Source organism: Cucurbita pepo, chromosome 19 (assembly GCF_057944985.1).
Source record: "Cucurbita pepo subsp. pepo isolate OVF chromosome 19, ASM5794498v1, whole genome shotgun sequence".
NCBI lineage: Eukaryota > Viridiplantae > Streptophyta > Magnoliopsida > Cucurbitales > Cucurbitaceae > Cucurbita > Cucurbita pepo.
Window position 1 is genome coordinate 8,341,996 of NC_141816.1, and position 141,785 is coordinate 8,483,780.

General features: G+C 36.6%; 14 protein-coding genes and 3 long non-coding RNA genes across 25 annotated transcripts; 8 read left to right on the forward strand and 9 right to left on the reverse strand.

Moving 5' to 3' along the window:
- The first annotated feature begins 270 nt into the window (after positions 1 to 270).
- Positions 271 to 6,430, forward strand: LOC111781047 (uncharacterized). The gene is made up of 9 exons (XM_023661444.2): positions 271 to 424; positions 2,291 to 2,505; positions 2,604 to 2,799; positions 3,538 to 3,708; positions 3,793 to 3,909; positions 5,223 to 5,420; positions 5,511 to 5,570; positions 5,657 to 5,755; positions 6,083 to 6,430. The coding sequence occupies exons 2-9, from the start codon at positions 2,363 to 2,365 to the stop codon at positions 6,146 to 6,148; spliced, it is 1,050 nt and encodes a 349-aa protein (XP_023517212.1). The 5' UTR covers positions 271 to 424; positions 2,291 to 2,362; the 3' UTR covers positions 6,149 to 6,430.
- A 41-nt stretch (positions 6,431 to 6,471) lies between these two features.
- Positions 6,472 to 7,908, reverse strand: LOC111781048 (aquaporin PIP2-1). The gene is made up of 4 exons (XM_023661446.2): positions 7,535 to 7,908; positions 7,157 to 7,452; positions 6,938 to 7,078; positions 6,472 to 6,848 (listed from the first exon to the last, which is right to left on the reverse strand). Exons 1-4 carry the CDS (start codon positions 7,830 to 7,832, stop codon positions 6,729 to 6,731), a joined length of 855 nt encoding a protein of 284 aa, XP_023517214.2. The 5' UTR covers positions 7,833 to 7,908; the 3' UTR covers positions 6,472 to 6,728.
- Positions 7,909 to 11,752: 3,844 nt separating this feature from the next.
- LOC111781049 (aquaporin PIP2-2) lies at positions 11,753 to 14,918 on the forward strand. 3 transcript variants are annotated; one of them, XM_023661451.2, is made up of 5 exons: positions 11,753 to 12,040; positions 13,693 to 13,959; positions 14,039 to 14,334; positions 14,417 to 14,557; positions 14,651 to 14,918. In XM_023661451.2, exons 2-5 carry the CDS (start codon positions 13,695 to 13,697, stop codon positions 14,768 to 14,770), a joined length of 822 nt encoding a protein of 273 aa, XP_023517219.2. In that variant the 5' UTR covers positions 11,753 to 12,040; positions 13,693 to 13,694; the 3' UTR covers positions 14,771 to 14,918. The 3 variants fall into 3 exon arrangements, with proteins under 3 accessions (XP_023517219.2, XP_086976029.1, XP_023517217.2); XM_087119903.1 differs by lacking the exon at positions 11,753 to 12,040 and adding an exon at positions 13,027 to 13,138; XM_023661449.2 differs by lacking the exon at positions 11,753 to 12,040 and having other exon boundaries at positions 13,321 to 13,959.
- Positions 14,919 to 23,636: 8,718 nt separating this feature from the next.
- Positions 23,637 to 24,422, reverse strand: LOC111782290 (large ribosomal subunit protein uL11z). The gene has a single exon (XM_023663142.2). The coding sequence runs from the start codon at positions 24,348 to 24,350 to the stop codon at positions 23,850 to 23,852; it is 501 nt and encodes a 166-aa protein (XP_023518910.1). The 5' UTR covers positions 24,351 to 24,422; the 3' UTR covers positions 23,637 to 23,849.
- Positions 24,423 to 27,739: 3,317 nt separating this feature from the next.
- On the reverse strand, positions 27,740 to 28,455 carry LOC111782160 (uncharacterized). The gene is made up of 3 exons (XR_015414593.1): positions 28,297 to 28,455; positions 28,134 to 28,208; positions 27,740 to 27,983 (listed from the first exon to the last, which is right to left on the reverse strand). It is a non-coding gene; the product is annotated as an uncharacterized LOC111782160 (long non-coding RNA).
- A 1,839-nt stretch (positions 28,456 to 30,294) lies between these two features.
- Positions 30,295 to 33,783, reverse strand: LOC111781308 (CASP-like protein 5A2). 3 transcript variants are annotated; one of them, XM_087119838.1, is made up of 4 exons: positions 33,352 to 33,783; positions 32,757 to 32,889; positions 32,136 to 32,272; positions 30,295 to 30,818 (listed from the first exon to the last, which is right to left on the reverse strand). In XM_087119838.1, the coding sequence occupies exons 1-4, from the start codon at positions 33,564 to 33,566 to the stop codon at positions 30,803 to 30,805; spliced, it is 501 nt and encodes a 166-aa protein (XP_086975964.1). In that variant the 5' UTR covers positions 33,567 to 33,783; the 3' UTR covers positions 30,295 to 30,802. The 3 variants fall into 3 exon arrangements, with proteins under 3 accessions (XP_086975964.1, XP_086975962.1, XP_086975963.1); XM_087119836.1 differs by having other exon boundaries at positions 32,085 to 32,272; positions 33,352 to 33,782; XM_087119837.1 differs by having other exon boundaries at positions 30,295 to 32,272.
- A 3,569-nt stretch (positions 33,784 to 37,352) lies between these two features.
- Positions 37,353 to 40,823, reverse strand: LOC111781306 (auxin response factor 18). The gene is made up of 3 exons (XM_023661820.2): positions 38,943 to 40,823; positions 37,863 to 38,752; positions 37,353 to 37,786 (listed from the first exon to the last, which is right to left on the reverse strand). Exons 1-3 carry the CDS (start codon positions 40,020 to 40,022, stop codon positions 37,717 to 37,719), a joined length of 2,040 nt encoding a protein of 679 aa, XP_023517588.2. The 5' UTR covers positions 40,023 to 40,823; the 3' UTR covers positions 37,353 to 37,716.
- Positions 40,824 to 49,133: 8,310 nt separating this feature from the next.
- On the reverse strand, positions 49,134 to 52,220 carry LOC111781307 (cytokinin riboside 5'-monophosphate phosphoribohydrolase LOG3). Its single transcript, XM_023661821.2, has 7 exons — positions 51,854 to 52,220; positions 51,294 to 51,391; positions 51,161 to 51,191; positions 50,303 to 50,402; positions 49,737 to 49,807; positions 49,498 to 49,641; positions 49,134 to 49,419 (listed from the first exon to the last, which is right to left on the reverse strand). The coding sequence occupies exons 1-7, from the start codon at positions 51,977 to 51,979 to the stop codon at positions 49,348 to 49,350; spliced, it is 642 nt and encodes a 213-aa protein (XP_023517589.1). The 5' UTR covers positions 51,980 to 52,220; the 3' UTR covers positions 49,134 to 49,347.
- A 12,695-nt stretch (positions 52,221 to 64,915) lies between these two features.
- Positions 64,916 to 72,228, forward strand: LOC111780965 (ethylene-insensitive protein 2.1). 4 transcript variants are annotated; one of them, XM_087120102.1, is made up of 9 exons: positions 64,917 to 65,205; positions 65,760 to 66,060; positions 66,178 to 66,556; positions 67,088 to 67,174; positions 67,338 to 67,448; positions 67,530 to 67,742; positions 68,267 to 68,455; positions 68,572 to 71,223; positions 71,423 to 72,228. In XM_087120102.1, the coding sequence occupies exons 3-9, from the start codon at positions 66,308 to 66,310 to the stop codon at positions 71,801 to 71,803; spliced, it is 3,882 nt and encodes a 1,293-aa protein (XP_086976228.1). In that variant the 5' UTR covers positions 64,917 to 65,205; positions 65,760 to 66,060; positions 66,178 to 66,307; the 3' UTR covers positions 71,804 to 72,228. The 4 variants fall into 4 exon arrangements, with proteins under 4 accessions (XP_023517112.2, XP_086976228.1, XP_023517108.2 ...); XM_023661340.2 differs by having other exon boundaries at positions 66,225 to 66,556; XM_023661341.2 differs by having other exon boundaries at positions 65,760 to 65,798; positions 65,920 to 66,556.
- Positions 72,229 to 76,458: 4,230 nt separating this feature from the next.
- LOC111781011 (phenylalanine ammonia-lyase-like) lies at positions 76,459 to 78,843 on the forward strand. Its single transcript, XM_023661405.2, has one exon. It carries the CDS (start codon positions 76,518 to 76,520, stop codon positions 78,651 to 78,653), a length of 2,136 nt encoding a protein of 711 aa, XP_023517173.2. The 5' UTR covers positions 76,459 to 76,517; the 3' UTR covers positions 78,654 to 78,843.
- A 3,151-nt stretch (positions 78,844 to 81,994) lies between these two features.
- On the forward strand, positions 81,995 to 84,520 carry LOC111781012 (phenylalanine ammonia-lyase). Its single transcript, XM_023661406.2, has one exon. The coding sequence runs from the start codon at positions 82,273 to 82,275 to the stop codon at positions 84,397 to 84,399; it is 2,127 nt and encodes a 708-aa protein (XP_023517174.1). The 5' UTR covers positions 81,995 to 82,272; the 3' UTR covers positions 84,400 to 84,520.
- A 16,871-nt stretch (positions 84,521 to 101,391) lies between these two features.
- LOC111781009 (phenylalanine ammonia-lyase-like) lies at positions 101,392 to 104,027 on the forward strand. Its single transcript, XM_087120128.1, has one exon. It carries the CDS (start codon positions 101,631 to 101,633, stop codon positions 103,779 to 103,781), a length of 2,151 nt encoding a protein of 716 aa, XP_086976254.1. The 5' UTR covers positions 101,392 to 101,630; the 3' UTR covers positions 103,782 to 104,027.
- Positions 104,028 to 110,190: 6,163 nt separating this feature from the next.
- On the reverse strand, positions 110,191 to 112,591 carry LOC111780982 (phenylalanine ammonia-lyase-like). Its single transcript, XM_023661364.2, has one exon. The coding sequence runs from the start codon at positions 112,492 to 112,494 to the stop codon at positions 110,344 to 110,346; it is 2,151 nt and encodes a 716-aa protein (XP_023517132.1). The 5' UTR covers positions 112,495 to 112,591; the 3' UTR covers positions 110,191 to 110,343.
- An 11,666-nt stretch (positions 112,592 to 124,257) lies between these two features.
- On the reverse strand, positions 124,258 to 126,604 carry LOC147786694 (phenylalanine ammonia-lyase-like). The gene has a single exon (XM_087119964.1). The coding sequence runs from the start codon at positions 126,532 to 126,534 to the stop codon at positions 124,384 to 124,386; it is 2,151 nt and encodes a 716-aa protein (XP_086976090.1). The 5' UTR covers positions 126,535 to 126,604; the 3' UTR covers positions 124,258 to 124,383.
- A 1,417-nt stretch (positions 126,605 to 128,021) lies between these two features.
- LOC111782235 (uncharacterized) lies at positions 128,022 to 130,276 on the forward strand. Of its 2 annotated transcripts, XR_002813074.2 has the most exons (3): positions 128,153 to 128,300; positions 128,377 to 128,880; positions 128,957 to 130,276. It is a non-coding gene; the product is annotated as an uncharacterized LOC111782235 (long non-coding RNA). The 2 variants fall into 2 exon arrangements; XR_015414355.1 differs by having other exon boundaries at positions 128,022 to 128,300; positions 128,377 to 130,276.
- A 1,718-nt stretch (positions 130,277 to 131,994) lies between these two features.
- Positions 131,995 to 138,458, forward strand: LOC111782236 (uncharacterized). The gene is made up of 2 exons (XR_002813075.2): positions 131,995 to 132,904; positions 137,899 to 138,458. It is a non-coding gene; the product is annotated as an uncharacterized LOC111782236 (long non-coding RNA).
- On the reverse strand, positions 134,907 to 137,817 carry LOC111782232 (phenylalanine ammonia-lyase-like). The gene has a single exon (XM_087119956.1). The coding sequence runs from the start codon at positions 137,179 to 137,181 to the stop codon at positions 135,031 to 135,033; it is 2,151 nt and encodes a 716-aa protein (XP_086976082.1). The 5' UTR covers positions 137,182 to 137,817; the 3' UTR covers positions 134,907 to 135,030.
- Positions 138,459 to 141,785: the final 3,327 nt, after the last annotated feature.

Sequence of the window (141,785 nt, forward strand, 5' to 3'; positions counted from 1 at the left end):
TGAAGAAAAAATAATAATTATTTTTATTAAAAAATTAATGGTAAAGAATAAATATCTTATTAATTTTTCATAAGAATAATTAAAACTCCAAATAATAATTAAAAAAAATTATTTGTGTATATATTTTCTCAACCTATTTTTATCTATAAAACTATTTAAGGAAAATAAAGTTCATATATTTCTTTCAATAATATTAACGATTTTTATAATAAGATTTTAATTTTGATTTACTTATTTTTATCAAAAAAAAAAAAAAAAAAAAAATAGATTTCTTAATTCTAAAATAGAAATTCAAATATTTCCGTTCCACCCTTCTTCTTCAGGGGACGGGATTTGTGTTCTTCGCAGGACCTGTCGCTTCGTGTTCCAAATTCTCTCTGATTCTCATCTTCGTAATCGAACTGTCTCTCATCGTTTACTTCGGGTACGTTTCTCCATCGTTTCTAGTTGATTGAACAAGTTTCGATTGGCATCTGTATTTGTTTCACATTTGATTTGATCTTTATTTGTGGCTGTTAATTTGTTTTTGACCAACTTTTGATTAAAATTTCTCTGCGTAGTTGAATTTAGGGGATTGAATTGTAGTCTCGTCGGATCAGGAAAAAAACTTAAGATCCTTTTTCGTTTTGTGAACATTTTGCAGAAATTTGATAAACTTTCTCTATTTTGTATTTTCGATCCTGCATTCCCTCTTTTCATTCCAGCCAAAACAGAATGTTTACTTTCTAGAACTGCGCCTGGTCTAACCTTTCTGTATTTTGCTATAGACGTTTGATTCCCGTCGCAAATTTCAAGTTCGTCCCTCTACTTAGTGTAGATAAATTAAGCAAGTGGATAATTCAATGCCATCCAAGAGATATTAAGGCCGGGGAGGAATATGCTAAACTTCTCGTTTTTTTGAGAGAGAGATATGTTTTTCAGGTAGTATTTAAACACTACTTCATTCACTAATTTAGCTTTTCAAAAACCAAGTCAAGTTTTGGAAATTCAAAATCACTAGTTTTTTTGTCATTAAAATTTTGTTAAAAATTCAAATCTTATCTTGAAAATATGAAATCCATTATAGAGAAAGAATTAAAATACAAGCACAGTTTTAAAAAAAAAAAAAACAAAAACAAAAACCAGAAACCAAATGTTTATCAAACAGGCTTAATTTGCAAACTAACATAAAATCCTGTTTGTATGTGATGTTTGAAAAAAGAAGAACCTGATTGAATATTTACATCAGAATGCAAGGATGACCATATAAGGATTTTGCATCTTGTTTCTGATGGATGGTAATCATTGAATTTGGCTCAGTGTTAAACTTCTCGATGTTGTTCGCTTTTGGTTTAAATCATTTGCCATTCTTGTCAGACAAGTTCTTACACAATGTACATTCAGTAGTAGTACCTTTTTGTTTCTTAAGATGAGCATAGGAAAAGGAAAACTACTGGCTTTATATTTATTTCTCTTTCTCCAAAAATCTTGTTCACGAAATCAGTGTAATTTAATAACTAAAGATTAAAACCAGAGCTAACTATTCTGCCATAAAAATTGGTGAAATATGGTTTGTTTTCTTATTTGTTTCACCGTCAACAAAAAAAAATTAGTATGGGGTTGTGCATTCAGTTGTTGCTGCTCCATCTGCCTTGTTTAAATTTGATTTCTCTCTAGTTAATTTTTGAATTTAAGTAGCTTGAGATGATGATTTTATCTAATTCTTTTGTTATAATACTAGATTTTTGGGTTTCCTCGAATGGAATAATATTGTCAACTTCTATGTCATTGTAAATGGCCATGTCTGTAGTAGTAGTGTAGGTTTGAAATATCCCTCCATGGTCTTAGTAGTTTACTCACCATTTTTCATCTTTTGAAATTTAAGCCTCTTGTTGCCAGAACTTGTTGGTTTTCTTAATCTTGTAGTATTGGAACACAGTTATTATTGGGAACTTGTGGGTATTTTGAAATGGATGAAAGCTTACGATGTGGTATGCTGTGATTATAATTATCATCAAACAACTCATAACTAGTTTGTCGTTTTTGCATTTTTATGAATAGTAGTTCTCACAAAATGTTTGGATTGTTTTCAGATATACTTTCTGGAAAAATCTTTTAAAAAATGCAACCCATAGTGATGTGAAGTTTGGTCTTATTTTGAACTCTATATTAACTAGACTATTTTTGTACTCCCTGAAGTTCTAGTGAAGTTGTTATTTACTGCATTTTATATGTATGCCTGCTCTTAAAAGTGGCTTGCCTTTTACCTACTATATTTACTTGTTGGTTCTTGTTTGCCTATATTTTGTAGGCAGTAAAATGTCTATCATGTTAAAGAACGCAGAGGAACATTATCTGCTGGGAGCCTAAATATAATGGTGGAATGGAAAGGAAAAGGATAGATGACTTAGAACCAGGTCCACTTCCTTCGCCCAAACAAGTAGACAGATTTGGATTCTTAAAGCAGGAACATAATAGTTCTCCAGATGTTACAACCAAGAACCGGTCCACCAACGTTAATGAGAGGTATGCTTTTATTGATAGCTCAATAATTTCTTTGACATTCTGCTTTTCTTTATCAAGGATTGTGCTGATTATGCGTTGTGGATATCCTACCATTTCAGGGAGGAAAGGAGAGTTAGAAAATGGAGGAAGATGATTGGAGTTGGAGGGAGTGACTGGAAGCATTATGTTAGGAGAAAACCTAACGTTGTTAAAAGGCGTATAAGGAAAGGTATTCCTGATTGTTTAAGAGGTCTTGTTTGGCAGTTGATTTCTGGAAGTCGAGACTTATTGTTGATGAATCCTGGAGTTTATGAGGTATTGAGATTTTTTGGAATTTGGTTGAGGTTATGGTCTTAACATGAGTTTTTCCACATATTTTTGTTGTAAACTTCCTAAAAATCTAAAAAGTAGTTAGTTTCTGTATCCTAAATAGTTTTTGAAGTGTCAAGTTTTAAAAGTATACATGGCTCTTTTAAAAGCTTTAGATATTTAATGTACCGGGGTTATAATTTTTCATTCTTATTAATGAATGTGTTTTCTTGTAAAATTTGATTGACATCTCAAATGAAAAAATGAAGCAAATGTATGATCGACATTGATCACAAAATATGTGGTAGGACTTAACCACTTCATGTTTCATTTTGTGAGGTGTCCTATGATATGATTAGTCTGACTGACTATAGATGCTACTATATATTGATTGACATGTATCGCAGCTACTATTGGGTGTGTTTATGTGTAGTGAGAATGCAATGTCATCAGTAAAGTAGAAACCTTTAGGCTTATCTTATACAACAAGGTCAATACATTATTATTTTTGTGGCCTTCTTTAGTAGTTCTATAAATACATAGTTCTAAGGATTATGGTATTAGATGGCATATTTTTTCCGCAATCGGTTCCTTGGAATTGTATATACATTTAGATATTTCTCATACTTCCCTCACATGTTTTTCTTTCAGTTCATGAACATGTTACTTTATGCCATTTTTCAGACTCTTATAAATCAAGTCCCAAGGATGATGGTAATCAAGTAGTAATATTTTTGTTTACAGCAATTGGTAATATATGAGACATCAGCCTCTGAATTGGATATCATTCGAGATATCTCCCGTACCTTTCCTTCACATGTCTTCTTCCAACAGAGACATGGGCCTGGTCAAAGATCTCTCTACAATGTTTTAAAGGCGTATTCAGTTTTTGATCGGAATGTTGGATATGTTCAGGTTCTGGATCTTCTATATTTTATCATTAGTCATGTTTAAACAACTGTATTGGGTGAACGATATGCAATGTTTTTGAGCTTGTAGGGGATGGGATTTTTAGCTGGTTTGTTGCTTCTCTATATGAGTGAAGAGGATGCGTTCTGGTTGTTGGTCGCATTACTTAAAGGTGCAGTTCATGCTCCTATGGAAGGATTATATCTGGTAACTCTATTCTTCGAGATCTCTCCTTTATTTTGAGTTCAACTTTATAATAGTTAGCAATCCTGAAATTTTGAGAATCAGGACAAATGAATGGACATCATCTCCCTTCTGGTGCTGTGTTCCTGGGTTAAATATTGGCTGAAATTTGTTCGGTAGGTTCATATTCTGATAGGTCTGCCACATTGCATGTAGTCGAAATGCTAAACTCTTTGAACAAGCAAACAACATAAGCTTCAGGGCCAATTTTTTGTAGGTGAAATGTTTGACCTTTGATTATTATTCATCGTTAATAGTGATAAGAAAGGAAAGTTTTTTATTTTTTATTTTTTATCCTTCTTTACCCCCATAATGATATTGAATAGCGGGAATTATTTGTTTTTTCACTGTATTTTTTAAAATAAAGGTTTAAATGTCCCTCAAAAGTAAGTAGATACGAAACATATAAAATGCTGTTAATCCTACTGTGGAACAGGCTATTATTGCGAAAATCGGTGAATACAACCAACTACCATTAAGAATTTCATCTTTGGACCAAAAGCAGACAAGGGGTGGAATACCACAGAGAGAAAGGGTATCTAATAAAAAAGCATTTTTTGAACTCTTTGAATAAGCCCACACCATATTCTCCAATGCCAATTTTTTCTAGTACCCTGCACAGTCCTACCTAAACCAGGAAATTCGAAAGAGATGTTCAGTGTCATCTGCTTCTTCACAAATACTTCACACCTTTGTTTTTCTCTTACTGGTGTTATACGCTTAAGAGCAAGATATCAACAAAGAATTGAGTTTTTCCCTTGCACTTCTCTTGATCAAGTTAATGAACTATGTAGAAGTTAGGGTACTCTATTCTAGCACTAACTTTAAGAACGATTTGCTAGTGAACATAATTAATCGATCCAACTTCCCTCAATTCTGACCTCGACTATGTCTAAATTTACTCAAAAAGTTCCAGGAGATTTCCCCAATCTGCTACCTTTCTATCGTTGAATAACCAGATTACAACTCTTCATGACAGATTTTTGTTCTAAATTTTATTTTGTTTCTGATATGCTTTTCATTTGTTATTATTCATCCAACGATGGTTTCTGAATGACCAGGTGCTTATAACTAATGAATGGTTATAGACTTGCATAAACTACTTTAGAGTAGTCTGCTAAATATACGTTGGTGCATAATTTACAAATTGGTCTGAAGTCTTGCCGTCAATTACGTTTCTGTGTGTTGTATCAGATGTTAAGTACTTCAATTGAACTATGTTGAGTTACATTTGAAGAACTTTTTTTTTCTTTCTTTTTTTTTTTTTTTTTTGATAGGCGGGGCTTCCTCTAGTGCAGCAGTACCTATTTCAATTTGATAACCTTGTGAGAGAGCAGCTGCCGAAGCTTGGTGAGCATTTTACACGAGAGATGATAAATCCTAGCATGTACGCTAGCCAATGGTTTATTACCGTTTTCTCTTACTCCGTCCCCTTCCATTTGGCTCTACGAATTTGGGATGTCTTTCTTTATGAGGTTGGTTACTTCAAACCATATACATCCTTTTCTGCAACAGAATTCTTCTTTAAAGAAGTTCACACTTGCTAGTAATGTTTCCTACGACAGGGTGTTAGGATTGTTTTTAAAGCTGGTTTGGCTCTTCTCAAATACTGCCACGATGACTTGGTGAGTCATGAATTGCTTCACATGGATTCTGCAGCCATATGTCCATGGCTGCAAGGTGCCAATATAACTTTTTATTTCTCACACAGGTAAAGTTGCCTTTTGAAAACCTCATACATGCTTTGCGAAACTTCCCAGAGGATGCAATGGATCCAGATACCTTATTGCCCATGGCTTACTCAATTAAAGTACGTCTCTTTTCTATGTACCCCCTCTCCCAAGGCCCGAACTTAGCAACAATGAAAACTAACATTATGTGAATCGAGCATAAATATTTGGTGGGAATTCATGATTGAATTTGATAAACACGCTATTATAGAATCTAAATCAAATAAAGGAAAACCTGTTATTCAATGGATCGTAAGTCATTGCATCAGGTTTGGCAGTTTCACACGAAGGAACCCGATTCATCATGTTCATCTCTACATTGTGTTCTTTGATTCTGGAAATATCCTTTGTTTCTTGGAGATTTGGTGGGGTTTGAATTTTGTTATTGGTTTTTGCTTAATGATTAGGTTTCCAAGCAGCTGGAGGAATCAAGACTTCTGTATGAGAAGCAGCTGCATGGAAAGGACATTTAGGACGCTGATATTAGTGGGAATCAGGAACGGCTGAGTTGAAGGTTGTCTTTTTTCCCCTATCTCATTGAAGCTAAGTGGTGTAGCCAATTGGAAACCATAGAAAAGTTATTCTTTTATGAGTCTTCTGTCGCATCTGAATTGTCTAGAATGTAAGCTAAATGATGCATACACTCATCATTCTATCATTTTATTATTTGGTTTGAGTTTTGTACAAATGCTTTGTAAATCCCTAGTCCTCCTACCTTTTTTATGAACAACAAGAAGTTCATAAAATTTTCACAACTTGTATCGAATGATCAATATATAAAATATGGATTATCCCATTTCTCAAAGCAAACCTACTTTGTTTTGCAATTTTATAACAGGAACCTTCAAATTGGTGGCTAAAACAAGAGCAAATTTACACAAATTAGAGAGAATTGAAGTACTACAGCAACACAAAATATAGCAGAAGAAGAAACAGATAAAGAGCAGTGAAGAAGGGCACAGATAAAAGAAGTGCCCCTTAACTAAAAGCAAACTCAGATTTCATCCATGGCGATGAACATTTAGATCTAAAACCTTGCTTGTTCTTCCATCATTAGACGCTGTGGGTACTCCTGAAGGATCCCAGAGCTTTAACTGCTCCAGCTCTCAATATGAACTGGTGATAAAACGCAGCAATGAGAGCTCCAATGAAGGGTCCAACCCAGAAAATCCACTGTTTCAGATGAACACAAAAGGAACAAAAACATTCAGATTTGAAGTTCAGAAAATCAAGGGTTGTTAAGGGTTAAGGAAGAGAATTACATGGTCATTCCAGGGCTTGCTGTGGTTGAACACCACCGCAGCGCCGAAGCTTCGAGCTGGGTTAATACCGGTGCCGGTGATCGGAATGGTGGCCAGGTGAACCATGAACACGGCGAACCCAATTGGGAGTGGTGCTAGTACCTTTAATTTCAATGGCAAACAAGATCATTAGGCTATGGAATTAGAAGCTTTTCTTGGAGATTTAAGTATTAAACTTACAGGAATGTGAGAATCTCTTGCGCTTCTCTTGGGATCTGTAGCAGAGAAGACAGTGTAGACAAGAACGAAGGTTCCGATAATCTCAGCGGCCAAGCCGGTGCCGGTGCTGTAACCTTCAGCTAGCGAATTGGCTCCACCGCCGTAGCGATTGTAGAGACCCTTCTGAAACGATTTGACCAACGCACATCCACAAATGGCTCCAACACACTGAGCCACCATATACAAAACGGCCCTCACCAACGACACTTTCCGTGCCAAAAACAACCCAAATGTCACCGCCGGATTGATATGCCCACCTGCAAAAACGGGATGAACACATATTACTAAAACCCACCAAAACCCACAAGCTGATTTCGACAGAAATCTCATAAAACTCACCGGAAATCCCAGCGGTGCAGTAAACAAGAACGAAGATCATTCCACCAAAGGCCCAAGCGATGCCGAGAATGCCGACCCCGCCGCAGATATGGCCCCCGTGGTCGACGTCGGACTGGCTGCTGTAGCCAATGACAGTGAGAACAGTAACGTACAAGAACAGAAGCGTGGCGATGAACTCGGCAATGATGGCTCTGTAGAATGACCACTGAGTGAACTCCTCGACGTCGATCAACGGCGCCGGAGGTGGGTCGTGGTAGTCCTTGGCGGCGAATCCACCAGCTTCAGAATCCTTGGCCATGGTGCAGGGTGAAGAAATTGAAGAGAGAAAACAGAGGAAGAATTGCAGAGAGGGGGAGATGAGCGAAGGGGTAGTGGTGGAAAGAAGAAGTTTATAGGAGAATGAGAGAGCAGAGATTCCATTAACGAAGTGGAAATTTCTTGCCGCCCCATTTTGAAAAAGTTTCCATTTTCTGTCGCTTTCAGAGACCCCACAGTGTCCGTTGAGAGTGAAAGAGGATCCATTGATGCGCGCACTGTCGTCTTCTCTTCTCTTCTGGTACCTTCTCGCCTCACATGGATTTTTTTTTTTTTTTTTTTTTTTAATAATTATTCCTTTCTCAATTTTAGCCTAATTTACTTTAATTTTGTACAAAAACTTCATTTTTGTAAAAATTAACCACAAACCCATTAAAAAATAGTTTAGATAGATCGTTACATTCTCCTTTAAATAAGGAATCGAGATAAGATTTTCTCTTAGCTCAACAGAGTCAGGGACGGTGATTATATACGTGTCTCCATCACACCCAGTTCACTTTATCCAGAGAATCTCACCAAAATAAATAAATAGAGAATTTCATGAGAAATTTTTTTTTGTTCGTGATTCGGGACATCTATGTATAATTTCCTAATTTGTTGAATTCTACTCTAATGGTTTATTATAAATATAAAATTAAATATTCTAAATTTGTTGGAAACAAATAAATAAATAATCTAATTTATTTTAGTAGCTTCACGATCCTTGATATTGTAATTAAACCAAAAATTTAATTATAAAAAAATAAACATATAAGTAATATAATATTATATTAAATTAGAACAACGTGATGAGATTCTCACTTTTGTGTACTTTATAAAATTAAAAAATTAGGTATTAACCATTTTCAATTATTTTTTATTGGGGAAGTTTGGTTCTTAATTTTAAATAATTTATATTTTGTTTTCTAATAATATTATAATAAGTCATAATAAGCATAGCCCGTGAAACTAGCCTAGAATCTAACTGACACGTGGACAAATTTCAGCCACTAGTTTTTTTTTTTCCTCTTTTTTAATCACGCTGCACATGAATATTTATCACGGGAAAACTCTCTCTTTTTATTTTATTTTATTTTTTAATTGTGTAATTACTTTAATAAATTATTTTAACTTTAAAATGTTATTTTATTAAAAAAAAAACCATAAATATATCCATATTCACAAAAATAGAATATCCAGCCTTTATGATTGCAAGCCTACAAAATATATTGTTTCTATCTTGAGAAGATTGAGTTCATGTGCCAAAGATACTCAAAAATAAATAAATAAATAAATAATAAACTCAGATGGTATAAGAGCTAGACACGGGACAATGAATCAGTGAGAACGAAACATTTTTTATAAAGGTGTGAAAACCGTAGACTTGAGAGTCGTCCAAACAGTGAGACTTTTATTCGTCATAATAAACATTTGTCTACATGTTTCGACTCGGTTGCATACTCCAATTGAATTAGGTATATAGTTCATATCGAACCCAATTGAAATAATAATATTTTATTTATAAATAATTTGGAAAATGTTATGTTTTAATATTAAAATTGAACAAATACCATGTTTTTTTCATAGAAAAATTTGATGGGAGGAGAAATTGAAGGAGAAGATGTGGGACCCAGGACGGTGGAATTATTGAGATTTGATTGGTCGGTTGCGTGACGCCGAAACCCACTGTGGGCCCACCGGTGGTAAATGGTTGGATACATTTGTCAACACTGTACCCCCTCCCTACCCCTCCCTTTTACTACCTAAACTATTTATTTATTTATTTATTTATTTATTTATTATTAATTACTAAATTATTAAAAAATAATTATTCTAATTTTTTAGTTTGGTGTTTAATATGGTCCTCACCTACGAAATTAAAAAGGTTTAAAATATTTTATTAAAAATAAATTTTAATTTTAATATGATTTTGACTAAAAAAGAAACGAAACATTTTTTTTTTAATAAACGTATTTTAAAATCGTGAGGCTGACGGTGATATGTAATAGGTCAAAACGGACAATATTGTTTAATGGTGGGTTTTGACTATTGCATTTATGGTAAAATATTTTTAATAATTATATATTTTTATTATTATGGTAAAAATATGTATTGAATTACTAAATGTCTTTCAAAATACAAATTTTACATTAAAAAAAAATCCCCAAATATTTATGTGTAGCTATTGGGAAAATGAAACTATTATTAAAAAAAATATAATTATGATTTTTTTTCAATATTTATGGTATGAAGATTTAATTTATTGCCAACAATTTATATTGTCTTCCAATACCAATAATTAGGGTTTTGATGATGTTTTATTTCCAACTTATAGCCTTGCCAAACCCTAATCATAATTGAGTAATTTAATTAATTAAAATATTTGTTTACTTAAACCTCCATGCTAAAATTCCATAAAAAAAATGTTTAATTTAGATTAAATATATTTATCGTCTTAAATTTTAAATTTTAAAAATGTTTAATATTCAAGAATCCAACACAAAAATGCAACTAATTTATGAGCGTTTTTTATTATTTAGAAATAAAAAAAAATATTATTCAAATAAATCAATATTAAAATGAAATTTACCCGACATAAAAGTGCCTAAAAGTCAAAAGATAAATAATAATAGAATATTAAATCTTAAAGGATAGCCCTTAGACATAATAAATAATGAACATTCAATACATCAATTCATAGTTATGCTATAAATAAATAATAAAAAAAAAATCACTTTTCATTTTATTGAAAATTTTCAATAATGGGAATTCATGAATTTTGAATATTATTGTTATTCTAACACGTGGAAAATCAGTAGCCACAAATTTTTTTATTTACTATATGTTATTATTATTTTGTAAAAAAGAGTGACAGCTATTTTCTTAAATATGACAATTTTTTTTTTTTTTTTTTTATCGAGGGGAAAGGAAAAATGAAAAATGAAAATTGGATTCCAAAATTCGGGTTTTTGTCTTTTAGGGAAAAGGGGGAAACATAACGAGTGGCGTAGAGGTACCAAATTTTGAATTAAAAAAACATGTGGCGTAGAGTGATTGGTGGAAAGTAGAGGATGAGTGGGCCCCAGTTCGAGATGGACGGTGGTGGTTGATTTAATCATGAATGGTGATTGGTCGGTTCAATCATGCCTCACCGCCATGTCGTTCACTCATGCGCACGTGACCGTAAACTCAGCCGCAATTCATCACCTACCGTTGCAACGGTAAAATGTAGAATTATTTGATTGTAAATTTCAAATATCAAATATTAAATATTAAATATTTTTATTCGGTGTAATAATCCTAAAAATAAAATAGGATTACAATCATATTTTCGAGTTGGTCGGGTCAAAATGTCAACCTTTCGATATATTTTTATTTTGATTTTTTCAAAAATTCAAATCTCAATATTTATAATTTAGGTGGGATAATTTAAATTGAACAGATTATTAGATAATATAATTACCTTTTCATACAAAAAAATAATTATTATTAATCTTTTTTTGTTGAAAGATACAACGAACTGGATCAGAGAAAAAAATCGACAGATAAGGTAGTCAAGCTACTTACACCTATCGGGTCCCCACGTTTTTTTTATGGGTTTGTTTTGTATTTACAATATTTATGTAAATTGTTTGATATGAATAGATATTATCATAATTTTATTAATACAATTCTAATAATTCCGTTTTAAATAAATATTATTTGGTTAAAAAAAAAAAAAAAAAAAATTAGGACATCCAACAGCCACCGCCTATCAAAGGACGAACACAAGATGCACCGACGCATCCCAATAATTTCCTTTTTTTAATTTTATTTTTCTACGAGCAATAAATTAGCGACACGTGGATGATTCACAGCCGTGAATAATCGATTAGCGGGTCTCATCCGGAGAAGAAGCTTCTAGAGGATTAATGCCATGGAAGCGCGGCATGATCCTTCCTCCTCCTCCTCCTTTACTGCACCGCCGATTTCCGGTGAGTTTATTGCTGTGTTTGGGCGGCATTTGCGGGTGTGCATTGGTGAAATGGTTCCAGAAGGGTGATTCCGATGAGTACGGCGGCGGAGCTAATTCCCTCGCCGATGGTTACAGCGCCGGCACAAAATGTCATCTCCGCCATTGAGGGAGGGAGAGACGGTCGGTTTGTGAAGGAATCACCGCCGGAATTAAGGGCTCCGCCACCAAATAGGAGGAATTGAGTTCGAGTTTGGCAGGTGAGTTATTGACAAATATATTTATGTTGTTAATCTGATGATTAGGTTTGTTAGCTAATCTTAATTATGAACTATTAGAGATTTGTCAGCTAATTTCTCGAACAATTTTTAGTGATTGAGCAAGAACTTTTAATTCTATAAGCATTTCTTAGTCATCTTAGTTTTGAGGTCATTTTCATTTGAATATGCTAATGGTTCACTTACCTACACTTTCTTTATTCGGGTATCACATGTCTATCAGTTTCCGCCTTAGTTCATCCCTAAATCACATCTTATAAGGAGAGGTACCGCTCTAATACCATTTGTGACAACCCATGTGTAACGACCCAGATCCACCGCTAGCAGATATTGTCCTCTTTGGGGAATATCCTCTTTGGGCTTCCCCTCAAGGCTATAAAACGCGTTTACTAGGAGAAGGTTTCCACACCCTTATAAGTGGTGGTTTGTTTTCCTCATCACAATCCACCCCCCCCCCCCCCTCGGGACCCAGCATCCTTACTGGCACACCACCTCGTGTCTACCCCCCTTCGAGGAACAGCGAGAAGGCTGGCACATCGTTTGGTGTCGGGCTCTGATACCATTTTAACGACCTAGATCCACCGCTAGCAGATATTGTCCTCTTTGGGCTTTCCCTTTCGGGCTTCCCCTCAAGGCTATAAAACGCGTCTACTAGGAGAAGAAGGTTTCCACACCCTTATAAGTAGTGGTTTGTTCTCCTCCCCAACCAATGTGGGTCATCACACCATGCCCCTATATTCGTCGCTTATAAGAGAATATTATTCTCACCGACTAACAGAGTGTTTTCAACATGTTTTGTCTTCACTCGCATGTTCTTTAAGAAAATTCCCAAGAGGTCACCAACATAAATTAGGAAGTTCTTATGATCGAATGGCCAAAAAGAAAGATACACAATAACTTTTAATTCTTTTAAGTCTTTCTTTAGTTATAATATCTTCATAATTGCTCTTATTTGAATATGGTATCAGTTCACTTTCTTCACGTGAAGCTCGAAGGCAAGCCCAAGACACAGAGCAAGCTCATTGTGAAGCTTGTGGGCAAGCCCAAGACGCCAAGCAACCTCATGCTAAAGGCCATAAAGTAAGGACGTAGCTTAAAAACTTATAGTTATAGCAAATTGTAGAGTCAGGCAAACACCATAGCAGCATCCTACATCCTCTGTTTTTCAACACAAATCTGCTACCCTTTTAGCTAAATAACGAGTATGCAAATCAGCTAACTCATTACTCATTCAAACTTACCATATCTAAAAGTAGGTGAGGAGGCAGAAGAATTGCTATGAACAATTTAATGTGTGGGATCCAACATGCCTCTACTTTAAATGCCTAGAAATGGGTAGCCACGCATTTATTAGCTTCAACTAAACTCTCTGAATTCTGCTTCCATGCCTACCTCTTTCTTGGTCGATCCACTCTGTTTCGAGTAAAGCGCTTACAGAGCTTGAAGAAGATGAACTTAGCGTACTGAGCTGGTCATTGACAATGGCATTAAATACCCAAACAGAGTACAGAGGAAATAAATTACAAACCATGACAGCTTTCTACCATCTCCTTTAAATATATCTCTGCTTCAATCTCTGCCCTCCATTGTTGCTCCTCTGTTTTCAAGCTCTAATTGCTCGATCATTTTCGTAGCAATGTCGGCTGCCAAGGACTACCAAGACCCGCCTCCGACCCCATTGATCGACGTTGAGGAGTTTACTCAGTGGTCATTTTACAGAGCCATTATCGCTGAGTTCGTCGCCACGCTTCTGTTCTTGTACATTCTTGTTCTCACTGTGATTGGATCTTCCAAGTTGTCGGATACTGAAAGCCACTGCGGTGGGGTTGGCGTTTTGGGTATTGCCTGGGCTGTCGGTGGCATGATCTTCGTCCTTGTTTACTGTACGGCTGGAATTTCTGGTGAGTTTATTGCTCTGTTTTTCTCTGTTTCTCTCTGTTTTTTGAAAAAGGATTACCCTGTTTTTGTTGAACTGTGTAGGAGGGCATATTAACCCGGCGGTCACGTTCGGGCTGTTATTGGCTCGAAAAATCTCTCTAATCAGAGCTGTTCTTTACATTATGGCTCAATGTTTGGGGGCCATTTGTGGTTGTGGGTTAGCTAAATCGTTTCAGAAGGGTTATTACGTTCGGTACAAAGGTGGAGCCAATATGCTCTCCCATGAGTACAGCATCGGCACCGGCTTAGCCGCAGAAATCATCGGAACTTTTGTTCTTGTTTACACTGTCTTCTCCGCCACTGACCCCAAGAGAAACGCTAGAGATTCTCACGTCCCTGTAAGTTTATTGAATGCCCCAAATTGCGTTCAGCTTTGAGGCTCATTTTAGAATTAATCTTTGTTTAAACTCAAAATCGAAGGTTTTGGCGCCACTCCCAATTGGGTTCGCAGTGTTTATGGTTCATTTAGCCACCATTCCGATCACCGGCACCGGCATAAACCCAGCTCGAAGCTTAGGAGCTGCAGTGATCTATAACGAAGCTGAAGCCTGGGATCACCATGTAACTTCTTCCTCCATTTTCTTTTAAGCTTTTGGATCATTGTTTCACAGATCAAGAAATTAAAGCCTTTTTCTTTTTTCGACTTTTGAACAGTGGATCTTTTGGGTTGGGCCGTTCATTGGAGCTGCCATTGCTGCCATTTATCATCAAGTCATAATAAGAGCAGGGGCAGTCAAAGCACTGGGCTCGTTCAGAAGTTCCTCCGCCGTATAAATCTTATCCAGATCGCCATTATATGAGCTCTCTTCCCAATTGCTCTGTTTATTGTTCTTTTCCTCTGTTTTCCTCTGCCATTTATGTAATTCTGACTTCGCTTTCGTTTTCATGCTAAATTAATCAAGTGGGTCAAGTTTATGCTTAATGATCATTATGCCGTTAGAATTTACATACGTCTTTTCATACATAGCTTAAGACATTCATACTCGATCAAGATGCCAGAAAAAACAGGGCAAAAAACAGGGCAAAAACAGAGCAAAAAAGAAAAGAGTTTCATAGTTATGGCTGTTTAGCTTCATTTGTTTCTTCAATTTCTTCGTCTTCTTTAATGGTGTCCAAGCGAGGAGAGTGAGGAGGCTTGATGGGAAAAGCAAAGAAAGGCGGTGCCTTTTCAACCCATTTTTGCAGAGCTCTAAGCTTGGTTGCCATGAAGCCTAGTGATGTCTGATTTGCAGGGCGAAGTTGCAGAGATGGAGGAGGAAGATGAGTGATTTGGAGTTGAGATGGGAAATGATTAGTGGGTTCGGTTTTTATAAGGCTGATACTGACACCGAGTGAGTGATCCTACGAAGAAAGCACCAAAAAGAGTCATTATTTATGTGGTTAATTGAATTAGAGCATGTGAAGCATACCCATGATTCTGTTCCTTTTTCGTCCTCTAATGGCCTTAATTTCCATTAAAACATTGTATCATGGCTGTGTGTAGTATATAGTATTTGGAGTGGTTGCATATAGTTCTTTATGTGGAATGAACATGTCCCGTCTTAAGTAAAGACGTCGACTTAAAAAAAAAAATTCAATTTTTATCGACTTAACCTTTAATTTGAAAAGGTGCTATACTTGAAATTTTACTATGAAATTTTCATATTAAATGGACGATAAATAGAAAGTAGTGAGAGATTTCTGAGAGATTTCTCCATATTAACTAAACGGGAGAGATGCCATAAGAGACGAAGATTATATTCTCTCCCACCTTGATATGAATGCAGCAAAATTTACTTCTTAATCTAATTCCTTCCACAAGTTCACTTTGATCCCACAAAAATAAATGAAAAATTTTGCAAGAATAGAAAATAGTGGAAATTGAAATTAGTAGATTTAAAAACGGGCTTGGTGGCTTAGGTTGTTGTGGCTTGGGCTATTACAAATTATATTAGAGCCAACACTCGGCCCCAGGCCTTGAAGGGGTGGAGTGTGAGATCCTACATAGTTGGAGCGAGAATGATTGGAGATTGTGAGATCCCACATAGATGGAGATGAGAACGATTGGAGATTGTGAGATCCCACATAGTTGGAGACAAAAACGATTGGGGATTGTGAGATCCCACATAGTTGGAGACAAAAACGATTGGAGATTGTGAGATCCCACATAGTTGGAGACAAAAACGATTGGGGATTGTGAGATCCCACATAGTTGGAGACAAAAACGATTGGGAATTGTGAGATCCCACATAGTTGGAGACAAGAACGAAACATTTTTTTTATAAAGTGTGAAAACCTTTCTCCAATAAAGGTGTCATAAAACTTTGAAGGAAAGTCTGAGAAGGAAACAAACAAAGACAATATTTATAAAGCTGTGGACTTAGAACAATATTTATTTTGTATCATATCTAAGGGATTCCTGGGTTCGGGTTGAAGGAGCAATGTCACTCTCATTATCAAATCGACTAGTATCCTTTTCTGTCCATGAGGATTCCAATCACAACAGAGCACCTTCTACTTCTAATAGACCGAGAAGTTGAAAGAGAACAATATTTGTTAGTAGTGTACTTAACGGTTGATATTTCTAAATGTGATGAACGTAGGGTGGATTTAAATTCAATCTCTAATGTCAAAAAATGCTTCAATCCCAATCTTTTTGGTGGTTGAATAAAATGGATGCAAATGAAAATGAAAAGAAATCTATAATTTGTAGATTAAGATAGTGATCATCTCCATTACATAAACAATGGAGGTAGTTTTGAGGAACAAATTAGCTCCCAACATCTGTCCGACCCTTCAAACAAAACAACCAATTCTCCGACAAGAAACATTGTTACAAACCGGAATCATTGGCATCCACAAAACGAAGAAGATTCAAGTTTGTTCTTTGGAGCCATTGATGTGGGGTGAGGATGATCTTCGACGACGACGATGACGATGATGGCGACGACGACAACCTGGTTGGTTGGTTGGTTGGTTGGTTTCATTCATGAATCTTCATCGTAGTCCTCGGGAGTTTCTTCTGTGATGGGGTCCAATGAAGGAACTGTGGAAGGTTTGTTCGGAGAAATGATGGGAGATGGAGCAACCTCCATCCAATGCCTCAAGTTTCTCACTTGCTTCCCCATTTTGATGAACAATGATCAAATTTATTTGCAAGTTTTGGTTTTTTGATCGATTTTGATCGATTTTGGTTTGTTTTGTTTTGTTTTTGTGTATTAGAAAGAGATGTAAAGAGGTTTATATAGTGATATACCCATAAATGAAAGGGAAAGAGAAGTGGAAGAACGATTGGATGGGAGTGAAAGTCTCAAATCTTTCAAATTGGAACAACAACCTTAAATTGGGTTTTACTATTTTTTAGGTTTTGGATGCTCTTTTTGAACCTCCATCTTAAAATCAATTTAAACCAATCATCTCTTATAGGATGTCACACAAGATTACTTGGTTTAGTGTACACGCAAGTCTGCTGTGTGGCAGACTATTGAACATGCACTCGAAGGCATGTGTGTGACAAACCTAGCTTAAGGTTCGACAAAGCTACAAAGCTGGGCAAAAAAACATATGAGAGTTGAGTTTTCCTTAAGGCTAGTTGTGAGTATGTCAAGATCACGACGCTGTACGATTGAAAAAGTACGACCGTGACACTCAACATGCCCTTTGAGATGGTACCATGGGTCAAATCCCAAATTTTTTTATTTTGAATTGAATATCTTTTTGGACCCTCATGGGCTCCGATACGCGAGGTTTCATCTTACAGCCAATCGACAAAGAAAAAGTAACCCAATGTATCTTTTAAAGATTGGGAGGTTTTTTTCATCTTTGAACACGAGATACTTGACATTAACTAGATATCCCATCAAATTCTCGGAGTATTTTGTGAGATAACTTTTAGAGCCAAACATCAAATAACTCCAAAAACAAAGCTAAAATGGGATGAAAACAAAACTAGAAAACTTGAAGAACAAGTAAAGGGATATGGAAGAACTCAACCAATATATATTATGGGATATGGAAAGTGGATGCTTTGCTCACTTGTATTGATCAAAGTGTTATCAATTAGTGGAGGATCTTACTCGGAGAGCACCAAAATGAATGCCCCTTTCGGCCTAAAACTCCTTTTGGCTTATTACGAACACTAATGATATCGTAAACAAATCAAACTTCAAACAAAATTTTTGAAAAGAATCGATAGTCACTATCTATACTAACAAAATACAATGTTGGGCGATCTCTATGAGACGTTTGAGTTTTTGTTAGCTATAGGTATCATCCGATCAATATGGGTATCAATTTCAAATTGAAATCAGCCAAAAATTAAGACTTTGGAAATGGAGGCTTGTTCTTAATTAAGAAAGCATGTGAAAAACACAGAAGATGTTGTAATGAATGAAATGACCTTCCAACCAATGGGCACCACCACCACGTCCTCATGTTTTGATCTTTATTTATTGTATTGGAGGAAGAAAAATACCATCTTTTTTGTGTGGGAAGTGACATATTTGCTTTCGAGTTTGACCTAATTTGGGGGTTTGTTGGGTTGAATTCCGAGCTTTTGTGTTGGTTGAGTTGGCTACCTGAATCGAATAGTGTATAATCTAACCATCGACAAGTTGTTCAAATTTTCTTTTTTTAAAAAAAACTTATCGTATCTACTGTACGTGTCATATTAATAACTAAAATCTCATAAAACTCAAAATATCAAACGTTCATAAGTTTGAATTATTCAAATTATTGAGTCATTTGAATGTCGGTAAACAAAGGCAGAGAAATAAATTCTCATAAAATGCAAAATTAAACGCGTTCATGATTTTGAATATAAAACAATTTATAATTATTCTCAGAGAAAATGATAGGAATCATAATAATCTCTTTCTCGATTCAAATAAATCAAAAGATGGTTTTGAAAAGTATTTATTCAATGGAACATGCACTACAAGAAATAATAGATGTGACAGCTCACGAAAAACATTATGTAGATTATTAATAGCATTTTTCTTGAGTTTTGACGGTCGATATTATTAAAGGTCGGAAACTTTTTAATGACGTCCATTTTATAACGTCTTTTTATTAACTTTATAATATATTAATAGACTTTGTGGGTTCATGTCAATTTTTTAAGGGTCAACAAAAACAATTGAGATGAAATTCTTATTGAACACAACTGGACACAAATATGAACACGAACACGAAAACAATGACAAATAATTTTAGAATGAAGATTAAAGATTTAGATTAGTAGAGACGGTTAAAGATATTTAGCATTACATTACAGTTTAGTTTATCATAAGTATCATATTTGAACTTTTATTACAGATAAATATTTTGGGTATATTTCCATTTCACCTTATTTACGTGCTTGTAAAAGCTTAAAGCTAAGACAAAGAAGATAATTGTGCACTAAAACTTCAACCCAACAAAAAAGGAAGGTCTAGGATGTCTTGAAGTGGCTCCTAGATCTTCACGAACATGTTCTTGATCTTCTGAAATGGTGTCCAAACGAGGAAAAGAAGAAGCCTTCGACGGATAAACAATCAAGTGCGGAGCTTTCTCGATACAGTTCCGAAAAGCTTTGACTTTCTTAGCTGTCGGCATCGTCATCGAACAAATCGACCAAAGCTCAGAAGGAGGAGAGAAAGAAGAAGAAGAAGAGCTGAAAAGAGAGGGTTGTGTGATGGTGAAGAAGATGAAGGGAAGGCATCAAATATTTATAGACACAAAATTGGTTGTTGTTTTTGAATATTATGGTCTTAGTTTAATAATAATGTCAGCACGTTGAAATTTCTCACAAATCCGTTGACTATTCCCACGACCAGAGAGAGTTAAAAGACATGTATTTTGACTTTTATTTTACATTTTAAATACTCGAACGTACATATGTCTAGAAGCACGAGCGGGTCGAATAGGGAAGTTTTCTCAGTTCCGACCTCCTATTTCGTTCACCGTTTATTTTTGTGAGGATTGGAGTAACAATTCTGAGCCGGGATTCCCAACGTTAATTTTTTTTTTTTCTATATAAATGATTTCTATTTTTCAATATAATTTTTATTAAAAATGTAATCTAAGAACAAAAATATAATATAATATATTCAAAATTTGATATTAAAACATATTTTGTTTTAGTAAATTAGTTTTGTACTTTATACGGTGGGACTAAATACAGCCTTATTACGACCCTATTTAGCCAACAGGAAGAAATCTCTCTCCTATCTCTCCTCCTTTCTATGTTTGACTAAGACTCTTCACCCCATTTAGAGTCGGTTCCTATAAAGTTAGTAGAAATCTCTAGTCAGAAGATTTGAAACTTTAACCGAGAGATCATATTTTATGTCTGATAAAGTTAGTAACCACTGAATAGTAAACTTTGACTTAGATTAGTATTACTTGTTTCTGGTCAACTTTCACCTATCATATTATATTGGTTATTTATAGTTATTTATTGTTCTTTTTTTTTTTTTTTTTCTTTTTCAATAGGTTGGAAATAAATGGTATGTTCCATTGAAAATGGTGTTTCTACCGCATTATATTTTTATTAATCTCTTTTGACTTTATATGATTCATTAATTTTGACTTTTGACCCAACATTGAAATAATTGTATTAAAAAAAATATTTGATGAACCTATGAATATATTTAATGGTAAAATGTCATACTTTCATATACCTTTTCAAACATCTTCTTATATTTTTTTTATTTACGTCGAACTAATAAATTATCTCATAAATATTCAAAATAAAGAATGGTCTTAGTTGAATTCCCAAAAATTAATTTATCCAAATTAAAGAGTTGAACCCGTCAAAACTAATTGGTTTGGAAGTTTCTAGGACGGGATGACTATGATCTCTTAGAAGTTGAACTTCTTGGATTACAAAATTAACTTATATTAGGTAGATATAACTTTTTACCACTACGCTTAGTTATAGAATATGGATATTCCCCCGGGTCGAATTCGACACCTACCTTTTCTGTCGAACCCTCTAACACAGAGGACCATGTGGTTATTGGTGATGACGGTGCTATCTTAATTGATGAATTGGGTAGATCTTCCTATTTTTGCAAATCTTCTTTCTCTACATAGAAAGAGAAAGGATTACCCGTCTCAACTATGATAACGACCACGAAAGCTTTTTCATCTCCGTCTTCACCATCTCTTCACGAGCTATACAAAGGTTGACCATGTCAAGAATGTCTCGAGAGATTTAGCAATTGATTTCCATTTCTCATTAAAAAAAAAAAAAATGGTGAAAGAAACAGAGAGGATCAAAGGAGGGAAGATTCATGGAGTATATTGAAATCTTTTGAACTATATTGCTTATTCTTATTGTAGTACCTCCAAATACACTTCAATAAGAAACAACATCGAAAGGATTAATTAAACAGAAACAAGAATGAAGCTCGCCGGACAAAGAAAACCCATTAACGAGGCTCAAATTTTACACTGAACAGTCCTTTCACTTCTGCAAATTAGAATTCTAAGAAGGGATGGAAGAGAGTTAGTGGGAGAGATGGTTAGGAGGCTTCTGCCATTGCAATCCTCTGTTTCTTCCTCCTCTGTAATGGTCTCCAAAGCAGGGGAGAGAGATGGTCTGTTTGGAAGAACAAACAGAGTTGGTGACCTTTCCAAAATTTGAAGCTTTTCTGCCATTGTTTCACAGTTGATCAGCCAAAGGGAGGTTTGTTCTGAGAGTAAGTGAAGAGATGGATGAAGATGAGGAGGATGAGGGGAGGGGAGTGGAGTTGTTCCTTATAAAAGGATTCAAACCGTGTTGGTCAACAAACCAAGCCACGTAGAAAGTGAATGAATACTTACGCCATCGCTTTCGTTGCATGTGAAAACGATTAAGTTAATTTCCACATACACACGTGAAAAAGCATAATAAAAAAAGGGACCTTTTTCCAATCATCTTTGGACTTCTTTTGTTCTATTGTGCTTCCTTCTCTTTAGACTATGGAGTCAAATCAGCGTTTTAGAACAACAGAGATGCAAAGGGATTCATGCGAGAAAAGTAGCTAACGAAAGAAAAGTAGCTAACGAAAGAAAAGTAGCTCGCTCATGTTCTAAGCCATTAGAGTTTATAGGAAATGAAGAGAAATTGGAAGGTTGGAAAGTTTTCTATTTTATTTGAATTTCATCCCATGATTGTAACACCTAATTCAAATAAGGATTTGATAGCTTCAACATTCTATTAATCTTCTATGATATAGTTACCGTACTTAATCATTCAACATAGAATTCAAGCAAAACACGCTTAATTTAAAGACATTTTAATCATTTGAACTATTTCATGATCATTCTCGCTTCCAAGTTTTTGATTAGATTTCAAAAGCTTTAAATAGTATCAAGAAGAAAGAAATACTAAATTGGTTAAGAGAGTTAATGGAAGAAGTGTTCTAACTAGTTGATTGTTCATACTTGCAACAAAAAATTGAAAGAAGTGTTCTCCAAAGGCTGAAAGCGCCATACAGCTATAACGCAGAACCTTGAAATTCAGATATGGACAGGTATACTACAGATATTTGAACAACTACATATTAAGGAAAACACTAAAAGAAATAGTGGCAGCAAACAGACATACTGATAACCATTGATATTCACCTAATATAATTGAGATAACCATTGATATTTATAAGACTCAATTGTCCAGAATGCAGCAAATCAATAGTTCCTAAAGAACAAGATGTTTTCTGAAAATGATTCTCGGCAAACCGATACAAATCATCAGATCACGACGTAATTCGGCGAATACCAAATTATGAAATGTGTACCCCTGGGAGCGGCTATACATTCAAGACCAACGGGCAAACAAACAACACAAACACAATGAACATCGTCTATTGAGAAAAGAACTAATCTCACCCAAACATACATAAACAGTAAATCAGTGTTTCACATATTCATCATAGCAAGCAGCCCCAGTTTCAATACAAGGACTGAGTAATTAGAAGTTCACCAACTCTACAACAGCGCAAAAAGTAAGACAGAAAAGTGAGTTTTTTTTTATAATAAGCTTCTCAAATGAGTAAACACATAAGCACTTCAAAAAATTTACCTCGTTCAAGAAAAGAGCTACTGAACGAGCCTGCAATGAGTATATATGACAAAAGAAAGGGATGAACGCGAAACATACATGCAACACACGTACAAATCAGACCACACAAGTACAAATCAGACGACTAAGCAGCTGTTGCGAGTCTACAGATCCTTACCATAAAATTATCTTTTAGTAAACAAATAAACTTTCTACATTTTGCCCCATTTAGGAGAGCCTATACAGCAATGAACACGCTCACCAGCACAATTCAACACGACTTTATAGACATCTATAAAAATAATCAAATGGGGTGCGATAATCCAGGACCAAACTTAGGAAGATATAGCTAAATGAATCAAAAAGAATAAGGGCTCACGGATGTTACTGTCTACACTCGCCTGCGTATTTAAGAACAAACAGATCACCGAACACAATATACCTGGAAGCTATTGAAGAAATATTATGCTCAGAAGCATAACAAACAATCCATATAATGCTCAATTATAACCAGAACACTTATAAAAGATCAATGAACAACCATATAATGAAAAAATGGCAACTCTTCCAGGCTGAAAATTAATGCCCTGCGCTTATAGATTAAAGAAGTAAAAAAAGGCTATTCTCAAAAAGTACAACCGGAAATGCAACGATTTGAATAAAAAACAGTCTAAAACTTCAGTTCAAAACAGAACCACAATGCTTCCATCCCCGAAACAAAGCACTATTTCCCACATTAAATAAATCATTGTATCCAGAGATAGTCATTTGAAGGCAATAAAAAGAAACACGTTTCAAATCCCAAAACTGAAACTACAAAGTAAGTTCCAATACGAAAAGTTACTCTCAATTCTGGGGAATTTCTACATCCCCATCAGTAATTTCCTGCTGCAAGTCCTTCGGGTCCTTACCATCGACCGTACAGCCAACAGAAACGCAAGTACCGAGGATCTCCTTGACGGTTCCACTGAGATCTTTAGCCATAGACCTGGGACTCATAACCCTAGCGATCTCAATCACATCATCAAGCGAGATGTTACCATTGTGCTTGATGTTCTTAGTCTTCTTGCGGTCCCGCTCAGGCTCCTTGAGGGCCTTGATGACCAAAGCAGCAGCAGAGGGAACCACCGAGACCTTGGCTTGACGGTTCTGGACAGTAAGCTTAACAGTAACCCTAAGACCCTTCCATTCCTTAGCCGTCTCCTTAGCAATGTCCTCTCCGATCTTCTTTGGTGAGAGACCTAGAGGACCGATTTTAGGAGCGAGAGAACTGGCCGCTCCGACCTCACCTCCGGTGACTCGGACAAAAACATCGACAACCTGAGAAGGATCGAACTTGGGAGGCATAATTGAATAAGGGAAAGAGGCAGATTGGTTGCCTGAGTTCAGAGAGGGGACGGGCGGAGGCGGAGGCGAAGATACAAGATCGAAGGCAGAGTAAGGGTTTCAAAGAGCCTATAAAATCTAGGGTTTTACAGAGTGCGTGGGAGTTGTGAAATTACTCATTTCTCCTCCCTTCTCACGGACTTTTTCTTGCCTTTTGGGCTTTTGGGCTTTTGGGCTTTTCGGCCCATTGGTCTTTCTCCCGACTTTCACATTCTATTCTGAAATTTATTTAAATATTTGAGGAAAAAAAAAAAACAATTTCTTATATTGACTTTTACTTCAAAATTTTGAATTTTAGTTAAAAAAAAAATAGTTTTTAAAAATGTTTTCATAGGCATTTAATAAATTATAAAGCTTAGATATGATATAAATTTATAGTATTTAAATAAAAAAAACATTACAGTAAATATAACAAAATTATTTAATAGAGGATTTGTGAATTAGTTGATATATATATATTTCTTTTTTTAACTGATGGTAAAAATTGCCATATTTAAACTAGGGTTCAGTTGGAAAAAATTGAATTTCTTTTATAAAAACGGGTATAATTTTCATGCTATAAAGACATTCAATTTAATTTAGCTTATTAAGATATTGTTGACGTCGATATTGTCGATGTTGACCTATCTTGGACAGTTGACGGTAAACGTTGCATCGTTCACTCTAGTTTGGTTGATGTTGTAACATTAAGCGTAATGAGATTGCACCTTTTTTGACATTTTTTTTTTGTGTACTTTTTGTGTAATAGTCCAATCTCACCGCTAGTAAATATTCCAATGAGATTGGGTTTCGCGTTTCCCCTCAATGGTTTCAAACACATCTATTAGAGAGATATTTCCACATCCTTACAACGAATGTTTCGTTTCCCTCTCCAAATGATGTGGCATCTCACATTTTGGCATAAGAAAAACTCAAAATTCATTTCATCCAAAAATATAACATTAGGTTATTGGACATCTAGGGGTGGTGCCTAGTTGGTTAACGCGTAGGCCTCATAGCTTTGAGATATCTTGAGGTCGAGAGTTCGAGCCTCTCTCACCCTAGGTTTTCTTTTTCTGCCGTTTCTACATTAAATTTAAAATGGAGAACCTTTAAAATGGAAGGTCTCCTTTTGGGCCTATAATGGGCTTTGCTCAACATGAGAAATAAGGCCCATCAAGAGCTTTTTTTTTTTTTTTTTTTTTTTTTTTTTTTTGTCACTTTTTCTATTATTATTCATTTCTTCCAAAAATATAACATTTTGCTATTGGGCATCCAGGGGTGGTGGCGTAGTTGGCTAGCGCGTAGGTCTCATAGCTTTGAGTTATCCTGAGGTCTAGAGTTTGAGTCTTTGTCACCCCAATTCTACTTCTTTTTATCTAGGGGTGGTGGTGCAATTGGTTAGCGCGTAGGTCTCATAGCTTTGAGTTATCCTGAGGTCGAGAGTTTGAGCCTCTCTCGCACCAATTTTACTTCTTTTAGATATTTTTTTCATTAAATTTAAAATGTGAGGTCTCATTTTGGGCCTTTAATGGGCTTTTCTCATTTTTTCTATTAATTTTTATTTATTCCAAAAACATGACATTAGGTCTTGAGGTCTCATTTTGGGCCTTTAATGGGCTTTTCTCATTTTTTCTATTAATTTTTATTTATTCCAAAAACATGACATTAGATCTTTGGACATCTAGGGGTGGTGGCGCAATTGGCTAGTGTGTAGGTCTCATAGCTTTGAGTTATCTTGAGGTCGAGAATTTGAGCCTCTCTCACCCCAATTTTCTTCTTTTCGATGTTTTTTTCATTCAATTTAAAATGCGAGGTCTCCTTTTGGGCCTTTAACGGGCTTTCCTCATTTTTTCTATTAATTTTTATTTATTCAAAAAATATAACATTAGATCATTGGATATTGAAGGGTGGTGGTGCAGTTGGCTAGCGCATATGTTTCAAGGTTGAGAGTTCAAGCCTCTCTCTCACCCCAATTTTCTTCTTTTCCATGTGTTTTTTTTAATTAAATTTAAAACGTGAGGTCTCCAAAATTGTTCTTTATTCCATAAACATAACATTAGGTCTTTCGACATCTCGGGGTTGTGGCGCAGTTGGCTAGCGCGTAGGTCTCATTGCTTCGAGTTATCCTGAGGTCGAGAGTTCGAGCCTCTCTCACCCCAGTTTTCTTTTTCTGTTTGTACATTAAATTTAAAATGTAAGGTCTCCTTTTGGGCCTTTAATGGGCTTTGCTCGACACGAGGAATAAGGCCCATCAAAAGCCTTTTGTCACTTTTTCTATTATTTTTCATTTCTTCTAAAAATATAACATTTTGCTATTGGACATCCAGGGGTGGTGGCGCAGTTGGCTAGCGCGTAGGTGTCATAGCTTTGATTCTAAGGTCGAGATATTGAGCCTCTCTCACCCCAATTTTCTTCTTTTCGATGTTTTTTTTCATTAATTTTTAAATGTGAGGTCTCCTTTTGGGCCTTTAATGGGATTTGCTCGAAATGAGGAATAAGGCCCACCGAAACCCTTTTCTCATTTTTTCTATTAGTTTTTATTTATTCCGAAAACATATCATCGGGTCATTAGACATCCAGGGGTGGTGGCACAGTTGGTTTGCGTGTAGGTCTCATAGCTTTAAGTTATCCTGAGGTTGAGAGTTCGAGCTGCCTCTCTCACCCCAATTTTTCTTTTTTCGTTGTTTGTTCATTAAATTTAAAATGTGAGGTCTCCTTTTGGGCCTTTAATGGGCTTTGATCGACATGGGTAATAAGGCCCATCGAAAGCCTTTTGTCACTTTTTCTATTATTTTTCATGCTTTGATCGACATGGGTAATAAGGCCCATCGAAAGCCTTTTGTCACTTTTTCTATTATTTTTCATTTCTTCCAGAAATACAACATTTTGTTGTTGGAACATCCACGGGTGGTGGCGTAGTTGTCTAGCGCGTAGGTCTCATAGTTTTGAGTTATCTTGAGGTCGAGAGTTCGAGCCTCTCTCACCCTAGTTTTTCTTTTTTTCAAAGGGCTTTGCGAGGAATAAGGCCCATCAAAACCCTTTTGTCACTTTTTCTATTATCTTTTATTTCTTCCAAAAATATAACATTATGCCATTGGACATCCAAGGGCAGTGACGCAGTTGGCTAGTGCGTAGGTCTCATAGCTTCGAATTATCCTGAGCTAAAAATTTTGAGCCTCTCTCAACCTAGTTTTTCTTTTATAAATATTAGTTTAAAATTTTAATTGAAACTACAAAAATTTTATATATTCATATTTTCGATAAAAGATCTTTTTTTTTTCTTTGAGTTCAGGAAAAAAAAAAAAACATTGATTCACATCGTTTTGGTTGTGTTACATGATTTCATATCAACTAGTAAGAGGGTAAGGTACCATAAACAACATAGGTTTGAATTTCTCAATTCCTTGTTGGAGTTGGACTTATAAAAGAAAGAAAAATAACCTGAAAGTATTAGTTTAGGGTACGGGTCGAGTTATCCAGTTCAGTCGTATCAGTCTTGAGTTCATGTAGGAATCTTGTGAGGGTTTGCACAAATGCTTCATCATCGTTACAATTTTGTTGAGAATCTGAAGTTGGCTGAGTCACGGTGGTCGACAAATTATTGTCCGAGTTCTGTAACAATTCAAAAAAACATTTTTTAAAAAAATTAACTAAGAATTCAAAATTTTCCTTAAGAAAAGTGATACCAAAGTGGCGAAGAAACTAAAACAAAATCATTATCAGATAAAACCTAAATAAATTAAGGTCGAAGAAAGCTCTTACAGAGAACATTCGTCGTCGTTTTGACAGTCTCATTGCCTTCTTCTTGTTGTCCATCATCTCAACCAATTGATCGAACTGAATCAGATAGATACACGAACGTAAAGATTATTGAAGGCTTTATACGAAAACAAGAACAAGTGAGGATGGTTTTATTTGTTGGTACCTGTTTCACAATTATTTGGTATTTCCTTGTACATTCATATAGTCTTCTTTCATCATCAACACTCGACATTTTCAAACTTCTCTAAATCTCTATCTCTGTCTCTGAAACTTTGATAAATTTAAGGTAATTTTATAGGTATAGATGCAGGGGTGGCAAGAAAATTGCATGATGTTAATCTCGAGATAGAGAAATGAAGAACTAACCGTTACTCACCGACCTTTAGCAGAAACATGGAGAAAAGAACAATATCACTCGTTTTTTCTGATCCAAATTCTTCTTTCTCACGCAAAGGTGAGTTCGTAGAGGATAGATATCTCGTGAAGAAAGTCGTACCAATTCAAAAGAAATCATTCAATGAAACTTTCACGTGAATGTTTCTTAATAACGGTTAGATGTAAATTTGGAAACCTGGAATTCGAGGAACGTTCATTGCTTTTCTCTTATACTTTGACGGTCAACAACATTAAATAATGGCTCCACCAACCTCTTCAAAACCCTAATTTATTAGAGAGATATAGAGATTGGTAATCACTAACTACTTGCCATATTACGTAACTTTTACTTTATGGGAAAATGAAACGATGAATGGTCGTCTGTAACTGAAAGTGTAATTTGATTTTGATTGGTTTGTTCGATGTTTTTGTTATTTTCTTCAATTTAAATGATTGGTTTTTATTTGCTGCTAAAGTCGATTGGTAAACTCGAACCGAGCTATGTGTTGGTGTCGTTTTTATTTAAAGAGCAATTATTCTTAGTCAATGGCCGATCCATAGTTTTTGTTCATGGAGGTTTATTGAATAACCCGTGCCCAAAATTCGGAATTGGCATTCCCTATGCCCCTCATTTCATGGAGTTTTTGTTCATGGATGTGGTCTCCGTTTGTTCATATGCTCCTCATTTACTTGGGTGTCACATTGAATTAAATTTCACTAAAGTTTGGGATCTTCATCAGGTACCTTTTGAGTTAATCCTCATCCACATGACAATTTACCATTGTTAGGTTTAGAGCGAGTGAAACTCATCACTACCTCGTAAGGGCGTTGAGACCATAGCATGTTACATGAAATGCCACCGTTCTTAACCGAGACTTATGTTAAGCTCCGTCTCGAAACCTTGTGGGTTTATGAGTGAAGCATCTCGAGGTTGACATTGGAACACTTTTCAAAGTTTTCAAGAACCTTGTGGGTCTACTACAATACAATTCATATATAATGTTTTTTTGGTTCTCGAGGTAGAGAATTCGAGTTTTCAAGAACACTTTTTGAAGCGACGCCTTCAATGTCATTATAGTTGGATAACTATCATAAGAGTTCAAGAAAGTTTTTCCTTTTCTCGTACTCTTTTAGTTAATGGAGAAAAGTTCTCTCTCTCGTTGTATTCTTTGACTAAATGAAGATTTCTCGCTTCTTTAGAGGCGAGTCTTTGCCGGCAAGGAAAAATGAACCAAACAAAAAAGAAGAAGAAAGAAGTAGATTTTGAAAATATCTCACGAGCACACTACTTTTATACACTCTCATGCCTCTTCAATGAAAAATTTGTTCTATTGGCCCAAAAGGAAACTTTGAATCAAGCCATAAAAGAGCTTGACTGCAAGAACCACCCGTCGAGCAGAGATGAAATGACCCGAAGATTCGAATCAAATCCCCTAATATATGAAAGAGTGAAAAAGCACTTTTAATAAAGTAGCACGATCGACAAGGAGGGAATCGATCTTTCTTTTCTTATCCAGGGTGTTTCATCTGTTGCTAAAAGAAAGAACCAACAAAGAACCCGCGTACATCGATGAACATTCTTCAATGGAGATGTTTAAAAATAAAATCCTATTGTTACTTTGTTTGTTGGACAATTACAGATATATAATCATATATAATAAACAAACAAGCAATCGATATCAATCAAAAGCATCAATTAAATCAATACTAAAGAAGAAAGAATACTTGGATAAAGAAGATCGCACTATGGTCCTAAGCACCAGTCTTACAATCAAACTCGAACCGATTCTTAAATCAGTAACACTAACTTTGGTCATTCACCATGTAATATAGCGAAAATTCGACATGGTTTGATTGTTACAAAAGTTCATGGAATAGTTCAAAGGAAAATTCTCAAAAGTATCTAAGAATCTAAATATAAAACATGAGATTTATTTGCCCTAGAGAAAGCTAGAAATTTGTATGGATCATGCTAGCATCAAAACGTTGCCCTTATAAATTATATATAAACAAAAAAATAACTAGTAAGCTAGGCAAGGTAGTGTCATGCCGTTGTTATGAAAGGGGGAGCATGCACGTGTTTAGAGCGTCTAGACGCTGAGAGCGTTGAGCAAGAGAGTCAAGGAAAATACTTCAGTGTCGAGACGGTACCTACACAGATGATTTGGCTTGAAAGCTTTCAGCACGAGCATTGAGACGCTATCAACTCGAGAATTTGAGTTTGATCTTCATCTTCTACTAAGTCGATTGCTTAATTCAAGTCGAATTGGCTCCTTAATCTCGATTCTTTTGCTTCAGATTACTCGATTCCTGCAAAAACAGACGCATGGAAGTATTGGGATTAGCATCAATTGTGGTCTATAAATAGCACAGTTTAGGAGCTATCATATATCTCGGCATTGAAGTAAACAAGTTGGATGACAAAAGTTCATCTCTCAAAACGATATGCCTATCTTCAATTCTAAACCTGCCACAAGTCCATTTGAAATTGGGACAAAATTGTCAAAATATGAAGGATACCTGGTGAGTCAGAATGGATATCTCTTGAGAGATGAAATGATTACTTATAAGGGGAGAAAATGAACCTCACGGACCAGTTTTTCAATAATCTTGGTCTATCTAAAACATTCGATCAAGAACTGGCCCCTTGCTCGTGTAAGAACATTGGTGGCCTTTCAAATATTTGGAAATACCAATGGAGTTGAGAATTCTAAAGAGAAATGACGGTTTGACGATCCAAGTATCATTTAATAGACAACCATTACCATCTCAAAAGTCGATGCTTTGGAAAACCAAACCAGAAATTGACGTAGCATACAAGACTGACACTATTCACCTCCTAATACTCCAAACTTGAGAAGTACATCTCTGGTTTTCTCATGTATAGAACCTCCATATGAGAACGTAAGTGTAACGGCCAAAGCCCCACCACTAGCAGATATCATTCTCTTTGGGCTTCCTCCCCAATCGATGTGGGATCTTATAATCCACCCACCTTTGGGCCCAACGTTCTCGCTGGCACTCGTTCCCTTCTCCAATCGATGTGGGACCCTCCAATCCACCCCCTTCAGTGCCCAGCGTCCTTGCTGGCACACTACCTCGTGTCCACCCCCCTTCGGGACTCAACCTCCTCGCTGACATATCATTCGGTGTCTGACTCTGATACCATTTATAACCACCCAAGCTCACCGCTAGCAGATATTGTCCTCTTTGGATTTTCCCTTCCAGGCTTCCCCTCAAAGTTTTAAAACGCATCGGCTAGGGAGAGGTTTCCACACCCTTATAAAGGATGTTTCGTTCTCCTCTCAAGCCGACGTGGGATCTCACAGTAAGCAATAGATTGAAAAATCTCAGCATGTCACCGCCACGAACATATAACAAGTACATATACATATTTCTTGTTAAAACGAAGTGGTTTTATTCACTAATTACTATCTCAATTCTCAATCAAACAGCAAAAATCTACATATGTGCATCAAAATTTCCAAATTCGTGCAGTATAATTTAGAAACAAAAAAAAAGTAGTTGTTGAAAGAAAAACTAAAAAGAAGAAACTATCTCGCTATGGAACCTCACCGAGAAGCCAATGACCAAAAGTTCAAAAGAAATGAAGGTGAAACAGCAAACCAGCTAATGAAGGCCATTGCAGTGGCGGACTCGAACTGTGCACAGTGGTTCAGGCCACACTTGTCAAGATCATTGCTTATGAGAACAGTAATCCCAGCTGATGAACATGCAGCAGAAAATGTAAGGGTGGATGTCACCTGCAGGGGACACAGTTCCCTATTTCTATTAACAATTACAAATACCAACAAAAGAAGTTTAATAAAATAAAGATATATTAGTTTTTATGATAAAAACACCAATTGAAATAAACATAATTATATTATGTTATGTTATGGTTACCAAAAAGTATTTATCAGAATAAGGTATCAATATCAGGCTCATTCCTTCCAAATGGTAGACTCATGATTCCAATGGGACGCTCATTCTATTACAAATCACAAATAGGAACATCAAACAATGAAACAAGAAGTTTCACCTGGATTCTCATTCTTCCAAACCATACATAATCTTAGTTTCAAATCAAACTAAACATCAATCTCAGACTCTGCAACCTATTCAATGAGAATTATGCGACTTTAACAAGCTCCTGGATTGCACATGACTTATCAGACTACAAATAGAAGATGCATACAGTTCGACTAAGTGTCGTTGGAAGTATGACATGCAAAATATTATTCTTACCGCATCACCGACGATGAACAAACCAACCATTGTGCACTTCTGCAAGCTTCGCCTAACTAATAAGGCATATGCATCAACTATTGCCAATGAAAAGCTCCACAAACATTGTAATCCAACAGCAACAACAAGATATCTGACAGGAAATGAGAGGATCAAACATATAGGACATCTTAACATCACAAATTTTAACAAGGAATAATATTATCCAACAAAACAAACTTCTTTTATTGCTATCGCCATCAACAGAGTTTAAGGTTCATCGGCAAATATAATGGACAAAGCACACAATAACAAAACAATTGTATTGGAGCAAAATCTTCAGCAAGAAAAGACGAAGAAACGCATTTTCAGGTTCAACAATAGCTTCTCTTTTTCCCACTAGAAACGTGAAAGGTTTTTTGATTCTTCACGGATAAAATATTCCGAACGACGTCCAAATCACGCTAAATCCGTCTTAATTTAATCAACATTCTTATTTCAGTTCATTGACTCATAAACGCCGCGAAGCGAATATTTGAAGATAATCACAATCGCAACGTCAAACAAAATTACACAGAACCAAATACAATGAAACAAAAATTCAAGAATTACGTACCGAAACGCAGTGACGGAGGGAAAATCACTGGTAGTGGACATAACACAAAGAGAAACTGCAGCAAATATGAACTGAAGAAGACGGAGAGCAAGTCCACCAAGTGTACCAGGCATGCCCTGCACATCTTTCATCCTCCCTCTCGGCGCATTGTGTACCTCTCCTTCCGTTACCGGTGGCGCCTCCACTGGATGCACCGCCGGCCGGCTCACGTTCATCTCGCTCTACAAAAGCTCGTTTACATTCACACCATAATCCAGAACCCTAATCAGTCATAGCTGAGCCAGTACAGCAAATTTAGCTTCTCAGTTGAAGGCCGAAGGTTCCTGAGCAAAAGGAAGATCCAAAGTCCATGAATTCATCATCTTCTCCATCTCAAACAGACACAGCTCGCCACCACTTCAGTAACAGAGCAGCGAGTAGCTCCGAAAAGGTAAAGCTGCAAATACAAGAAGGAAGGACATTCGAATATGGGCCGACCCATTTCTAATTTGTCAAAGCCCATTGGGCTTTTTAATTTGAATGGCCCATTTATCTCATTATGGGCCATTCTTAAATTTCCATTTATTGATTTAACTTTTAAATTTTGTTATCTATTTTGAAATTAATTAAAAATGAATCCCTTATTTATTTATTTTTTGTTAAATTTTAAAATAAAAAATTACGTGGAAATATATTAAAATTTTAAAAGTAATCAATATTTGGCAATAATATATATATATATATATATATATATATATATATATATATTTTTTTTTTTTTAAAATACAAGTGTAATTTAACAAATTAAACAAAAATCCAAAAGAAAAAAAGAAAAGTAAATGCGACATGTCGCTTTACGAGTAACGAAGGAGGTAAGTGTCGGGATAGTTATATGTTGGGATGTCGGTCGAGACTCGTGAGTTGGCAGCAAAATGTGGGGCCTACCGCACGGGTGATGTTTCAGAATACCATTAAAAATAATATAACAATGTCGTTTTCCATCACCATCTTTTATTATTATTTTTAAATAATAATAATAATAAATTTTAACATTATTTTGTCTAACGTCAATTTCACCAAAACCATACAAAACAGCTCATAAATATGGTTGTTGGTTGTTTTTTTTTTCCCTCCAAAAAAAAAAAAAAAAAAAAAAAATTAAAACTTTTAATTCCAATGACTTCTTTCCATTTTAACGGTCCACAAATAGAATCTTAATACGTAACAGCTCAAACCCACCGCTAACAGCTCAAAACGCGTCTATTAGGGAGAGTTTCCCACACCCATATAAAAAAATGTTTCGTTCCCCTCTCCAACCGATGTGAGATCTCACATAATCTAGCTAAGAAAGGTTGAGTGTCGTATGAGAACTCGTGAACCTTTCAATTTCTCACCGTCAATGGACAAAAATGAAACATACGTGGGATCATCATTCATAATTCCGACTACGAAGGAATTGTCGGATTTTTTTTTTTTTTTTTTAAAGGAATCGACAATAAAACATGAAATTATTAATAAAATAATTAATGTAGTAGACAACATCATGTAGTAATTAAAGGGTGAAAATGACATAAAGAAAAGAGCCCTAAAGGGAGAGGGTATGGTGACATTAGGTGGCCCTTGGAATAGGACATGTCCAACTTTGTACTTTGGCGTTACATTAATATAGACCAAGAATTACACATTAAAGGAAAATTAAAACTTTTATTTTCCCTTCCCATTTTTTTTTTTTTTTTCTTTTCAAACAAATTAATTATTCTAACTTTATAAATATATTTTATATTAAATAAAATGAGAAGGAGATATGTAAGCCATGTGCTTTAACAAATCATGTGAATTTTTAGTACAAAAAGAATACACTCATTGATTAGCTTATTATATCCACTATCAATTATTTATAGAATATAATGGTTCGTTTATTGATTTTTTTTTTTAAATTTTAATTTAATATTTGAGTTTATGAAATTTTAATTATTAATGTGTTTGGAGAACTACGATTTTCTTAAATAATTTTTAAAAAAATAACTTTCAAAAGTTCACCTTGATGTTGTTTGCTTTGGCTCAAATCACACAATTCATTCCCCTTAAGAGCACATTGCCTGGTGTCTAGTTCTATACCATTTCTAACAGCCCCAAACTTACCCCTAGAAGGTATTGTCTGCTTTAGCTCAGATCTCACACTCCACTCCCTTGGCGCCCTAGCGTCCTCACCGGCATACCACTCGGTGTCTGGTTCGATGTCATTTGTAACAGCCCAAGTCCACCGCTAGCAGATATTGTCCATTTTGGTCTATTGCATATCGTCGTTAGCCACACGATTTTAAAATGCGTAATGTCAGGGAGGTTTCCACACCTTAAATGTTTCGTTCCTCTCCAACCGATGTAAGATCTCACATTGGTGGGAGAAAAGAACATAGCATTCCTTTATAAAAATATGGAAATATCTCTTGAATAGACGTGCATAAAACTTGAGGGGAAGTCCGAAAGGAAAATATCAAAGAAGATAATATATGTTAGCGGTGAGCTTGGACTATTACATCTTGTATACGCTTCTAATTGAGATTGAAAGAAAAACCCTATATTGAAAGTGCATTAATTAATTGTAGGGTTATCCATGGAGTTTGCCTGGTTTGGGGGACTTGGATCTCTCAAAAACCCTAAAAACTAAGAGAAGATGAGACATTTATTAAGACGTAAGGCTAAAGCAAAGTAAACCCTAATGAGACACATGTTTTCGTTGCTGTCTTTGTGTTTAATGCTATTCCCCGAAACGCCGCCGTATTTGGTGGAATAAATATGTGAAAACAAAGGGAAGGAAAAATATTTATTATATCCCATGTTTGAGTGACAATATATATTTTATTTTATTAAATTATTTTTATTATATATTTAAAAAAATATATAAGAATCGTCTCAAACCGAACCAATGAGGAATAGAAGGAAGTGGAGAAGATTTATTCCGCTATTAATTGAATGAAGATTATATTGTCTGTCCTCATCCCCAGTGCCTAAGACTGAAAGAGGCTTTCCTATTTCCACTCTATTTCGGAGACATCTCTAATCGAGAGGGTTCGACGACTACCCGCTACCTGCCTGCCCGCCTGCCCGCCTGCCCGCGTATTAGTTACGGTCAAAGGCAAGCCATGATAACGTAAAACCAAAGCCAAACAGTCCGCTCAACGAAACGCCGCGACACAAGCAGCGAGACATCCCCCCTTGTAAGAGATGACGTCATCCACACGTGAATTTTAATGAATCCTCGCCACGTAAGCTTTCCAATGGTCCCACATTCTCACGTGTGCCATTTACTCCTTTCCGCTTCTAACTTCGCCACGTCAGCAAAATATATGTTTTTTTTTTTTTTTAAATTTGTTTGTTTATTCGAACTTAAAACCAAATATTAGTTTTGACTTTTATGTTTCCCTTACAAAATTGATGACGATCCTCAATCCCTAGACCCCACAAATTATATTTTAATCTTTAATTATTACAAATAATTAATCCCCACACGTGCCACACGTGACCAACACCTTTCTCTACAAACTTTATAAGTTCTAAATTCAAATTCATTGGTACTAAACATCACACTGTAGCGGCCTGCTCGTGTCTCGAGATACTTCTTTAAACTACATAAACTCAACGATCCAAAACTGTAGACAAGCTCAACATTGTTTTGAGGGAAGAGAAGCATGGTTGACAAGCCACTTCAAAGAGGCGTGCTTATTGACAAGCCACTTCAAAGAGGCGACTAGACGACGGTGCTTGTTGAGCCATTTCCACCCCAAGTGTTGACACAATTGGACCGGTGCATCCCGCCTCATCTTTCTTTGGCTATACTTGTATGTAGCAAGCCATGTTAGTACAGTGAACCAGGGTCCTGCCAAAACCACACATGTAACTTTTCCTTCATATGGCTCGTTTGTGCTTTTCGAGACGCTGCTTATGACTCAACATGGGAGAAGGGGGCACTTTCGCGTTCAGAGCATTGTCCGCTCTGTCCGAGTGAACCGACATACCAAAAATCGTTAAACTTATTATATCACATTTCATGATAATGCTTCTCTTACAAACACAGTTCATATACTTCGAAACCACTTCCATTAACATTAAGAACTAAAATCACCTAAAAAAAAGGAACCCAAAAAGAAAAAACCCCACAAAGTTCATCAAAGAACAAGAGGATGTAAGAAACTTCCAAAATTCAAACATCCCTTCTTTCCTTCCATAAGTTGGATTGGGAAAAGAACATAAAAATTAAAGCTTTTCAATTTCAAAGGAAAACGACATTATGATCTTTAGCAGCTCCCAGGTTTGCAACAGACAAAGGTCAGCAGGGAAAACGAAGAACCTGATATTCACCAGCTATACACTTCAAAATCACTTCCTCTAACCTCCTACATTGTTACTTCCTGAATCTGTTAGAATTGTCAATCTTCTTGCTGTCTTGATGAACTCGCTGTAATTCGAAACCGACGTGTTAATCACCGAGAGACAGTAGTGATTCAATGTTGCAGAAGGAAGCAGAATCATACCTGAATTGTTCGTCGCCGACGTGCTTGACAGCACCGGAGATATCCCGGTACAAGACATGGTTCAACATCTCTGAGTTATCGATGCCAAACATGTTTCCGAGTTTTCTGTACAATTCTTCATAGGACCCAAGTGAAGAAAGATCGAGGGTGCGACCGACGTCTTCTGATTCCATGAAGACTTTACAGTGGCCAGTATCCAAGTTAGGCTCGACATCTTGGCGATTGTCCTTGTACCATTGGAAATTTTCGCAAGACGAGCGTTCTGGTAGACCTTGTTGATGTAGTGCAGATCCAGAACCGTTTCCATCCGACGAACTGTTTCCAGTACCAACTGGAGAAACGGTATCACCAGAACAGCTTTGAGACATCTGCAATTCGGTTAGTATGGGTCTGCCGAAAAGTATTAGCTGTGGAGTCTTTACGTTGTTGAATTTCTTCGACGTTTGAGTAGAATGCGCCATGGTTAGCAAGCAAGATACATTTTCACTCATACTTGGCTTTTCAGTCATTGCATTACCAGAAAGTCTAGTTGATCCAGCAGCTGGATCCAATGATCGATAACGAATCGGAAACAGACCCGACTGCAGTTTACTGAGATGAAAATCCGACAAGGATAGACCAAAATGAGCATGCCTGGCTCCCTGCATGCCAGCAGGGTTGTTGTCCGGAGGACAACCGAAGGGGCTGCCTGGACCATGGAGATAACTCGCGAACGGCGACATAGAAGGCTGGTTATCGAGGGGGAAATCAGGGTGTTGTGGATATCTGAACTTTTTCCTTGGAGGTGAGAACGGGGCAAGATGAATTGGAGATATGTTCGATACCAATTCGACCAACCACGGGCTAACACGTTTCACATTCTGAAGTAAATCGGGCTCGTCCCAAGTAACCTGGACAGTATATGGTATAAGCAAACAAGACCGAAACGATTCGTGGAAGATCACCAACTAAATGAACTATTTTGGTAAGTTACAAACATTGAACGATCCTAACAAGCAATGAGCTTATAAACAACAATGTTTCATATACATTTGATGATTTGTAATGGATGCATATAAGATAAAAAGAACAGTGAGTTACCTGTAGAAGCCTCCATGGTGATTCAGGCCAGCGCAGTGGGTCGGCGGCCTGAATGGTGTTTATGGTACCCATGAACCAGCTTATCCGCAAAGAGTCCTCGGTTTCGAACGCCATCTTGAACCGCATACCCGAGCACCACCGGATCTGCAATGCTGCTTTCACCAGCCCTGCCTTGACACAGAACTCAGGCGTACTAGCTCTTGGATAGTATACTATTTCAAAGGGCTGCCCATTTGCAGCAAGTGTAGCAGCTTCAATGACTGATTCAGCCTTCACTTTCCCTTTTCCATTAGTCCTGTTCACTCTGTTTTCATCTTCCCTCAAGAACGTTGAGAAAGCTCCATAAGGCACAGCACAGTTCCCACCTGCTGGATTCCATCCACACGGCGGTTCCGGTCCATCTCCAATTCCTCTCTTCGCTCGTCTAATCCCGACGCAGAGATCTCCATTTTCAGCCCTCAAGAACACAATGGAATCACCAGCCACAAGCTTCTTATGGTTAACAAACGTACTCCATCCCGTTGTTAAAAGATGTCGCCGAGGCGTCCCACGGTAAATGTGTCTGAATTTCCATGTCTCCCCATGAACATCCTTAGCAAGAATTGTCTGAACCGGCGGATCGGCCGAGTAATCCAACCGAGGGAAGATCGTTTCAGCACAATACCTCGGAACAGAGAAACCCCCACCATTGTTAGCATCAGATTGAGTCAATGTCTTTGCAAACGAAGTTGGCTTATCCTGTTCAGACCCATTAAGCCTTCCAATTCCATCATCTTCAAACTCTAGTTCACTTCCATTAATGGGAATCAACCTGAGTTTAGCAAAGACCTCATCCGTGTCAGGATCGGCAAGGAACTTGATAGCAGAAACTCTACAAAGCGTATATGGAGGAACCTTAGAACAGTTCCTGAAATCAACTGGCGCACAAGCATGCTCGGCATGACCTTGAGGAAAATAGAAAACCCTGGCGTTCACCGGCGGCATTTGAACCATTCCTCCAGCACAAGCATGCCATAGCTGAGGATCTAAGCATTTCTCCATCTCTTTCACTTTCTCTTTCGAATCCATAAACGTAATCATCTCAATTCAAGGAACCCACAAATTGAATTCCAAAATCCTCAGAAACAGAACATTACAGAACGAAAAACAGAGGAATGGGTCTCCAAAATCTCCATTATCATATCAAAAATTTCCCAATTTCCACCAAATTCAAAGGGACTCACCAGCAGATTCTTCGTCATGTTTTGACCACTCCAAACCCATAAACTCAAATTGGGTCAATCAAACAAAAAAAAAAAAAAAAAACCCAGAATCCGTCTCGAAACTCGAACAGAATCACAAGATCACACACACCCTGATCGACAGCGGCTAGGAAACCCAAAACCCAAGTGGGAATTGATGGAAAGAGGAGAGAAGTGAAATGAAAACCCTACAAAGACGAAAGAGGGAAGAAGGGGAATTGGGAAATTGGGAAATTAGAGAAAGTAGAAGGCAAGGGCGTCGTATTGTTCGTCTGATTCTTCGTCTGTGTTGTTGTTCAGAGATTGAATGAGTGAGTGGATGGCCGACATAGAAGCAGATAAAAAGCCGTAGACACTCACAGACAGAGCACAGAGAAGAGGAGAGAGAGAGAAAGAGAGAGAAAGGGACAGGTTTTGGATCATCAGATCATGCAAGCGTCCAAAAGCAGAGAGCAGGAGTAAAAAAAACATATAAATTTGTAGAAAAAGAAGATAATATAAAGGGATTTCTTACCTTTTCTTTGGATCTGAAGAAAACAGTGAAGAGTGTATCTCCAGGAGCCACCAACACAACAAAGATCTTTATCCTCCCTTTTCTTTTTTCCCTCTTTATTATTTTATTAATTTCCCAAATTCTCTTCTCCCTCTTTTTAATTTTTTAGGGTTTAATGTTAACCGAAGATACGAAATCGACTTGACCCACTGTAGATGTGGGTTCGACGTAGTTTGAATGACATTTTATCTAAAACAAGGTTTTCGAGTTAGTTTAAGGTTACTAAGTGACTAGCTGGTTGTTGTCACGTGTCACCACGCACACAATTTTACTAACGAACCATGGACCACTACCATGTACAATTCAATAACATACACGACGAAGTACAATTTAGTTTTTATCTCTATATTAAGGGAAGGAGCATGAACGTAAGCAAGTTTTAAATCATAGAGTGGGTATCTAACAAGTTTTTATTTTGCACGTATTTCCACTACTTTTTTCGTGATTGACTTTGATGGCTGACACTTTACCTTCAACTAAATTGATGACCATTCGATCAACTATTGATTGTTTGTTCATAATTAGGCAACCACGACCGTTTTTTGAATGAATTGGAACTCTTATTAAATTTGTAAGTGGGTATGAATTAGATTCATATTTTTAGTGACATATAACTAGAAAGATGTACTAATAATGGATTGAGTGAGAAGGGTAAGCATAAAGTTTAGGGTTTTGACCGGTCAAAAGTTAATTTTGATGGAGTAATTTTAAATAATTCGAGGGAATTGAGTAATATAATTAACCTTCACGTGACAACAATGGTAAATTTTATTTGAGCGATAAAATATGCCCTGCAAAACAAGAAAAACCTACGTAATGATTGGTGCCTATCACACCATTTTCGATACTTAAAGGTGGTTTAAGAGAAGATTCGTGTAGCGAGAACCTATTAGGGTTTCATTGTTTCCTTCTAGATTTTGAACATAAATGAACTGGGTTAGGCTAGACCATGATCAATCGAATTAGGGTCATGTTGGACCCTTGTCCTATATGAGGCCGAGTAGGGAGCTTGAGCCATGACTCGAGTTTCTCTTATTTCTCTGGTTTTGTGGCTCGATTTCCTCTGTATTTTAGTCCGTTTTATTTCATGTCATGTTGTTTTAGCCTTATTTGTAATTAAAGAAAATAAATAAAATCATGAAAAACAAACATGAATTAGAATTTGATTCCTTTCCAAATTTTGTAGCAAGGAATAATTCTTTGTCTCATAATAAATAAATTACGTATTGTATTTAAAATAACGGATGGCGCGTACCACAACGACAAATATATTGAGTTGACGCGCGTCGGCCTTGTCTTGGAAGCCCTAGAATCTACGTGTTTTTTTTTATAAATAAATTCGCCTTTAATTGAAATTGAGATTCCAGTTATTTTTATTATCTTTTATTTTTTATGATTTAAAAAAAAAAAAGTTTGAAAAATATGAACGCTCTCAATTGAGCGCGTGGGAGAAAGTGGTAGTGTGGTGACGTGTTGCATGGATGATTCAGTGCACGGTAAAAGTAAGTGACGTCATTTACCTTTTTCAATGGTCAAAAGTTACTCTATTTTATTTACCCCTTCCCCTCTCCTCCTTATTCTTTTACTCCTAATTTATTTGATTAAAAATAATATTTTAGTTAACAAAGTAAACATAAGGAATATTGTAAGAATAAAAGCAATTAGAAATATAATATATTTTTTGAAAAAAATAATTTATACTCATAAATTTTAGAATTATATAAATAAAATGTAGGTTTCGACATCAATAAAATATCTTGGACAAGTTGTTTTCATATAAAAAAAAACAATTGGAAAAATTCAGGTAAACTCTCACGAGGAGGTTAATCTAAAGCTGATGGCAAGAAAAGGATGACCTAAAGTCAAACTCGAAGAAGAGGCTAAGTTGAAGTTGACCTCGGAGGGTGAGTTATGATTGACCCTCAAGAGCCTTGGTGATTGACCTAATCAAAGGGTCGAGCAACAACTCAACGTTGAAATACGTACTCTCGACTCTGAATATGATATATCCTACAATATCATATTCAAGAGTGAGGATCATTGTTATGGATGAAATTAATGATTAGGAGTAAAAGCCTAAATGCATAGAAACAAATTCAAAGGACACTCAAGCCCAAGAGACCAATCACCACGAGCTTTGACCAAGGTTGATGCCTTCGAGTTTGATCCCATAAGGACGATATGACTGAACCCACAAGATTCGACCCATAATTGAAAAAACTAACATTTGAGTCTTAATCAAGGTTAATCAAGATCAATTCAAGAAGCAATTTGACCTACAATAGTCAAACCTTGCAATTGTTTCTCATACTTCATGCCAAAATAACGACGAGATTATAACATGGTGACAATTTCTAAACTACCTTAGCAGATAAAAAAAAAAAAATACGTCCAAAACATTCACATATTGCTCTATACAACATGAGCAACCAGATTATTGACTCCAACGTCGGAGTGACGTGGTTTAGCACACACGAATGTAAATCTCTTTTATCCTATAAACACATTCGATCATTCAACAATACAAACCCACTTACCAAAATCCAATACCAACAATTATAACACCTTTTCAATCTTTAATACCAGTTACTTAATGAGCTCGTTATTGAAGATCGAACATTGAACTAAGATAACTATCGATCATAATTACAAAATAATCAATTGATCTAAAATTATTTTTTAATTATACCAAATTTTAAGTCATCACAAATATTTATTACACATGTGATGGCGAAGTGTAAACTAAAAGAATATGTCTAAGTCTAACTTTAAAATTTCGATCACTTATTTTGTAACGCTCCGTTATTGTTTTTGGACTATTTAATTTTTTTTTAAAGGGGGCGGGCCCTATTACATTTATTATCCTCTTAATATTTGGTCACAAGCTTTTTAAAAAATATATATATTAAACTCTCCTAGCTTTTTAATCTCTATATTTATAAAATTTATACACAAATTTATGTTAAATTATTAGTTCAAATAAATTATTTCAAATTAGATATTGAAATTAACATTTTAATTCGATTAAAAACAAAACAAAAAAAAATTAAATAAATAAACCAAACAATTTATCTCGGGAACCTAACCCAAACAAGGCGTACATCATTATAAATCATATAAATCTTATATTTGAAATTCTTGACTGACGGTCGAACAGAATCTAATTCAATTGATTATAACATATTATTATCCATTAAAATGTTAGAAATTCGAACATTGTCACGACCTTCGCCCTCTTGCTGCCCTTTTGATTGAGACTTCCTAACCATAAAACATCTTCCCCATGCCCCTACTTACACACTTTTGTCCTATTTCTTTTTATTATTATTATTATTATTTAATTTTCTACTATATATATCATCTTAGCATATGCTGGAAATTCTGCATTATTAAAAAACACAGCTCCTACCATGTCCATTTAATTTTAATTTTTTTTCTTATATTTATTTTCACATATTTTTGTGTAATTATTAAAAAAAAAAAAAAAACACTAAATTATTCAAAATTTGAAAAAGGTGGGTCTCGTCCTTCTTGACTTCAATTAAACGACAACGCATTAGCAACTCAAACCCCTTTGCCCTTTAACCCACCAGCAGTTCTGGTCCCAGCCATGAATGTTCCAATTAATAACTTTTTTCTTCCTTTTTTTTTTTTTTTTTTGGGTTAAATTAACTAAATTGTAATTTTAAAAAAAATTATTTAATTAATATTTCTCTCCCGACAGTTACAAACTTGTTCGATATTTAAGGTGGTTGTGATTTCTAATATGTTATTTAAGAAATTACACCATTATTAATATTTTTAATTTAATTTATATATATATATATATATATGTGTGTGTGACGTAAGCCCTAATAAAAACTTTGAGAGCTTGAATTAATTTTTATTTTTAGAGAAAAATCCAAGTGGACAGTTGTTGAGACAATGAAAAGTATTATTGGTTTGGAAAATAATACGTGGAAATAAAAATAATCAGTGGGAATCCTCTTGTCCGCACCTGTTGGAGTGACGGTGATGTGTCTGACATCAGATTCTTCCACGTATTAATGAGACCAAACATTGGCGTCAATTTTTTTTTTTTTTTTTTTTTTTGTTTTTGGAATTTAATCTCACCGTCAAATCGACGGTCCTTAGTTATCCATGGTGGGTCCCACTTGTTGGTTTTTACTGGCCACGTGTTGACGGGTCCCACGTCAGCTTTCGTTTTCTATTTGTTTTTCCCGGAATCTGTTGGGTTGTTATGTCGATGGCGCGTTTTCCGTTTTTGTTGGTCCTTGCCGACTTGTCGTTCCTTCCTTTTTTTTTTGTTTCTCTCTCCTACACTTTTCCCACCAATCATAGTGCGCCAATTCCACCATCTCTCTCCACATATATTTTCCATTGGGTCCCACACCATTTGCTATGCTTACTCACATGCCTTATTAAAATTTGTTATTTATATTTTTCAAACTATTAATTAATATATTCTTGTACTATATAATGTAATTTAAAAAATATATATATATATATTATTCAACGTCATTATCCTCAATTATTAAGTTATTTTGTCAACACCAGCAATTTACCTAAAACATTTATTCTCGATTAAGTTCAAATCTTATATTCCACTTATTGTTTAAAAAAAAAAAAAATGTCATGCTATTTCAATTAGTTTATTTTGATTAAATAAAGATAATAAAATCTTAATTTTGGTATAATTTTATTGTTTAGATGAAATCCCACATCGATTGAAGAGTGAAACGAAACATTTCTACTAAGCGTGTAGAAACCGGGTAGACGTGTTTTAAAACCTTAAGGGGAAACCCAGAAGAGAAAATTTAAAAAGTACAATATTTGCTAGCGGTGGACTTGAGAGGTTACAAATGGTATTAGAGTGTCTCGATCTGCCAATAAGGACAAATCTAGCTATTACAAATGGTATTAGAGTCAGACACGGAACAGTGTGCGTGCGAGGATGAACCCAGCTGTTACAAATGGTATTAGAACCAGATACCAAACTATGTGCCAGCAGGACACTAGACTCTCAAATGGGTGGATTGTGAGATCCTACCTCGGTTGAAGAGGAGAATGAAACATTCTTATAAATGTCTAGAAGCATCTCCGTAGTAGACATGTTTTAAAACCTTAAGCGATGGTCGAAAAGGGAAAGTCCAAAAGGGATAATATCAGCTAACAGTGAACTTGGACGGTTACTCTCAAGTCTAGAAATTATCCTGATTTATGTTTCTTTCGGTGTTATGAACGTTGCTGTGAAAAATTTAGACATTAAATCTAGGCGTAAATGTTTTAACGAATTAAATTTGTTTAATTTTTCTTAAAAAAAAAAACACAAAATTTAGATAAAAATTAGAAATTTAAAGATGAAAATGAAGAAGAAGTAGGGGAGGATAAGGGAGCATGAGGGGTTATGATTTATGAATGAGATTAAAAAGCCAAAATGAAAGGAGTAGTTATAGTGTAGCACATGGGGGGGTAAGGACACGCTTTAGGGGGGGAAGCGGCAGTGTAGGCGGTTGGGCTGGCGATGCCGGCGCAGGCATTTGATTAGTTTCTTAAAACAGACACGCCCACGCTTGCTGCTAAGCCCTACGTCCCCTCTCTTTTAATTAATCCCACCAACTGCAAGTGGGCATCGCGATTATCAACGTCTTTTTTACTTGGGGACCCGACAAAGCCCTCGCACAGAAACTTCTATTTTCTCCTTTCAAGGTATTTCGGTCTCCCTTTCTCTTGAGAACCCTCCGTTTTTTCATTTTTTTTTTTTTTCTTTTTTCTTCATTATTGTCATTGTAATTCGCGATTTCAACCAGTCAAGGAGTCATTATCGAGACGACTTGGGCCTTTCCCTTCCTTGAATTTCAAACCCCACAATTCTTTCCTCCCCTTCCCCACTTGACTTTTCTTTTTCTTGGAATGCCCACAACATGTTCGACGAAATGCCTCAAAGATGACCTCACTTTCTTTTTGGGCCGTTGGTTGTTGTTTTGTTGTTTTTGACACCACCAAATCAAAATGTTTGAAATTTTAGTTTGTTGGTTGGGTCAAACAAATGGGTTAATTCTTAAAAAGTAGTCTTGGTTAATTAATTAGCTTTCAACACACGCCTGCTATGTTGTGTTTGAATGAATGCCTAGAAATTGGCTTAGCCTTCTTTTGAGACCTTCAAGGATTTGTAAAGCTGGAAATCTAAGTTAGTGATCATAAACAAGTTATTGAAACTTCAAATTCAAATAACATGGATTTAGATCTTTGAGACGTATAATTTGAGATGCAAACTTCTATTTAAGATAGACAACTTGAGATATTCCTCTCGAGATAACTTGTTTTTCTAAGTCATTTTGAACGATCATCAAATACTACAAAATTTATTCGAAAGTTAAACCATTGTTTAACTTTGATGACAAGCCTTCTTCAAAAGCTTATAAAGTCTTTTTGATCAACCTTTTCCCCTGTTTCTTCCACTCCCATCTCTCTCATGTGTGACTTTTGTTATTTCTGGGGGTGAAAAGAACAACTTTCCTGGTTTTGTCGGTTAGTAGTTGGAAGTTTTATGCTAGAAGACTTGCTTTTGATGTGCCACTTGTATTGAATGAGAAATACCAACAAATATCATTAAAAATCAAACTAAGATCCAAATTATATCCTATTGGAACGAAGGGATGGAAATGATCACTTGAAAAAACGTCTTTTTTTTATAATTGTAAGTTCCAAATGTGTCTATGATAACCGATAGTTTTGCACTATTAAATTAAATTATCTTGATTTTGTATCTTGTAGTTTTTAGGGACATAAAATGTTGTTGTTACAATGTATGATTTGTAGGAATTATTGTAGCTTTATCAATTACCCTCCTAAACTTTAGATTGTATCGATAAGAACACTAAACAAATAATTTTCTTATTTTAACCTTCAAAAAACTTTAACTCACACATGTGCAAACTTATAATTTTATCAATTAAACTCTTAAACGGTCGTTAGTTAATCATTTTGATTCCTTCATTTGAGAATCATTCTTCAGACTTCTTAAACAATTTAGATTCTCAATTTGAAAATCGTCATAGATGGGGTCAATAGTTGAAATTAGTTTATAATTTTTTGTTTTTATTGATTGGAATTCAAGTTAGGATCGTGAGAATTTAATGCCAAATTTTTAATTTTATTTTTTTAAGTTCGATAACATTAATGTTAAATATGTAACTTTAGTTTATGATAACATTGGGAAAGTGGAGCAGTTGGAAGATACTAATGATTAAAGTTAGTTAGCAGCATGCATAGCGCAAAAATTTTAACGACCCTATTAAGTAGACATGCTTTCCAATCTATAAAACCTATGGGCTCTAGGCCTCTTAATGGGCTCGGACTAGACTGAATCCACTAGTTTCTTTCTTTTATTTTTCTTATTGTTTTTTTGTTTTGTTTTTTATAAATTGAATGGTTTTCTAAGAGTGTTCAAATACTCTGGATAATCTGAAAAATTCGATAACCTAACCCGATAGTTTGGATTGAATTACGAACTTATTTAAGTTGGATTGGATTAAATTGGTTCATAGATGCTCCTAAAACTGCTTATCGATTTTGATCGAGACATTGGCTGGAAATAGAGGGGTGTTCGTAAAGGGGCGAGCAGCCATGAAGTATCGCCTGTGGGCTTGATCGGCCTTAACCAAAACATTGGTGGTTTGGCCAGGAGCTATGAGAATGGCGGAGGTTGTGAAGGGATTTGTGTAGACTCATTCAGAGCGGCATTGTTGTGGTTCCTCTCTCTTCAGTTAGCTAGCTTGTAACAGCCCAAACCCATTAGTAGTAGATATTGTTCATTTGACCTGTTACGTATTGTCGTCAACCTCATGGTATTAAAACGTGTCTACTAAAGAGAGATTTCCACACCCTTATAAGGAATGCTTCGTTCTCCTCTCCAACCGATGTGAGATCTCATAATCCACTTCCTTGGAAGCCCATCGTTCACCGTCTGGTGTCTGGCTCTAATATCATTTGTAACAACTCTAGCCCACTGTTGATAAATATTGCCCGCTTCGACCCATTACATATCACCGTCAGCCTCATAATTTTAAAACGCGTCTGTTAGGGAGAGGATTCCACACCCTTATAAAGAAAGTTTCGTTCCCCTCTCCTCACAATCTACCCTCTTTCGGCCAAGTTAGGATCTCACAATTTATATGACCATTTAAACACCACAATGATGTGTTGCTGTCATAATTCTGGTTCACAATACCCACTTGGAAGTAGGAACTCACATGTTCATGTTCATGTTCCAAATAAAGAAACTATCTGAATTCAGAACACCAGAAACATTTGTTACCAATACCCAGATGGATATCCAAAATGATAATGGAGGTTTCCAGTTAGTTCACACTAAAAAGTTAGCAGAGCAGCCCATTTTCAGAGGGGAAACCTTCATGATCAACCTCATTTACTTACAATTTCAAAAGGAAACTTAGTGTTTGATGGAGAAGCAAATATATAAAACTTCATTTACCGAGGTCAATTTGCAGTAATTTACAAAAAAAAAATCCCCCAACATACAAATTTAGAGCTTCAAAATTCAGATTCCTTCTTCCTTCCTCCATATCCCATTCTATATCCTTTCTTTCTACAGATACCCAAGCTGCTCTATTTCCCAGTTCAACTTTGAAGCAACTCTTTCATGACAAGGAGCATACTCCTACAATAATCATCACCTACTTTTAGACATGAAACAAACATAAACCCTTCCTTGAATCCAACAAACACAGTAGAATACCTCCAATTTCATCATCAACTCCTTTGCGGTCGGAGCAGATAAGATTATTTCACGAGCGCTCGGACTGATGAATCCCTCTTCCACAGCTTTGTCTATAAATGAGAGCAAAGAATTGTAGTATCCATCAACATTCAGCAAACCCACCTGCAAAATTTGATATTTGTTGCACTGAGTCAATTCCTCAGCAGCCAGTAAAAGTGTTCATTTAAGAGATGAAAAACTGCAGAAGGGTAGTTTACAGGTTTATCATGAATTCCAAGCTGAGCCCAAGTTATTACTTCAAGCAACTCCTCTAGAGTTCCATATCCACCTGCAGGAATCATTTGAATACTTCATTATCTATAACCAAGTCATAGTTTGAAGTTAATCCAATCTTTAAAGCAGGTGAAGAGTATTCAATCACAGAGATTGCTCTATTTTTCAGTGTAAGATGTTGATGGGTCATTACTCAAGGCTATACCATAATCATTGTGTCTTGGGGTTCGTGCGGAGTTGGTGATGAGTAATTATGACAGGCAACCAAAAGAGAAAAAGCAAAAAAAAAAATATAGAAGGCCTAAACAAATGTCTTCTAAAATCTTGAGCAAAAATCCGAAAGTAAAAGCTTAAAGAGGATAATATCGGTTAGCGGTGAGCTTGGACTAGAGCTGTTACATAAGTTCACATGTTCGTTATGGAAAGTAAAAGATTTGGTCAAGTCTTAAAAGCTCCTGATAAGCAGAAAGAGCAGAGGAACATTATGTTTTACAAGTATGCTTCAATGTTGCAGTGCAAGAGAGGGAGTGGTGTGGGGCTTGGTACTAACCAGGCAAGGCAATAAAAGCATCTGAATGCTTAGCCATCTCCGCCTTCCTTTGGTGCATATCTGCCACTGCCTTCACTTCCCCTACTGTTTCACCAGTTAGCTGCAAAAGGAAAAAAACATGGAACAAAAAAAAGTTGAAATTTTTTGAATGGAGACAGAGAGAGATAGAGAGATTTGCAGTAAAGTAATGATGAGTAATGCAGAGATATTCCCTAGCCACATTATTTCAAGCTTACAAGGAAACAAAACAAAAGAAAATGTTCAGTAGTAGGAAAAGGCCAAGGAATAAAAAACAATGCAAACAAGTACTTTATAGTTCAACTGATCGGTGGGAGTTGACATGGAATCATTCAAAATAGTAAGCAGAAGATCCCCAAATATTTATGTCTCTAACTGTAGCCAACCATTTGATTGGTGCCTAACACCCCCAAATGAAGTGCTGCGTAGATAAGCCCAACTGCCCACAATAGAGACAACCCCTCTTGACAACCACTTGGAAGATAGCAACACAAAACGGATCGACACTAGTAAATATTGTCCGTTTTGACGGTTTTAAAATGCAATTGTTAGAGAGATTTTTTCATGTCCTTATAAAGAATGTTTTGTTCCCTCATCTGCTAAGAAGATGTTTCTATACTCTTATAAGGAATGTTTTGTTCCCTGTACCACCGACGAAAGATTGAGTAAAAATAAGGAAGAGAAGAAGAATCTGAAAGTGGGTCTGATGCAAAAAAGATAAAAAGGAAATTGGTGAATATTTCCAAATTGCAGCAGCTCAGAGAAAAGAACAGTGAGGTAATAAAGGCTATATATTCAATCTATGAGGTTAAGCGTGTTTTCTAGGAGTAGCAGACATACCTCTCGAGGCATGAGCGTCTTGGGAATGACTCTACAGAGAAAAACAACAAGAAGACAAAAGTTATTTTTTTCTATTTACATGGAAATCAATGCCTAAAAACAGAGCCGACTCAATAATATCAGTGGTGTTTACCCAATGACATGCCCTCCACCATCATGAACAGCTTGTGAAACCAAGCCCATTAGCCCTATGCTTCCTCCTCCATACACCAGATTTATGCTCCTCGAAACCTTCAACAACAAAAGGATAGCAAAATTCCAAAAGGCAAGGGATGGGCAGATGGGTTAGTTTATTAGTTTGTAGCCAAAAAGAAAGTTCAAGTTCAAGGCATTTAAATGGCAGAGAGAAAAAGAAAACTAAAAGGGATTTTGATTGACAGCTTATGACACAAAACAGAGGAATCAGAATGGACATAAAAAGATAGAGGAGGAGGAGACGAATATGGCAAAAATAAGAACAACCATTTATGGATAAACATAAAGCGAGTGATTCTTGATAAGGCAGAAACAAAAGCAGGCAGAGAAAGAAACCCCAGAAAAGATTAAACACTCACTTTCAAGAAAACCCAACTTGGAAAAAGCGATTGAAAACAAAGATTGGTGGAGATTTCTTGAACCCCAAGAAGAGTAAAAGAACAGTTGATGAAATCCCAAAAAGAGAGAGAAGGAAGAAAGGAAGGAATGAATGAGTACCAATTCCTTGCCGAGCTCAATGGCAGCTTCCTGATAGCTACTTTTCCTGCCCTGACTACTCCCACAAAACACACAAACCCTTCTGAACTTGGAGGATTGGCGCCTCATTTCATTCTCAACCTCCATCGCTTTTGGGTATCTCTAGAAAACCTCTATTGGTTTGTTGGTCACAAATCAAAAGGGGTTTCTTCTGAAAAAACTAGTAAAGAATCTATTTATTCTTGTTCTCTGTCTGTATGCTCCCCTAATCTGTACCAAATGTCACAGAACAATACAAAAAATATGAAAGGCTATACCCTTTTCTCCTTAGCCCACTCCCCCTCTTTCCTTCCTCTTTCTCAGTGCGTCCTCATGCGTATATATAAACCTCCTCGCACGTGAGTGCTAGTACCTCAGCACGCTCGTACGCCCACCTTCACTCACTCCTTCGGCACGCGTGGACCACCATTTCTCTCTCTCTTTTTCTATGCAAAAACCCCTTTCATTTCCACCACCATCACCACCACCACCACCATCAAGATGATTTTTTTTTTTTTTTTTTTTTTTTTTTACACAGTTTCTGGAAAAACCCATCTTTTATTTTACCAAAACTTTGAACCCCAATTGCTGTTCTGTGATGATAATAATCCTCCCTCTGTTTTGTCAGTACAGTACATGTAAGAATGTGCCATATTTGACCCATTTTAATGAGCAAATGTTTAGTGTTTTCTTCTTTTTCTTGAGATTTTCTTATCAATTTGAGACTTTTTTTTAACTGTGAGACAAGAAAATGAAAAGGGGTTTTTGTTTGTTTGTTCACATGAGAGTATCATTACATCATATGGATGATGTTGGTGAGTTTCTCAAATTTAATTTATTAACAAACATATTGAAAATAATACTTTCATATTACTTAATTTGTGGACTCCAGAATCTTTCTTTTTGGAAAAACAAATTTTATGCCTCACTGACTCGTTGCCTCAAAAAGATGATCAGCCTTTTTAATTAAGAGGATGATGTACTTGTTTTCCTCCCACCATGTTAAAATTCATTTACTAGTGAAAAGTTTCTAGTTTCTACCTCTTATAAGAAATATTTCGTTCTCGGATCGATATGGGATCTCACAATCTACCCCTATTAAGGACCAGTGTTCTCGTTGGCATATTGTCCGATATCTGGCTTTAATATAGTTTGTAACAGCCCAAGTTTACCGCTAGCAGATATTATCTGCTTTGGCCCCTTACGTATCATCATCAACCTCATGGTTTTAAAACACGTTTTCTAAGAAGAGGTTTCCAAATCCTTATAAGTAATGTTTTTATCTTTTATCTTGAATAGTTGGAACAAATTCTTAGTTACGTCATGGTCAGCTAAAAAGTTCGTTCTAATCTTTGATGCAGTACATTAGAATATTATATCCCGTAACATCCTTCCTTTACTATCTCCTAGAGCTTACGATTATGAGAACCAACTTTTGGGTGATGATCAATCTATTAATTAAAAGAAAAATCGTCACATATTATAAATGATACAATACAAAATTCTTAATGACCCACAGAAACTTCTAGAGCTCGAGCATTTTACTTTTCTAGTTAGAGACCCATCTTCTATTTTTTTTTTTAATGCAATAATTCTATGCTGAGAGAGAGAAAACTACTACCCACTTAACACAACATTCTGTGAAGACAAACAAAACTAAGGTAAGCATGAATGTCTTCTCCTCTAAGATCAGATCAGCATAAAGGCATTATTCATTGGCAAAAAGGTTTACAACTTTTAGGTAGTGATGTGTTGTTTTTAAAATCCAAAATGAGATTATGGGTTTTGTTTGTTTGTCCTAAAGATGCAAACCTTACGAAGAAGGAAGAGAGAGGAGTAATGGTAGACATATTAAGTTAATTAAAAGGGTTTAAAGATCTCACGTCGGTTGGACAGGAGAACGAAATCTTCGTTATAAGGCTATAAAAACCTCTTCCTAACATACGTGTTTTAAAAATCTTGAGGAAAAGTATGAAAAGAAAAGCCCGATGTGTTTAGCCTGATACATATCTTGAGCTCCGTGCAAGTGCAAGAGAGAGATATATAGAGATGATGATTGAATTAAAAAGAAATTATGGAGAGAAGGACATGTGGGGTTATGGGTTATGAAAGTGTGTCCTAATAGACAGAGTTGGTGCATTCAAAGGAAACATTTGATTTGAACTTCACACGCTCCTTCCCCCTTCCCCATATCCTCCATTTTCACCTCACCTTCTCCAACCATCCTGTCCCAATTCCCCATCCCATGCCTTCTTCTTCCACTTATTGTTTATTGCTCTCTCTCTCTCTCTCTCTCTCTCTCTCTACTTAAATTTAATCTTTTTATGTTTAGTTTTGCCAAGTTTTTGGGTATGTGTGTCCACGTTCGACGATCGTTGCGAATGGTTGAAAGGGAGAAATATTGCAGGATGACCGCTCAAAAGTTTTATTTTAAAAATGAGTTTTTTTTGGTCGTGTGACGATTTGGTGGAATGTTTTAGAGTATGATTCTCGTAACACCTCATACCCAGAATTCATATCGAGATTTAGATTTTCAATTTTACACATAATAACCCTAACATTCATCCGCAACATAACCACGTTAACTCTCTAACTTCACCTATTTCTAAGAGGGAAAGATATTCCCACAAAACAACCTCACTAGCATGCTTATTGAAAAATATCCGTAAGACATCATGTAACACACAATTGCTAAGAACCAACATATTTAACTTTAAATATTCTAATAATCAAAAAAATAAACGTACACTTTGTTAGTATAAATAGATACGGTGAGATCTCAAACATTTCTTTTCTATCTAACAGATGCATTCATGAAACTAAAGACGATAAGTAAAAGAATAAAGTGCACAAATATCTACTAACAATGTGCTCGAGCTGGTGTAGTAACTCTCCATTATTTTTATATATTATATGCTCTTAGAGAGAGAGAGAAATGTCTTATATATAAAATGAGGCATTTGGAAGCATTATTTTGACCAAAGCACCAGGGTTTGTGTCAGATTGAATGATTAGTTTAACATAATGTTGTGTGTTGTGTTGTGTTGTGTTGTGTTGTGTGGTATTTTATTGTTGGTTCCATTGCCTGTAATGTACCAACAAACACACAAAAAAGAACATTAAAAAAACATGAATTTTAAAAGGGTTTTAGTTCCCCAATCCCCAATCCCCAAAATTTGGCCTTTCTGAGTGGCCATCCCCTTTTACAGCCCCCTCTGTCTTGGGATATTATAAAACCTCATAATTACCTTTAATTCATTAATTAATTAAATAATAATAATAATAATAATATTGAACTATATTATATTAATATTATATTAGAATTGGTTTAGTTATGGCTTTGTCCCTCATGCAATGGTTTTGCATGCGCATCCAACACTACATCTTACACTTACACATGGTTTTGTGTCTGTTTTTTTATTTATTAGTTGGTCACAGCTTCATTTAAACCAATTTATTACAAAATTCCATAATATATAAATCATAAATTATAAATCATGTTGTATAAATTGTTTTAATTGAAACCCAAAAAAGAAAAAGAAAAAGAAAAATGTTTATTCATTAGAAGTAAGAAAGATTTGAAATGAATATTCCAATTTATCATTCTAGATATTTAAAGAATGTTCTTTTATATATATATATATATATATATATATATAAATGTCACTTTTGGAATTTTTTTTTTAATTTTAATATTGTTGTTGTTATTAAACCCGTGTTTGCAACTTTTGTTCAGTTTCTTCAAAATCATCCTTCTCAATTCGAAAGGTTAGAACATGAGCTGCTACAATTGCTTTCATGTAAGGAGGAGGACCCACTGTCAAAATTGCATTTCGGGAGTATGACAATCATGTCAAACTCAACTAAGGATTCATTCTTTTTTTCTGAAACACTACATCGAAGGAAGACGATACCCAACATCAATGATCAAGGTTCAAAGCAACCCGACAAAGGAGACGCAACAAAATTATACTTTTGCAAATGTGAAGTTTTTAAAAATGGGTTTTATATGCCTCTTTAGATATTTTTACGAGATAAACGACTATTAGTGATAGATGTCTTTGACTGTAAACTAAAAATGATATGTCGGGTCTAAAAAAAAATCCTTTTTTTGTTGTTGATAATAATGTTGTCATAGTTTTTGGGGTAATTAAAACTAATTAGTTTTTTAATTTGTTGAAATCGTAGTTAATGGGTGTCAAAAGAAAAAGGTAATAATCTAATAATCAAAGTTATATGAGATTAATCCACATTATTGGAGTGGTTAATTTGGGTATGATTTTGTTGTTGACTTAGATAGTTAGCAAGTGGATGGTGGGTAGCTGCAAAATGGTACGAGTGTTGGAGAAGAAGTAAAGTAGGGCAACAAACAACTTACCCATTGCACACCATTCATCATATGCACTTTCATTTTGTGGATAAAAAACCCTATCCATTGTCTCTCCTAAATCATTGGTGTTTCTTCATTCATACCACAACTTTTCGTTGCTTTTAAGATTCTAAATTACCTCCAACAAAACTATTTCAATACAAATGACCATTTTCTAGGTGTACACGCGTTGGGTTAGAGAAATCTTTTGGACCAACTCAAAATTTCGGGTTGGTTGAAATAGTGATTCGAGACCCGAATAAAGTTCTAGGTTGGGTTGGGTTGGGTTGGATTGGGCTGGGTGAATTGTCGAGAATCTTATATATAATACATATTATATTAGTAACTAAAATCTCATAACCCTCAAATATCAAACATTCCCAAGTTCAAATACTTTTAATCTTCCTAATAATCTTTTAAAATAGGGTCAGGTTGTGTTTTAACCTTATTTTCTGGCCGATTAGATTGACCCTAATTTTCGATTTTTCTAAAATTCAACTTAACTCAACCCAACTTTTATGGTTTGGATTGGGTAGTACGAGTCAGTCAGGTTCTCGAGTCATATGAACACTCCTACCTTAAAAATGTTTTTGTGTCAAAAAGAAGGTCGTAAGTTAAAAATTCAGAGACTCGTTGGATACAAAACTAAACTTTTTCGGTTCAAAAACGTAATCATGCACATATTTGAAAGTTCAAGAACTACCCAATACACGTTTCAAAAAAATACACGATACCCATTTTGGAATACAATACAAACATTGAAAAACCTTAAAAAAGATTGAAACTTGAGTAGAAATAAAGCTCCAAAGTTGACAAAAAGTTGGGGAGAAAGAGTGGGTAATAAGAGCAACCGACATGGGAGAGGCAAAGAAAGGTTTGGAAGATGATATGATTAGCATAAGCTTGCATTGGCCTAAACATGAAGGACCCAAAAGACAACAAAATGGACAAAATAATGTAATGCCAATTCAATTACAAGAGCAGTGGGAGGTTAATGAGAGATAAAGGCATGTTTGGGCATCACATAGAAGCTGCATATTGGGTTCCAAATAAGAAAAAGACTTTGTAGGGTTTCTATATTATGTAATGAAAAGTAAAGGCTTTGGGTTTTGTTTATCAATAATTATTTGGTCTGTGAAGCATGAGGCATTGTAACCCACCCTTTGTCTCTCCAAAACTCACCCAAACATCTTTCATTGCTATTCAACATTATATACTTTCCCCCCTCTCTCTCTCTCTCTTACTCATTATTACCGACCCTAAACCCTAAACTCGATACGTAATAGGTCAAAGTGAACAATATTTGTTAGGAGTAGGCTTGAACTGTTACAAATGGTATCAGAGTTAGTCACCGGGCGGTGTGCCAACGAAGACGTTGGATCCGTAAGGAGGGTGGATTGTGAGATTCCATATTGGTTGGAGAGGAAAGTGAAACATTCGTTGTAAGGGTGCGGAAACTTCTCCCTAGTAGACACTACGATGCGTAACGGGCCAAAGCGAGAAATATTTGCCAGCAGTGAGCTTGAACGGTTACAAATAATATTAAAGTCAGTCATTGGGCGGTGTGCCAACAAGGACGTTGGATCCCCAAAGAGGATGGATTGTGAGATTCCACATTGGTTGGAGAGGGGAGCGAAACATTCGTTGTAAGGGCGTAGAAACCTCTCCCTAGTAGACACGTTTTAAAACCGTGAAACTGACTGCGATGCGTAACGGGCCAAAGCGAACAATATTTGCTAGCAATGGGCTTGACCTGTTACAAATGGTATCAAAGTCAATCATTAGACGGTGTGCTAACGAGGACGTTAGATCCCCAAAGAGGGTGGATTGTAAGATTCCACATTGGTTGGAGAGGGGAGCGAAATATTCGTTGTAAGGGTCTGAAAACCTCTCCTTAGTAGACACGTTTTAAAACCGTGAGATTAACTGCTATGCATAAAGGGTCAAAGCGGACAATATTTGCTAGCAGTGGGCTTGAACTATTACAAATGATATTAGAGTCAGTTATCAGGCGGTGTGCCAATAAGGACGTTGGATCTCCAAAGAGGGTGGATTGTGAGATTCCATATTGGTTGGAGAGGGGAGCAAAACATTCGTTGTAAGGGCATGGGAAAACCTCTCCCTAATAGACACGTTTTAAAATCGTGAGGCTGATTGCGATGCGTAATGGACCAAAGCGGACAATATTTGTCAGCTGTGGACTTGGGTGGTTACCCTCAACGAAGATATCCGAGCTGATTAAGCATATAACATCATTAAAAAATCAGAGTTTCGAATCGCCACTCCTTATGTTTGTTGAACTCAAAACTCATTGAGTAGTTAGCACGTTTCAAGTTAGATTAGTAATATGTTTGGTTTAATATATCTCACTAGATAAGGTAAGTAATCTAGGAGAATGTTGAATGGTTTAGCGACTAAAACGTCTCTAACTCTTTTAAAAATATCATAGATTAGATTTATACCCCACGAGTGATCGTTAGATTAGGGTTTGCTTTGTCTTTAGGTAAGGAGAATAGCCCAACTTTCGACTGGCAAGCACGCTAACTACAAAACTCAACCCAACTCTATTCTACTTTAAGATTAAGAATATTTTGCGTTTGTAAGCAATGTTAGTGATGTGATGTGATTAAGGTTGTGCCGGTCACCAACCCAATCGATCTAAAATTTCGTGTTGGTCCAAAAGATTTTTCAAATCCACCCAACCCAACCGTGTACGTACTGTGATGATATTAATATTGTAAAATAAATAGAAGACGATAGTTGATAGATAGCAAAATTATTATACTAACAAGAAAGTGATATTATAAGTAAGGATTAAGATGAAATGGAGAGAATGAGTGCGTACAATTCAATCAAAACAAAACATCAAATTATTATACGTACATAAGCATGAAGAATGATAATCATAAAAGAAGCTAATATCATAACATTTCTCATTAATCCTTCCTATAATACAATACGTTAATTTGACTTATCAATACGAAAATTCAAACTCTATGATTCTAACGAGTCGTATCAAAAAAAAAATTTATGTGTCGAACATACAAGTTGTTACGAGTAGATTGCTTATAATCGAAGATGAGATGAGACGAGACACGATAAGGGAAGTGGGATTGAATCCAATAGCATTTTTATATCAGTTCAAGCTCACCGCTAGTAGATGTTGTCCTCTTTGGGCTTTCCTTTTCGAACTTCCCCTCAAGGTTTTTTTAACACGCTTCTGCTAGGTGGAGGTTTCCACACCCTTATAAAGAATGTTTCGTTCTCTTCCCAACGGATGTGGGATCTCAAAATGTCCTCACTGGCACTCGTTCCTCTCTCCAGTTAATGTAGAGTCTCACTCCCCCTAGCAGACCCGTTTTAAAAGTAGGGAAGCCTGAAAGGAAAAGCCCAAAGAGGACACTATCGGCTAGTAAGTAAGGAACAATATCTCTATTGACACGAGGTCTTCTGGAGAAACTAAAAGTAGAGAAGAGCTTACACTCAAAGTAAACGATATCAATACTATTGTGGAGGTCCGTGATTCCTGAGTGGAAAAACGTGTGGACAAGTAGGATGAAATGGCACATTTTCTTTCTTTTTCCCCCAAAATTTGGGCCATGCATGGTTTGGTTTGTGGGGTGTGGCCCCTTTGTCATTGGGCACATGCCTTCATTCCACACACACTCTTGTAAAAGTATTTGCTAATCTACTTGGAAAGCACTCAAAATGACACATGAGAGAGACAACACAAATTAAAGTATTTACAAATATTCTTATTAAATTTGTTAGTAAGGGAGTTCATACGACCCGAAAATCAGATCAATCTAGATTATCCAACTCAAATCATAAACGTTGAGCTGTGTTAGCTTTTTTTGGAGAGATGGAATTGGGTTGAATTTTTTAAAAGCCGAAAATTCAGGTCAGTTCACGTGTTCACATTTTTTAAGTTAGGTTGACGAAAAATAAATTATAACTCAACCATACTTTTAAAGATTATTATAAAGATTAACAATATTTAATATTTATAACTAATGTTAGTGATATGTCGTGATAATTTTTTTTAAATAATTAAAACCTAACATGAAATTTTGAATGGTTCAAAATATTTCTTTGAATCGACTCAACCCAACACGTGTTTATTAGAACTTTTATATTTTTAATGTTTACAAATTATAATATGATAAAACTCCATTAGGCTAAATTCACACGGCTTGTATTGTGAGGACATGTCAGAAAATGGGCTTGCCTTAATCAAGTTAGTTACTTATCGTCGTCAGCCTCACGATTTTAAAATACATTTATAGGGAAAGATTTTCACACTTTTATAAGGAACCTTCGTACCTTCTCCAATTGAGGTGGAATCTCACGTCTAACTAATTATTAAAATTAAAACGGATCAATAATTTAATTAGTGAAAAATAATCCAATGGGTACATTCTTGTTTTTTTTTTTTTTATCAATAATAAAATATTAATGACATTTTAAAATTAAATTGCACGTATAAAAAATTGACCCATTACAAAATGGGCTACTACTGGACAGTCTAGCAACAGTCCGTTATGGGCTTTCGGCCCATAACATGATTGGGAGCGTTTGGGGGAAAAGATATTTCTATTCCGGAATAGTTAATTCCCGTTTTTTCGCATCCCTGACACAGACATTGATTTAACAGCACCTGTGTACGGAGAAAGAGATTTATATTCCCGAATTTTAATATCCGTAAATTTACTTTCATTAATGTTTTATGATTTTTTTTTTTCCAAAAAATTTTATTACTATTTTTTTTGGGAAGAAAAAAAAATTAATATTTATTTTTTATTATCAAAAAGTCAAAAATTCAATTTTTTTTTTTTTTTTTTTTTTTGTGATTAATAGCCATATATAATTTTTAATATAGTAAAAAATTAAAAATTTAATAATAAGTTACAAAATATGAGGTAATAAACGGAAAATCTTTACAAAAATAATAAAAAATTAATTTTTATTTCGCCCGATCTTTATTTTTTTGGTCGAAAATATATCTCAATTACAATTTAATTGTTTATATAAAAATTGAGATTAAAAAAAGAATACAATTACGTCAACTAAAATATTTGAGATTCAAATATTTACTTAATTTGTTAAAATAATAATAGTAAAAAAAATATTTTTTTCTTAATTGCATTTTTATTAAAACAAAAAAAAACAATTATAGCATTTTATTTATTTATATTACAAGTTTGTTTTAAAATAAATATTTTTACTTTTTTTATAGTAAAAAGTATTTTAATTGATATTTTCCAATTTATTTAGGTCAAGATGACAAAAACCCTAAATTTGAATTTGAAAAGCTACTTAATTTGTCCAAAGTTGCACATGTTCGTTGGCACTGTTCCAATTAAATAATCAAATCCCAGATATATTAAATCAAAGGACCCACAAATTGAAATAATAATAATAATAATAATAATAATAATAATCATAGGACAAACACAAATGGAGAAAAATCATATTAATTGAATAATGGCCACATGGTTAAATTAATAAAAAAAATATATATATATTCAATACTTTATTTTAAAAATATATGTAATTTTCTTTAAATTTTTTTAATAATATCCTTAAATTTTTAATTTTACGTTTCGTACCACATTTAAAAGATAAATAGATTTTGCCTACCTACTAACTCTAAAAACGTTTATAAATTTTTTTTAAGGATATTTCAAAAGGTTTTTACATGGTATTAACGAACATCTAATATCAATGGGAGAGGGAAACAAAATATTCGGACAATAAAACCTCTCTAGTGGACACGTTTTAAAACCTTGAGAAGAAAAATAATGACCAAATTTTTTAAAGATTAAAGGCATTTTTTGAAACCGTATATTTTTGGGATTTTTTATAAAAAAAAATATAGATATATTATGAATGTTTTTTTTTTTTTTTGGTTAATTTAACCTAAAAATTAGATATAATACAAAATAAAAAATAAAAAAAGGATGGTTTGTTAATCATAATATTAATAATTAAAAATGATGCTGAGCAAGATCATGTGTCATCTGAGTCAGAAACACATATTTTTTGGAGTTAATATGAAGATAAAGATGCAATGAACCAACAATCCCATCTATGAAATCAACCAAACTTTGCTACAAAACCCCATAAATCTGAATCTCCAATCAACTATGAGAAAATTATATAAATTTCAAACATAATTTGACGAAAATAAAACATATATTTATACATAATTTTGAGAAACAAATGATTAATAATGAAGGGCACATGATATGATTTACAGAAATGTTAATAAAATAAAGTTGACGAGATTTAAATAAATATTTGTATGGCTAATGTTCAATGAACGTGTTCCAATTTGTTTAATGTTTTTGTTTGCTTCTTTTGGGGTTACACCTCAATTCTTTAATCAAAATAATGTCTTCCTTCTTTTCCTCCAACCAATTCAAGCGATCGATGATCATTGTTTGTCGAATGAATCAAGCGAGAGTTTTTAGTTTCTTTGAAGTTTGCAATGAAGAACAAGCGGATCGTCACGTCATTTGACCTTAATTGCTTAAAATGATATGAACGATTCTTAAGCTTATATGTTATATTTAAAAAGGTGTCCGTTTTTTAAGTTTTTAGTCTTGTTATGTGAGATCCCACGTCGGATGATGAGAGGTGGATTGTGAGACCCCATATTAATTAAAGAGAAGAACGAGTGGCAATGAGAATGCTAGGTCATGGTGAGACCCCACATCGATTGAAGTGAGGAAGAAGTGGTAGCGATAACGGTGTGCTCCAAGAGAGTGAATTGTGAGATCTCTCATTGGTTGGGGAGAGAACCAAACATTATTTATAAAGGTATGAAAAAGGCTTGGAATTGGAAGGGTTCGATGGAATTTCCACATTTTCCATGGGACCCACCGGCTTCTCATGGCTTCAAAATCCTCATTAAACGAACTTTTGTCCGCTATCAATTAATGGGAAGAAGATGATATTTGTGAAGTTCGGCTCTCATAAACTTGCCAAACCTGATCAAGTGAGTTTCTTCCGATTATGAATACTTGATGTTTCTTTTTGACTTTCTTTCTCGAAAAATTATTGAGAATTTTTTTTATGTCTTTTGATGTGGACCCATTTCGAATCAAACTAAAATTGAATTTGGGTCATCTTCAAGTTGGTCAAGTGGGTTTTTTTGACGTGGCGTGTGCTTTGACTCCTCTGTATCTCAACTTCTTCAGTTGCTACCAGTCGTGTGTTGGATGAAATGCCACAACCAAAAATAAAGAGCTCCTTGCCTTGCCCACCCTACGACCCAAATCTCAAATATAATGTCTTGACGGTGATATCAAGTTATGGCAACAAGGTCTATTGGTCTTTAAGGCACGAGTCTTTATAATATGTCATGATTATGTTTGTTTAGAATGTGTTGTCCATAATTACATGTCATATCAAATTGTAAATCCCAAATATGTGATATCAGCTGTGCAAGTCTTTATCAATATGATAGTAAGTTTTGTTGGTCGTTAGGGCACGAGTTTTTGTATAATGTCATAATTATGTTTGTTTAGAACACGTTGTCCATAATTACATGTCTAAATCCCAAATATAATATTTTGATGGTGATATCAACTATGCAAGTCTTTATATTAGGGATATGGCAAAAAGTTTTGTTGGTTTTTGGATACGAGTCTCTGTACAATATCACTATCAAACAAACATAATAGTTTTTTTTTTTTAAAAATTTTTTATTTAGCATAGTTATTTATTTGTATTGATTTTTTTTTTTTTGGTTGGGCACGGGATAAAGATAATTTTCCTCCTAATGTATTATAGAACATACGACTAGTTTTCAAATGTTTTTACTCGGTTTGTCCCTTTAGTGTTTGTGAGTATTTAAGATTCGTGGGAACCTGAAGTAAGACCCGCCAAATTGGTTAGAAATTATAAATTTTTTTGTTAGATAATGATATATAAAAATGTCTATTTAACTTGCGGGATCCCTAATCTAAAGGGAGCGAGAAAATCCCCATCTAAACGATAAATGGGTAGGGAACAAAAATATTTCAAGGGCATAGGACGAATTATTTCCCTATCTCACTCGACCCATTATAAAGAGTAATTTGGAGGGATGACTATTTAAAAGAAGACTGAGATGATATTTTGTTCAACGAGAGAATTATTACCGATAATATTATTCAATTATATAAATATTAGAAAGATAATCGGTCCCGACCATTGTTAACCATTATTAAGGAATTTACCTTTTTGACATGAGACAAGCACGTTATCATGAGCCATGATAGAGTCTACCTAGCTAGATTCTATAGACTATCTTCAATTTCACAATAATTCATAAATCTTACCTATAAAGTGCAATTAGTTTGATAAAAAAAATAAATATTATTATTATTATTATTTTATCAAATTGAAGAAAATTAACTTAATAATTAAAATAAATATTTAATTTTAATGTTTATAAGGGCAATAGAAAAATAATAAAATAGTAAAATGAATAATGGTTAAAAAGAAAAATTTAATTGTTGTGCCGACACGTCGTTTGGGTTCAATTGACCGTACAGTTTAAGCAGCATGCGTGAGCTGTCTGCATAAATCCATTAGAAAAAAATTAAATAAAAAAGAAAAAAGAAAAAAGAAAAAAAGATAAGTACTCTTTCACTCTCATCAGCTATAAATGAAAAAGGTGAAATTTTGATGGGAGTTGCGCTCTTTCTCTCTCACACGAACTCTCTCGTCAAGCTAGCTTCAAAGCCCACAGTGCCTTTTATCTCCAAATTTCCTTTTCTCTCTCTCTCTTTAAGCTCACTCACTCTCTCTCTCTCTCTCTCTCTCTCACTATATATATATATATATTTATATATACAAGCATATGCAATTAACTCTGTAGCGTTTCTGAAGCATCTGTGAGATCTACTGCCCAGATTAAGTACATGGATTGAATGAGATTTGCGAGAAACGGAAACCAGAAGAACAGCAGCCCAAGGTGAATAACAAAAGCAACATCAACAACATGATTTTCTAACCCTACTTTTCAATTTTGATTTCCCCTTTTCATATCTCGTTTTCGGCTTTGCATCGGATCCGTGGTTTTTGATTCTGATCTTTCTTGTTCCTGCCTAATTTGTTGTGGAATAGTGGATTTTGGGTTCTGGGTTGGGGTGTATATCAAGTAATTTTTATTTCTTTGCTGTAATTTTGTGATACCCGCGTGGTGTTTGATGAAAGTCCTTGTTGGTTCTTCAGCTTCTTTTCTGCGTTTTGACTGTTTAGGGTTTGAATTGTAATGGGGTTGTGTTAATTGAGCTGCTACGACTGCTTTACTTGCTATGATTGTTGACTTTCCATAAAAGGGAGGCAGGGGGAGGGGTTAGGGGTTAGGCTGGCATATTTATACCTTTAAATCGAGTGTTTTAAAGGTTGCCGAACTTAGTTTGTTGAGAATTACTCTTTCTTGTCTTGATTCCAAAATCTTCTTCTCATTATGGTTCTCTCATAATTTTCTTTTGATGCTAATGGATAGCGTTTTGTTTGATTTAGGTCATAGTGGACATTGGTGGCAGTGGCTGTTATATTGGGGTCTGTTCCATCTGTGAAATCCGAATATTCTTTCTGGAGCAGGGTAGTATATAACAGATTGAAATTTTGCTTTTCTGGGTTGAGCTTGGTTAATTTTTTGGGTTGGTCACTAAATTAACAGGGTGTCAACATCACTCTTGACTGACATTCAAGTGGATTTCATTCTACGAATGCTAAGCAAAATAATCACAGCTACGGTTTGAGGATTTCAATGCTACTGAGACTTCTGGAATTGATGACAAAAGTTGAGACAATCATGGATGTACGTGTTAAATTTGCAAAATATGAGAGAACAGGGATTATTTACAATGAATGAATATTTCTTATTGTAGAAATTGTTGCTTTCCAGTAAAAGAGTAATGAAACGTTGTAATTTTAGGAAACGCGAACAGCTGTGATGTAAATTAATTATTTGGTGCTTATCAGGAAGTCTGTAGTTTCCTGGATTCGTTAGCCAAGCTTTAACACTGCCCTATTGGAGTATTTTGTGGGAAATCCCCATTTATACCATGGAATCTACGACATCGCATACAAATCATCTGTCGGGTGCATTTCATCGGTTTATGCCTTTCATTGCACCTGCACTTCTGGTTTCAATAAGTTATGTTGACCCTGGAAAGTGGGCTGCGACTGTTGAAGGAGGTGCTCGGTTTGGGTTTGATCTGTTTGTGTTAGTGCTTCTTTTCAACCTTGCTGCCATTTTGTGCCAGTATCTCTCGGCTAGCATTGGGGTAGTCACTGGAAGAGGTCTTGCCCAGGTACAAATTATTTGTCCTCGAGGCTTTAGCATTTTTACTTATAAAGTGAAATTATTGTCATTTTCTTCTATTCAAATCCGTGGTCCATGAGATCTGAGGGATGTATCTCTCGTTTCTTTGTGCACATGTTAATGTTTCAGGTGTCTATCAAGCAGCTTTTATCTGAAAATCAGTCAGTCGACAGATGCTGATTTTTTTCCGTGTTATATTAGTTTTGATACCTTTTTTACAGGGTAATTTCATGTGTAATTCACATTTTTATTTTCCTCAGTTTTACATATGTGCATAGAAGCATTTCCAGTTACTGTTATTCGTCTACGTTTTCAGTTTTAGGTTACCCTCAAGAACAGTTCTTCTTTGTGATGTTTGATACGTTAGGTTGTATGCTTCGCTTTAGGCCTCTTCCATTTTGGTCTGTGCCTTGTACAGGTTCATTTATTAATTTTCATATTACTCGACTGCTGGTTGCTAAATTTTGCTAGAGCTTGACCTTTTTTTTCTCCCTATTTTCTTCTGTTGATAATACCAAAGATTTGCAGCGAGGAGTATGATAAGTGTACATGCCTCTTCCTGGGAATTCAAGCAGAGGTTTCTGTGATTCTGTTAGATCTTACCATGGTAATTTTTTTTTCTGCTCACTTATTCCAGCCAAACTTGTTATTCAATTTTGTTAAGAAAAATTTCGAGTGAAGTATGGTCTAATTTGATCATATTTTAACTCTTAAAATTTTGAATTCCAACTTCATTATAAAGCTAAAATGTTATTTAAACAACGTACTAGATCTTGGGCATTTCACATGGACTCAATCTTCTACTTGGGTGGGACCTCTTCACGTGTGTCCTTTTGACGGGTGTTGTGGCTGCTTTATTTCCTCTTTTTGCTAATCTTCTGGTAAGTTCGAAACTTTTAATCATAATTTGTTTTTTTTTTCTTTGATGTAATTCATTATCTTAATGGGTTTGCATTTTCTAGGAAGATGGTAGGGCAAAGTTCATGTATATATGCATGGCTGGGTTTGTATTGCTCTCTTTGGTTCTTGGAGTACTCATCAGCCAACCTGAAATCCCACTTTCCATGAATCTCATGCTGACAAGGTTAAATGGGGAAAGTGCATTTACTCTTATGAGTCTTCTTGGAGCAAGTGTCATGCCTCACAATTTTTATGTGCATTCTTCTATTGTGCAGGTGCTCCTCATTTCTTCTCTCGCTATCTGTCTTTGCTTGAGCATAGAACTGCGAATGTTTTACTTTTCCCAGTCAAAGTCAAAAGAGATTATTTTCGTCTACCAATATCTTAAGATTCGGATGTCATGCTGGGCAGTTCATTTAGACAAAAACTTATGGGATTGGATACTCCATGCTTGAAAATGTTAATATGCACATAGATTTTCCTCCTTGCTAAATTCATATTTTTCATGCAAGAATCACAGGAGTTTCTATGTAAAGTAGCATATGTGACGTTTGTGAACGACTTATTTTTACATCCCTCAGTTCCTAATTTTTCAGCATCTAGATTCCTCTAAAAGTTTGCTGGTGTAACTTCATAATGTCTTGAATTTGATAAATTTGTGCTCGACATCCCCCCGTTCCTAATTTGAAGTATCGAGTTTTATTTTTTTCCTCTGCAAAGGAAAAACTTCTATTTCTTCATAATATAAATTTAGATATCCTTACTTGCTTTATAATGCCATTTCATTATTTTCTTGCAGCAGCAGCAGCAGAGTCCGCCAAATATTTCCAAAGAAGTATTGTGTAATAATCATTTGTTTGCTATCGTCTGCATATTCAGTGGAATTTATGTGGTGAATAATGTTCTCATGAACTCAGCTGCAAATGTATTCTATAGCAGTGGCCTTGCTTTGCACACCTTTCCAGATGCATTGTCTCTAATGGAGCAGGTGTTCTACAGCCACCCTTCCCCCTTTAAAATATAATTTGCTTGTCTTGCTACATTTGCTTAGTAATACTGTGGTGCATATTGATCTTATTCCCCCATTTCTCCCAAATTATGCAGGTATTTAGGAGCCCAATGGTTTATGTTCTCTTCTTGCTTGTTCTGTTTCTATCAAATCAAATTACAGCTCTCACATGGAGCCTTGGTGGTCAACTGGTCTTGACTAATTTTTTGAAATTAGATATTCCTGGTTGGCTCCATTGTGCTACGATTAGGCTTATTGCGATTATTCCAGCACTCTATTGTGTCTGGAGTTCAGGAGCTGAAGGGATGTATCAACTTCTTATATTTTCTCAGGTTATGGTAGCTCTATTGCTTCCATCTTCTGTGATTCCCCTCTTTCGTGTTGCTTCGTCAAGACCAATCATGGGTGCCTTCAAAATATCGCAGCTTGTTGAATTCATAGCAATTGTCATCTTTGTTGGAATATTAGGACTGAAAATTGTATTTGTTGTAGAGATGTTTTTCGGTAACAGTGATTGGGTGGTTAATTTGAGGTGGAACATGGGGAGTGGTTTGTCAATCCCGTACGTGGTTCTCCTTATTACTGCTTGTTCAGCGTTCTGTCTGATGCTATGGTTGGCAGCTACCCCATTAAAATCGGCCACTGCTATTGCCCAATTAGATGCACAAGTATTGAACTGGGATGTGCCGGAGGTTAAACCTGATTCAGCTGTTGAGAGAGAAGGCATTGATTTGGGGAAAGGCTCATACAGTGCAGAGCCTATAGCAAGTCATTCAGACTTGTCTGTTCCAGAGTTTGATTTTGATTTGCCTGAAAATATTATGGAGCCTGTTCAGGTGCTTGATTCAATTAATCAAGGTGAGACTCAATCTAGTAGTGTAGTTCCAAGCTCCCCTAAATACGTTTCAGAGAATCTCATATCCACTGAGTTAGTCTCATCCTCAACTGTTGTTACTCATGATGTTCCTGACTCGACACTGGCTGACAAAAAGGTCTTAAAAATTGATTCAGTGGAGCCAGTTGAAAAGACTGTTGGATTCGATGGCGACTTGCGTTCTGAAAAGGATAGTTACGAGGTTGATAACTGGGAGGCTGAAGAGCCACTGAAAGAGATTTCTGGGTGTTTACCGTCTTCAACATCTGAGGGCCCTGGATCTTTCAGAAGTCTTAGTGGGAAAAGTGAAGAAGGTGGGAACGGTACTGGTAGTCTTTCAAGGTTAGCTGGACTTGGACGTGCTGCAAGGCGCCAACTAACTGCAATTCTTGATGAATTTTGGGGGCAGTTGTATGATTTCCATGGAGTGGCCACTCAAGATGCTAAGGATAAGAAACTAGATTTATTGCTCGGAATTGATTCGAAACTTGTAACTTCCTCTCTGAAATCAGACGCGGTTGGAAAAGATTCTCCTTACTCATCACCTCTTGGAAGCAAAGCATCTAATCCAATTTCTTCAGGTTTATACGACTCCCCGAAGAGTTTGAGGGTACAAAGTGGCTTAGATTCACCCTATGGGGTACAAAAGGGACATCAACCAATGTGGTCTAACCACGTGCAGCTTTTTGATCAATATGTCAATAATTCTAGCCATAATGGTCTTGACTCCGGAGTGAAGCGCTATTCTAGTTTGCGCAGTTTGCCTTCTTCTGAGAGTTGGGATCATCAGCCTGCCACGGTCCATGGTTCTCAGTTAACTTATCTTAGTAGAATGGCCAAGGACAAAAGTTCTGGTCACTTGAATGGTCAATTGGATCCATCAGCCTCTAAATATCATACCTTGGGTGGTGCTGGTGGTGCAAGCTTGCGGGACTCGGTTGCTTTTGCAATGGGGCAAAAGTTGCAAAATGGCTTGGGTGCTTGTCAGGCCCCTGCCCCTGGATTCCCTAACTTTGCTGTATCCAGGAATCCTGCTTCTGAGTCTGACCGGCAATATTACGATCTTTCCCCTTCTGGAACCGGTGAGAATTTATCGAGTGTATCTAATACCAAGAAATACCACAGTTTGCCTGATATTCATCGCGATCAGCATGTATCAGAAAAGAGTTCTCAATGGGATAACGTGACTGGTTATGGATCATCTATCAGTCGGATACCAGTTCGTGGGTTGTCGTACTCAAATTCTGGATCAAGATCAGTGGCTCCTTTAGCATTTAATGAACTTTCTTCGTCAAGTGTCTACGGTGGCGCTTTGTCTTCACAAATGAATCCTCCTTTGGATTCTGGATCCTTCTGGTATAGACAGCCTTCTGAGCAATTTGGCTTGGATAAAAATAGCAATTCTGAGAGTAAAGGAATTGGAAGGCTGCATACAATTAGTCAAGAAGCTTCTTTTGTTGTGAATTCAGAGGCTAGGCTTCTCCAATCCTTCAGATACTGCATTGTCAAACTTCTGAAATTGGAAGGATCAGACTGGTTGTTCGGGCAAAGTGATGGTGCCGACGAGGAACTAATTGATTGCGTAGCTGCCAGGGAGAGATTTCTTTATGAAGCTGAGACACGTGTGGTCCGTATGAAAGAACCTCCTCCATTTTCTCCTGATAGGAGATCAGGATCTGGAATGAAGAACGACTCGAACTTTGCAAATGTTTCTGTATCCTCAGTACCTCATTGTGGGGAAGGCTGTATTTGGAGATCAGATTTGATTGTAAGTTTTGGTGTATGGTGCATTCACCGAATTCTGGATCTCTCGCTTATGGAAAGTCGGCCAGAACTATGGGGAAAATATACTTACGTACTAAATCGTCTTCAGGTAAACGTCGACTATTTTTCTCCGTATCAATCACATAAGCACTTTTTCTATGTTGTCCAAAAGCAATATGCAAATACATCTCGTATCTATGCTAGTAGGAATCGTCATCAAAACTTCGGTTTAAACCGTCATGGCAGATCGCAAAATGGTGCATTTTTGTCAAAAATTGTGTCCGACTCTAATGAATACATCCTTTCAGGGTATAATTGATCCAGCATTTTCAAAGCCTCGCATACCAATGCCGCCATGCTTCTGCCTTCAAATTCCCCAAGCATTCCAGCAGAAGAGGTCAAGCCCACAAATTGCAAACGGAATGTTGCCTCCTGCTGCAAAACCTGGCAAGGGAAAATCCACCACTGCTGCAATGCTTCTGGATATGGTTAAGGATGTGGAAATGGCAATCTCTTCCCGAAAGGGCCGAACCGGTACAGCTGCAGGCGATGTAGCCTTCCCAAAGGGGAAGGAGAACTTGGCATCGGTCCTCAAACGCTACAAGCGACGGTTATCCAATAAGCCTGTTGCCAGTCTCGAAGTATCACGCAAGCTTCCAGCAGCAGCATCTGTTCCTTACAGCTCATAGCATTTACACCCAAACATGGTGATGAGAAGAACTAGCAGCTGTTTAATTTTGGAAAGCAGCTCATGGTCTGGAAAGAGATGCCCCCCCATCTTGGTCTTTCACTCTTTCACTCTCAAAACATGTATCAATCATCAAAAGCCCTTTGCTACGAATTTTCATCCCACATGTTAGAATATGAATAGGATGTGACTCATTGGACTTGGTGCAAACTTGCATGGAGATTGATTGGTACGATGGTTGCACCGGTTACTCGTGTCAACGTAATCGCTGGAGAGACCACGAGGTGACCTGAAAAAGTTGAAAAATGTTCGTATATAGCAGACAGAGCTCTAATGTGCTGTGTATATATATTGTCTGTGCAAAACTTTCTGAACATTTCAAAACCTTTTTCCACAAAGGTATTCTAGTCTGGCTGTTTGTTACAAGATGATGGATGGGGCTACTTTCTTTTGTTGCCGCTTTGGGTTATCAATTCAGATAATCTGAATTGGTTTATATCAAGGCAGTTTAGTCAGTTTCTGAGGTTATCCGGGAACAAAGCCGTTCTTTATAAGGGTGTGGAAACCTCTCTTGGGTAGACGTCTTTTAAAAACTTTGAGAGAAAGTTTGAAATGAAAAGCCCAAATAGGATAGTATCTGTTAGGGGTAGATTTGGGCTGTTATAAATGGTATAAAAGCTAGACACCGGCCAGTGGGCTAACGAGGACTTTTGAGCCTTGAAGGATGTTGAGCATCGAAGGGGGTGGACATTGGGCGACGTGCCTGCCAGTGAGGTTGTTGGGTCCTGAAGAGGGTGGATTGTGAGATCCCACACGTCGGTTGGAGTCTGTTGGAGAGGAAAATGAAACATTTTTTATAAGTGTGGAAACATCTTCTTAATAAACACGTTTTAAAAATCTTGATCCAAAAGGGTAAGAAACAATTACAATTGAAAACCGGGGCCTCATAGAAGGAGACATTGGTTTCAATAATGTAATTGTAACCTTGGGGCCTCGTATTACTCAAAGCACATGGAAGGTTTCTAATAGTTCGATTTGCTCTAGAGGCATGACTTGAGTTTAATGTGAGGTTCAAATGATTTTTGGAATAAAAATGTCGGTTTTGGTCTTCACTTAAGTATTTGTCTATTTTCATTAGTAGGTTCGGTTCTCCTTTGATAGAAACTTAGAGATTTGAACCCCATCGCTTATGAGTCCGCTAGCTCATTCTTCAATGGACATGCAAACATCTCGCTTCCACCAATCAGCTCATGGAAATAAATCCGATTTAATATTAAGTTAAACAATATTTTCCAAAGGTTAAATTGCTAATAATTATTTTAAAAAGTAATATATCCATGCGTTTAAAAATATAACCATGGTACGAAACAATTATACAATATCTGATAAAAAAAAACTTATTTACCGTTATTTAGAATAAATTTGTTTTTTTTTTCTCTTCGGAATTTTAGTCACTATACATGCTCTTAATTTTCTCGATGAGGTTAATGAACAGATTCATGTCCTTATCATTCTTGACCTCTTCGTAGCTTTAAAAGCGAAGTCGTAACTTATACATTCAAAATATATTCTAGCCATTACAATTATGGATAAGGATAAATAACCACGGCAAGACTCCACTCCCTCGAGGACTGAATGCTAATCTATTGATCCGAAAGAAATTGAAATTGAGTTGGTTTACACATCTGTTTAGCTCACGTATGTTTATAAGAGAAGAAATAGTTCGAAAGTTGAAATGAATTAAATAAGGTTTAAATTCGTTTATAGGATTAATAAATATTTAATTTATAAATTCAATTAAATAAGATTTAAACTCCTTTGTTATATTAACTTTTTTTCATTATAAAGAAAAAAGAATTAAATGAGTATTTATTTATTTATTTTCCATTTTTTGCCCAAATAAACACGAAAAACCAAGGGAGAATATAAAATTTTATAATTGAATAATATTTTCCTTTTATGTTCTTAAATTGACAATATTAGAAAATTTCCCATCTCAACCTCATAAATAAATAAATTCATTTCAATTTTTATTATTATTAAACTATTTAAGGTTTTCCATTATTGCAATTCTAATTTTAAAAAACCATACATTAATTAATTTGAAATTTTATTTTTCAATTATATATAAATGCCCTCAAAATCAAATATTTTAATATATTTGTTGTAAGAAACCTTTCGGAAAAAAAACCCACAAATATATGTTTCTCAGGTCGTAATTAATTAAAAACATATATTATCGACTAAAAAATTTAAAGGTGTTCGTACTTTGTAGGTTGAATTTAGACATTTTTTAGACTCTACCTAATTGTTGGAGTTCGTAAAATTTTATACTTATTAAATATTTGCTGGTCAAGTGTTGATACACTTGAAGATCCAAGTGACATTGATGTTGAGCAAGGAGTGACTCAACCAAGTGAACTAGGTGAAAAGTAAACGACGCTTCAACAACGTAGATGATAAAAAAAGAATCCATAAGCCAAATACTAAATATGCCAAAGCAGCAACTATGATAGAAGACAGATGGCCAAGTGGATGACTTGTTTACAACATGACTTAATAAAAGCATGCTTCGAAAAGCCATAAATACATATACATTAGCTAATTAAGGGAAGATCATGTATTTATACGTACGAGACATTTTGGAGAAACCAAAAGCAAAACCATCATAGTTTATGCTCAAAATGGATAATATCATACTATTGTAGAGAGTCGTTGTTCCTAACATGGTATCAGAGTAGCCATGTCAATTCTCTCAAGTCTCGAATAAAGGGTGGCTCCAAAGAAAGAAGAGCTCATAGTTTATACGTAAGAAACACCATCTCGATTGTTCCTAACACATATGTCATGACCGACGGTATGTTTTGCTTGTTTTATTTTGATACAATCACGTAAGTTCGAAGATTAGTAAGATTCAAATTTGAAAGGGTTTTATTATTTACCAATCATTCGATTATTTCTTTCTATACGTGATCCAATCAAATAAACAACATTTATTACATCAACCTAAGGTAAGAATTATCAAACTTTGGTTTGATCTCTAAAATTTAAGAACAATAATTTTCTATAGCCTCATCATCGAATTAGGATTGTCGACTGTCGTGGATAGACACTTAATCAACCTTAGTACAAAATTTTTCAATTGACAACACTAACCTAACATAACTCTAAATGAGTCTTAAAAAATTATCAACAAACAGTCAATTAAACTCATGCAATTTTAGTCAAGGTGCGTGTAAATTGGTCATTTTTATTGTTCAACTCTTTGACAACAAGAAAAAACCATTGTTCAACTCCTTGACAACATGAAAAAACCAAAAAAAAGCTCAGGCGAGGCCTTTGGTGTCCCCTCCAGTCAAGAATTGGGGCCTCACAATCACTAGCCGAACTTGGTGGTTAAACTCTACTGCAGTGACGATACTTAGGGGAGGTCCTGCGGAAAAATAGCTCGACTATCGATTATGCAATTTTAGGCGAGATGTACGTAACCGGTCTATCATTATATCTATATATCTATATATATATTTATATACCAATCCTCCAAGGAAAAAAGAGCTCCACCAACTCTCTATCAATAATTGAAAATTGTAAATTGTAAAAGGCTTCAATTATTCTCACCAACTCCTTTTTTTTTTTCTCTATTTAAAATCCTTTTTGGAGGCTGAATTGGAAAATGACGAGTTTTTTTAAGGTCAAATTCACATAAAATTAAAAGAATTGATAATATTATAAAATGTTTGCTAATTAAATAAATACCCACCCGTTTGAATTTCTCACCCATAATCTTAAAATAAAATAAAATAAAATAAAATAATTCAATAAAAAATTCAACAACCCCCTCTCATCTACTTTTATTCAAAAATCAACAAAAAAAAAAAAAAGAAAAAAAAATTATAATTATTTTTTAAAAATGAGTACTTTAATATTCACGTGCGATTATTATTATTATTATTTAATTTAAAAAAAACACATAAATAAAAAATGTATTAAATAAGATTGGCTCCAAATTTAGAAGAAAAAAAAAAAAAAACAGCGAAAATGATAAATTGCAAATATAGAAAAACCAGCCAAATAATAGCAAAAAAATAATCCACTCTACAAGAAATTAAATCCAACTTAAATGAAAAAATTAAAAACGTTTCCATCTTTAATAAAAATATGGCACTACGGAAATAAATCTACAAAAATAAATATCAATCACTACAATTTCTGATCTTTCACGGATATAAATCGGCTCATTTCACTCAACCACTTATACAGGTGTGAGAATGCTTCTTGCTCTAGTTTTCAGGTTCGTTCGTACAAACAAATAACAATAATCACGAAAATGAGAACGGAAATTTGAGTTATTTTTAGCTTTTAATAAAAAAAAAAAAAATGGCCATATTTGCAAATTTTTTTAAAAAGTTACTCTATTTGTAAATTGTCAAAAGAAGAGAGAATTGATGATAATTTTAAAAAAAGTCAGCAATTTTGACCTTTGAAAATCAGGGAAGGCAGGCAGCGTTGATCCTCATACTCTTTCCAACTACCACTTCTTCTGTTGTTCTGCTTCCACCATGCTTCCTTACTTCCCTCACCCACCACCCACCATTTTTGCCTTTCTATTTAACCCTCCTTCCTATCCTCTCTTTACACAAATTCATTTTAACTCAATTCATTTCTTCTATTCTTTCCTTCATTTTTCCATTTTCTTTTCTTCTTTTCATCTCACAATGCCAGCCATCCACCAAACCAATCACACTCTCTGCCCCATTACTACTCTTCCCGACCCACTCAACTGGGGTGCGGCTGCCGAGTCTCTCAAGGGAAGCCATCTCGATGAGGTCAAGCGCATGGTGGAGGAGTACCGGAGGCCCCTTGTCAAGCTCGGTGGTGAAACTCTCACCATTTCCCAAGTGGCTGCCATTGCCACTCGTGATAATGATGTGATGGTCGAATTGGCCGAGTCTGCTAGAGCTGGCGTTAAAGCAAGCAGTGATTGGGTTATGGAGAGCATGAACAAAGGCACTGATAGTTACGGTGTTACTACTGGCTTTGGTGCTACCTCTCATAGAAGGACCAATCAAGGTGGAGCTCTTCAGAAGGAGCTGATTCGATTCTTGAATGCTGGGATCTTTGGAAGTGGAGCTGAGTCCACCCATACTCTGCCCCACTCTGCTACCAGGGCGGCTATGTTGGTGAGAATCAACACTCTTCTTCAAGGCTATTCGGGTATTAGATTTGAGATTTTGGAAGCCATAACCAAACTCTTGAACCATAACATCACTCCCTGCTTGCCTCTTCGTGGAACCATTACTGCTTCTGGTGATCTTGTTCCACTTTCTTATATTGCTGGATTGCTCACTGGCCGACCAAACTCTAAGGCTGTTGGACCAAATGGAGAAAGCCTTGATGCAATGGAGGCCTTTCAACAAGCTGGCATTCCTTCGGGGTTCTTTGAGTTGCAGCCTAAAGAAGGCCTTGCTCTTGTCAATGGAACTGCTGTTGGCTCGGGTCTAGCTTCGATTGTTCTGTTTGAGGCCAATATTTTGGCTGTTTTATCAGAGATTTTGTCGGCAATTTTTGCAGAGGTTATGCAAGGAAAGCCTGAATTCACCGATCATTTGACTCACAAGTTGAAGCATCATCCTGGTCAGATCGAGGCTGCTGCCATTATGGAACACATCTTGGATGGAAGTTCTTACATGAAAGCTGCAAAGAAATTGCATGAAACCGATCCTCTCCAGAAGCCAAAGCAAGATCGTTATGCTCTTAGAACTTCTCCTCAATGGCTTGGTCCATTGATTGAAGTAATTCGATTCTCAACAAAATCTATCGAAAGAGAGATTAACTCAGTCAACGACAACCCTTTGGTTGATGTTTCAAGGAACAAGGCGATCCATGGAGGCAACTTCCAAGGAACCCCCATTGGAGTCTCAATGGACAACACTCGTTTGGCCGTTGCTTCAATTGGAAAGCTCATGTTTGCTCAATTCTCAGAGCTTGTCAATGATTTCTACAACAATGGATTGCCTTCAAATCTCTCTGCAAGCAGAAACCCAAGTTTAGATTATGGATTTAAAGGTGCTGAGATTGCCATGGCTTCTTATTGCTCTGAGCTTCAATATCTTGCAAATCCAGTGACTAGCCATGTACAGAGCGCCGAGCAACACAACCAAGATGTTAACTCTCTTGGTTTAATCTCTTCAAGGAAAACAGCCGAAGCCCTTGATATTTTAAAACTCATGTCATCAACCTTTTTGGTTGCCCTCTGCCAAGCAATCGACTTGAGGCATTTGGAAGAAAACTTGAAGAACGTAGTAAAGAGCACCGTGAGTGTAGTGGCCAAGAAAGTTCTCACCACAGGTGCCAACGGTGCACTTCTTCACCCATCAAGATTCTGCGAGAAAGATCTACTGCAAGTAGTGGACAGAGAATACACCTTTGCATACGTAGATGATGCCTGCAGTATGAGTTACCCATTGATGCAAAAGTTGAGAGAAGTTCTTGTGGATCATGCTCTGGGAAATGGTGAAGAGGAAAAGAACGCAAGCACTTCAATCTTCCAAAAGATTGGAGCTTTTGAGGAGGAATTGAAAGCCATGTTGCCCAAGGAAGTAGAGAATGCAAGATTGTGGTATGAAAATGGAACATCAAGCATTGAAAACCAAATTAAGGAGTGCAGATCTTACCCATTGTACAAATTTGTAAGGGAAGAGTTGGGAACTGGGCTGGTAACTGGGGAGAAGGTGATATCTCCTGGAGAAGAATGTGAGAAGGTATTCAGGGCTCTTTGTGAAGGGAAGATGATCGACTCAATTCTGGAATGCTTGAAGGAATGGAATGGTGCTCCTATCCCCATTTGCTAGTCATGTTCTTGCTCAACCAGAGGATCCAAAATTCAATTGACAGTCCATTTAAAAAATAAAAAAGGACTCATTTTTATTTATTTTGTTTCGTTTTGTTTTCTTTTTCTTCCATTTGCCCTTACAAGTATATGTTCATGTGTAATATTTGGGAAAATTTACCCTAATTAATATTCAACATAAATTTCTTATATTTTTTTGGGTTTTTATTTTTGGTTTAAAATGTTTATAAGTCCACTCAGACAAGTCTAACTTAAAAGAGAAATCACGAAAGATGTTGAACACAACTCTTTGTGGGAAACACTAGCACACTTTATTAAAAACAATCGAGAAAGATTTACAAAACACTCGTTAGAAACTACTACTTTGTATTGCTGGTATTTCTTGAGATGATGAACTAGGTAGGGTGGAGGAGTATTTATGGCGATCTATCCCAAACATTTTTTACTGAATCATTTTCTTAAATTTATTCCTAAAAACCCCTAAATCATTTTCCTAAATTTATTCATAAAATCCTTAAATCATTCTCTTAACGTCAATATAATCACTCATACAATAGTTGGGCTTAACCCGGTTGGGCTAGTAATGATTGGGCTTAACCCTATTGGGCTAGTAATGATATTTAACAGAAGAAACCTAATACGGGACAAATTTGGGTTTAACACAGAATTATCGGACCGAAAGGAGAAAAGTAAAATTTAGATTGAAGATCTATATGAGACCGGATCGACATCTCAAGGAAGCACACACCATGCATGCCTTTGACTTGTGACATCCTAGTTCAATCTGATTCGAACACCTTTAATCTAATTTATCACGAAAATGTAAGGAACTCTAAAATGGTTCTCATCCAAGTTTTCTCTAAAACTTCATGACAAGCACCACATTGATGTGCAACGTTTTCAGTTGAAGGATACAAACTCTACTTTAAAATTCACCAAAGCTAAAGTTAGAAACATGGAAGCTCATCGTTTGAAGCTATGAAGTTAGATACAAAACTATGTTTAACGACCTTAAATTTTTACATACTCAGAGTCGCTACTAACGTCTCATGCTCAACTCTTATGCGGAAATATAACTCTTAAAAGAAAATATCATCTATAGTATAAATGTCGAAAACATTTTAAACATCCTATTTTTTTGAAAAACACTGTCATGGTCTTATGTGTTTAAATATGAAATATTGAAATTTAGAGAAAATAAAAATAAATACAAAATAATTTAAAACAATAAAATGCAAACAACGTGTTCTAACGAAGATTAGAAATTTAAATATGAGCCTACCCTATACACGTGTTACAATCTTGTTGAAAATTATTGGGAGTGAGTTGCACATTGGTTGGTTTAGTGGAAGATCATGAGTTTATAAGTGAGAAATACTATCTCCATTGGTATGAGACTTTTTGGGAAGCCTAAAACAAAGCCACGAGAGCTTATGTTCAAAGTGGACAATATCATACCATAGTGGAGAGTTGTGATTCCTAACAAGTCTTTGCTCACAATGTTGCCGTCCTCCATACATGATGCTCTTGGGACCTATCTCTATCTTTGCCTTTACCTAAAAAATACATGCAATTATGCTCTTGGGACCTATCTCTATCTCATCTAGGGGTGGTATTCGGTATTCCCAGCTGGTATGTTAAATTTCATCATTTGGTCCATCTTATAGTAGGCCACTTACCTAATTAGCTTAGGTTGATATGTTAGATTTTATTCGAGTATTAAATTTTCAATTCTCTAAATTTTACAATGATCCATGTATTAGATTTCATTCGAGTATTAAAGACTTTGCATGGATAGAGTCACGAAATTTTACAAAGCTTTCCTTTTTATGTATTCGTTGACTTGTCAACAAAAAGGTTGATGGCCAAATAACCTTCAAAACCTCTCCCCCACCTTCCATTCACTTTCCTTTCTAACTCCCTTTTGGTCCTAACAATCCCATTTCCAATATATTTCCTCACATATTTACACAAATTTCTTAAAAATACTCGTGTTTATACATGATTGAAAGTAAGGGTGTACATTGTCCGAGTTCGGTTGGGTTGAGGAATTTTTTTTTGACCCAACCCAAAATTCGTGTTGATTAGATTAGAAACTAAACCCAACCCAATCCAATCCTTTCTCCTCGCATAAGGTTGTGGGATTGTTAACTTATTAAAAAAAAATTAAAATTTTTATTTATTTATGCGCAAAAGAATTATAGATAAAATATATTAAAAGTTCACAAATAAACACAAATCAATTTAAAAAGTAAAAACAAATTCATCCATAAGAACATAAGAACAAAATGCAGACACTTTTATAGAACTAGTAACAACTAAATACTGACATTTATTGAGAATTGATTATTCTACAAGGAAAAATATAAGGATAGATTATGAAAAAAAAAACAATAAAAATGATTAATTTAAAAAAACTATACATGTCAAAAATGAAAAATAAATATTTTCTTATATCGAAATAGATTTACTTCAATTATAAAATAAAAAAATAAAAAAAACTATATGCTTTTATTTCAAAATAACCTAAATGTAGGTATAAATCATATTCAATAACCTATCCTAAAATATATGGTATAAATCATATTCAATAACTTATGATAAACTATATTCTTGAAATGATTGGATACTTGTTTGGTAGTTTATTTATGTTATAAACAATTTGTTTAAAAATAGTATAAAATATTAAGACATTTTTTTTATAATTAAGAGAGAAATTTAAAAAATACAAAAGAAATTAAATAAAAATTAAAATAAAAAAACTAAAAATAATAAAGTAATAAAAAAAAAATAATAAAAACATGAATTTGACCTGAATAAGGCCCAGTTACCACTATGCCAGACTCGTTAATATCCTGACTTCTTAGTGTATGAGTTTTATAACTTTTGTTTGGTTCGGGTTAATTCGAGATTTTTGTCCTATGAACTTGAAATCGAACCGAGTCAATTCGGGTTCAGTAGAAATAACTCAACCCAACTCGAACTACTAATCCAATCCAATCTAACCTCTGTCATTCGGATTGGATTGGTCCGGGATGTCGGGTTGGATGTATACCCCTAATTAGAGGGTTCATCTTTTTCTTAATTCAACAAAAAAATTTAATCGCATTGTGAATTCGTTTACTTAAATGATCAAGGTTAGGTATGACTAACCAAGCTTAGAGTTTGGTGAAAAGTAACAAATATAAAGTTTGGTGAAAAGTAACCATTACAAAGTTTGGTGATAATAATATTTATATTTTTTTTATTCCACTTTACTTTTCCTTATTTTCTCAAAAAAAAAAGAAAAAAAGAAAAAAAGAAAAAAAGAAAAAAAAAACGACAAATGAAAGTCTACAATCGCCCAAATTTGACCGAGGAAATTTAAATAACAAATACACTTGTAGTTTCTCTGCACCAACCATTGTAGTTTCTCGCCCACCACACCGCACCAGCGACCAAATTGAACACACCTATTCTATGTCATTGCCTCTCTTCCTTCTATCTTCACCAACCCCACCTATTCTATTTAACCCTCTTCCTTTTCTTCTTCTCCTTCAACCCTCTCCCACCAACTCTCACATCTCTCGCATTCCCCATTTCATTTCTTTTCCAATTTCTTTTTCTTTTTCTTTTTCACAATGGCAGCTATTCACAAGATTCAACATAGCTTGTGCCATACCCGTAATGATCCACTCAACTGGGGTGTGGCTGCCGAGTCTCTCAAGGGAAGCCATCTCGATGAGGTCAAGCGCATGGTGGAGGAGTACCGGAGGCCCCTTGTCAAGCTTGGTGGTGAGACTCTCACCATTTCCCAAGTGGCCGCCATTGCCACTCGTGACAATGATGTGCTGGTCGAGTTGGCTGAGTCTGCTAGAGCTGGCGTTAAAGCTAGCAGTGATTGGGTTATGGAGAGCATGAACAAAGGCACTGATAGTTACGGTGTTACTACTGGCTTTGGTGCTACCTCTCATAGAAGGACCAATCAAGGTGGAGCTCTTCAGAAGGAGCTGATTCGATTCTTGAATGCTGGGATCTTTGGAAGTGGAGCTGAGTCCACCCATACTCTGCCCCACTCTGCTACCAGGGCGGCTATGTTGGTGAGAATCAACACTCTTCTTCAAGGCTATTCGGGTATTAGATTTGAGATTTTGGAAGCCATAACCAAACTCTTGAACCATAACATCACTCCCTGCTTGCCTCTTCGTGGAACCATTACTGCTTCTGGTGATCTTGTTCCACTTTCTTATATTGCTGGATTGCTCACTGGCCGACCAAACTCTAAGGCGGTTGGACCAAATGGAGAAAGCCTTGATGCAAAGGAGGCTTTTCAACAAGCTGACATCCCTTCTGGGTTCTTTGAATTGCAGCCAAAAGAAGGTCTTGCTCTTGTCAATGGCACTGCCGTTGGTTCTGGATTGGCATCGATTGTTCTGTTTGAGGCCAATATCTTGGCTGTTTTGTCTGAGATTTTGTCAGCCATTTTTGCTGAAGTAATGCAAGGAAAGCCTGAATTCACCGATCATTTGACTCACAAATTGAAGCATCATCCTGGTCAGATCGAGGCTGCTGCAATTATGGAACACATCTTGGATGGAAGCTCTTACATGAAAGCTGCAAAGAAATTGCATGAAACCGATCCTCTTCAAAAGCCAAAGCAAGATCGTTATGCTCTTAGAACTTCTCCTCAATGGCTTGGTCCATTGATTGAAGTGATTCGATTCTCAACAAAGTCTATCGAGCGAGAGATTAATTCAGTCAACGACAACCCTTTGATTGATGTTTCAAGGAACAAGGCGATCCATGGAGGCAACTTCCAAGGAACTCCAATTGGTGTCTCCATGGACAACACTCGTTTGGCCGTTGCTTCAATTGGAAAGCTTATGTTTGCTCAATTTTCAGAGCTTGTCAATGATTTCTACAACAATGGATTACCTTCAAACCTCTCTGCAAGCAGAAACCCAAGTTTAGATTATGGATTTAAAGGTGCTGAGATTGCCATGGCTTCTTATTGCTCTGAGCTTCAATATCTTGCAAATCCAGTGACTAGCCATGTACAGAGCGCCGAGCAACACAACCAAGATGTTAACTCTCTTGGTTTAATCTCTTCAAGGAAAACAGCCGAAGCCCTTGATATTTTAAAACTCATGTCATCAACCTTTTTGGTTGCCCTCTGCCAAGCAATCGACTTGAGGCATTTGGAAGAAAACTTGAAGAACACTGTAAAAAACTGTGTTAGCCAAACAGCCAAGAAAGTGTTGACAACATCCTCTAATGGAGCACTTCACCCATCAAGGTTTTGTGAGAAAGATCTTCTAAAAGTTGTGGACAGAGAGCACACCTTCGCTTATATCGATGATCCATGCAGTGCCACTTACCCATTGAGCCAAAAGTTGAGGCAAGTCCTTGTTGAGCACGCACTTGGCAATGGTGATTGTGAAAAGGATGCAGACACTTCAATCTTCCAAAAGATTGGTGCTTTCGAGGAGGAACTAAAGGCAGTGTTACCAAAAGAAGTGGAAAATGCAAGGTTGTCGTATGAGAGTGGAAATTCTAAAATTGAGAATCAGATAAAGGACTGCAGATCTTATCCGTTGTATAGGTTTGTGAGAGAAGAATTAAGAACAAATCTGTTGACAGGAGAAAAAGTAATATCTCCAGGAGAAGAGTGCGAGAAGGTGTTCACAGCTCTGTGTGAAGGGAAGATGATCGACTCTATCTTAGAGTGCTTGAAAGAGTGGAACGGTGCTCCAATTCCCATCTGCTAAGGATTCAACGTTGATGAAGATATTTATTGGATGAATTTTTACTTTACTATTTTTTTTTTCTCCCTCCTATCATATATTTCCTTTTGGCAAAAAGAATGAAGGAATAAAATTCTTTGATGAATTCTTCCTTGTTGGGTTACTATTTTTAAAATGTTTTTTTTACGAAAATGTTTGGATAATCCACCCCTAAAAATTATTTTATCTATAATCAAATAAATTACAAGATATGGGAAGGGTAATAAATGAAAAGAACAATATATGGAAAGACACTATGCTAAGAAAGCAAATATCTAGATATTTGCGTATAATAAAATATCAAATATGATATATGATATGAACCAAAAGAAATTAATTATACAATATACTTCAAGGAATAGGTGAAGAAAAGATTGTCAAAATTATCAAAAGATGTTTCAATTCATGCCACATTGAAGAAGAATGAAGTTTGATTGTTATTAATTTTTGGTGGGTTACAATTTAGAGTAATTTAGAGTTATTGTATTTTAAAACTTTTTATTTACTTTAGGTTACATTTACATAATGACTAATTATGACCATTAAGTATTACGTATGAATATTAACTCTTAGAATGTCTTTGATAGTTTCATTTTTTAGGCTATATAAAGCCATGTATGTTGGATTTGTAAGTAAATTGGACAATTCTGATTACCTTGAGGATAATCTACATGCGGTTGGTCATGGCTTGATGCGAGGGAGAGACCATGGAAGAAGGTATCATAATTTACAACAACGAGTTCCTTATGATGATAGAATTGATCGTAACGTGGGGAGCATCAAATTAAAACTTCTCAAGTTTTATGGCAAAACCGAACCAGAGGAGTACCTTGAATGGGAGAAAACGGTGGAGTCGGTGTTCAACTGTTATAATTTTAGTGATGAAAAGAAGGTACTGTTATGCATTACTCAATTCAAACAATATGCTCAAATTTGGTGGGATAAATTGATGTAAGTAGGAGAAGAAACCTTGAAGCACCAATTGATTCATGGTACGAGTTCAAAGAGTCTATGAGGAAGCGTTTTGTTCCACAATATTTTCAACGGGACATGGCGCAAAAGCTTCAAGCATTGAAACAAGGACGCAAATCTGTGAAAGATTATTACAAGGAGATGGATACATTGATGGATCGACTTGATCTCGATGAGGACATGGAGGCTCTCATGGCGCAGTTTCTTAATGGGTTAAACACAGAGATTGCTGACAAGACTGATTTACAGCCTTATTCTAATATTGAGGAGTTGTTGCACATTGCAATTAAGATCGAGAGGCAAATCCAACGAAGGTCAAAACGGTATTCTTCTAAAACTTTTCCCAATTCTACTTCTACATGGAAAAAAGGATAGTAAGAACATTGATTATAAGCATGAAAATCAAGAGATTAATGAGAAGCCTCAAGCTAAATTTGAGAAAGGGGAGAGTTCTAGAACAGAGAAAGAAAAAGTAGAAAAGTCTAATGTTCGAAATAGAGATTTAAAGATGTCAAGGGGTAGTTCACTATAGTAGAGATTGCCCAAATGCAAGAATTATGACCATCAAGGAGGGAGAAATTGTTACGGATGACGAGGCACATGACGACATAAATGAGGAAACTGATGAGAGTGAGAAGTTTAGTGAAGAGGACCCTACACATATATCTTTGGTTACTCGACGAGCTCTAAACACCCACATTAAGGAGGACGGCGTAGACCAACGGGAGAACTTATTTCAAACTCGGTGTCTTATTCAATCTGTACCTTGTAGTGTTGTCAATGATAGCAGTAATTGCACCAATGTTGTGAGTTCCATTCTGGTCAAAAGACTTAATTTAAAGACACAACTACATCCACGACCCTACAAGCTTCAATGGTTGAATGATCATGGGGAAGTACGGGTAACTCAACAAGCTCTTGTTTCTTTTACTATTGGAAAATATGTTGATGATGTTTTATGTGATGTTGTATCCATGCATGTTGGAGCTTTACTACTGGGGAGGCCTTGGCAATTTGATCGTCGGGTAATGTATGATGGGTATGCAAATCGATACTCTTTTACTCACAACGGTAGAAAAACTACTTTTATTCCATTATCTCCAAAAGATGTATTTATTGATCATAGCAAACTTGAAAAGAAAAGACAAGAGGCGGATGCAAAAGCAGAGATTGAAAAAGAATCAAGTGAAAAAAAGAGCTTGAGTGAAAAGCAAGAGAGTAACACTCAGCCTAGAGGAAAAAAAGAGAGAAAAGCCAAATCAATAAGCTTGTATGTTAGATCAAGTGAGGCTAGGAATGTTTTGCTCTCTAACCAGACTATTCCTGTACTTATGTGCTAGGGGTCTTGTTACGTTACTAACATGCTTAACCCTTCTTTGCCTAGTGATTTTGTTGTGCTTTTGCAAGAGTTTGAAGATTTATTTTCCGAGGAGATGCCTAGTAGTTTGCCACCACTTAGAGGGATTGAACACAAGATTGACTTCATTTCTGGCGCGCCCATTCCAAACCGACCAGCTTATAGGTCTAATCCAAAGGAGGCTGAAGAGATACAAAGGCAAGTACGTGAACTCCTTGCTAAAGGGTATGTACGTGAAAGTTTGAGTCCTTGTTCTGTTCCAGTTATTCTTGTACCTAAGAAAGATGGTTCTTGGCGTATGTGTGTTGATTGTAGGGCTATAAACAAGATAACTATAAAGTATAGGCATCCAATTCCCAGATTAGATGATATGCTTGATGAATTGCATGGATGTAGTCTTTTTACTTAGATTGATTTAAAATCGGGTTATCATCAAATTCACATGCATATTGGGGATGAGTGGAAAAAAGCTTTTAAAACCAAGTATAGTCTTTATGAATGGTTGGTTATGCCTTTTGGATTAACTAATGCACCTAGTACATTCATGAGACTAATGAACCATGTCTTACGAGAATACTTAGGTAAGTTTGTGGTTGTTTATTTTGATGACATCCTTGTTTACTCTAAATCTTTAGATGATCATATTACCCATGTACGCAATATTTTGACTACTTTAAGAAACAAATGTTTGTACGTAAATTTAAAGAAATGTAGCTTTTGCATGGAAAAAGTTAACTTTCTTGGGTTTGTAGTTTCATCTAATGGTGTTGAGGTTGATGAGGAGAAAGTGAAGGCTATAAAAGATTGGCCTACACCTAAAAATGTAAGTGAGGTAAGAAGTTTTCATGGTCTTGCAAGTTTCTACTGTAGGTTCATTAAGAATTTTAGTACAATTGCTTCACCCTTGAATGAACTTGTTAAGAAAAATGTATCCTTTATATGGGAAAAAGATCAAGAACTTGCTTTTAATACTTTGAAAGAAAAATTGAGTTCTACTCCCTTGCTTGCCTTACCTAATTTTGAGTCTACTTTTCAAATTGAATGTGATGCTAGTGGAGTAGGGATATGTGTTGTATTAATGCAAAATCAAAGACCTTTAATGTTCTTTAGTGAGAAGTTGACTGGTGCATCTTTGAGGCATCCAACTTATGACAAAGAGCTTTATGCTTTGGTTCGTGCATTGCAAACCTGACAACATTATCTTTGGCCTAAGGAGATCATTATTCATATGGATCATGAAAGTTTAAAGCATTTGAGAGTACAAAATAAACTCAACAGACGACATGCTAAGTGGTTAGATTTATTGAAACATTCCCTTATGTCATAAAATATAAACAAGGTAAGGAGAACATTGTTGCAGATGCTTTATCACGAAGGTATGTCCTCCTCAATACTTTGAATGCTAGGTGGTTGGGTTTTGAACACATAAAGGATTTGTATCAACATGACATGTTCCTTGCTCCTTTTGTTGAATCTTGTGAAAAAGGACTCATTGTGGATAATTACTTGTTGTTAGATGGATTTTTGTTCCGAAAAGGCAAACTTTGCATACCATCTTGTTCCATCCGTGAGCTACTTGTGAGGGAAGCTCATGGAGGTGGTTTAATGGCACACCATTGAGTTTCTAAAACTTATGATATGCTCTCTGAACATTTTTGGCCTAAAATGAGACATGATGTTCATAAAGTTTGTGCTTGTTGCATAGCATGTAAACAAGCTAAGTCTAGACTTCAACCACATGGTTTATACTCCCCATTATCGGTTTCTAATGGTCCTTGGATTGATATGTTAATGGATCTTGTTTTAGCTTTACCTAAGATTAGGAAAGGTTATGATAGCATCTTTGTTGTGGTTGATCGATTTAGTAAAATGGCTCATTTTATTCATTGTCACATAACTGATGATGCAAAACATATTGCTGACTTGTTTTTTAGGGATCATGATGTAAAATTTTTAAGCCACTTTTGGCGTGTTTTATGGGGTAAGTTAGGAACTAAGCTAGTGATAACTCTCTAAAAGTAGAGTTATATCAAGTCTTTTTGTAGTTAATATTACACTCTTATTCACCATTTTCTCATGTATTGCCCCATTTATTCTAGAGCATGAAATCGTTTATTACGGTCTAACATGAAGAAAAAAATATGATTTGGCATAAATTGATCTTAATTGTATATTTAATTGAGTTATATGGTAAAATTTCAGACATTTATGCTAAATCATGTGGGAGTAGCAAATTTGGAAACAAATGGGGGATGATATGAAAATTTTAAATCCACATCATCAGTCCAAGTGGGTCATTGACTACCCAATGAGGAACATCCTATGTAGACTACTTATTCCTTTTCAGCTCTAAAGGTGAACTCATGCTCAATATAAAAGGAAAAGAAAGACCAAGAGGAGAGGAGCCTCATCTTGGGGGAGAAAATCGAATTACACAGCAGCAGCCTCTGCTGCAGTGAATTGCTATGAAACCAGAGAAGAAGAAGAAAACCTTAATCCAGCAGCTGTTGAGAGCAGAAGGAAAAGGAGACCAACAAGGATTGATTAGGGCAAAGAGGTGGACGTGAGAGCTCAAGAGAATGAAACTTCCATTGACGAACGACAACAAACCGGGATAACTCTCTATTTCCTTATTCTCTTTCCTTATTCCATCAATTTTACATGATGAAGATGTGGATTCCTCTGTTTAATCCAGTTTGTATGGAGAGCTAAACTTAATAGGGGAGGCGAGAGAGTTTTATATAGTTTAAGTATGTTGACGGTATGATTTTAGTTTATTAAAGAGTTGTCAATGATTTACATGTATGTTTAATTAGCTACTTTATATACATAGTTGTTCTCTTATTCGTGAGAAGAGAGGGAGCAATGAAATCCTCTTTAGTACTCTAGTTCCATAGCAAGGAGACTTGAAGCGTAATAGAAGGGTTAGGAATAATTCTTCTCCTAGAGACTTGTTAATGGAAATTACAACGATTATGGAAATAATCACCATTCATGACCCTCGGAAGTGGGCTTGAGAATCTATTAAAAGAAACTAAAATCTAGCACAAAACTCAACAACTTATCTATTTAATCTCTCTTAGCCGAACCTTCCTCATTATAGTTGATTTTCTCATCATTTTCTATTTTTTTAGACAGCAGTGGCACTCTGTTCTAGTTTTGTTTAAATAGTTAAAATCTCCAACACACATTTGAATGTTACCCAAAAACTCACTTAATTTTCAGCGATAAAATTAACCAAAAAGATAGGTTCCTTGTGGAATCGATAATTTACTTATTACTTGCTACTTGTGATAGTGTATACTTGCACTTATTCTTATGAATTTTACATCATTTTATTATATACATCCACAAGCAACCAAGTTTTTGGCGTATTTTATGGGGTAAGTTACTTTTGGCGTGTAAAATTTTATTATGTAAAATTTTATTACATCATTTTATTATGTAAAATTTTTAAGCCACTTTTGGCGTGTTTTATGGGGTAAGTTAGGAACTAAGCTAGTATATTCAACTACTTGTCATCCTCAAACTGATGGACAAACTGAAGTTGTTAACATAACCATGACTGCTATGCTTAGGGCTATTATTGATAAGAATCTTACTGGGGAGGATTGTTTGCCATTTATAGAATTTGCATACAATAGGGTTGTTCATAGCACTACTAAATGCACACCTTTTGAAATTGTTTATGGCTTTAATCCCTTAACCCTCATTGACTTGTTACCTATACCGTCAAAAGAGTTTGTGAATTTTGATGCAAATGTCAAGGTTGAGTTTGTTCATAAACTGCACAAGCAAGTAAAAGAACAAATTGAGAAACAAAATTCCAAGGTTGCCACTCGAATTAATGAAGGACGTAAGATTGTCATCTTCAAGCCAGGAGATTGGGATTGGGTGCATTTCCTAAAAGAAAGATTTCCTACTCAAAGAAAATCTAAGCTTTTACCACGAGGAGATGGACCTTTTCAAGTTCTTGAGCGCATCAACGACAATGCTTATAAAATTGATTTACCAGGTAAGTACGGTGTTAGTGCAACTTTTAATGTTGTTGATTTGAGTTCTTTTGACATAGGTGATGGCTTGGATTCGAGGACGAATCCTTCTCAAGAGGGGGAGAATGATATGAACCACGACCAAGGAATTTTCATACCTCAAGGTCCAATTACAAGGACGAGAGCCAAGAAGCTACAACAAACCTTATACAGTTATATTCAAGCTATGGTGAGCTCATCAAAGGAAATTCTAGAAGATGTTGGAGACCTCCTTTATATGTTATGCAAAGTTGAGCTTCAAGAAAGAGATGAATTAAATGCACTTTAAGTTGCATTTAATGAACTCCGCTGAATTTATGAAACTAGTCCAAGGATGACTAATAAGGACATTTTATTAATTGCATTATTTAATTATAGTTTAACTATTTGTTTGTCATATTTAAGCTAGTTTTAATATAGGAGTTAAGGTTATATTGTAACCCACATAGGTTAATATAACGCCATTAACTAGCCATTTTAATATGGAGGTTATGGGTGTTTTTCATTTACTAGCCCATTTAATTTGGGAGTTATGTATCACATAGGTTAAGGTTGTAAAGGCCATATAAAACCTTCTTTTCTTTGATTAGACATCAGATTTTGGAATTAAGAATAGAATTTCTATTTTAGCTTTGTTGAAAGCTAAACTTTCTTTGCAAATTCTTGTGTTTAGAACTTGCATGCTAGAGTCATTCAAGTGATATTGATCAAACCTCTTGTAGAGTGATTCGAATCACGAGTTTAGAAACGAGTTTTCTTTACTCTTGATCTTGATCATCAAGGTAATTTGTTCCATACTTTCCCTTGGGTTGATTTCCATATCAATATACATGGTAAACTATAATTTAGTACTGAATATCATTAATTTGCAAACATTCTCATGGTATCAGAGTCCTTTTGGTTTAGCAACCTCGATCCCTTATTTTCAATGGATTATGAATCCCCTACTCATCTTCTTCTCCATCACTCCTGCTGGCTTTGACGACACAGGGGCAATCTCTATGGCTGCCACATGTGGAACTGATTGATTACTCTTCAGTTCCACCCTTTTGACCTCAAAATCATCCTTTGTCATACTATTGTTGAAGGGTCACTAGTAGATACATGTATGAATAGATACATGTGCTGAATGATCACTAGTGGATACATGTATGAATAAATACATGTGTTGAAGGGTCACTTGTACATGTATAGATACATGTATAAGTACATGAATGAATAGATACATGTAGGTTCATTAGTTCCTAATTAAATAAATGCATGAATTTTGGATATTGAATAGTAATGTGGAATGTCTCAAATTACCTCTATATATATATTGGCATTGGTGGAAATAGTAGAAAATCAATCAAACATTCCTTCATAGTTTTACAAAGTTCTTTCCTCTCAAAGAATTTTACCAAATTTCTCTGTAGTCACCAACAATTGGTATCAAAGCGATCTTGCAGCAGCAAGAATGGTAGCAAAAAGACAAGTTGAGAGCTACGTTCAGCCCACCATCTCGAGGTTTGATGGTCACTATGATCATTGGAAGATGTTGATGAAAAATTTCCTCAGATCAAAGGAGTTCTTTGATATGTGGAGACGGGTTATGTAGAGCCAAATGCAGGCGAGGTACTCTCAGCTGTTGAACAGCAACGGTTGGCAGCAACGAAGTTGAAGGACCTGAAGGTCGAGAACTATTTATTCCAGTCCATTGATTGGACTATCTTGGAAACAATGCTTAAGAAGAAGACATCCAAGGAAATTTGAGATTCTATGAGGAGGAAGTATCAAGACTCAACGAGAGTAAAGCGTGCTTAACTTCAAGCGGTTAGAAGAGACTTTGAAATTCTTCAAATGCAAAAAGGAGAAATGGTGAATGATTATATTGGCAAGGTTATGAGTCTTGCCAGTAAAATGAGGATGCATGGTGATTCAATCACAAATGTTGCGGTTGTAGAAAAGAGTTTGCGATCTCTAACTCCAAAGTTCGATTACATTGTATATTCTATTGAAGAAGCAAACAATGTCGAAGAGATGCAAATAGATGAACTCCAAAGCTCCCTGCTAGTACATGAGATGCAATAGAGGAGATGACAGCCTTAAAGATATCCACACTAGGTGAAACTTCAAGCTCTAGAGGTAGAGGTCGTGGGAGAGGCGGTCGAGAAAGAAGTGGAGATGTTGGCATGTCATTAGAGATGATTATGACAACAAAGGCAAGAGACATTTTGACAAGTCTAAGGTGGAATGCTACAGATGTGGACGCCTTGGACATTACAAGAATGACTGTTATACGAGGCTCCAAAAGGAGAAAAGAGATCAATCCAATTTTGTGGAGAAAAGAGAAGAAGAAACATTGTTGATGTCATTTCATGCTATGAAAGTTGCAGATTAAGGTGTATGGGTCGTAGACTCTGGATGCAGCAACCATATGACAGGTTGTAAGGAATTCTTCTCAACTTTGGATAAAAATTTTCATACTACGGTTTGTCTTGCCAACAATTCAACTATCCAAGTGATGGGGAAAGGAACCATAGATATCAAGACTAAAATGGCTTTGTAGAGTCAATTTCTAATGTATTCTACATTTCTAATCTGAAAGCCAACTTACTTAGTATCGGTCAGTTGCAAGAAAAGGGGTATGTGATCACATTCCAAAATAATGAATGTGAGATTTATGACTCCAATAGAGGATCGATTGCTAAGATGAAGATGACCACCAACCATCTATATCCGTTGACGTTAAATATCATTGCCAGAAGTTTGATGGTGAAGAAAGAAGATACAAAATGACTTTGGCATTTTAGGTATGGTCATCTATACTTTAAAGGATTAAAGACGTTGTCTTCAAAGAAGATGGTGACTGGGTTGTCGGACATCACTCCTCCAATAGAAATTTGCGAGAGTTGCTTAGTAGCATAGCAGGAAAGAAATTCTTTTCCATCCGGAAAATTAAGAAGAACTCAAGCAATTTTGGAGTTGATTCATTCAGACATATGTGGTTCGATCTCTCCAGCATCAAATGGTAACAAGAAATATTTCATGACCCTCATCAATGATTTTAGTAGAAAGACATGGATTTACTTCTTGCATGCCAAATCAGAAGCCTTTGATTGCTTCAAGAAATTTTATTCTACTATGAAGACTGAAACTGGAAGAAGAGTGAAGACTTTAAGAACTGACAGAGGTGGAGAGTTTTGCTCTAACAAGTTTACGAAATTTTGTGAAGAGAAGGGCATAAGGAGGCTATTGACAGCAGCATATACACCACAACAAAATGGTGTGGCCGAAATGAAGAATAGGACCATTCTTAACATGGTTCGAAGTTTGTTAAATAAAGGAGAAGTTCCGAAGGAATTCTGGCTAGAAGCTGTTGTGTGGTTTGTTCACATTCTCAACCGAAACCCTACTTTCTCTGTTAGATATATGACTCCACAAAAAGCATGGAGCGGAAGAAAGCCTACGGTAGACCACTTTAGAATCTTTGGGTGCATAGCATATGCACACGTTCCTTATGAGAAAAGAAAGAAACTTGAGGATAAGAGTTTGAAGTGTGTGTTTCTTGGAGTAAGCGAGACTTCTAAGGCGTACAAGCTCTATGATCCTTTGACAAAAAAGGTGGTGGTAAGTCGTGATGTAATCTTTGACGGAAAGAAGACTTGGACATGGGAAGAAAAGATCACTGTGAATCAGTAGATGCCTGTAGATCTTGAAGAAGAACAAGCTGAAGCCCCTATTCACCCTCACTATGAGCATGGAGAAAGCTCATCACAAGCTCAACAAGAAGAACCAATAGAAGAAGAAGATCATGATCACAATCAAAGAAATCCAAGAATAAGAAAGAGACCAAATTGGATGATTAATTATGAGATGGACTATAACTCAAGTGATAGTGCTTATTTTGCATTCTTTACGGATAGTGATCCAATTGTCTATGAAGAAGTTATAAAGGAGAAGAAATGGAAGGAAGTCATGGACAGTGGAATCAAATCCATAGAGAAGAATAAGACTTGGGAGCTCACTAATTTTCCTAAAGGGCAGAAAACAATTGGAGTAAAATGAGTTTTCAAAACCAAGTTGAATGAAAATTGTGGGGTGGATAAGTACAAGGCACGTCTAGTTGCAAAAGGATACAAGCAGAAGTATGGAGTTGATTACAAGGAGGTATTTGCACTAGTAGCATGTCAAGATACTATAAAGCTTATAATTTCTATTGTAGCACAAAAATCATGGCCTATTTATCAACTTGATGTGAAATCGGCCTTCTTACATGGAGAGCTTCAAGAGGAGGTATATGTGGAGCAACCAGAAGGTTTTGTTCAAAAAGGTAAAGAGGAAAAAGTGTACAGGTTGAAGAAAGCTTTGTATGGTTTGAAGCAAGCTCCGAGAGCATGGTACAATCACATTGATTCTCATATTGGAAAGTTGGGATTCACTAAATGGCCATATGAACATACGTTGTATGTGAAAACAAGGGAGGTAACATTCTCATTATTTGCTTATATGTTGATGATTTAATATTTACCGGCAATAATAAAGAAATGTTTTAACTTTTTAAGAAGAGCATGATGAAGGAATTTGAAATGACAAATCTTGGTGTGATGAGATATTTTCTTGGAGTAGAAGTTACTCAAATTCCTGCGGGTAACTTTATCTGTCAGAAGAAATATGCTCAAGAATTACTTGAAAGATTTAAAATGGATGATTGCACATTTGGAACTCCATCAGAATTGGGTTTGAAGTTGCACAAGGATTTGAAAGGCGAGAGGTTGATAATAGGTACTTCAAACAAATTGTGGAAAGTTTGATGTACTTAACTTCAACAAGAGCAGACATCATGTATGCGGTTAGTATGATAAGTCGCTACATGGAGCATCCAACGAAAAAACATCTCAATGCAGCAAGAAGGATACTTCGTTATGTGAGAGGAACTTTTGATTTGAGGGTATTCTACAAGAAAGGAGATGATTCGAAGATGGTTGGCTATACAGATAGCAACTATGCAGGTGATATATATGATCGTAAAAGTACTTCAAGAAGTATTTTCATGATGAGTTCAGGAGCTATTTGCTGGCCTTCAAAGAAGCAACCTATTGTAACACTTTCAACTACAAAAACAGAATTTGTGGCGGCAGCAGCATGGTTGTGCCAAGCAATTTGATTAAGAAAAATGCTTGAAATTCTTAATCAAAAGCAACCAGGTACGACGGTTATATATTGTGATAATATGTCAACTATTAAGTTGTTTAAAAATCCTGTGTTGCATGGAAGGAGTAAGCACATCGATGTTCGATTTCATTTCTTGTGTGATTTGTGTAAAGAAGCCATTATTGAACTCAATTTTTGGTGAAGTGATGAACAAATCGCAAACCTATTCACAAAGCCCTTGAAACAATCATGGTTCAAGAAGCTTAGAAGAAAAATGAGGATGTGCAGAATCCAAGATGTAGTTCAAGAAGATGAAGTGAAGTTCTAAACTAATTTCTACGCCTCCCTTCTCACCAAAATTGGCTTCTTCGCCCACTGTGGCGACTCTTCCGGCTTCAACATTGTCTTTGTCCCTTGCTCTAGGCTTCTCCTTCTACTTCTTGGGTTAGACATATTCTCACCAAAGCCAAGGCGACATCATTGCTGAGCGACGATCCCTCTTCATAGGTTAGACATTCTCGCCGAAGCCAAGGCAGCATTGCCGCTGAGCGGCTATCCCTCTGCAGTTTTCAATGGACAAGAAAGTGTTTCTCTACACCTCCTCCAAACTAGGTTTGAGACATCTTCGCAAAAAGTGTTTCTCGACCTCTCTTTGAATTTTTTCAGATCCAAACTTCACTTTCGTTCAAATCCGACGCTCAACTTGCGGGAGGTGTTAAGGTTATTTAATACTAAATTATAGTTTATCATATATATCATATTTGATATTTTATTAAAGGCAAATATTTAGATATTTGTTTCTTATTTTAGGTATCTTTTCATATATTGTTCTTCCCATTTATTAGTATTTCCATATTTTTGTAATTTATTTGATTATAAATAATAAATTTGTTTATAAATTCTTAGTGGTACTATTTTTAAAATATTTTTTCATGAAAAAGAAAATGAAAAATCAAGTTTTTACTGTTAAATTTGTTATGCTATATCAATTTTAACTCAAACTTTAATACCTACCTGTTTGTTTTTCTTCTTCAATTTTGATTCAGTTTAAGGTGTGTACCGAAATAGCACAACTTTCAATGCTCTGATACCACCTATTGTACGTCGTAATACCACAACCAAAATATTCTGATACTCAATTTTTTTTAGCGAAATGTCACAACAAAAAATGCTATAATACCTTATTGTTGTAGCAGAAGTGGAAGCAAGATCAGTCATACTAACACACCTATACGAAGATAGAGGGTTGGGTTGGGTAAAAAAGAAAATCTCTCAACCCAACCGAACCCGGACCATGTACACCCCTACCTTCAATTATAAGTTTGGACTAAATTATACAATTATTTTGAAAAAAAAATAAAATAAAAATGGAGGATTTTAAAGAAATTTGTGTAAACATGTGAACCAAATAAAAAATAAATAAGATTTAATAACTAAAATAATGCTATGCCATAACACTAATTCTCATAAAATGGTTACGAAGACAATTCATCCAAATCATTATAAGCTAAATGGAGAATTATATTTTGTTGGATGAGGCTAAGTTGGATGATTGAATTTTACCCGAATAATCAAAAAAAAATTTAGATGAATGGTGATGAACAGTCACATGTTATTGAGATAAATAGTGATGAATGGTCATATGTTACTTAGCTAAATGGTCATTAATAGTCATGAGCCAACTAAGACAAATATTTATGATTGACAAATGATTAATGATATGAAAATGATTTGTGCAAAAAAATATTTTTATGTTGCATCATATATCACACAATTACTATTTGTATTTGTGGAAGCTCGTGCATGTATATGGTCATTACCATCTTAGGTTACCTCTACCGTCACAAATTTCTTTTATGCTTTCACGTCTTTTCTTTTAGCTTCGGTTGTGTAAGCGTAAACAACCTCTAGTCAAGCTTAAGAGAAAAAAAATGATGCACATCCAATTTTCTCAAGAAAAATAAGTGAAGCTCGTTTAATTTTAAATCATGATTGAATATATTTATATTTTCTGACTCCTAGAGTCATTATTTGAGTATTTTAAATTCTTTAACTTTTTCTAAATAATTTTTGGTAAAGGCATTCATAGTGATTTGCGAAAATGATTGTGGAGGTCATGAGATAACCTATCATAATCTAATTCGGGCATATAATTTTATGGTTGTAAGGTTATTTTATAGTTAGATTGTGATGTTTGTATTTTAGAAAATTTTGGGTCTTTAAGACCTGAAGTGACTGTTAAAAGGGTGGATTGAATCAAGTAAATAGCACTTCAAAATAATGGATTAAGATGTACTTATAGTATATATTGGAGTATATTATAAGAAGCCTATTATAAGAACATGACGTAAAAGTTTAGAATAGAAATGAGCTAGTTTGATGGATGAAAGAGATCATGTTGTCTTGATGCATGCTTGGTTTGGAAGTAAATGATGAAACAAACCTGAAATTGAAAGAAACTAAAAGCATGATTAAGTATTTATATTTAGAATATTATACTATATCTTTTTTATGATATATCCAGGATTGTTATGATTATGTTGTTATACGTGGATAATTAGGAGTATGCTAACTAATCTCTAATCGAGAACTTAGGTTGATTGTCGAGGGTCTGATAACATTTTAAAACTGACTATGATTGATTTGTGATCTGTAAGCTCAATTAAAGATTTTCCAATTAATTTTCTATTAGTGAGCTTACCCCATTTAGCAATGATCCACTTATTACCTTTAGCAGGTAGAATTAGGCTTTTGAGTCCTAAAATTAATGAAGCTGAGGAGAACATTATGAGCAGCATGTGCGACCGTACCTTGCCACCGATGACGACTGCAGGCAGCGAAAGATAGCTCGAGTTGCTCATTTCCGAGGCCATTCAAGGGTAGAAGGAGAGGGGGTTTGAGAGACGTCGGAGATGGAGGAGAAATGCACGAACTCTCAAAGACTACCTACTCGAAGAACTCGTTGCAAGCCCACATCGGCTAGAGACCCACAAGCGTCCACCGGTCGATTAGGAGAAAAGTTAGAGGATTCTCAATGTTGGGGCTTGAAGTTTGAGGTCAGTGGGGAGACAAAGGGGCGGAAGGAGGCGGAGAATCAAGACATCGCTTTGGGTAAGGGTTTTGTATGCGTTTCTTTTCAAGAACTCTCAAATGTGTAGAAGATGACCATCTATAACTTCATCTTGACTTCATCTTTGAGTAGATGTATGAGGGTTGGGGATAGTGGTAAGTGTCGGAAACGAAATCGGGGGAGAAAAACGAAGGGGGAAGAAGCTCGTCGACGACAGAGGTAAGGGAAAGAGAAGGAAAAAAATCAGGAGAAGAGGGAAAACCCCGCGGGCCGACCCACGCGCATGCGGCATGCGCGGCCCATCGCGCGCATGCGGCCTGTGAGGCCAATCGCGCGTGACCCGTTGAGGCCAACCCGGTCCGAGGCAGTCCGGTCTAACTCGACCGGGGGGTTTTGCTCCTTTTGCGTAAATTCTCTGTTTTAACTCCAACTTTAGGGTCGTTTTCATCTATTTCCCCATTTTTACGAATGTAGGACCCAATTGAAGAGTTTAGCAAATTTTTGAGTTTGTTTGAGGACTAAACCCTAAACTCAACAAAAAGAGTCATGCTTTCCACGTATGTGGCACCTCGGAACTTTGGATTTAGCTATACTCATAGTATGCATGAAAGTATGATAGGAGTTTGTTTGAGGACGTAAACTCGAACAAAAAGTGTCATGCTTTCCAGGTAAGTGGCACCTCAGAACCTTGGATTTGGCTATGCTCATAGTGTTCATGAAAGTATGATATAAGAAGTATGTTTTACAAGTTTGAGCATAGAATGAGTTGAGATGACACATGTTGATTGTGATTATGTATATTTGCTGAAACGCGTATGTACTACCTTATGAACTGAGATTTATGACTAGCTTTCCATGATTATATCATTATGTTATGCATCCGTCACATATGTTACAGTATTAGCGGTTACTTGGGGACGATCAGGGGTTAGTTGCCGTAAACCTGACTCGATTGTCAGGGGTCCACGTAACTATAGAACTGATCATTTTATTGTTGATCGTACCTTGTGGGGACTCATAAGAAGTTTGACAGTTAATTTTCTATTAGTGAACCTGTCACAAGTGACAGGGGTCCACGTTGGTACATTAGAGTTGGTCGAGACTTATTTCTCATGCATATGAGTTAGCGGTTATCTGGGGACAATTAGGGGTTCGCCAACTAATCCCTAATCGTAAACCTGACTCGATTGTCAGGGGTCCGCGTAACTATAGAACTGGCCATTTTATTATTGATGGTACCTTGTAGGGACTTGTAGGAAGTTTGCTAGTTAGTTTCTTTTAAATGAACCTGTCACGAGTGGAAGGGGTCTACAGTGTTACACTTGAGAGTTGGTTGATTCTTAGAATGCATGAACCCTGAGCATCGAGGTCGTGCCCCAAGTGTTTTGAGATATGATGACGATGATGAGAGACTAACAAAAACGACTAACCTGGAGACCTAAGGGACCTAAGAATATTTCGAGGGCTGGAGGTCTAGATAGGACCATGAACCAAGAGAGTAGAATGAGAAATATTAAGGTGTAGCCTAGGAAGAAGCCTATACGGGAGAACGAATCCCAATAGGTGAATAAGATATCGAACGTAGGAACAAGATTAATAAGACTTAATAATAAAATATGAACTATCAGCAAGCTGCCTACTAAGTATATTTTATGTACTCATCCCTACTACTCCAACTTTCTTTTCAGGTGGAGATTGATGTGGCGGTTGAGGCGGAGGCACACAAGGTTGTTGGCTATAGAGAGTCCCATCACATTTGAGTCTCGAGTTTCTTTGTACTTACTTTTAAATCCGGCCTTTCATGTATTTTAAATAGTTTGACCGAACGGTGTTGTATCTTAGTGGTCTTTTCTCTTTTCTTTATAAAAATAAAATCTTCATTACTATTTTAATTAAATTTCATATTACATGATGTGTTCAAATGTTTTAAAATTCTACATCTTTGAGTAACTAAGTGGCTCGAGTTCCACAAAAAGTGGGTCGTTACATAATTAAACCCTACTAGAGAGTATGAGAGCATGTCAATAATAGCATGATGAGAAATATGAGTTGGAACCTATGCTAGGGTTGCCTTGAGTGCCTATGATATATATGTTAATGATAACAAAAGGGACTAGTAGAAAAATTAAACAAAATACTCTTAAAATTTGAAGAACAAACTATGGAAATTGTCGGCCTAGATAGGGCTATGAAAAAAAAGAACTTGATGACTTGTATACGATGACCTTAGGTTGAACTTAAGTGGACCAGGTAAACCTAGGACAACCCGAAAAAATCTATAATCGGAGAACGAACTACTTCTAAATATGAATAAAAGACAAATGAATGAATGAGATAAACCACCAAACACAATCACCAAGGCCTACAAACTTTGACCATTCAAATTTTCACTACATTTCTTATTTAAACCATTTTCAACCACCTACGCTTTCCACCAACCTTCGGAGATCTTTCTTCCTTTCTCGCTCGCCTCTTTCTTACCTTTACCTAACGCAGCCCCTGTTGCGAGGTTGTTGCGACAAAGCTTTCTCTATATAACCATTTTCCCCCATCATTCTCCACAACTCAGAAATCAATTCAAATCCAAACCCAACTCACATTCTTACTTCCTCTCTAACACTCTCTACTCTTCATCTTTCATTTTCCTATACAAATGGCCCCCGCTCCCTTCCAACAACTTGCCCCCCAAAATGGTTCCGTGGAGACCTTCTGCATTAGCCGCAACGATCCACTTAACTGGGGTGTGGCTGCCGACGCTCTCAAGGGAAGCCATCTCGATGAGGTCAAGCGCATGGTGGAGGAGTACCGGAGGCCCCTTGTCAAGCTTGGTGGTGAAACTCTCACCATTTCCCAAGTGGCTGCCATTGCCACTCGTGATAATGATGTGATAGTCGAGTTGGCTGAGTCTGCTAGAGCTGGCGTTAAAGCTAGCAGTGATTGGGTTATGGAGAGCATGAACAAAGGCACTGATAGTTATGGTGTTACTACTGGCTTTGGAGCTACCTCTCATAGAAGGACCAATCAAGGTGGAGCTCTTCAGAAGGAGCTGATTCGATTCTTGAATGCTGGGATCTTTGGAAGTGGAGCTGAGTCCACCCATACTCTGCCCCACTCTGCTACCAGGGCGGCTATGTTGGTGAGAATCAACACTCTTCTTCAAGGCTATTCGGGTATTAGATTTGAGATTTTGGAAGCCATAACCAAACTCTTGAACCATAACATCACTCCCTGCTTGCCTCTTCGTGGAACCATTACTGCTTCTGGTGATCTTGTTCCACTTTCTTATATTGCTGGATTGCTCACTGGCCGACCAAACTCTAAGGCGGTTGGACCAAATGGAGAAAGCCTTGATGCAAAGGAGGCTTTTCAACAAGCTGACATCCCTTCTGGGTTCTTTGAATTGCAGCCAAAAGAAGGTCTTGCTCTTGTCAATGGCACTGCTGTTGGTTCTGGGCTGGCTTCGATTGTTCTGTTTGAGGCCAATATTTTGGCTGTTTTGTCTGAGATTTTGTCAGCCATTTTTGCTGAAGTTATGCAAGGAAAGCCAGAATTCACCGATCATTTGACACACAAATTGAAGCATCATCCTGGTCAGATCGAGGCTGCTGCAATTATGGAACACATCTTGGATGGAAGTTCTTACATGAAAACTGCAAAGAAATTGCATGAAACCGATCCTCTCCAGAAGCCAAAGCAAGATCGTTATGCTCTTAGAACTTCTCCTCAATGGCTTGGTCCATTGATCGAAGTTATTCGATTCTCAACAAAATCTATCGAAAGAGAGATTAACTCAGTCAACGACAACCCTTTGATTGATGTTTCAAGGAACAAGGCGATCCATGGAGGCAACTTCCAAGGAACCCCCATTGGAGTCTCAATGGACAACACTCGTTTGGCCGTTGCTTCAATTGGAAAGCTTATGTTTGCTCAATTTTCAGAGCTTGTCAATGATTTCTACAACAATGGATTACCTTCAAACCTCTCTGCAAGCAGAAACCCAAGTTTAGATTATGGATTTAAAGGTGCTGAGATTGCCATGGCTTCTTATTGCTCTGAGCTTCAATATCTTGCAAATCCAGTGACTAGCCATGTACAGAGCGCCGAGCAACACAACCAAGATGTTAACTCTCTTGGTTTAATCTCTTCAAGGAAAACAGCCGAAGCCCTTGATATTTTAAAACTCATGTCATCAACCTTTTTGGTTGCCCTCTGCCAAGCAATCGACTTGAGGCATTTGGAAGAAAACTTGAAGAACACTGTAAAAAACTGTGTTAGCCAAACAGCCAAGAAAGTGTTGACAACATCCTCTAATGGAGCACTTCACCCATCAAGGTTTTGTGAGAAAGATCTTCTAAAAGTTGTGGACAGAGAGCACACCTTCGCTTATATCGATGATCCATGCAGTGCCACTTACCCATTGAGCCAAAAGTTGAGGCAAGTCCTTGTTGAGCACGCACTTGGCAATGGTGATTGTGAAAAGGATGCAGACACTTCAATCTTCCAAAAGATTGGTGCTTTCGAGGAGGAACTAAAGGCAGTGTTACCAAAAGAAGTGGAAAATGCAAGGTTGTCGTATGAGAGTGGAAATTCTAAAATTGAGAATCAGATAAAGGACTGCAGATCTTATCCATTGTATAGGTTTGTGAGAGAAGAATTAGGAACAAATTTGCTGACAGGAGAAAAGGCCATATCTCCTGGAGAAGAGTGCGAAAAGGTGTTCACAGCTGTGTGTGAAGGGAAGATGATCGACTGTATGTTAGAGTGCTTGCAAGAGTGGAATGGTGCTCCAATTCCTATCTGCTAATCCTTTGCTGCCCATGGAAGCCAATTCTGCATTCAACATTGATGAAGATATTTAAAAGATTAATTTGTTTACTATTTTTTTGTAAAATTATTGTGAGACCAAAATGGAGTCTTACTGTTCATTAAATTTGATATGGTAAATCAATTTTTTAATTTTTTGTTTGTAACACCGGAATCCAAGGGATACGAAATTTGTTTAATTTTGCTCCTTATTTATGGAAAATTAGGGTCTGTAATGTTTCCTTCACCTCCCCTGTCGATTTCACAGCAGAGCTCTTCCTTCACTGTAAGAAGAATCAGGCTAGCTATTGTATTGGCTGCATCTTCCGTACAGTCTCGTCGAGCTACTTACTTCCCCTTCACCTCTACAACTCGGTTGAACAATTTCATTGCCTGAACTAGAAACAAACCTTTACAGAAACCGAATAAAAGAAAAGGAAAGAGAAGCGACCCATATGACCTTCCCTGATTTCAGGGGGTTACAGTGAAATTTCTCTACCTCCACTAATAACAACCAATCTTAATAATCAAAGTGTTTACTAGTGAATATCTCACTTTCACACTAGGTCTCTCAATAAAAGTTTTTGCCAAATGTCACCTAACAAATAAATTTGACACATTCATTTAAATTTCATTATCTTCGACCATTCTAGACAACACTTTATGGAAGGATAACTCATGTATCAAATATTAATTATAAATTAAATGAAGATTAATAACCAAAATAAATAAGAATATTAATAAAAATGGTTACTAAATTAATATTTTTATTTAATTAAATAAAAATAAATGGGAGTTAAGGACGAAGTTAAACAAGATTTATGAAAATTTAAAGAGGAAGAGGAAGGAAGAAGAACCTTCGTTCAATCCCGCACTTGGATAATGAATTGGGCCAAGGATTCTCCTCAACCAGTTCTTTTGCCTCAGATTATCTTCAAGATTCATGTTTGCTAAGACTTAATATTTTACTATGATAATATAAGAGAAGAATCTAACAAGTTTCGTGCAACACGGTCAAGAATTGCATTAAAATTGAAGTTTCGGGATGCTTCGAAATCTTGGTAAGAACGAATTTATTCAAAAGTTTCAATATGTATATTAAAGACGGTGGTTGGCTAAAAATCACATAAAAATTATATTTGGATACCTGCATTTTCGTGAAGAAACTGAATCGTTTCGAGTTGTAGAGTGGAAGATATAAAACTCTACATAAAATTGGTTGAAAACAAGTTTGGATCAAGCGTTCATCAAATTATGAATTTTTTGCTCAGGTTGTAGCTATAGGCGAGACACATCGCACGACATAGCAAGAAAGGGGGGACTCAAGACCTTAGTAATCACATAGGGATGTCAATTCAAGACATCTATCTAGTCCACGTATTATGTAGTCGTCATTTAAATATATATTTAGTATCCGATATCACATCCTCTCGTTAAATGACCATAACATACATATAAATATACCTTCAATTCCACTTTGGTATTGTAAACAATATTGAAAAGTTTTAAATTCGCGCGAAATTTCATGGTCGATTTTCTTTATCTTCTCTTTCATTCATCTTGTATCGATAGTCTATTTAGTTACATCCCATCTATTGTTGTAAATTGTCATAAGGTCCTATTCTTTAGTGACATATTGGTGAGAGTCTTTGTAGTTTGATATTGAGGTATTCACTTGTAACACTTTGTTTATTAGTGATTGGTTGCTACCTGTGGATGTAGGGGAACTTCTTCTCTCCGAACCACGAGTATCTTGGTGTTTCTTTGTGTAATTTTGCTCATTGGTGTTGTGAGTACATTTGTTCCGCTTTCGGCGCTCAACAAGTGGTATCAGAGCTTTATTATGGTATTTGGGGTATTGTGAAAGTTTTGGTCTCATCGACCACTAGACATGCTTACAATTGTGCTTATTCTCTTGAAAATCAATTTTCAAGAATTGTGTTTTTAGTTACATCCAAATTAATTATTGCAAATGGCAGAATCATCACGACGTGGTTCGAAATTGTGGAGTTCCAATCTCGAAGTAGAGAAATTTGATGGAACCAATAATTTTGGTGTTTGGCGAGGCAAAGTTAGCGATTTGCTGGTCATGCAAGACCTCGATGTTTCTATCAAGAGGAGATGCCTGAAGACATGACAGAAGCAGAATGGACGAAATTAAATCGGCAAACCTGTGGAATTATTCGATCATGTCTTGGCAAAGATCAGGAATATCCATTTATGAAGGTTACCATGGCGAAAGAATTATGGGACAAGTTTGAGGCGAAATATATGAAGAAGAGTGTGGAAAATAAACTCTATTTGAAGAAGAAACTCTTCCGTTTTGACTATAAGGAAGGTATCTCAATGGCTGAGCATTTGGATGATTTTAACAAAATCATCACTTATTTGCTCAATCTTGATGTTAAGATTGATGACGAGGACAAGGCGTTGTTGTTATTAAATTCTTTGTCGGAATCCTACAAGTTTTTAGTAACGACCTTACTACATGGATCACTAATATTGATTTTGAAGATGTTTCAAATGTATTAAGATGCGAAAGAAGGAAAATGAGACATATCAAGGCTCTAGCTCAAATGTTCTCACTGCTCATGGAAGGACTTCTACTTGGAAAAGGAACGAATGTGGAGAGTTCTGATTAAAGTCGAGAGGTAGATCTCATAATTGGAGAAAACTTGATAAAAATGAGTGTGCATATTGTCAACAGAAAGGCCATTGGAAGAAAGATTGTCCGATCTTAAAAGAGAATGGGTCGAAGTCCAATGTGGTTAGAGATGACGACATGGATACAGATGATGCCTTGACAATCTACCTATCAGTCAGCCAAACCAGTGAATGGATTCTTGATTCTGGGTGCTTCTATCATATGTGTCCCAATAGAGAGATGTTTTTGGATTTCAAAGAGTTCTATGGTGGAGTTGTCAATATGGGCAATGATAGTACTTGCAAGATGATGGGAATCGGCTCAGTACAAATCAAGATGTTTGATGGAGTTATACGAAAACTCAATGATGTGAGGTATGTCCCTGACTTGAGAAAAATTTGATTTCCCTTGGCGTTTTGGATGCGAATGGTTATCGCATCATTTTGGAAGGAGGGAATTTGAAAGTAGCTCGTTGAGCTTTGGTGGCAATTAAAGGAATTAGAAGATGTAGCATATACTACCTCAACGGAACCACAATAATTGGGCATGCTGCTGTGGCAAGTTCGAAAGAACAAGACATATCGAAATTATGGCACATGCGACTCGGGCATGCTAGTGAGAAGGCGCTTCAGACATTGGTGAACCAAGGAGTCCTTAAGGGTGCCACAACTGGTAAAATTGATTTCTGTGAACATTATATATTTGGTAAACAAAAAAAAAATGTGAAGTTTGATACCGCTATACACCAAACATAGGGCATTTTGGATTATATTCACATTGATGTATGGGGGTCCCACAAAGAATGCCTCATTGGGAGGAAAGAGGTGGTTTGTCACCTTTATTGATGACTACTCAAGGAGAGTTTGGATGTATCCCATGAGGCACAAAAGCGAGGTTCTCCAAATCTTCCTAGAGTGGAAGAAAATGGTAGAGAATTAGACGAACAGGAAAATCAAAAAGCTGAGATCAGATAACAGTGGAGAATATACTTATGATCCATTCTTTAAAGTATGCCGAGATGAAGGGATCGTTCGACACTTCACTGTTCCTGATAAGCCACAATAAAATGGAGTTGCTGAGAGAATGAACTAGACATTAATAGAGAATGTTCGATGCATATTGTCTCAAGCAGGATTGAGTAAGGCATTTTGGGCTGAGGCTCTCAGTTATGCAGTTCACTTGTGAATCGTTTACCTGTTTCTGGAAATGGTGGGAGAACTCTACTTGAGGTATGGTTAGGTACTCCTGTTAGTGATTATGATAAATTGCATGAGTTTGGGTGTCTTGCTTATTATCACGTGACAGACTCAAAGCGATCCTAGAGCAAAAAAAGCCAAGTTTATGGGCTTTAGCAAAGGTGTGAAGGGCTATAGGTTATGGTACCTAGAAACAAGTAAGATTGTTAATAGTCGAGATGTGACATTCGATGAGTCTAGAATATTTTTGCAGAAAATTGAAAATAACGACGAGGCATTGAAGCAAGTGGAGAAGGTGGTGTTCTCTCCTGATATGGGTTCTCCTACTGAAGAACCTATTGATCAGGTAGATAATAACTCTTGATGTCTTAGAACAGGAGGAGCAAAGCCTTGTAAATGAAAGAGTGGAGGGACGTGAGTCTATCGCCAAGAATAGACCACGAAGAGTAATTCGAAAACCTGCAAGGTTTGATGATACGATAGCATATGCTTTCTCTTTGATTGATGGAGTTCCTAATAGTTACAAAGATGTTATTCAAATCCCGGATAGCTTACACTGGCAAGAGGCTGTGAATTAGGAGATAACATCATTCGAGATAAATCAAACTTGAGATTTGGTACAACTTCCAAAAGGTAGGAAGGAAATTGGTTGTAAATGGGTTTTTGCAAAAAAAAAAAGGAAGATCTTTTGGTATACGTTATAAGGCTCGACTTGTGGCTAAAGGCTATGCACAAAAAGAAGGTATTGATTACAATGAAATTTTCTCACCTGTGGTAAAACATTCTTCCATTCGAATTTTGTTAGCTTTGGTTGCTCAATTTAATCTTGAGCTTGTACAACTTGATATAAAAACTGCTTTTTTGCATGGAGATTTCGAAGAAGAAGTATATATGACGCAACCGGTTGGTTTTCGAGTAGTTAGACAGCAACATTTAGTATGCAGATTGAAGAAATCTTTGTATGGGCTGAAGCAATCTCCTCGCTAATGGTATAAAAAGTTTGATCATTTCATAGTAGAGCATATGTATACTCATAGTCAATTTGATCATTGTGTGTATTATCGGTGTCTCGATGGTGAATCGTTTATCTATTTGCTCTTATATATTGATGATATGTTAATAGCTTCAAAGAGACCGATGGAGATTGATAAGCTCAAAGATCATTTTTCTAAAACATTTGAAATGAAAGACTTAGGCAATGCAAAGAAAATACTTGGAATGGAGATAGAGCGAGATTGGAAAAAAGGTACAGTCTGTTTGACTCAGTCTCAATATCTACGCAAGGTATTGACAAGATTTAGTTTGAATAATTCAACCAAACCCGTTGTTACTCCACTTGCTTCTCATTTCAAGCTTAGTGCTTCAATGTGTCCAAGTTCTGACGATGACAAAAGATATATGGAGAATATTCTTTATACAAATGTTGTTGGTGCTTTGATGTATGCTATGGTGTGTACTCGACCTGATCTTTCACACGCAGTAAGCATGGTGAGTCGTTATATGCATAATCCTGGTAAAGAGCATTGACAGGCAGTCAAATGGATTCTTAGGTACATTCTTGGTGCTATTGATGTTGGTATTAAGTTTCAAAAACAAGAAATGTTTAATCTTGACAATCTTGTAGTTGGTTATGTGGATTCTGATTATGCTGGTGATTTGGATAAGTGACGATCTACTACGGGTTATTTATTTGCTATGGCTGGTGGACCTGTTTGTTGGCGTTCAACATTGCAGTCTACTGTTGCATTGTCTACCACTGAAGCAGAGTGTATGGCAGTAACGGAAGCTTTTAAAGAAGCTATTTGGATGCATGGTTTGATCAATGACTTGGGTATTTTGCAGGAACATATAGATGTGTTATATGATAGCCAGAGCGCTATTTGTTTGTAAACAAATCAAGTCCATCATGCTCGTACTAAACATATTGATGTCCATTTTCACTTTATTCGAGAAATTATTAGCGAAGGGGACATTCGTTTATTAAAAATTGGAACCGCCGATAACCCTACTGATATGTTGACAAGAGTGATCGTTCGTGAAAAGTTCTGGCATTGTTTGGACTTCATCAACGATGGAAGAAAGGAGTAGTGTGTTGACGTGGTAGCAACCAAATCAGTTATCAACTTGAAGATCTTATGATAAGGGGAAGATTGTTGTAAATTGTTATAAGGTCCTATTCTTTAGGACTGATTAGTCCTATTTTCTAGGATAAGTTTGGCTCATATTTTTAGGTTTGGTTAGTTTCGCTGATATTTTTAGGTTCAACAAAAGGCTATGTAATGTCATTCTTTATGCGGTTGAAAACATCAAGTTTTGTGTCACATTGTATTTCTTGAGTGACATATTGATGGGAGTTTTCGTAGTGTGATAGTGAGGTATTCACTTGTAACACTTTATTTAATTAGTGATCGGTTGCTACCCGTGGATGTAGGGGAACCTCTTATCTCTGAACCACACGTAAATATCTTGGTGTTTCTTTGTGTAATTCCGCTAATTAGTGTTGTGAGTACATTTGTTCCGCTTTCGGCGCTCAACATCTATGACACGCCGTAGACGTTAATGGAGAAAAATTTAAGTAATTAGCTAGTTTATAAATGGAACAAATACATTCAATTGAAAATTTTCAAGTAATTCTTTGTTACTTGATACAAAATGAAATGAAGAAACTTCAACTAAAACAAATTTTGACATCATTGGTGTTTCATTCAACTTCTATTGGCGCATCAACATATGGGAATTGGAGCACCATTCCACTCCTTCAAGCATTCCAAAATTGGGTCAATCATCTTCCCTTCACACAATGCACTGAAAACTTTCTCACACTCTTCTCCGGGAGATATAACCCTTTCTCCGCTCACCAATTTAGTTCCCAATTCTTCTCTCACAAACTTATATAATGGGTAGGATCTGCATTCTTTAATCTGGTTCTCAATCGTTGCATCTCCATTTTCATATGCTAATCTCACGCTTTCCACTTCATTGGGCAATATGGCTTTCAGTTCCTCTTCAAAACAACCAATCTTTTGAAAGATTGAAGTTTCAATATCTTTTTCCATTTCTCCATTGCTCAAAGCGTGCTCGACAATAACTTGTCTTAGCTTTTGCATCAATGGGTATGTAGCGCTGCATGGATCATCGATATAAGCGAAGGTGTACTCTCTGTCCACAACCTTTAGAAGATCCTTCTCACAAAACCTTGAGGGGTGAAGCGCTCCATTAGAGGATGTGGTCAACACTTTCTTGGCTGTTTGGCTAACACAGTTTTTTACAGTGTTCTTCAAGTTTTCTTCCAAATGCCTCAAGTCGATTGCTTGGCAGAGGGCAACCAAAAAGGTTGATGACATGAGTTTTAAAATATCAAGGGCTTCGGCTGTTTTCCTTGAAGAGATTAAACCAAGAGAGTTAACATCTTGGTTGTGTTGCTCGGCGCTCTGTACATGGCTAGTCACTGGATTTGCAAGATATTGAAGCTCAGAGCAATAAGAAGCCATGGCAATTTCTGCACCCTTGAATCCATAATCTAAACTCGGGTTTCTGCTTGCAGAGAGGTTTGAAGGTAATCCATTGTTGTAGAAATCATTCACAAGCTCTGAGAATTGGGCAAACATGAGCTTTCCAATTGAAGCAACAGCCAAACGAGTGTTGTCCATTGAGACTCCAATGGGAGTTCCTTGGAAGTTGCCTCCATGGATCGCCTTGTTCCTTGAAACATCGATCAAAGGGTTGTCGTTGACTGAGTTAATCTCTCTTTCGATAGATTTTGTTGAGAATCGAATGACTTCAATCAATGGACCAAGCCATTGAGGAGAAGTTCTAAGAGCATAACGATCTTGCTTTGGCTTCTGGAGAGGATCGGTTTCATGCAATTTCTTTGCAGTTTTCATGTAAGAACTTCCATCCAAGATGTGTTCCATAATTGCAGCAGCCTCGATCTGACCAGGATGATGCTTCAATTTGTGTGTCAAATGATCGGTGAATTCTGGCTTTCCTTGCATAACTTCAGCAAAAATGGCTGACAAAATCTCAGACAAAACAGCCAAAATATTGGCCTCAAACAGAACAATCGAAGCCAGCCCAGAACCAACAGCAGTGCCATTGACAAGAGCAAGACCTTCTTTTGGCTGCAATTCAAAGAACCCAGAAGGGATGTCAGCTTGTTGAAAAGCCTCCTTTGCATCAAGGCTTTCTCCATTTGGTCCAACAGCCTTAGAGTTTGGTCGGCCAGTGAGCAATCCAGCGATATAAGAAAGTGGAACAAGATCTCCAGAAGCAGTAATGGTTCCACGAAGAGGCAAGCAGGGAGTGATGTTATGGTTCAAGAGTTTGGTTATAGCTTCCAAAATCTCAAATCTAATACCCGAATAGCCTTGAAGAAGAGTGTTGATTCTCACCAACATAGCCGCCCTGGTAGCAGAGTGGGGCAGAGTATGGGTGGACTCAGCTCCACTTCCAAAGATCCCAGCATTCAAGAATCGAATCAGCTCCTTCTGAAGAGCTCCACCTTGATTGGTCCTTCTATGAGAGGTAGCACCAAAGCCAGTAGTAACACCGTAACTATCAGTGCCTTTGTTCATGCTCTCCATAACCCAATCACTGCTAGCTTTAACGCCAGCTCTAGCAGACTCAGCCAGTTCGACCATCACCTCATTATCACGAGTGGCAATGGCGGCCACTTGGGAAATGGTGAGAGTTTCACCACCGAGCTTGACAAGGGGCCTCCGATATTCCTCCACCATGCGCTTGACCTCATCGAGATGGCTTCCCTTGAGAGCCTCGGCAGCCACACCCCAGTTGAGTGGATCATTACGGCTAATGCAGAAGCTCCCCACCGAACCATTTTGGGCGGCAAGTTGTTGGAAGGGAGCGGGGGCCATTAGTGTAGCAAAATGAAAGATGAAGAGTAGAGAGCGTTAGAGAGGAAGTAAGAATGTGAGTTGGGTTTTGATTTGAATTGATTTCTGAGTTGTGGAGAATGATGGGGGAAAATGGTTATATAGAGAAAGCTTTGTGCAACAACCTTGCAATGGGGGCTGCGTTAGGTAAAGGTCAGAAAGAGCTCCGAAGGTTGGTGGAAAGCGTAGATGGTTGAAAATGGTTTAAATAAGAAATGTTGTGAAAATTTGAATGGTCAAAGTTTGTAGGCCTTGGTGCTTGTGTTTGGTGGTTATCTTCATTCATTCATTTATGTTTTATTCATATTTAGAAGTAGTTCGTTCTCCGATTATAGATTTTTTCGGGTTGTCCTAGGTTTACCTGGTCCACTTAAGTTCAACCTAAGGTCATCGTATACAAGTCATCAAGTTCTTTTTTTTCATAGCCCTATCTAGGCCGACAATTTTCATAGTTTGTTCTTCAAATGGTAAGGAATCTTCAATTTTTCTACTAGTCCCTTTGATTATCATTAATATATATATCATAGGCACTAGGCGTAACTCAAGCATAGGTTCCAACTCATAGTTTTCATCATGCTATTATTGACATGTTCTCATCTTCTCTAGTAGGGTTTAATTATGTAACAACCCACTTTTTGTGGAACTCAAACCTGGAATGGTTACTCAAAGTTGTAGAATTTTAAACATTTGAACACATGCATGTAATTTGAAATTTAATTAAAATAGTAATGTTTATTTTTACAAAGAAAAGAGAAAAGACCACTAAGATACAACACCGTTCGGTCAAACTATTTAAAATACATGAAAGGTTGGATTTAAAGTTAAGTACAAAGAAACTCGAAACTCATGTGTGATGGGACTCTCTATAGCCAACAGTCTTGTGTGCCTTCGCCTCGACCGCCACATCAATCTCCACTTGAAAAGAAAGTTGGAGTAGCAAGGATGAGTATATAAAATATACTCAGTAAGCAGCTTGCTGGTAGTTCATATTTTGTTATCAAGTCTTATTAATCTTGTTCCTACGTTCGATATCTTATTCGCCTATTGGGATTCGTTCTCCTGTATAGGCTTCTTCCTAAGCTACACCTTAAGATTTCTCATTCTACTCTCTTGGTTCATGGTCCTATCTGGACCTCCAGCCCTCGGAATATTCTTAGGTCCCCTCGGTTTCCTAGTTAGTCGTTTCTGCTAGTCTCTCATCATCGTCATCATATCTCAAAACACTCGGGGTGCGACTTCGGTGCTCAGTGTTCATGCATTCTAAAAATCGACCAACTCTCAAGTGTACCAACGTGGACCCCTGTCACTCGTGACAGGTTCAGTAATAGAAAATTAACTGGCAAACTTCCTATAAGGCCCCACAAGATACCATCAACAGTAAAATGGTAAGTTCTATAGTTACGCGGACCCCTCACAATCGTGTCAAGTTTACGATTAGGCATTAGTTGGCGAACCCCTAATCGTCCGCAGATAACCACTAACTCATATGCATGAGCAATAAATCTCGACCAACTCTAATGTATCGACGTGGACCCTTGTCACTCGTGACAGGTTCACTAATAGAAAAATTAACTATCAAACTTCCTATAAGTCCCCACAAGATACCATCAACAATAAAATGACCAGTTCTATAGTTACGTGGACCCCTAACAATCGAGTCAGATTTACGATTAGGGATTAGTTGGCGAACCCTAATCGTCCCCGGATAACCGCTAACTCACATGCATGAGCAATAAATCTAGACCAACTCTAATGTACCGACGTAGACCCTTGTCACTTGTGATAGATTCACTAATAGAAAATTAACTGGAAAACTTTCTATAAGTCCCCACAAGGTACCATCAACAGTAAAATGGTCAGTTCTATAGTTACGTGGACCCCTGACAATCGAGTTAGGTTTACGATTAGGGATTAGTTGGCGAACCCCTAATCGTCCCCGGGCAACCGCTATTACTATAACACATGTGACAGAGGCATAACATAATGATCTAATCATAGAAAGTTAGTCATAAATCTCAGTTCATAAGATATTGCGTACGCATATCAATAAACATACATAATCACATTTCACGTGTCATCTCAAACTCATTCTATGCTCAAGCATATATAATCAAGTTCCCATAACATGCATTACATCATACCAAGGCATGCTCTCAATTTCAGTCGTATCACAACTCCACAATTCATTCTTCGATCTACGCGCACCATAACGTTTGACGTGCTCTTACATACATCAACCAACTCAATTTCATGCTCAAACTTCTAAAACATGCTTCTCATATCATACTTTCATGCATACTAGGAGCATAGCTAAATCCAAGGTTCCCGGGTGCTACTTACCTAACAAAACTTGACACTTTTTGTTCGAATCTGCGTCTCTGGAGAGTTCCAAAATTTTCCAAACCCCTCAGATAATTCCTACATTGGTGTAAAATGAGGAATACCATGAAAATGGTGCAAAGATCGGAGTTAAAGGGGGCGAATTAATCAAAAGGGCCCAACTGGCCCAATTAAGTCGGGTCGGGTCGGGTGGACCGCTACTTGGGTGGGGTCGGCTGCTCCTCGGTTTGCACACCCATGGTGGGCCAGGCAGGGCATGTGCGCTTGCATTGGCCACACGCAGGCCCGTGCTGGGCCGCGTGAGGTGCAGGCCCGCACTAGACCATGCGGGGTGTTAGGCTGCACATGACGCGAAACCTGTTGGGAAAGGGTTTCTAGCTCAATTCTTAAAGAGTTGCACAATTCCCATATTTATAGGTTTAAATCATATCTCAACTACTCTAAACCATATCTCAATTTCGAATATTTTGAATCATATCTCAACTACTTTATAAATCATATCTCAGTTTTGAATACTTTTAATCATATCTCAACACTCCCCCTTAATTCAAAGTTGCGGATGTCAAGTAATCGTCTGAATTAGCCGAACTTTTCTTTTGACAAAACCTTATTAAGTATGTCTGCTTTAACCCGTATAATGTCTGTCTCAACTTGTACACCTTTGTTTCTTTGTCTTTCTTTATGAATCCATCTAGTTGTGTTACATAGACCTCTTCTTGTAAATCTTCATCAAACTAATAAACATGCCACCGCGATAGGCTGCATGTCCCATGTAAATCTCCATAGAACTTTTCGTTTGGCAGGTTAACCATATCCCATGTTCTATTTTTTTCAATGAACTGCATCTTTTCTACCATGGCTTTCTCAATGGACTGCATCTCTTCTGCTTCTCTTTTTCAGTTGCTTCTTCATAACTCATAGGGTCTAAAACAGTAAGAGCAAATTGACATGATGCAAATATGTCAGCTAAAGATTTATACTTCTTTGGAGGTGTCTCATCCAAAAATTCTTCAAGAGAAAAGTTGTTATTTAGTGATGCTGAATATGATGAATTTGACAGATTTTGTGTTGTAGTGGAGGCACTAGGAGATGCATTGGTGTTCACCCTTGTCTTTTCATCGGGAGAAACTTCAACTATAATCTCTTTTGTATCATTATCTAATAGTTTTATCTTATCATGACTAGTTTCGACTTTCACTGTGCATTTTTCCTCAACTTGCATCTCTTTTATATTTTCAAGTTGCACCTTAATTCTTTGCGTCTTATCAAGCTCTTGAAATAAGGATTTAGTACATGTCATATGGTTAGAGCATCCACTGTCAACAAACCATAAGTCACATTTCTTTGGATTAGGTACACGCCATAAAAAGCTTTTCTTATTCTTCTTCATTTTTTGTTGCAAAATATATTTGTTGATCCTTAGCTTTTGTGTGCCCATACCTTTTGCAATGGTAATATTGTAAGACCTTCCTTGTATTACTTTATTCATTGAATTTCTTTTGTCCATCATTTCTCCATCTACCCCTATTACGCGACCACCATGGAAGCTGCGAAATCCTCCTCTTCCACGACTTCTACCTGCTAAATGAATATTTTCTTTTTCGTTGCCTTCGTTGTTGGCTATCTTCTTCACTTGTAGTGCTTTTTCTTCATTCCTTTCTGATGATCTATTGATCCTTGACTCATGATCCCGAAGAGAGCCCATCAATTCATCAATGGAGAGTATTGATAGATCCTTAGCTTCTTCTATTGCAGCCACCACAAGGTCAAACTTTGGAGTTAAGTTTCTCAACACCTTTGCAACAATTGTTTCTTCTTGAAATTTTCTCTACATAGGTACGCATTTGACTGACTATTGTCATTGCTCTTGACAAAAAGTCAGCAATTGATTCGCCATTCGTCATGAGGAGAGTTTCAAAATCACGTCTTAGAGATTACAATTTCACTATTATGACCTTTAAATCTCCCTAAAACTCTTTTGGTAGAATTGACCATGCTTGCTTTGATGTGATTGCTGCTGCAATTCGAAAAAATAGTCTAATGAATTGCTTGCTGAATAATGAACAAAGCGTTGACATCATTTTTTTTTTCTAGTCTCTCCTTTTCTTCTAGGGTTATAATACATCAACGAACTCGTGCTCCACCAAGTCCCATAGCTCCTTCGATCTGAGGAAGGTCTTCATCTTGATGCTCCACCACTCATATTTCTCACCATTAAAAATTGGTAAAACTCGTGTAAAGGAAGAAAAATCAACTACTGCCATTTTTGTTTTGTGAAAAAATATAATCCCTCACTCTAGTGTTGATAAGTAATTGGTTCTTATACCAAATGAATAGATAGCTCTATTATTGTTTTCTCACTCAATTATAAAAGAGTTACCCAATTCCAATATTTATAGACTTATACAAAAATAGTAAATTATGGAAATCAACATAAATTCAAATCTACGGACAATTTCCTAAAATCTTAATACTGTGAATACTTCCAATCATATCTCAACTACTTAAATCATATCTCAGTTTTGAATACTTTGAATCATATCTCAATTACTTTGAATTATATCTCAACGAAACCCTCATTTTTTTCCCGACCCCTTTCTCTTCCACTCACCTCTGCATGCTTGCCGTCACCTCTCCCTCTGATTCGTTTCCGACGCGCACAATCCTCAAATCTCGTAGATCCAAATTGATATCTCGAATCTCCGTTTCCTTCCACCCCTTTCGACTCTTTGTCTCCACTAACCTCAAGCTTCAAGCTTCGGCAGTAGGAACCCTCAAACTTTTCCCCTAATCGATCAGAGGACGCTTGTGGGTCTCAATCGCGAAGTTCCTGGCCGAAGTAGACTCGCAACGAGTTCTTCCAATGGTTGGTCTCCAAGTGTTCGTGAGCTCCTCCTCCATTTTCGAAGTCTCTCAAACCCTCTTCTTCTGCTCTCAAAAAACCCTCGAAAATGGGCTACTCGACTGTCTTTTGTTGCCTGCGGTTTTCGGCGTTAGTCCCACCGGCCACACTTTTTCTTTTTCTTTTTTTATTTTATTTTATTATTATTATTATTATTAATTATTTTGGTGGTTATGTAGAATTTCTTGATTCCACATTTACCAAATAAAAAAGCAATATATGTGGAGGTGAAGAATGATTGGAAGCCCCATGTTTGAACACACAATAAGCTTAATAAATCCATCCCATAAAATATTATAAATTGGAAGTAAAGTAGATGGCGGCTTTAAAGAATAAATTTCATCGCCAAATCTATCTGGACCCTATAGTCTCGTACACTTCTACGGTTATATCTATGCCTCATTTGAAAATGATTAAAGTAGCATAGGACTCAATGCGTTATTAAGTCTTATTCCATTTATTCGTTTGTTCATTTTGTGTCTTATTCATATTTAGAAGTTTGTTCTTCAGTTATATATTTTTTCGGATTGTCCTAAGTTTATTTGGTCCACTTAAAGTCAACTTAGGGTCATGGTATACCAGTCATGAAGTTCTTTTTTTTCATAGCCCTATCTAAGTCGACAATTTCCATAGTTTGTTCTTTGAATTTTAAGGTATCTTGTTTAGTTGTTCTATTGGTCCCTTTCATTATCAATAACATATATATTATAGGCACTCAAAGCTGCCTAGCGCAACCCTATCATAGGTTCCAACTCACAGTTCTCATCATGCTATTAGACATGTTCTCATATTGTCTAATAGGGTTTAATTAACATCTCTCTAATAGGCTCCATAACCAAACATCATAAGGGGGAGAAACCCTCCATCCCACCAAAGCTTATCTATATATGTGATTCTTTATTCTCATCCAAACAAATTTTCAATTCGGGAGTGGTTGGAGATTTCCTAACTGCAACCACATGCCGCTCATAAAGTTCTCCGAAGCTTCATGAATTTTAGGGCTCAAAGCCTAATTTTACCAACTCATAACGGTATTACTATGGATCATTGCTAAACGGAGTAAGCTCACTAATAAAAAATTAACTGGAAAACCTCTAATTCAACTTACATAATACAAATCAATCATAGCCAGTTCTAAAATATTATCAAACCCTCGACAATCAACTTAAGTTCACGATTAGGGGTTAGTTGGCGAACGCGTAATCATCCACGTATAATAATATAATCATAACAATCATGAATATATCATAAAAAGGACATAGTATAATATTTTAAATAGGAATACCTAGTCATGCTTTTAGTTCAATTTTAGGTTTGTTTCATCATTTTCTTAAAAACCAAGCATGCATCAAGACAACATGATCTTTCATCGATCAAACAGCTCATTTCTATTCTAAACTTTTACATCATGTTTCTTATAATATACTCCAATATATACTATAAGTTCATCTAAATCCATTATTTTGAGGTGCTACTTATTTGATTCAATCCACCCTTTAATAGTCGGATTAGGATCTTAAAGACCCAAAATTTTCCAAAACAAGGCTCCATTTCAACCAAACATCACAATCTAATTATAAAATAACTTTACTAAAATCTTTAAAGTACCATGAAATTATATGTCGGGATTAGATTATGACGGGTTGTCTCATGACCTCCACAACCATTATTGTAAACCACTATGAATGTCTTTACCAGAAAGTTAAAGAAATTTAAAATACTCAAATAATAACTCTAGGGGTCCGAAAATACAAACATTACTTAAAACTGAACTTGAGCTTCACTTATTTTTCTTGAGAAAATTGGATGTGCATCATTCTTTTTCTCCTAAGCTTGACTAGAGGTTGTTTACGCTTACACAACCGAAGCTAAAAGAAAAGAAGTGAAAGCATAAAAGAAATTTGTGGCGGTAAAAGTAACCTAAGACGGTAATGACCTTATACATGCACGAGCTTCCACAAATTCAAATAGTAATTGTGTGATATACGAGGCAACATAAAAATATTTCTGGCACAAATCATTTTCATAACACATATGACAAGAATCCATATCATTAATCATTTGTCAATCATAAATATTTGTCTGGCTCGTGCTATTAGAGACCATTTATCTAAGTAACATATGACCATTGATGGTTCATTACCATTCATCTAAAAAATTCTTGATTATTTCGGTATAATTCAATCATCCAACTTAGCCTTACCCAACAAAATATAATTCTACATTTAGTTTATAATGACATGAATTATCATAATTCTCATTTATTTTGGTTATTAAATCTCATTTAGTTTATAACTATTAATATTTTTTGTTATTTTAGTTATTAACTCTCATTTACTTCATAACCATTTTGATTAATATTTACTGGACTAACCACTTTGATTAATATTTACTTTTATGAGAATTAGTGTTATAGCATATCATTATTTTAGTTATTAAATCTTATTTATTTTTTATTTGGTTCACATATTTACACAAACTTCTTTAAAATCCTCCATTTTTATTTTATTTTTCAAAATAATGGTAAAATTTAGTCTAAACTTAAAAATTGAAGGTAGGGATGTACATGGTTCGAATGCGGTTGGGTTGAGAGATTTTTTTTTACCCAACCCAATCCTGTAGGTGCGTGGTGCGACTGATCTTGCTTCCATTTCTGCTACAACAATAAGGTATCATAGCATTTTTTGTTGTGTCATTTCGCTACAAAAATTGAGTATCAGAACATTTTGGTTGTGGTATTACGACGCACAATAGATGGTATTAGAACACTGAAAGTTATGATATTTCGTTACACACCTTAAATTGAATCAAAATTGAAGAAGAAAAACAAACATGTACGTATTAAAGTTTGAGTAAAAATTGATATAGCATAAAAAATTTAACAGTAAAAACTTGATTTTTCATTTTCTTTTTTTATGAAAAAACATTTTAAAAATAGTAACCAGAATTTGTCAAAGAATTTTATTATTTATAATCAAATAAATTAGAAGGACATGAAATTAGTAATAAATGAAAATGGAAGGAACAATATATAGAAAGATACCTATGTTTAGAAATATTTGCCTTCAATAAAATACCATATCATATTTGATATTTTATTGAAGGCAAATATTTCTAAACACCCCCGCAAGCTGAGCATCAGATTTGAACGAACGTGAAGTTTGGATTTGAAAAATTCAAAGAGAGGTCGAGAAACACTTTTCATGAATATGTCAACAACCTGATTTGGAGGAGGTGTAGAGAAACATTTTCTTGTCCATTGAAAACTGCAGAGAGATTGCCGCTCAGTGGCGATGCTGCCTTGGCTTCGACGAGAATGTCTAACCCATGAAGAGGGATCGTCGCTCAGCGACGATATTGCCTTGGCTCTGGTGAGAATATGTCTAACCCAAGAAGTAGAAGAGGAAACCTAGAGCAAGGGATAAGGACAATGTTGAAGTCGGAAGAGTCGCCACAGTGGGCGAAGAAGCCAATTTTGGTGAAAAGGGAGGCGGCAACTTGGTTGGCGAAGAGGCCAGTGCGGAGCCTAGATTCCAAAGGTAAATCTCTACAAAAGGTCGATAGGTTTAGGTTAGGGTTTCTATGAAGGATGAAAGGAAGATTGAGAAGAAAATGGAAGAGACTATGTTGGTGGAGGGAAAATTGATTGTGTTGGAAATGGTAAGGTTGTATGTATATAGTTGTTGGTGACAACAGAGAAATTTTGTAGAATTCTTTGAGAGGATCCTCATTACCATTCATTATCCTAAAGTCATGCATCTATTTAATTAGGAACTAATGAACCTACGTGTATTTATTCATTCATGTACTTGTACGTGTATTTATTCATTCATGTACTTATACATGTATCTATACATATACAAGTGACCCTTCAACACATGTATCTATTCATACATGTATCTACTAGTGACCCTTCAACACCCTCCCTTAAACTGAATTATGCAAAAATCTGCAAAAATCAGTTTAGGACTTCACTTCATTTCCTTGAACTACATCTTGGATTCTGCACATCCTCATCTTTCTTCTAAGCTTCTCGAACAATGGTTGTTTCAAGGGCTTTGTGAATAGGTTTGCGATTTGTTCATCACTTCGGCAAAAATTGAGTTCAATAATGCCTTCTTTACACAAATCACGCAAGAAATGAAATCGAACATCGATGTGCTTACTCCTTCCATGCAACACAAGATTTTTAGACAACTTAATAGTTGACATATTATCACAATATATAACCATCGTACCTGGTTGCTTCTGATTATTAATTTCAAGCATTTTTCTTAACCAAATTGCTTGGCACGAGCATGCTGCTGCTGCCACAAATTCTGCTTCTGTAGTTGAGAGTGTTAAAATAGGTTGCTTCTTTGAAGACCAGCAAATAGCTCCTGAACTCATCATGAAAATACTTCTTGAGATACTTTTACGATCATCTATATCACCTGCATAGTCGCTATTTGTATAACTAACCATCTTCGAATCATCTCCTTTCTTGTAGAATACCCCCAAATCAAAAGTTCCTCTCACACAACGAAGTATCCTTCTTGCTTAATTGAGATGTTTTTCCGTTGGTTGCTCCATGTAGCGACTTCTCATACTAACTACATACATGATGATGTTTGATCTTCTTCTTCTACTGGTTCTTCTTGTTGAGCTTGTGATGAGCTCTCTCCATGCTCATAGTGAGGCTGAATAGGGACTTTGTTTTTCTTCAAGATCTACAGGAATTTGCTGATTCACAGTGATCATTTCTTTCCATGTCCAAGTCTTCTTTCGTCAAAGATTACATCACGACTCACCACCACCTTTTTTGTCAAAAGATCATAGAGCTTGTACGCCTTAGAAGTCTCGCTTACTCCAAGGAGCACACACTTCAAACTCTTGTCCTCAAGTTTCTTCCTTTTCTCATAAGGAACGTGTGCATATGCTATGCACCGAAAGATTCTAAAGTGGTCTACCGCAGGCTTTCTTTCGCTCCATGTTTTTTGTGGAGTCATATCTCTAACAGAGAAAGTGGCTTCGATTGAAAATGTTAACAGACCACACAACAACTTCTGGCCAGAATTCCTTCGAAACTTCTCCTTTATTTAATAAACTTCGAACCATGTTGAGAATGGTCCTATTCTTCCTTTCGGCCACACAATTTTGTTGTGGTGTATATGTTGCTGTCAACTGTCTCCTTATGCCCTTCTCTTCACACAATTTTGTAAACTCGTTCGAGCAAAACTCTCGACCTCTGTCAGTTCTTAAAGCCTTCACTCTTCTTCCAATTTCAGTCTTCATAGTAGCATAAAATTTCTTGAAGCAATCAAAGGCTTCTTATTTGGCATGCAAGAAGTAAATCCATGTTTTTCTACTAAAACCATCCATGAGAGTCATGAAATATTTCTTGTTACCATTTGATGGTGGAGAGATCGGACCACATATGTCTGAATGAATCAACTCCAAAATTGCTTGAGCTCTTCTTGATTTTCTGGATGGAAAAGAATTTCATGCTTTGCTACTACACAACTCTCGCAAATTTCTATTGGAGAAGTGATGTCTGGCAACCCAGTCACCATCTTCTTTGAAGACGTCTTTAATCCTTTAAAGTGTAGATGATCATACCTAAAATGCCAAAGTCAGTTGGTATCTTCTTTCTTCACCATCAAACTTCTGGCAACGATATTTAATGTCAACGGATATAGACGGTTGGTGGTCATCTTCATCTTAGCAATCGATCCTCTTTTGGACTCATAAATCTCAATTTTGTTATTTTGGAATGTGATCACATACCCCTTTTCTTGTAACTGACCGATACTAAGTAAGTTTGCCTTCAAATGAGGAAGGTAGAATACATTAGAAATTGACTCTACAAAGCCATTTCTAGTTTTGATATCTACGGTTCCTTTCCCCATCACTTGGATAGTTGAATTGTTGCCAAGACAAACCGCAGTATGAAAATTTTCATCCAGAGTTGAGAAGAATTCCTTACAACCTGTCATATGGTTGCTGCATCCAGAGTCTACGACACATACACCTTGATCTGCAACTTTCATAGCATGGAATGATATTAACAATGTTTCTTCTTCTCTTTTCTCCACAAAATTGGGTTGATCTCTTTTCTCCTTGATCTGCAACTTTCATAGCATGTGGCAGCCATGGAGACTGCCCCTGTGTTGTCAAAGCCCGCAAGAGTGGTGGAGAAGAAGGGAAGTAGGGGATTCAAAAGACATTGAAAATAAGGGATCGGGGTTGCTAAACCGAAAGGACTCTGATACCATGAGAATGTTTATTAAATTAAAGATATTTAGTACTAAATTCTAGTATACCATACATATCATATTTGAAATTTTGTTATACGCAAATATCTAGATATTTGCCTTTATGTCTTTCCATTCATTACTCTTTTCATATCTTTTTAATTTATTTTATTATAAATAAGAAAACTTTTACACCATTTACAGGCGGTGTATTATGCAAACCATCTCACTTTTTTCATGAAAAAACTTTTTAAAAATAGTAACCGAACATGGAAGAATTTATCAAAGAATTTTATTCCTTTGTTCTTTTTGGCAAAAGGAAATATGACAGGAGGGAGAAAAAAAAATAGTAAAGTACAAATTCATCCTATAAATATCTTCATCAACGTTGAATCCTTAGCAGATGGGAATTGGAGCACCGTTCCACTCTTTCAAGCACTCTAAGATAGAGTCGATCATCTTCCCTTCACACAGAGCTGTGAACACCTTCTCGCACTCTTCTCCTGGAGATATCACTTTTTCTCCTGTAAGAAGATTCGTTCCCAATTCTTCTCTCACAAACCTATACAATGGATAAGATCTGCAGTCCTTTATCTGATTCTCAATTTTAGAATTTCCACTCTCGTACCACAACCTTGCATTTTCAACTTCTTTTGGTAACACTGCCTTTAGTTCCTCCTCGAAAGCACCAATCTTTTGGAAGATTGAAGTGTCTGCATCCTTTTCACAATCACCATTGCCAAGTGCGTGCTCAACTAGGACTTGCCTCAACTTTTGGCTCAATGGGTAAGTGGCACTGCATGGATCATCGATATAAGCGAAGGTGTGCTCTCTGTCCACAACTTTTAGAAGATCTTTCTCACAAAACCTTGATGGGTGAAGTGCTCCATTAGAGGATGTTGTCAACACTTTCTTGGCTGTTTGGCTAACACAGTTTTTTACAGTGTTCTTCAAGTTTTCTTCCAAATGCCTCAAGTCGATTGCTTGGCAGAGGGCAACCAAAAAGGTTGATGACATGAGTTTTAAAATATCAAGGGCTTCGGCTGTTTTCCTTGAAGAGATTAAACCAAGAGAGTTAACATCTTGGTTGTGTTGCTCAGCACTCTGGACGTGACTTGTCACTGGATTTGCAAGATATTGAAGCTCAGAGCAATAGGAAGCCATCGCAATCTCAGCACCTTTAAATCCATAATCTAAACTTGGGTTTCTGCTTGCAGAGAGGTTTGAAGGTAATCCATTGTTGTAAAAATCATTGACAAGCTCTGAAAATTGAGCAAACATGAGCTTTCCAATTGAAGCAACGGCCAAACGAGTGTTGTCCATTGAGACTCCAATGGGGGTTCCTTGGAAGTTGCCTCCATGGATTGCCTTGTTCCTTGAAACATCTATCAAAGGGTTGTCGTTGACTGAATTAATCTCTCGCTCGATAGACTTTGTTGAGAATCGAATGACTTCAATCAATGGACCAAGCCATTGAGGAGAAGTTCTAAGAGCATAACGATCTTGCTTTGGCTTTTGAAGAGGATCGGTTTCATGCAATTTCTTTGCAGCTTTCATGTAAGAGCTTCCATCCAAGATGTGTTCCATAATTGCAGCAGCCTCGATCTGACCAGGATGATGCTTCAATTTGTGTGTCAAATGATCGGTGAATTCTGGCTTTCCTTGCATAACTTCAGCAAAAATGGCTGACAAAATCTCAGACAAAACAGCCAAAATATTGGCCTCAAACAGAACAATCGAAGCCATCCCAGAACCAACAGCAGTGCCATTGACAAGAGCAAGACCTTCTTTAGGCTGCAACTCAAAGAACCCAGAAGGGATGTCAGCTTGTTGAAAAGCCTCCTTTGCATCAAGGCTTTCTCCATTTGGTCCAACCGCCTTAGAGTTTGGTCGGCCAGTGAGCAATCCAGCAATATAAGAAAGTGGAACAAGATCACCAGAAGCAGTAATGGTTCCACGAAGAGGCAAGCAGGGAGTGATGTTATGGTTCAAGAGTTTGGTTATGGCTTCCAAAATCTCAAATCTAATACCCGAATAGCCTTGAAGAAGAGTGTTGATTCTCACCAACATAGCCGCCCTGGTAGCAGAGTGGGGCAGAGTATGGGTGGACTCAGCTCCACTTCCAAAGATCCCAGCATTCAAGAATCGAATCAGCTCCTTCTGAAGAGCTCCACCTTGATTGGTCCTTCTATGAGAGGTAGCACCAAAGCCAGTAGTAACACCGTAACTATCAGTGCCTTTGTTCATGCTCTCCATAACCCAATCACTGCTAGCTTTAACGCCAGCTCTAGCAGACTCAGCCAACTCGACTATCACATCATTATCAGGAGTGGCAATGGCAGCCACTTGAGAAATGGTGAGAGTCTCACCACCAAGCTTGACAAGGGGCCTCCGGTACTCCTCCACCATGCGCTTTACCTCGTCGAGATGGCTTCCCTTGAGAGCGTCGGCAGCCACACCCCAGTTAAGTGGATCGTTGTGGCTAATGCAGAAGGTCTCCACCGAACCATTCTGGGCGGCAAGTTGTTGGAAGGGAGCGGGGGCCATTTGTATAGGAAAATGAAAGATGAAGAGTAGAGAGTGTTAGAGAGGAAGTAAGAATGTGAGTTGGGATTGGATTTGAATTGATTTCTGAGTTGTGGAGAATGATGGGGGAAAATGGTTATATAGAGAAAGCTTTGTGCAACAACCGCGCAACGGGGGCTGCGTTAGGTAAAGGTAAGAAAGAGGCGAGCGAGAAATGAAAAGAGCTCCGAAGGTTGGTGGAAAGCGTCGGTGGTTGAAAATGGTTGACATAAGAAATGTAGGGAAAATTTGAATGGTCAAAGTTTGTAGGCCTTGGTGCTTGTGTTTGGTTGTTGTGTATGGATTTCTTGACTCTTACTCATTATTAATTCATTTTGCTATGCATAATAGTTTCTTCCCCTTCTTTCTTTTTTTAAATTATTATTATTATTATTATTATTTTGTATCTTCATGGTCAAATGTATGGCTAAAGTCTAAGTATTTCATTTTTTTAAATATTGAACTATTCTGACATGGAGATTAAATTATCATAGTAATTAATGTCTTGTTTGAAAGTTATAGTGAAATTCATATGAGAGTGCGAGGCAACGCAACTAAAATGCTCGTTCTCCTTGTTTTGAGCAGCTTATGCACGCTCTCGTCTTGACTGTTCGATCTAGGTCTCATTTTAAATGATTAAAGTGTCTTAGACATATATAAAAATACTTAGCAAGTAGCTTGCTCGTAGTTTCTTAGCTCACTCTGGAGTCTTATCTCATTGATTTGTTCATTCATTCGATGTCACATTTATATTTAGAAGATCATTCCTAAGTTATAGATTTTACTCAGCTTTTCCCTATGTTTACTTAGTTCACCTAAGCTCAATGTAAGGTCATGTTGTGTAACTCATAAATTCTCTTTTTTTTTCTTCCATTATGGGTTGACAGTTCTCTTAACTCATTCTTGGAGTTTTTAAGATATCTTGTTTAGTCATTCTACTAGTCCCTCTAATTGTCATCAACCTATATAATACAGACACTCAAGGCACAACTTTATAATAGGTTCCAACCTATAATTCTCATTATACCGTTAAGGACACTATTCTTAAATTCTCTAGGTTTAGTTGAATCCCCAAATAGGCCCCCTATAGTGTAAACATCTTAAGGAGGGAGCGACCCTCAATCTAGCCAATGTTCATCTACCTATGTTGTCCCTTACTCTCATTCATAACAAATCACGATTAGGGAGTGGTTGGGGACCTCCTAACCATACCCACACCATACTCATAAAGTTCTCATAATATTCCTACATTATAGGGCTCAAGCCTAGTTCTATCAACTCAAAAAGTACTATTACAAATCCCAGTTGATGGAGACAAGTTAAATAATAAGAAATTAACTGGTCTAATAGTCTGCACATAGTACAATTCAATCATAACCAGTTCTAAAATGTTATGCGGGCTATCAATCATTGAGTTGAGTATACAATTCGAGGTTGAAATGAACCTCTTTCAACCCCTAATTCGTCCCCTTATAATAATACAATAATAATATAATAATAATATGCATAAACATATCAAAAGAGACATAATATAACAATCATGGATATCTTGTAATGCCGGAAAAAAATAATAAAAATAAATCGGCCCAAGCCCATGGAGGAGCAAATGTGTCATTTTGCCCTCTACCTATTATAGGGGTCCAAGTGGAACCCTAATAGAGGCCACAAAAAAAAAAAAAAAAAGGGAAGACTAGGAGAGGGTTTGGGAGGATCGAGGAGCCGCAGCAAAGACTTCGTCCAGAGTCGAGGTGAGTCTTGAATGTTTTCCAGATCCAAGACTAACCTTTACGAATCGGGACCTAATGTTTGAATACATTCATCTAGGGAAGCTGACTTCGTGAAGAAACTTGGCAGAAATCTGGGAATCGTCTGAGAACAGTAGGCGAACTTCTATGGCTCAAATCTCATTCTATGTTGAGACTAAAATCACTAGCCCTCAACACGATCTAGAACTTTACCGAAGGAACCATATCGATCCGAGCTCCGGGTCAAAAGATATGAAAATCGAAAAACGGTAGATTGGAAAAGAGCTACGGATTGCCGGAGAGAAAAGAAAAGAAAAAAAAAAAGAAAGAGGCGCCAAGCGGCGGAGCGCGGTCGGCATATGGTGACACGTGTTGAGCGTCGGCTGGAGCGAAGCAGCTCCAGCGGAACGATGATGCGGGTCACCCATAGAAACCAAGCTGAACCGCAGCGAACCGGACCGCTGGACAAACCGACCCGACCCGCGACTACGTGAAGCGGTCCGCGCGTGGCCATCGAGCGTGCAGCCTGCATTTGGCGTCCTTTCCCGCGCGTGGCTAGCACGTGGTCGGCGTGTGAGGGCGTGTGAGAGGCTCGTTTTTCGTCTGTTTATCTTCTGTTTGTCCCGATTCCTATTTTAATAATATTTTTGTGTGAATAGGGACCTAATTGAGGATAATCAGTGTTTTTGGACACCCTACGAGCGTAGAGACGTTAGCGAAAGGATTCGCGTCAACCAAGTAAGTCACCACCCAATATTTAGGAAGAAATACTTGTAGGATTCGCTTGAATTACATGCATGCTAGTATATTTGCCTTAGATTAGCTTTCCATGAATGAGATTAGGCAAGTCGATTGTTACGGGCGTATTGGGAGAATTACCTGGGTGTTGCTTGTATGTTTAAGCTTCCGCTATACAGATGCACATGCTTAATTCATGTTGAATAGGTGAACTTCGCGTTTCGGACACTTGAGGGATGACATCACCCCGTTGAGTGCAATCTCTGCTTTCCGAGTTCCTGATGGAGGCCATCGCCCCATTGAGTTTGCATGTCTAATTTGCATGAATCATGTGTAATGATGTTAGATGGTGGTTACATGCACACTGTTATTTTTTACATTTGCCTTGATTAGCTCTCCATGAATGAGACTAAGTAGATCGATTGTTATGAGCTTTTTTGATAACTCTCTAAAAGTAGAGTCATATCAAGTCTTTTTGTAGTTAATACTACACTCTTATTCACCATTTTCTCATTTATTACCCCATTTATTCTACTTAGTGAGCATGAAATCGTTTATTGCGGTCCTACATGAAAAAAAAAATGATTTGGCATAAATCGATCTTAATTGTACATTTAATTGAGTTATGTGGTAAACTTTCAAACATCTATGCTGAACCATGAGAGAGTAGCAAATTTGGAAACAAATGGGGGATGACATAGAAATTCTCCACATCATCAGCCGTCCAAGTGGGTCATTGACTACCCAATGAGGAACATCCTATGTGGACAACTTATTCCTTTTCAGCCCTAAAGAAGAACTCATGCTCAATAGAGAAGGAAAAAGAAGACCAAGAGGAGGGTGACACACTTTGGGAGAAAAAAAAAACAGATTAGACAGCAGTGCCTCTGCTGTTGTGAACTGCTGTGAAACCAAAGAAGAAGAAAAACCCTAATCCAGTAGCTGTTGACAGCAAAAGGAAGAGAAGACAAAAAAGGATAGATTTGGACAATGAGGTAGACGTGAGAGCTCAAGGGAAGGGAACTTCCATGGAAGAACGACAACAAAACTGGATAACTCTCTATTTCCTTACTCTCCTTTCTTATTCTATCAATTTTATATGATTAAGATGTGGGTTCCTCTATTTAATTCAGTTTGTATGGAGAGTTAAAACTTTATAGTGGAGGCGAGAGAGTTTTATATAGTTTAAGTATGTTGACGGTATGATTTTAGTTTATTAAAGAGTTGTTGTTAATGATTTACATGTGTGTTTAATTAGCTACTTTACATACATAATTGTTCTCTTATTTGGGAGAAGAGAGGGAGCAATGAAATCCTCTTTAATACTCTAGTTTCATAGCAAGGAGACTTGAAGGGTAATAGAAGGGTTACGAATAATTCTTCTCCTAGAGCCTTGTTAATAGAAATTAACGATTATAGAAATAATCACCATTCATGACCCTCGGAAGTGGGCTTGGGAATCTATTAAAAGAACTAAAATCTACCACAAAACTCAACAACTTATCTATTTAATCTCTCTTAGCCGAACCTTCCTCATTATAGTTGATTTTTTTATCATTTTCTGTTTTTCGACAGTAGTGACACTTTATTTTAGTTTTGTTTAAGTAGTTGAAATCACCAACACCCATGTGAATGTTACCCAAAAACTCACTTAATTTTCAGCGATAAAATTAACAAAAAATAAAGGTTCATTGTGGAATCGATAATTTACTTATTACGTGCTACTTCTGATAGTGTATACTTGCACTTATTCTTGTGAATTTTACATCATTTTATTATATACATCCACAAGCGATCAGTATTGGGTGAATTATCTAGGTGTTACTTGTATGCCTTAAGCTTCCACTATACGTATGCATATATTTAATTCATGTCAAAATTGTGAACTCTGCGTTCTGGGCACCCGAGGGATGACGCCACCCCCTGAGCGTGGACTCCGCATTCGGGGTGCTTGACGGAGGCCATCGTCTCATGACGCAGGCGTGTCTAGTTTGCATGAGTTATGTATGATGATGTTAGTCGACGTTTGCATGCACACTCTATTATTTTCCATGACCCATTACTATGATAAGCTTAGGGATTTGTAGTTAGGAGCGACAAGTCACTCAGTCTAAGTACAACCTCCCTAGAAACCTAACATATTACCTCAACGAAGAAGTACCTTGAGTGTTTTTAGACTGCTAGTTGTCTGAACGGCCTCTATAGCTTCGTGGGGGAAACTACAGGTTCCTGACCAGTTCTTACTGCTTCGAGTCGTTTCGCATGGGAAATGTGCCCCCACGTCGTACAGCCCGTTAGCTGCACGGGAATGGGTTGGATTGCATCCCCCCTCCCCCAGGGGACTGTCATGGGCTTAGGAGGTACTCAGCACACCCATAGGCTAGATACCATGTAGTCTCAGATACCCATGCAGAGGTAGCGCCTCATAGAGAGATGCCGGTCATTTCAGATTAGCATAAGGAACCCTTAGGTATGAAATGAAAGGATGGAGAACCAGTGAAACTCCAAGGAGCAAGCTCCAAAGAGCTAGACCCAAGGGGCTAGGACTATAACCAGACGTTCTAGAGCAATTAGAAGATTGTGAGAATTCTGTTAAGTTTAAGATGCGACAAGAGCCTACAAGTAGGTGGTTTAATGAGTATAATTTTTATACTCATCCCATTCTCCTTTCTTTTTCTCAGAGGTTCGCAGGCTGCCGGTCGAGGTAGAGGAGCGTTCGAGAGCTGTGTGATCACAGAGAGGGTCATTATAGAGCGTAAGTCCCTTTTCGATCTTTTAGAATATTTTATAAACTTCCCTAATACCTTTAAATTTGAATCCTCTTTTTAAACATTTGAAAATTACACTTCTCCTCCTATTTTGATTTTATTGGATTCGTTTTTTTTTTTTTTATCTTTTACTCTTCTTTCCTCTTTCTTTTTGTTTGTTTTCGATTTCGTCTTTTGGGTCACGATCCGAATTTCGAAGCTTCAAAAATCGGGTTGTGACATATCTAATCCTGCTTTCAATTTTGAGTTCGTTTCATTATTTTCATACATCATGTTTACTCATTTTAGTTCTAAGCTTTCACGTTATACTTCTTATAACATGCTCCAATGCATACTACACATTTTAATTTAAATTTCTAATGTAGCTTTCTAATGTGCTACATGCTTGGTTCGGTGGAAACTTTAATAATGGTTTGAGTACTTAAAAGAGCTCTAAAATCCTTCAAACTCCTTAAATAGGTGGAAATATGAGTATCATTGAAATCAGGTTGAAAATCAAACTTCAAACACCTAAACTACATAAAAATAGGGTAAATGTATTGACGGTGTCGATCCAACCGTAGACAGGTCCTCCATAATCTCTTACAGACACTCCTGTCCACAGATGCTAAATTTCTTTTATCGTGTTCTTTGATAGGCTTTGCTTCTTTCATCAAACTTAAATTTTTTCGCCCACAATCTAATGGTTTAAGAATCATGAAGTTTCATTAAAATCGAAGAAGTTACGGATGATCCGAAGCCACACCAAAATTCATGAACCGTACCTTTGGATTTTCAACTCAATCGCTTCAAAGCGTTCGACTCAAGAGGTTCAAAGCCACACCAAAGCCCATGAACCACTATAGTATATAGTACGAGCTATATGATTTTATTTCAAGAATTTTGAAATTTAACCACTCCCCACTTATCCTCTTCCCAAAAGTTACTCCCTAACAAACTTCCCTTTCTCTCATTCTCTTAGTTTAGGTCAGTCCCCGTAAATAGATTCATCAAATTCCCTCTCAGACAGAAACGCCATTCGACCATCTGCAACTCTTTCAATCTATTTGCCTCATCTCAATACTGTGAAGGAGGAATCGTCGTTTTGGAGAGAACAACTTGGTAAGTCCTATCCTTACAGTTTTCTTTTTCTCATTTTGTCAGAACTCATCAATTTTCGTTTCGTTTGATTTGATTTGGGTTGCTGAAAAATAAATACCAAAATCATGTGTTGTTCTAGAAAAAGTTGGTACAAACTCGTTAAAAGGGACAAGAATCGATTGAAGTTGGACAAAAGCTGGCTGGAAATAAGGCCAGAAGGAAGAGAGATTGAGGAAAAGAAGAACCTAGATACAAATTAGGCTTTGATCCAAGGCTCAGGTTCGAAAATCGAAGCTGGTTTTTGAACCTCAACCTTGGTAGATTGCAAACCCAAACTAGTAGATTAGAAACCCTAAACCTCAGCCTTCATAGATTACAGACCCAAACTGGCACTCAAAGCAGGTTCGAAGGAACCTGCAACAACCGCGTAGCCCAGTCCAACATCCAAGTCTTCGCCCTAGTTCGCGATAGTATGTAAAGAAAGGGCTTTTTGATTGTGACATCCCACATCGGTTGGAGAGGGGAACTAAACATTCTTTATAAGGGTGGGAAAACCTCTCCCTAACAGACTCGTTTTAAAAACCTTGAGGGGAAGCTTGAAAGGGAAAGCCCAAAGAGGACAATATCTGCTAACGGTGGGCTTGGGCCATTACAAATGGTATAAGAGCCAGACACCAGACGAGGTGCCAACAAGGACGTTGAGCCCTAAAGGGGCTTGGATTGTGAGATACAACATCGATTGGAGAGGGGAACGAGTGGTAACAAAGACACTGGGGCCCGAAGGGGGTGGATTGTGAGATCTCACATCAGTTGGAGAGGGGAACGATGCATTCTTTATAAGGTTGTGAAAACCTCTCCCTAGCAGACACATTTGACACTAGTATGACCACTGTCTGGTCAATAAAGTGATTTTTAGCCAAAAGTAGGTTTTCCTTTATTATGCCTTAACTCGATATCGTGGGCACACAAAGGTTGAATTGGTTTACAAAGGATAGATCTAGACTAGCACAAGAATAGATTAGTGACTTCAGCTTAGACACACTAAGTAAGTGGTTTTATTATTGGCTTGGTGGATGACTTGATTGTTGTATGAACGATGTGTGCCCTATTACCCTTGCACTTGTCGTGATTTTATGATTGTTTGACGTATGCAATGTTATGTTTATGCTATGATGTCAGATATGATGTGATACAATTATGCTATGCTATAAAATACGTCATGTAAGGGTCATGTAAAGATCATGTTATGTTATCGATACTGAATGATGTATGAACCTCCATATGTCATGTCATATAAGATATGTACTGCATTTGCTCATTGTCTATGAGACATTAGAAAGCCACATATGTTAATTACGGAAGACACGAGATAAGTGTATACTTCACGGATGTAAAGTACCAATAAGATATAATCTTCATTTAGCTTATAATAACCTTAATCCAACCCATGAGAGATCAAAACCAGGTACTAAATTCATTGCACAAACACAGTGCACATAAAACAACTGAATCGTACTTTAAAAAAAAAAACTCAAATGAACTTTAAACTAAACCAAAAAAAAAAGAAAAAGAATCGAACGTGAACCAGAGAAAAACAAACATGTATTAAAGAAACTGGCTAAACCAAATTGAAATAAGACCAGACTGAACCAAATAAAATCGAACTGTGCTAAGCCAAACCATAACGAACCAAACTGAATCGAACTAGACGGAATCAACATGAACCATACCAGACTAAACTGATAACCCATGGTCATTTTTCTTCTAGTGTGCAATAATTTCAGCGGCGTCCGACCAGTCCTGACAGTGGAGATAGAAAAAAGAGTCCACTATAAAACTCATCTGAACAGCTATTCCTTAGAGAAAACTTAAAGAAGGGTCAATTAGAACGATAACTTGTTTGCTGACCTTTGATTAATTAAATTGAATTTCCTAGGATAAATATGTGGTAGAAAAAACAAAAGAATAATAATAACAAAATACAACGTTTCTCATACGGATGTCAACAATTTTTGGACTAGGAAAGAACAATTTTATTCCTTTTCATTCATTTGGGTAATAGGAAAGAGGATACAATAATCTAGAAAAAATAGTATAAAAATTAATCTTTTAAATATCATTGATTGACTTCCATGTGCAGCAAAGGATTAGCAGATTGGAATTGGAGCACCATTCCACTCTTTCAAGCACTCTAAGATAGAGTCGATCATCTTCCCTTCACACAGAGCTGTGAATACCTTCTCGCACTCTTCTCCTGGAGATATCACTTTTTCTCCTGTCACCAGATTTGTTCCTAATTCTTCCCTCACAAACCTATACAATGGATAAGATCTGCAGTCCTTGATCTGATTTTCAATTTTAGAATTTCCACTTCCGTACGACAACCTTGCATTTTCGACTTCTTTTGGTAACACTGCCTTTAGTTCCTCCTCAAATGCACCAATCTTTTGGAAGATTGAAGTGTCTGCATCCTTTTCACAATCACCATTGCCAAGTGCGTGCTCAACAAGGACTTGCCTCAACTTTTGACTCAATGGGTAAGTGGCACTGCATGGATCATCGATATAAGCAAAGGTGTACTCTCTGTCCACAACTTTTAGAAGATCTTTCTCACAAAATCTTGATGGGTGAAGTGCTCCATTAGAGGATGTGATCAACACTTTCTTGGCTGTTTGGCTAACACAGTTTTTTACCGTGTTCTTCAAGTTTTCTTCCAAATGCCTCAAGTCGATTGCTTGGCAGAGGGCAACCAAAAAGGTGGAAGACATGAGTTTTAAAATATCAAGGGCTTCAGCTGTTTTTCTTGAAGAGATTAAACCCAGCGAGTTAACATCTTGGTTGTGTTGCTCAGCACTCTGGACGTGACTTGTCACTGGATTTGCAAGATATTGAAGCTCAGAGCAATAAGAAGCCATGGCAATCTCAGCACCTTTAAATCCATAATCTAAACTTGGGTTTCTGCTTGCAGAGAGATTTGAAGGCAATCCATTGTTGTAGAAATCATTGACAAGCTCTGAGAATTGGGCAAACATGAGCTTTCCAATTGAAGCAACGGCCAAACGAGTGTTGTCCATGGAGACACCAATTGGAGTTCCTTGGAAGTTGCCTCCATGGATCGCCTTGTTCCTTGAAACATCAATCAAAGGGTTGTCGTTGACTGAGTTAATCTCTCTTTCGATAGATTTTGTTGAGAATCGAATAACTTCGATCAATGGACCAAGCCATTGAGGAGAAGTTCTAAGAGCATAACGATCTTGCTTTGGCTTCTGGAGAGGATCGGTTTCATGCAATTTCTTTGCAGTTTTCATGTAAGAACTTCCATCCAAGATGTGTTCCATAATTGCAGCAGCCTCGATCTGACCAGGATGATGCTTCAACTTGTGAGTCAAATGATCGGTGAATTCAGGCTTTCCTTGCATAACCTCTGCAAAAATTGCCGACAAAATCTCTGATAAAACAGCCAAAATATTGGCCTCAAACAGAACAATCGAAGCTAGACCCGAGCCAACAGCAGTTCCATTGACAAGAGCAAGACCTTCTTTAGGCTGCAACTCAAAGAACCCCGAAGGAATGCCAGCTTGTTGAAAGGCCTCCATTGCATCAAGGCTTTCTCCATTTGGTCCAACAGCCTTAGAGTTTGGTCGACCAGTGAGCAATCCAGCAATATAAGAAAGTGGAACAAGATCTCCAGAAGCAGTAATGGTTCCACGAAGAGGCAAGCACGGAGTGATGTTATGGTTCAAGAGTTTGGTTATAGCTTCCAAAATCTCAAATCTAATACCCGAATAGCCTTGAAGAAGAGTGTTGATTCTCACCAACATAGCCGCCCTGGTAGCAGAGTGGGGCAGAGTATGGGTGGACTCAGCTCCACTTCCAAAGATCCCAGCATTCAAGAATCGAATCAGCTCCTTCTGAAGAGCTCCACCTTGATTGGTCCTTCTATGAGAGGTAGCTCCAAAGCCAGTAGTAACACCATAACTATCAGTGCCTTTGTTCATGCTCTCCATAACCCAATCACTGCTAGCTTTAACGCCAGCTCTAGCAGACTCAGCCAACTCGACTATCACATCATTATCACGAGTGGCAATGGCAGCCACTTGGGAAATGGTGAGAGTTTCACCACCAAGCTTGACAAGGGGCCTCCGGTACTCCTCCACCATGCGCTTTACCTCGTCGAGATGGCTTCCCTTGAGAGCGTCGGCAGCCACACCCCAGTTAAGTGGATCGTTGTGGCTAATGCAGAAGGTCTCCACCGAACCATTCTGGGCGGCAAGTTGTTGGAAGGGAGCGGGGGCCATTTGTATAGGAAAATGAAAGATGAAGAGTAGAGAGTGTTAGAGTGGAAGTAAGAATGTGAGTTGGGTTTAGAATTAGAATTGATATCTGAGCTGTGGAGAATGATGGAAAAAAGTGGTTATATAGAGAAAGCTTTGTGTAACGACCGCGCAATGGGTGCTGTGGTAGGTAAAGGCAAGAAGGAGGCGAACGAGGAAGGAAGAAAGAGGTCCGAAGGTTGGTGGAAATGGTTGACATAAGAAATGTAGTGAAAATTTGAATGGTCAAAGTTTGTGGGGGTTGGTGGTTATGTATGGATTTCTTGACTCCCCACTTTTACCAAATAAAAAGGCAATATCTGTGGAGGTGAAGAATGATTGGAAGCGCCAGGTTTGAACACACAATAAGCTTAATAAATCCATCCCATAAAATATTATAAATTTGAAGCAAAGTAGATGGCGGCTTTAAAGAATAAATTTCACGTGAGAAGGGGTTGATCAACTTAAGTCAATGCTGACCAATATTATATGAATCATTACCTTTCTCATTTACTAATTCATTATTTCATTTTTTGATATAATTTAATCTCCCACTACTCACTCATTTTGCTAATGCTTTCCGCCTGTCTTTTTTTATCATTACTAATTCTTCTTATTTTCATGGTCAAATGTATGGCTAATGTCTAACGTTTTTCTTTCTTTTTTTTTTTTTATTAAATGTTCAACTATTCTGACATGGAGATGGATTATGGACTTACAAGATGGTAATCAATGTCTTGTTTTGAAAGTTATACTCGAAATAGAGGTGACAGTGCTAAGCAAGCAACTAAGATGCTAGTTCTCCTTGTTTGAAAGCTCATGCACGCTCTTGCCTCGATTACTCGATCTAGGTCTCATCTTAAGTGATGAAAGTGCCATGGACAGGTATAAAAATACTGAGCAAGTAGTTTGCTTGTAGTTTCTTAGTTCACTCTTAAGTCTTATCTCATTGATTTGTTCATTCGTTTGATGTCTCATTTATACTCAGAAGCTCAATCCTAAGTTATTGACTTTACTTGACTTTTCCTTAGGTTTACTTAGTTCACCTAAACTCAATTTAAGGTCATGTTGCGAAACTCATTAAATTCTCTTTTTCTTAGCCCTATATGGGTCGACAGTTCTCTTAGTTCATTCTTGGAGTTCTAAAATATCTTGTTTAGTCATTCTACTAGTCCTTGTAATCATGATCATGAACCTATATAGCACAAGCACTCAACATGCAACCCTATAATAGGCTTCAACTTAGCCTATAGTTTTCATTATACTGTTATGAACACTGTTTTTAGATTTCATTATACTGTTATGGACACTGTTTTTAGATTTTTTAGTTGAGTTAAGTTGAAATCTCCCAAATAGGCTCCTATACTGTAAATATCATTAGGAGGGAGTGACCTTCAATCTAGCCAATGTTCATCTACCTATATCCCTTCCTCTCATCTGAAACAAACCACAATTAAGAAGTGGTTGGGGACCTCCTAACCATACCCACAAGGTACTCATAAAGTTTTCATAAGATTCATGTATTACTAGGCTCAAAGCCTAGTTCAACCAACTCAAAAAAGTATTATTTCAAATCTCGGCAGATCGAAGAAAGTTAAATAATAAGAAATCAACTGGCGGACCCTAATAGTCCGCATAGAGTACAATTCAATCATAATCAATTCTAAAATGTTATATCAACTGTAAATAATTGAGTCGAGTTCACGATTAGAGTTTGAAATGAACCTCTTTCAACCCCAAATCGTCCCCTTATAATAACACAATAATAATATGCATAAACATATCATCAAAAGAGACATAAGGCAATAATCTAAAGATGGATATCTCGTCCTGCTTTCAATTTTGAGTCTGTTTCATTATTTTCTTACAAATCGAGCATACATTCTAAACATGCTTTTTCATCGGTCAAACTTGATCATGCTTATTATAACATGCTCCAATACATACTACAAGCATATTTCTATCGAAGTTCTAATGTGTTACTTGGTTTGGTCGAAACTCTAATAGTTGGTTCGAGGCCTTAAAGAGATCTAAAATCCTTCAAACTCGTTAAATAGGTCCTACATTAAGAGGAAATATGACTACCATTGAAATCAGGTTGAAAATCAGACTTAAAACACCTAGACTACATAAAAATAGGGTAACTGTATCGACTGGACCGAGTGAATCAGTCCAACCGTAGATAGGTTGTCCCTAACTTCATACAGACACCCTTGTCCGCAGATGTTGAATTTTTTTTATCGTGTTCTTTTTCTTGAGGCATTGATAGGCTTTGCTTCCTTCATCAAACTTAAATTTCTTTGCCCTCAATCTAATCAAACTTAAATTTCTTTCCCCTCAATCTAATGGTTTTTAAGAATCATTAAGTTTCATTAGAAATTGAAGAAGTTATGGTCGTTTAGAGCCACACCATAGCCCATGAAACATACCTTTGGATTTCCAACTCAATGTTTTTTATTGCAAGAATTTTGAAATTTCAACATAGCATGCAATGTTATATGATGAAAATGTTGTAATTTGAAGGTTACTTTTGTATTATATCCACTACAACGCTATATGGACGTGGTGCATGTACCATTCTAAAAGAAACCAAATTTATGTTAGGAATAACGGATCTCTACAATGGTATGATATTTTTCCACTTTGAGCATAAGCTCTCCTCCCCTGAGACATATGGAGCCCTCGAACAGCCTCCTCTTAATCGAGGCTCGACTCCTTTTTTTGGAGTCTTCGAACAAAGTACACAATTTATTTGACATTTTAGTCACTTGTGACTATACCTTCGAGGCCTACAATACTTTGTTCGACATTTGAGGATTCTATTGACATGACTAAGTTTAGGGTATAGCTCTGATACCATGTTAGGAATCACGACTCTCCACAGTGGTATGATATTGTCCACTTTGAGCATAAATTCTCATAGTTTTGCTTTGGGCTTCCCCAAAAGGTCTCATACCAATGGAGATGTATTCCTTTACTTATAAACCCATGATCATTTCCTGAATTAGCCAACGTGGCACTCCATCCCAACAATCATCAACCATCTATAGTTTAGGTAAGTCAACCATCAACCATTTATAGTTTAGGTAAGTCAACCACATGACCATGCTCTTCCATTGCTACCCATATACAACATATGCATAGTTTAGGTAAGTCCCCGTAAATAGATCCATGAAATTCCCTCTCAGACAGAAACGCCATTCGACCAAACGCCATGCGACCATCTGCAACTCTTTCAATCTATTTGCCTCATCTCCATCCTGTGAAGGAGGAATGGTCGTTGGGAGAGAAGAACTTGGTAAGTCCTATCCTTAAAGTTTCCAGTTCAAACAATATTTCCTCAATTTCGTTTCGTTTGATTTGATTTGGGTTAAAACAATAAATACCAAAATTATTTGTTGTTCTACAAAAACTTGGTACAAACTCGTTGTTAAGAGGGGCCAATAATCGATTAAAGTTGGACAAAAGCTGGCTGAAAATAAGGCCAGAAGGAAGGGAAATTGAGGAAAAAATGAATATTGGTAGAATTTAGGCTTCGATCCAAGGCTCAGATTCGAAAATCGAAGCTGGTTTTTGAACCTCAACCTTGGTTGATTGCAAACCCAAACTAGTAGATTACAAACCCTAAACCTCAGCCTTCATAGATTACAAGCCCAAACTAGCACCCGAAGCAGACAGGTTCGGAGTAACCTGCAACCGTCGCGTAGCCTAGTCCAACATCCAAGTCTTCGACCTAGTTCGTACGTCAGCCCAGCCCTATAGTACATAAAGAAAGGGCTTTCTGATTGTAGGATCCTACATTGGTTGGAGAGGAGAACGAAACATTCCTTATAAAGTGTATGGAAACCTCTTCCTATCAGACGCGTTTTAAAAATCTTGAAAAACCTTGAGGGGAAGCTCGAGAGGGAAAGCCCAAAGATGACAATATCTGCTAATGGTGGGCTTGGAGCGTTACAAATGGTATCAGAGCTAGAAACCGTGTGGTAAGCTAGGGGGATTCTCACTTAGCCCCGAAGGGGGGTGGATTGTGAGATACCACATCGATTGGAGAGGGAAACGAGTGCCAGCGAAGACACTGGTCCCAAAGGGGGTGGATTGTGAGATCCCACATTAGTTGGAAAGGGGAACGATGCATTCTTTATAAGGGTGTAAAAACATCTTACGCGTTTTAAAAACCTTGAGGGGAAGCATGAAAGAGAAAGCCCAAAGAAGATAATATTTGCTAGCGGTGGGGTGGGTTTGGGCCGTTACATTGATTCTCAATCAGAGTCTCGTCTTTGGAAACACACATGTATTCTGTTACCGGTGGGTTTGGCTTGTTGGATAACTTGATTGTTGTATGAACGATGTGTGCCCTGTTACCATTGCACTTGTTGTGATTTTATGATTGTTTGACGTATGCAATGTTATGTTTATGCTATGATGTCAGATATGATGTGATACAATTTATGCTATGTTATAAAATACGTCAGGTAAGGATCATGTTATGTTATGGAATTATGCCATGTTATCGATACTGAATGATGCATGAACCTCCATATGTCATGTCATGTAAGATATATACTATATTTGCTCACTGTCTATGAGAC

Bases quoted from the DNA above. Each gene is read 5' to 3' on its own strand.
- LOC111781047 (XM_023661444.2), top strand. From the start codon at position 2,363: ATGGAAAGGAAAAGGATAGATGACTTAGAACCAGGTCCACTTCCTTCG. The intron at 2,506-2,603 runs GTATGCTTTTAT...CTACCATTTCAG, and splicing joins TCCACCAACGTTAATGAGAG to GGAGGAAAGGAGAGTTAGAA. The intron at 2,800-3,537 runs GTATTGAGATTT...TTTTGTTTACAG, and splicing joins TGAATCCTGGAGTTTATGAG to CAATTGGTAATATATGAGAC.
- LOC111781048 (XM_023661446.2), bottom strand. From the start codon at position 7,832: ATGGCCAAGGATTCTGAAGCTGGTGGATTCGCCGCCAAGGACTACCAC. The intron at 7,079-7,156 runs GTAAGTTTAATA...TTGAAATTAAAG, and splicing joins CAAGAGATTCTCACATTCCT to GTACTAGCACCACTCCCAAT. The intron at 6,849-6,937 runs GTAATTCTCTTC...CATCTGAAACAG, and splicing joins GCAAGCCCTGGAATGACCAT to TGGATTTTCTGGGTTGGACC.
- LOC111781049 (XM_023661451.2), top strand. From the start codon at position 13,695: ATGTCGGCTGCCAAGGACTACCAAGACCCGCCTCCGACCCCATTGATC. The intron at 13,960-14,038 runs GTGAGTTTATTG...TGAACTGTGTAG, and splicing joins CTGTACGGCTGGAATTTCTG to GAGGGCATATTAACCCGGCG. The intron at 14,335-14,416 runs GTAAGTTTATTG...TCAAAATCGAAG, and splicing joins CTAGAGATTCTCACGTCCCT to GTTTTGGCGCCACTCCCAAT.
- LOC111782290 (XM_023663142.2), bottom strand. From the start codon at position 24,350: ATGCCTCCCAAGTTCGATCCTTCTCAGGTTGTCGATGTTTTTGTCCGA.
- LOC111781308 (XM_087119836.1), bottom strand. From the start codon at position 33,566: ATGAACGTGAGCCGGCCGGCGGTGCATCCAGTGGAGGCGCCACCGGTA. The intron at 32,890-33,351 runs GTACGTAATTCT...ATTTCCTGTCAG, and splicing joins CCCTCCGTCACTGCGTTTCG to ATATCTTGTTGTTGCTGTTG. The intron at 32,273-32,756 runs GTAAGAATAATA...TGTCCCCTGCAG, and splicing joins TGTTCATCGTCGGTGATGCG to GTGACATCCACCCTTACATT.
- LOC111781306 (XM_023661820.2), bottom strand. From the start codon at position 40,022: ATGATTACGTTTATGGATTCGAAAGAGAAAGTGAAAGAGATGGAGAAA. The intron at 38,753-38,942 runs GTAACTCACTGT...TATACTGTCCAG, and splicing joins CACCATGGAGGCTTCTACAG to GTTACTTGGGACGAGCCCGA. The intron at 37,787-37,862 runs GTATGATTCTGC...TTCGAATTACAG, and splicing joins GTCGGCGACGAACAATTCAG to CGAGTTCATCAAGACAGCAA.
- LOC111781307 (XM_023661821.2), bottom strand. From the start codon at position 51,979: ATGGAGGTTGAGAATGAAATGAGGCGCCAATCCTCCAAGTTCAGAAGG. The intron at 51,192-51,293 runs GTAAACACCACT...TTTTCTCTGTAG, and splicing joins GGTGGAGGGCATGTCATTGG to AGTCATTCCCAAGACGCTCA. The intron at 49,420-49,497 runs GTATTCTACTGT...TGATTATTGTAG, and splicing joins AGTTGATGATGAAATTGGAG to GAGTATGCTCCTTGTCATGA.
- LOC111780965 (XM_087120102.1), top strand. From the start codon at position 66,308: ATGGAATCTACGACATCGCATACAAATCATCTGTCGGGTGCATTTCAT. The intron at 67,743-68,266 runs GTGCTCCTCATT...ATTTTCTTGCAG, and splicing joins TGCATTCTTCTATTGTGCAG to CAGCAGCAGCAGAGTCCGCC. The intron at 71,224-71,422 runs GTAAACGTCGAC...ACATCCTTTCAG, and splicing joins ACGTACTAAATCGTCTTCAG to GGTATAATTGATCCAGCATT.
- LOC111781011 (XM_023661405.2), top strand. From the start codon at position 76,518: ATGCCAGCCATCCACCAAACCAATCACACTCTCTGCCCCATTACTACT.
- LOC111781012 (XM_023661406.2), top strand. From the start codon at position 82,273: ATGGCAGCTATTCACAAGATTCAACATAGCTTGTGCCATACCCGTAAT.
- LOC111781009 (XM_087120128.1), top strand. From the start codon at position 101,631: ATGGCCCCCGCTCCCTTCCAACAACTTGCCCCCCAAAATGGTTCCGTG.
- LOC111780982 (XM_023661364.2), bottom strand. From the start codon at position 112,494: ATGGCCCCCGCTCCCTTCCAACAACTTGCCGCCCAAAATGGTTCGGTG.
- LOC147786694 (XM_087119964.1), bottom strand. From the start codon at position 126,534: ATGGCCCCCGCTCCCTTCCAACAACTTGCCGCCCAGAATGGTTCGGTG.
- LOC111782232 (XM_087119956.1), bottom strand. From the start codon at position 137,181: ATGGCCCCCGCTCCCTTCCAACAACTTGCCGCCCAGAATGGTTCGGTG.